Genomic DNA, 122,728 nt, shown 5'->3' with positions numbered 1-122,728 from the left:
ATCTAGAAATAAAGCTCTAACTGTAGGAGTGGAGGAAAAGTGTCCTTTTGAATTCTGGGTGGTCAGAAGGAGGAGACGACCTTCGCATGAATCCTGGAGGTTGAGAAGAAACCAGGCATGCGGGACTTGGGTTAGAGAGTTCTAGGCACAGGCAACAGCACGTGTGAAGGCCCCAAGGTGTGAAGAACCGGAAAGGAACCAGTGTTTCTGGAACGGTGATGGAGGAGGGGCATGGCTTCAGGGCAGAGTGGGATTTTATCCTTAGGGCAGCAAAGGTGGGGGGGTGTACTTTAAAATTTTTGTTGCATATTTATTTCATAAATTTTATTTTTTTTACTTTATTTCAGCAATATCGCTATGTTGTTACAGCCAACATCTTTGTATACTTTGTGTTCTATTTTCAGTAATGCCAGATTATAAAACATTTCTTGAATCATTGTAGCTCTCAGTTTGAATTTGGAGACATTTTGCTCCTCTGAGGCATAGCAAAATCCTCAAAGCAATCCTTAGATTCAAAAATGAACCATGGATTTTATATATCATGCTTGAACGTCATAATGGAGTCTCATAAGATAATTGAGAGTTACTATAGAAGTATTACAAATATTTTAATTCCATCACATAATTGCTATCCATTTTTTTAAAAAAAGTTTATAAAAACAGCTGACACACAATGAATTGCACCTATATAAAGTGTACTGCTTGATCAGTTTCAATATATGTTTATACCCATGAAACCACAATCTTAATCAAGACATGAGCGTATCTATTGCTCCCAAAAATGTCCTCATGAAAGAGTATTTTTTAAAAGCCTGCTCAAGCTTGTATTGGTCAGCAGTTAAGCTGGGGCCACAGGCCTGTTCTGCTGTCTCCTAGTTTGTTTTTTTCCAGAAAATAAACCCATCAGCGCTTTGGTTGTGATACTGGCTCCATCACTTCTTAGCTGTGTGACCCAGGGCAAGTTACTTAACTTCTCTGCATCAATTTCTTATCTATAAAAAAATACCTACCTCATGGGGTTGTGAGGAACAGAAAAGGTTACGTGTGTATATAAATTATAGGACAAAAAGCTCTTGGACAGGGCTTGGCACAGTGTTCAATAAATACTGGCCATTGTTGTTATGTGATACAAAGAGCTCCATACATGCATCTGCCTAGAAGGATTCTATTTGGAAATAAAAAAGCCAAATAGGGTGGGAGGCTGAAAAACCTGCAGGGGAACTGGGCTGAGACACTTACCTTAATAGCGCCACTGTTATAGGGTGCCTTGTGTGTGTGTCCAGTAAAAGCTACACTTAATGATTTTTTCAGATCTTTCCTCAGCCTTGGCCAGTCCTATCTCAGCAGTAATGGCCTGTGTTAAGTATGGTGCCTAGAAAATTACAGACTATTCCAGACCAGGAAGGAAAGGAAAGTTGACTTCATCTTCAGATACTCAGGCTCCAGCCTGGAGACATCTCATCTCTCCTCTGTCACTCCTTCCCCATCATTAAAGTTTGTAGATGTTCCTTAGAGTCTCTCAGACCTGTCTTGGCTTTAAGATGAGCCCTCATCATCCTCTGCCTAGCCCCCTCCAGTCACCCTCCTTCCATTCCAGAAGCTTTGATGGATCCTTAAGTAGAATAATCAAATCCAAATCCTTCCCCTGGCATTGAAGTTTTTCCACGGGCTGAACTCAGTTTACCCTTCTTGGCTCCAAGTCCTCAGAGTGCTGTTTGCACGGTCAGAGTAGCGTGGTGCCATTCACCAGCTTGGAAGGTTGAGAGAAGTAGCCTGAAATCTGTTCAGAAGCAGAAAAACACTACAATTCTATTATGATGATGGTGGAGTCACATTTTCAAATGTGCATCTGAGTAGCTGGCATTCAATTGTTCTTAGAATGGGAACTATCTTTGGAAAAAATACATTGATAAGGTATTTGAGATTCTAAGGCCAGGGCCTTAAAAGATGATGGTGAAACTTCCTGGCATGACACGGGAAAGGAATTTGTTAGGCTCTCAAGAGGGAGAAAAATGAGAAGCAAGGAGGGAGAGGGGGCTGGGCGCAGTAGCTCATGCCTGTAATTCCAGCACTTTGGGAGGCCAAGGCAAGCAGATCACCTGAGGTCAGGAATTCGAGACCAGCTTGGCCAACATGGCGAAACCTTGTCTCTACCAAAAATACAAAAATTAGCTGGGTGTGGAGGCGCACGCCTGTAATCCCAGCTACTCAGGAGACCAAGGTAGAAGAATCACTTGAACCTGGGAGGTGGAGGTTGCAGTGAACCAAGATAGTACCATTGCACTCCAGCCTGGGCGACAGAGAAAGACTATGTCTAAAAAAAATATATATATATATGGAGGGAGAGGGAAGAGAGAAGAGCCTGCAGGATGAAGATAGGCTTGAATCAGGTGAGCCTGCTAGGCCCTCCTGTCTCCTCACCACCCCAGCCCATCTTCAGTGTGCTAAACTCACAAATATTTGGTGCTTGTGTGTGTGTGTGCAGGGTAGAGTGAACGTGGAAGGAGGGGGTGAACACATGCAGAGGAGGCCATGGAACCCTCCACCCTGGAGAATGCACAGGATTGTGAGGAAAGCTTTGGAGTGCTGTAGGCTGTCAAATTTGAGGGATTCAAGCCAATTTTACTGAGTCTGGAGGAGCAGATGGTTCCATTTTTTATTGTTACTGTCATTGTTGTCACAAAAAATTACCCCTCAAAAAGATACTCCCTCCTAGGAAAGGCACAGAAGAAAGAAGAACAGAATCTTGTTGCAAAAAATACATATATATCCTTTAGAAATGCTTGCTTGGCAAAAATATATCTTTCCTTTCTTTTTCACTGTTAACCATTATGTGGAATGAGTCCCAAGAAAATATCAGGCTTTGGTCAGGTGTGGTGGCTGTCACCTATAATCCCAGCACTTTGGGAGGTCAAGGCAGGAGGATTGCTTGAGTCCTGAAGTTTGAGACCAGCCCGGGCAGCATAGTGACACCTTATCTCTACAAAAATAGAAAAAATTACCCAGATGTGGTGGTGTGCGCCTGCAGTTTCAGCTATTTGGGAGGCTGAGGTGGGAGGATTGCTTGAGTGAGCTGGGGAGGTTGAGGCTACAGTGAGCCCTGAATGTACCACTGCACTTCAGCCTGAGCAACAGAGTGAGATGTTGTCAAAAAAAAAAAAAAAAGAAAGAAAAAGAAAAGAAAATGTCAGGCTCTGAATAAACAGATAAAGATGTCCAGTAACCATATTTTAGAAGCTCAACCTCACTACTAGCACTACTAATCCAAGAAATGCCAATTAAGACAATACATGATACCATTATTTGCCAGTGAGGACTGAGGAACAGCTGAATCAATAAGGGAACCATGGGTCCCTGTATAGTGGAGGAAAGAATGTCCCACGTTCACCTGCTGCAGGCCTCACCGAGCAGGCCATCAGGGCCAACTGGGACTAGGTGACAGGTGTCCCCACCTTGGGTGGTCCAGCATCCGGGAAGAAACAGTCAATCCTCCTACACAAGAACCAGAGGGCAGACCTGGGGAGCCAGGCCTGGGACAGGTAAGCATTCACTGAAAGCGACCATTGTAACCTGAAAGGGGACCAGACATATTAATTTTTAAATTTTCATAGTACTTTATGTATAAATCACATACAGTAAAATGCACAAAACTTAAGTGGGCTGCTCACATGTGTAGACCTGTGTGACCACCTGGATCAAGATACAGGTACTTCTGTCACCCCAGAAAGCTTCCACATTCTTTTGAGTTGTCACCGCAGACTATATTTGTCTGTTCTTGAGTTCCATATAAGTGGAACCATATGGTAGGAGATGTTTTTAGTCTGGTTCCTTTTGTTCATTACACCTTTTTGAGATTTGTCCACGGCCCTACATGTCTGTCTCATTAGTCCATTTGTCCTGATGAGAAGTATTCTATTGCGTGGATATACCACGATGTGTTTATTCATTATCCTGATGATGGGCATTTGGGTTGCTTACTGCTTCAGTCTACCATGTATAAAGCCGCTTGCATGAATCTTTGTGTGAATGTGTGGTTCCATTTCTCATCCACCCTCATACCTGAGAGTGGATTTACCAGGTCACAGAATAGGTGTCTGTGTTACTGCTGCATGAGATCTTGCCTCACTGACAAGCAAGCAAGCTGTTCTACAGTGGACATCAGCTGGGTGTCCTCTAACTCTCCTCAGTTCTGACTCTGCCTGCCTGGAGATAGCCTCAGACCCCCACAGGTCAGTATCACAAGACTTTACATGCCCTCCCACTTTAGATGCCAATCACAACCTGTGCCTCTGGCCTGCTATGAATTGGGGTTCCCACAATCCCCTCCTTGGGTTCAATTAATTTGCTAGAGCAGCCCACAGAACTCTGGAAACATTTTAGTTATGTTTACCGGTTTATTATACAGGCTGTTACAAAGAATGCAGATGAACAGCCAGGTGGAAGAGATGCACGGGGCGAGGCCTGTGGGAAGGGGACGCGGAGCTTCCATGCCCTCCCTGCATGCACCACTCCAGGAACCTCCACGTGTTCAGCTCTCTGGAAGCTCCTCTGCACCCTGTCCATTTGAGCTGTTATGGAGGCTTAATTACATAGGTATGATGGATTACATCATTGGCCTCAGTGATTAACTCAATCTCCAGCCCTTCTCTCCTCCACCAGGGTGGTCAGGGAGGCAGGGCTGGGAGTTCCTCTTTTTTTTTTTTTTTTTTGAGACAGAGTCTTGCTCTGTTGCCCAGACTTGAGTGCAGTGGCTCAATCATAGTTATTGCAACCTCAAACTCCCAGGCTCAAGTGATCCTCCTGCCTCAGCCTCCTGAGTAGCTGGACTACTGGCATACACTACAGGTGCATGCCACCATACCCAGCCAATTTTTTACTTTTAGTAGAGACAAGGTCTCACTCACTACGTTGCCCAGGCTAGTCTTGAACTCCTGTGCTCAAGCAATCCTCCCACCTCAGCCTCCCAAAATGCTGGGATTATAGGAATGGGCCACCACACTGGCCGAGTTCCAATTCTTTAATCACACGGTTGGTTCCCCGGGCAACCGGCTCTCATCTTGAGGCTATTCAGGAGCCCACCAGGAGTCACCTTATTAGAACAAAAGATGGTCCTATCACCCAGGACATTCCCAGGGATATAGGAGCTCTGTGTTAGAAATCTGGGTCAAAGACTAAATATTAGAACAAAAGATCCTCCTAGCACTCCTATTTTCCTAAGGAAATTACAAGAGTTTTAGTAGTTCTGTGCCAGGAACTGGGGGCAGAAACCAGTATGTGTATTTCTTCTTATTTCACAACTGCTAAGCAGTTTTTCAAAATGGTTATTGCATTGTATACAATGGAATATGTATGCAATGTAGATGAGTTCCAGTTGCTCTGAATATTTGGCGCTGAATAGAGTATCTTTTATTTATTTATTTATCGAGATTATTTATTAAGACAAGGCCTCATTCTGTCACCCAGGCTGGGATGCAGTGGCATCATCACGGATCACTGCAGCCTCCATCTCCCAGGCTTAAGTTATCCTCCCACCTCAGCCTCTCAAGTAAGTTGGAACACAGGTGCATGCCACCATGCCTGGATAATTTTTTTTTTAGAGATGGGATCTTGCTATGTTGCCCAGGCTGGTCTTGAACTACTGGGCTAGTGTAATCCTCCTGCCTCAGCCTCTCAAGTAACTGGGACCACAGGTGCATGCCGCCATGCCTGGATAATTTGTTTTTTCTTTTTTTTGAGACTGAGTCTTGCTTTGTCACCCAGGCTGGAGTGCCATGGTGCGATCTTGGCTCACTGCAACTTCTGCCTGGCTTCAAGCAGTTCTCGTGCCTCAGCCTCCTGAATAGTTGAGATTACAGGCGTGCACCACCAAGCCTGGCTAATTTTTGTATTTTTAATAGAGACAGGGTTTCACCATGTTGGCCAGGCTGGTCTTAAACTCCTGACCTCAAGTGACCTGCCTGCCTCAGCCTCCCAAAGTGTTGGAATTACAGGCATGAGCCATCACACCTGGCCTTTTTTTTTTTTTTTACAGATGGGGTCTCCCTGTGTTGCCCAGGCTGGTCTTGAACTCCTGGGCTTGTGCAATCCTCCTGCCTCGGCCTCCCAAAATGCTGGGATTACAGGTGTGAGCCACTGGACCAGGTCATCTGTCTTTAATTCTGCCCGTTTCTGGTGAATGTGTAGTCATATCTCATGTTTTTAAATTTACATTTTCCTAGGAACCAACAATGTTGAGTATCTTTTTGCGCACTTATTGTTTCTTTTTTTTTTTTTTTTTGAGACGGAGTCTTGCTCTGTCGCCCGGGCTGGAGTGCAGTGGCCGGATCTCAGCTCACTGCAAGCTCCGCCTCCCGGGTTTACGCCATTCTCCTGCCTCAGCCTCCCGAGTAGCGGGGACTACAGGCGCCCGCCACCTCGCCCGGCTAGTTTTTTGTGTTTTTAGTAGAGACGGGGTTTCACCGTGTTAGCCAGGATGGTCTCGATCTCCTGACCTCGTGATCCGCCCATCTCGGCCTCCCAAAGTGCTGGGATTACAGGCTTGAGCCACCGCGCCCGGCCTGCACTTATTGTTTCAAACAGTGATTCGGAGTGTGTCAAGGACCCGGTTAATCATGGAATGAGGTTCCCTAAAGACAAAACACCTCAGGCCAGGCATAGTGGCTCACACCTATAGTCTCAGCACTTTGGGAGGCCAAGGCAGGAGGATTGCTTGAGGCCAGGACTTCAAGACCAGCCTGGACAACATAGTAAGACCCTGCCTCTACCAAAAAAAAAAAAAAAAAGACAAAACACCTCCAAACTGAAATTTGCATTTGTAGGCTTTCTCTTCCTATTCCTCTCACAGCTTTTTGTTGGCCATGGGTTGTGTTGGTGATTGAGAGGGCTGGGCAAATCGTCCTGGTGTATTTGAGGGCTTAACATGGAAGCCTTGGTGGGACATTACAGCTTTGAGCCACCTTGGACTCCACATGGCTCCTTTCCATGAGGCTTCTGGGCAATTCCATTTCCCAGGCGCTCTGACTTCTCCTTGTGGCTGTAGAAACCCAGGACGGCTGTGGCCACTCAGCAGGTGCATGGGTGGGTGGGGGCACTGGCAGAATGGGCAGGATCCCAGGCCCAATAACACAGTATAGTGAGATAATAGAAAACATTGTTATTTTTGACTGTCCAGAGCCAACACTCTTTCTCAACAGGCCCTCAGAAAATTGTCTCTTTGTCAGTATTGACAACCACTGCTTTAACTCACTTATATGTGGAATCTTAAAAAGTCATACTCATAGCAGAGAGTAGAATGGTGGTTGCCAGGGTGAGGGGTGGGGGGCGGGAAAGCGGAGATGTTGGTCAAAGGGTACAAAGCTTCAGCTGTAAGAGGAATAAGTTTTGGGGATCTAAGGAACAGAATGGTGACTATAGTTAATAATAGTGTGTTGCATACTTGAAATTTGCTAAGAGTAGATCTTGTGTCCTCACCACACACACACAAAGTAACTATGTGAGGGGATGGATGTGTTCATTAGCTTGATTGTGGCAATCACTTTACAATGTATACATATATCAAATTATCACATTGTACACCTTAAATATATATACATTTTTTTTTTGTCAATTCTACTGCAATAAAACCAGAAGAAAAGGGAAATTATCTCTCCTGGGGAGGGAGAGGGGTAAGCCCAGCCAAAGGAAATGCCTGCCTCCCATGACAAGGTTCAGGGACCAGATCCAGCCTCTCCTGGTCCTGGTGCAGCCAGGGATGAGGGCATGATCTGGGGATTCCTAACATGATAGATGCGTTCTTATGGAACACTGAATCCCGAGAGAGTGACACCAAGAGGAATTGGAGGAGCCAAGAGGAATTGAAGGCAATTCTTGGCAGCTGTGGTGGGGCTGGGGGTGACAGGTGGGCCCTGCCTGGCCGACGAGGTGGTCACCATGTGTATTGCTTCCTGCTTCCTGACTCCCTGGAGCTCCCTCGAAACTGCTCAATCTCAAGCCTGGTGCCCCAACCTCCTGTTGATTCTGCGAGTCTTCCAACAGCCTTTCCGTTAGGTATGGCTAGGTGGCTGAATTCTGGCCAATGGAAAGAAAAGGAACAGTACGGACACCCTTCAGGTCTGCAGAATCCTCTGCATGCTCTCTTCCCCCGCCTGCTAGCTGCATGTTGGCTGGTCACCTAGGAAGCCAGGCATTGAATGGGTGGGGCCACCCTTGGCCTGGGTCCTGTACTGAGTGACTGTGATCCAGAGCTGCCTCCATCCCCTCTACCCAGCAGGAACCATTGTGTTGGGCTTTATGTGAGCAAGAAATACATTTGTGTTGTATAAAGCGACTGTTATTTGGGGATTTTCCTAGTACAGCAGCCAATTCTTCCTTAACTAATGTAGCTAGCCAGAGCCAGTTTCTGTTGCCTGCAACCAAACACCCTGGCTGATCAAATATACCTGGTGATCACATATATAAATCTGAAGGATATACACAAAAATGTTAACAATAGCGATCTCCAGATGATGAAATGATGAGTGAGTCTTCTTTTCTTTTTCTTTTCTTTTGAAACAGGTCTTGGTCTGTCACCCAGGCTGGAGTGCAGTGGTGCGGTCATGGCTTACTGCAGCCTCAACATCCCAGACTCAAGTGATCCTATCGCCTCAGCTTCCCTAGTAGCTGGGACTGAAGTCTTGCTTCACCCTACCCAGCTAATTAAAAAAAATTTTTTTGTAGAGACAGTGTCTTGCCATGTTGCCCAGGCTGGTCTCGAACTCCTGGACTCATACTACCCTCCCACCTTGGCTTCCCAAAGTATTGAGATTACAAGCATGAATCATTGCACCTGGCCAGTCTTACTTTCTTTTTCTTTTTTTTTTTTCATGAGATGGAGTCTTGCTCTGTCGCCCAGTCTAGAGTGCAATGGCACAATCTTGGCTCACTGCAACCTCTGCTTCCCCAGTTCAAGTGATTCTCCTGCCTCAGCCTCCCGAGTAGCTGGGATTACAGGTACACACCACCATGCCTAGCTAATTTTTGTATTTTTAGTAGAAGTGGGGTTTCGCCATGTTGGCCAGGCTGGTCTCGAACTCCTGATCTCAGGTGATCCACCCACCTCAGCCTCCCAAAGTGCTGGGATTACAGGCATGAGCCACCACACCCAGCCTTATTTTCTTATTTTGCTTTTCTATGCATTTCAATTTTTTTTTTGCAGGAACATATGTGCCTTATATAGTTAGAAAAGAAAACCATTTACAGAGAGCCCATTGGATTTGCAAAAGCAGTGGCCCATGGCCCCTGGGTCTTCTCCGAGCGACTTGGCTTCAACTCCAGCAGTTTATCCAGCTGTTTCTCACGTGTCAAGATCCTTACCCATTTCCCATGTCCTCTCATACTGAGCTGAGCGCAGTGCGAAAGGCTGGACCTCCATTCAGCTCAGCAAGGCTCTCCTGGCACCTGCTGTTCGCGCGAGGCAGTGGGAAACCACATGGGAGGGATGACAGGCCCCCAGGGCATTAGCCCAGGCCCCTCACCAGAGGGCCATAGAGCAGCCCCCTCATGCTGCAATCCCTCCCCAACCCCCACTCTCTGGGCCTCATGGGCAGGGGCAGGCCTGAGGCCCCCCGCAGTCAGGTGAGGCTCTCAGGATACGGTCCCTGTGACCTGTAAAGGTGGGGTCTGCTTTCCCAGGGCTCCCTGCTTCCAACAGCTGGGGGCACTTTTCACTTCATCTTCCCATCCGCCCAGTAGGGTGGGCTTGGCCGCCTGCACTTTACTAGTAACAGAAGGAAGAGTGCGGGAGGTGCACTAACTTGCCCAAGTTCACGAACAACTAAAATGGGGACCTTGCCAGAATTCTAACCTGGACTGAGTGCTCCCAAGCCCACCATGTTCTTTCCAGTCCACCACACACCTGTCTCTGAGGCCAAGGTCAGATAATTGGGCCATTAGTAATGGAGCCAAATCATCGCATGACCACTCTAACAAGGAAGCAGGAAAACGTCTCCGGTTCCAACAAAGTCCTGGGCTCTCTCTCTCTCTGTCTTTCTCTTTAAAATAAGGACTCAGGTTAGCTACAGTTCCAGCATTCTGCTGAATGTCTGCAAAAATCATATAACTCACATATACACCCTTCCAATTCATGGATAGAGGAAACTGAGACCCAAAAAGGGGCCACAACTTGCCCAGTGTGCACAGCATCATAGTCCAGGCACATTAAGGCTAGAACCTGGGCCTTCTAACACTAAGCCAATGCCTCCTACATCACATAGCCACCAAAATAACCCCCAACACTGTAGTACATTCATTAGTAATTTAAAAAATAAACTTATCACAATATAAGGTACCCAAAGAAAATGCACAATCCATACGTGTGTTGTACAATAAATTATTACAAAGCAGACACTCCTATTTAACCCCCGCCCTGAATCAGAAAGAAAACATTGCCAGCACTCCAGAAACCCCCGTGCCATCTCCCAATCACTATGCCCTCCACCACCCCAGGGGAACTGTATCCCGACTTCCAGCATGCAGATTCATTTTGCCTCTTTGTGAACAATAAGTACACGGAGCCATGTAATAGATCTTTTGTATCTGGCTTCATTTGTTCAATATCAAGTTGGTGAGAATTATCAATGTTGCTGGGTTTCATGATGGCTTATTCATTCTCACTGCTGTTCAGTGTTCCCTTTTAGGAACATACCACACTTTAGCCACCCGTTCTCCTCTTGGTGGACATTGGGGTTGCTTCTAGTTTGAGGCTATTATGGCTCTGCCACAAACATTCTGGGGTGTATATTTTAGCACATGTATGTTTATACTTCTCTTGGATATACTCCTGGGAGTGGAACTGGGGTATGGGCTGGGGGTGGCGCCTCTTACCTTCTCCCAGCACACTCCTCCCACCAGTGGAGAATCCTGCTTGGTGCTCTGAGAAACCCCAGGTGGCCCCCCACCCCTCATTCCTACGAGACCCTCAGGCAGCCCTGTTGAGAAAGGGCAGTGGACAGCCATAGCATAAATTTGCTGTAGCCACGTGGCTGCTGGGCTGGCTCTGGCACAGCTGTTGAGAAGTGCTCGCCTCTGAGCCCTTCAGATAAGTCTTTTCTCAATTAAACAAAAGCTCTGCAGCTGCTGGTTAGGAACTGCTTCTGTTCGGGCTGCCAGTTAGTGATAATCTGCTCATCCTGCACTGTCCTCTATCCAGCGTGGCAGTTGGAGTGGCCTCCAATGATGCTATAGCCCCACCCAAGGCAGGGGCTGCACCTCTCTTTTGCACTATCTCCCCTTGGCCTAGCATGGTCCTGGCATGTAGAAAGCTTGGTAAATATTTGAATCCAACTTTCTAAAATGCCAGTCATACAATGTTGCCTGAAGCCCCATTGCCCACGTGGTGCTCAGGTAAAAGTGCTGTGTTAATTTCCTGTAACTGCTCTAGCAAATGACCACACTTGGTGGTTTGAAACAACACACACTTATCACACAGGTCAGAAATCCAAAGCAAGTCTCATTGAGCTAAAAATCAAGGTGTTCACAGGGCTGTGTTCCTCCTGTAGGATCTAGGGGATAGATAATCCGTCTCCTTGCTTTTTCAGCTTCTAGAAGCCACCTGCATTCCTTGGCTTATGGCCTCCTCCCTCCCTCCCTCCCTTCCTTCCCTCCTTCCTTCCTTCCCTCCCTCCCTCCCTCCCTTCGAGGTGGAGTCTCGCTCTGTCACCCAGGTTGGAGTGCAATGGTGCAGTCTAGTCTCACTGAAACCTCTGCCTCCCAACTTCAAGTGATTCTCCTGTCTCAGCCTCCCAAGTAGCCGAGATTACAGGCGTGCATCACCACACCCAGCTAATTTTCTTTGTATTTTTAGTAGAGACAGGGTTTCACCATGTTGGTCAGGCTGGTCTCGAACTCCTGACCTCAAATGATGTGCCCACCTCAGCCTCCAAAGTGCTGGGATTAGAGGTGTGAGCCACCGTGCCCAGTCACTCTTCTCCATCTTTAAAGTCAGCAATGTGGCATCTCCAAGTCTCCCTCTCTAACTCTGTGTTCATCGTCACATCTTCTCTCACTCTGAGCCTCCTGCCTCTGTTTTGTAAGGACTCTAGTGATTACCTAGTGCCCCACTGACAATCTAGGATACTCTTCCCGTATCAAAATCTTTAATCATACCTGCAAAATCTCTTTTGACACATAAGCTAACACATGCTCGAGTTTCTTCTTTTCCTTTCTTTCTCTTTTTTTTTTTTTTTGAGACAGGGTCTCACTCTATCACCCAGGCTGGAGTGCAGTGGGGCGACCGTGGCTCAAGCGATCCTCCCACCTCACCCTTCCAAATACCTGGGACTACAGGTGCGGCTATCACACCCAGCTCATTTTCTTTTCAAATTTTTTTGTTAAGACAGGGTCTCACTATATTTCCCAGCCTGGTCTTTAATTCCTGGGCTCAATGAATCTTCCCACCCTGGCCTCCCAAAGTGCTGGGATTACAGGTGTGAGCCACTGCACCCAGCCAAACATGGACATCTTTGGGGCCATAATTCTGCCTACCGCAAGCCCCAAACTTTAGCCTGGCAGCAAGGCCTCAAGCCTATGAAACTGTGTTTCCCTCCACTCAATCCAGGTCTACACCCTCCTCTCCTGGCCTGGCACTGTCCTCCTTAGTCACTCTATGTGCCTTGCACTTTTCTACCTTTTCTCCTGAGTCCGCAGAGAGGGTTGATCAAAGCTAGAATTATCATGGCCCAAAACTCAGTGCCTTCAGTCTTGGCACCACTGACAAGTCACCTTCACCAGGAAGCCACTCCCAATCCTGCTGGTAAGAGTGGCCTCTTCTCAGTCCCACACACGGCTGGTGGCTCTGACAGGTGGTGTTGCGTGGGTGCAAAGCCTGGCTCTGTCATTTGCTGCCCCTGTGGCCACCTTAGGCAAGTTAATATCTGTGTGTCTTAGTGTCCTGGTCTATAAAAAATGATAATAGTAGTTTTGATAAGGTTGCATGAGGATTGAATGAGAGAATGTGTATAAAATGCTTTAGCACAGAGCCTGGGACACAAGAAAAACTTGATTTACAAAACAGTATTGTTTCATTCGCTGTTGATGTCTAAGGCTCACTTCCTAGCTGGAGTTCCTAGTAACTGCTTATAAGTACACCTGTATTATTCATCCCTGTGCCCCCAAGGTGTTCCCTGCAAATCATAGGTGCTTGTTAATTTGTGTTGGAGGGATGGAGGGATGGATGCATGGTCACATTTATTCATGCTCATCTATCTGAGTGTGGCCAGACCACGAGGCCAGCAGAGAAGCCAGGCTCCTATGGCCCCAAGCTGAGCAGAAGTGGCAGTTTAACTGAGAGTAGCAGGCAGTGAGGGAGTCTCCATGGACTATGTGAGGAAGTTGGGGGATGCAGGGGTGTTTAGAAAGGCTTCCCAGAGGAGATAAATGTGGGAAGTTGGAGTGGGAGGAGGCAGTGGGGCGTCTACCATCTCTACCTGGGCCTAGCCCTCAAAAGTAGCAACTCAAGGGCTCTCCCCACCCCCCCTCTCTCTCTGTGTCGCTCTCTTCAGCCTCCATGGCCCTGCAGTGTGAATGTTCTTTAACCGAGGTGGTGAGGCCCTGAAGGACGTCAGTTAGAGATGCTGATGGTTCCTGGGGATGGGACGACACTTCTTGCCAAGGACCCTCCTGAGTCCGCAGAGAGGGCTGATCCAAGCTGACCCCAGCTGTTCCCAAGTAGCCAGGATGGCCGCTCTTCTCCCACCTGTGATAAGGGTTTTGCTCTACCTTCCTGGGAGTGGGGGCAAGGTCTGTCTGGGTTCTGCCTGAGAGAGACCCTCATAAAGAATGAAGCTCCCAAAGTCCTACCAGGCAAGGGTGGTCTATTGAAGTGATCAGATTCTTGTTTGGGAAAAGGGGAAAAAAAAAAAAAAAGCTTTTTTAGAGCCTTGGGTAACATGACAGAAAAGAGCACGAATTCATTCAGCTGTAACTGTGCCCTGCACAATGAGTTCCTCTGGGCTCCTCGAGAACAAGCAGAGAAAGCCCCATTCCCACGGTCAATGCAACCACCATGCACTCATCACCCAACGGCTGCAGAGCCCTCCTCTGAGCTGCTGCCCCACCCTTGGCCCTGGAGGTAGAGGCCTGGGTCAGAGATCAGCCTGTTAGGTTCTGAAACTGACTTACTACGGGACGGTGGCATGCCCCAGCCCTCTCAGTGTCCCTATTTGCACAATGGAGGGTTATAATAATGCCTCCTGGCAGGACTGTCATGAAGCACACATGAAGCCTTGGAGGTGAATGTCTGGCATGGCTCTGGACACCAGTGTCACCTCCTTCCCCTCTCCTCCTTTGTTTTGGAAGTCCAGGAAGCAGCTCTCACACCTGAGTGCAAACTCACCTGGACACTCCTTTCTTCCCAGCAATTGCCCTCTGGACATCAACAAGGAGGGTGAGGGGAATGCTCAGCTAGAATCTCAGAGGGCCCCATCCTGGCTCAGCTGAAGATGCTCCCCCAGCCTCCCATTTCCTGGCCTTAGAAGTCTGTCATTAAGACATGCGGTTTGAGCAGGGGATCAAGTTCTCCATGTTTGGCTGTTCAGCCCCTCAGTGAGCAGCACTGATCTGCCCCAGCCTGTGCTGGCCCTGGCTTCTGGCTGTCTGGGCCATTTGCCAGGACTCCTGGGCCTTGGCTCCCTATTCCTAGCCACATCCACTGCCCCAGGCAGAGGCTGGAGGGGTCCCCAGACTCAGAAAAGATACTGCTTTCTGAGGTTCCTGATGTTGGGTGTCTGTGCCAGAGGAAGCTATTCCCAGGTGTTCCCAGGCCAGCTCTCAGGCGCTGAGAAAGGAATTTGCATATCCCCTCCCCCTGCCACACCTCCTCTGTCCCTGTCTAATCCACAAGCCCTCTCCCTCGCCCTGGCCAAGTTATTTCCTCTCTCAGGGCCCCCGTTTTCTCATGTGTAAAAGGAAGGCAGAAGGCTAGAATTGTCTCTAAGCCCTTCCAGGTGTGATATTCACAGATCCCATCTGGGCTAAGTGCTCACTGGGTTTGTGTTCAATCAATGTAGTCATTTACAGGTGAGGAGACTGGGCTTCTGAGATGTAGAGGCCTCCCCCAGGGTCATGCAAGCTGGAACCAAGTCCTGTTGACTCTCAATCCAGTGTTCCTTCCCCAGCCTCAGGCCACTGCCCCAAGGTCGGGGCAGCCAGCGTGGGAGGTGCAGCCTGGGTAGCTGCGTGGCTCTGTCATTGATGAGAACCCTGGAGAAAGTCATTCAAATCTCCATTTTTTTCCCAATGAGCTGCCTCTGTCCCAATGTCCAGAACATTCTCAGGCCCCAGGGTACCAAAAACAGTGAACACTTTTTTTTTTTTCTTTTTTTCTTTTTTGAAATGGGGTCTTACTCTGTCATCCAGGCTGAGTGCAGTGGCACAATCTCGGCTCACTGCAGCCTAAAACTCCCAGGCTCAAGCAATCCTTCCTCTTTCAACCTCCTGAGTAGCTGGGATTATTGGCATATGAAACCATGCCCAACTAATTTTTTTTTTTTTTTTTTTTTGTAGAGGCGAGGTCTCACTATGCTGCCTAGGCTGGTCTCAAGTTCCTGGACTCAAGGAAGTGCCAGGCCTCCCAAAGTGCCAGGATTACAGGTGTGAGCAAATGCACCCGACAATGAATTCTAACTGAATGCTTACCTACTGCTCTAAGTGCCTTCAGTAGACTTAACTCACTGCAACCTCATGAACTAGGAATCATTATGACTCCATTTTACAAACGAGAAAACTAAAGCACAGAGAGGTTAAGTCACGTATCCAAGGTCGAACAGCTTCTAAGTGTCTGTCTCACCCCAGATGCTCTAGAAAACAGAGCCCAAGGCAAAGCTTATGTCCTAAGGCTTTACTGGAAGTGGAATTCTAGGGCACAAGAGTCAGGAAAAAAAAAAAAAGGAAATGAGGCAGAAAAGGAAGGAAAGCAAATAGAAGCTAGTTGCATTTCTGAGCTGTTCACAGTTGCACAAGGAAACATAGCTCTTTTCTATGTCATGTAGGTGACCCAGAGAGGTCCTGTGCGCTGAACTTTGTTGAGGGGAGAAACATTCCGTTGAGGGGAGAAAGCCGGGGAACTTACGGGCTGTCTCCTTCCTATCCCCGGTCTCTCCACAGGAGGGAGCCAGTGCAGAGTGAGCTGTGAGATTCACTCCCTCATAAGGGAGGTGGAGACACGGTATCCTTCCCAGTGGCAGAGCATCCCCGCCCCTTCGTATTTAGTTGTTAACCCTGTCCTGCATTGCACCCGTCATCTCGTGGTCCGTTTTGTCTCTGCTGGTTTCAGTTAGTTCTGCCCCCTGGCAATCGTGACTCTCCATTTTATAGAGGAGGAAACTGAGACTCAGGTGACTTGGCCTGGGTCATAGAGCTAATCCAAAAACGAGTGTGTACCACCCTTGCCCTGTATGGTGCAGATCTGGAGAATACGTGTCACGTGGCCCTTGATCCAGGTCTTTCCAGGTAAGAAAAGAAGGTGCCTCCTCTGCAGAGGTTGCCCAGACATCTGGGTTCCCTCCCTTCCTCCTTCTTCCCTAATCCTCCAAAGGGCTCCATTCTCCGTGATTTCCATTGCCCACTCCCACTTCAGTCCTGGCACGTTAGACTCCTCTATGTGCTACATTCTTCTGCCCCTGCTCTCAGGAAAGCTCTGCCCTGGCGACCTATAGCTCAGAGAATCTGAGTCCCTGGGAGAAGAGTTTGAATCTCCAAAAATCTCTGGGTTTTACCTATTTTATTTATTTTTGAGACAGAGTCTCACTCTGTCACCCAGGCTGGAGTGCAGTGGCGTAACCTTGGCTCACTGCAATCTCCACCCCCCGGGGTTCAAGCGATTCTCCTGACTCAGCCTCCCGAATAGCTTGGACTACAGGCACCCACCACCATGCCCAGCTAATTTTTGTATTTTTAGTAGACACAGGGCTTAACCACGTTGGTCAGACTGGCCTCGAACTCCTGACCTCAGGTTATCCTCCCACCTTGGCTTCCCAAAGTCGGGTTTTATCTAGAGCTTGTGGACACTCTGATCGCAGGACTCAAACCCCACGCACTCCATGTAGACAGGGCTGGAGGGGACACAAATGCAGCCCAGAGCCTCAGTGCCCTCCGGAGCACAAGGGTCTCCCAACCGGGCCCCAGACCCGAAGTCCAGAGCACACTGCAGTGGCTGACGGAGGCCTTCTAGGGGCAGAGGAGGAAGGATGGCTGTTTCTGGGGATGGAGGTGGTGGCGCAAGACCCCCGTCCTGTGGAGACCAGGGCGGGTGGGAGGCACTGCGGCCAGCAGGGGTCAGCAGAGGCCCATTGTTCTCCTGCTCCTCCTGCACCCAGAGACGACTGCAAGGCCTCAAGCCAGAGCCCCAGGTGCCCTATTTCGTAATTTAAAAAGAAAAAAAAAAGTTGTCTCCTGGTAATACATACATATGATAACAATAAAGTGGCCCAGAAAAGCTAATGCTGAAAACATACAGCAATGACGCTCCCACCCAAGCCTCCGGGAATTTTTTTTTTTTTTTTTTTTTTTTTTTTTTTTTGAGACAGAGTCTCGCTCTGTCGCCCAGGCTGGAGTGCGGTGGCGCGATCTCGGCTCACTGCAAACTCCGCCTCCCGGGTTCACGCTCCCGGCACATTTTAAAAACAAAAACAAAACTCTTAATATCTATTTGCTGTGGGAGGCAGGCTAATTGCTTGACCCCAGGAGTTGAAGACCAGCCCCAGAAACATGATGAGAGCCAGCCAATCTCAGAAAGAAAGACAGGAAGGAAGGAAGGGAGGGAGGGAGAAAGGAAAGAAAAGGTAGTTTCATATTAATTTTGACATGCATTGGGAAATATCTATATATATTTATATAACAAGTCCTTCAATTGCTTAGAATAAAGCTATTTCATTTTTAAATTACAAAAGGGAGTTGAAAAATAGTAAATAATGTACAATACCCCAGAGGAAAGCAAATATGGCAAAACTCATGAAGGTGATAAAGAAATTGATTGGAAAATAGTGGTCTTGATTCTTTTTTTTTTTTTTTTTAAAGAGATAGAGTCTTACGCTGTCGCCCAGGCTGGATCACAGTGGCGTGATCTTGGCTCACTACAACCTCCACCTCCTGGGTTCTAGCAATTCTCCTGCCTCAGCCTCCTGAGTAGCTAGGATTACAGGTGCACAGCACCATACCGGCTAATTTTTTGTATTTTAGTAGAGATGGGGTTTCACCGTGTTGCCCAGGCTGGTGTCAAATTCCTGAGCTCAGGCAGTCAACCTGCCTCGGCCTCCCAAAGTGCTAGGTGTGAGCCACTGCACCTGGCCAATTCTTGAAGTTGAAAACCAGTGAGGGTAGCAGTCACTTCTATGATGGTAGAGGCTGGTGCAGAGGCATTTGGCCTTACACGCATAACAGGCACAAACTTCCACAATGAACAAACTCAGGTGGGCAAAACTGCAGTTTTATTTTCTGTAACTCAATGAAAAAAAAAATTTTTTTACAGCTCTCCACCCTTCCTCCTAATGTCAGGATATTTAATCTGCTCATTTTGAGACACAGGACCTGCTGGATTTCCTAGGCCAACTAAGAATCCCTAAATCTAGCTGGGAAGGTGACTACATCCACTGTTAAACACGGGGCTTGCAACTTAACTCACACCCCACCAATCAGGTAGTAAAGAGAGCTCACTAAAATGCTAATTAGACAAAAACAGGAGGTAAAGAAATAGCCAATCATCTATCACCTGAGAGCACAACAGGAGGGACAATGATCAGGATATAAACCCAGGCATTGGAGCCAACAACAGCTACCCTCTTTGGGTCCCCTCCCTTTGTATGGGAGCTCTGTTTTCACTCTATGAAATTTTGCAATTGCACTCTCTTCTAGTCCGTGTTTGTTAGGGCCGTCCATGCCATCCCTCCGGATCCGGCAGGGTGTCCGCTGTGCTCCTGATCCAGCAAGGTGCCCATTGCCACCCCCGATAGAGCTAAAGGCTTGCTATTGTTTCTGCATGGCTAAGTGTCCAGGTTTGTCCTAATTGAGCTGAACACTAGTCAGTGGGTTCCATGGTTCTCTTCCATGACCCACAGCTTCTAATAGAGCTATAACCCTCACCGCATGGCCCCAGATTCCATTCCTTGGAATCCGTGAGGCCAAGAACACCAGGTCAGAAAACACGAGGCTTGCCACCATCTTCGAAGCTCTGGGAGCAAGGACTCCCCGCCCCCACCATAACATTTTGGCGACCACAAAGGGACCTCCAAAGTGGTGAGTAATATTGGACCACTTTCACTTGCTATTCTGTCCTATCCTTCCTTAGAATTTGGAGGAGAATACCGGGCATATGTCAGCCGGTTAAAAATGATTCGTGTGGCCACCAGACTTAAGACTCAGTTGCGAGGCTATCTGGGGAAGGGCTTTCTAACAACCCCCAATCCTTCTGGGTTGGGAACGTTGGTCTGCCTGGAGCAAGCTTCCGCTTTCCATTTTCTTGGGGAAGCCGAGGGCCGACTAGAGGCAGAAAGCTGTCGTCCTGAACTCCCGGCATTAGCCAGTTGAGATCATGGCGCAGCCAGAAGTCTCTATTTGACAGTCACCCATGAGTGCACCCCTACCTTTCCTTCTGACCCATACCTCCTGGGTCCCCACCACAACTTTCTTGAAAGTGTAGCCCCAAAATTCTCCTTACCTCTGAATCTACTTCCTCTGATCCTTGCCTCTTAGGTAGTAATGGTTCAGGCTTTCATTTCCCTCTAGCAAGTTGTATCTCCAAAGGGATCTAAGGAAGCTCTATGCTGCATCATTAGGCAACTAGGCTATAAACCCAGGGAGTCTTATCCCTGGTGTCCCTCCCGATTTAGGTATACAGCTCTCAACATGGGCAGTCATGTGGTACCCATTCCCCACCACCCTTGCCAGGGTCCCAAGTTTGTAATGGCTAAGAGGAGGAGAGAGAGAGACAGAGGAGAGACACAGAAGAGAGAGAGAGAAACACGGAGGAGAGAGAGACACACACATGGAGGAGAGAGAGAGAGGCACGGAGGAGAGAGAGAGAGATAATGAGGAAGTCAAAGAGAAAAAGATAGAAATAGTAAAAAACAAAAACAAAAACAAAACAAACAGTGCCCTATTCCTTTAAAAGCCAGGGTAAATTTAAAACCTACAACTGATAATGAAGGTCTTCTCCATTACCCTATAACACTCCAATACTACCTTGTTCTCACTGTAAACAAGGGCATAACCTAAAAACACTGAGACCACTGACAACCCATAGCTTTCCTATCAAAAATCCTTAACCCAGTAACCAGCAGATGCATTCAATCTGTAGCGGCAACTGCTCTGCTAACAAAAGAAAGTAAAAAAGTAACTTTTAGAGGAAACCTCATTGTGAGCATACCTCACCAGCTCAGAATTATTCTAAGTCAAAAAAGCAAAAAGGTAGCTTACTAACTCAAAAATCTTAAAGTATGGGACTATTCTGTTAGAAAAAGGTAATTTAACACCAGCCACTGATAATTCCCTTAACCCAGCAGATTTCCTAACAGGGGATTTAAATCTTATTTACCATACAGAGGTCCAACCAGACCTAGGAGGAACTCCCTTCAGGACAGGACCATAGATGGTTCCTCCCAGGTGATTGAGGAAAAAACCACAATGGGTATTCAGTAATTGATACGGAGACTCCTGTGGAAGCAGAGTTAGAAAAATTGCCTAATAATTGGTCTGCTCAAAAGTGCGAGCTGTTGTCACTCAGCCAAGCCTTAAAGTACTTATAAAATCAAAAAGACTATCTCAACCTTGACTCAAAAAGTTACCTACACCCTTTCTGAAATGAATTTGCATAAGAACTGTTTATGGCAATGCATCTTGATGGGGCAGCTGGGTTGTTATGAAATACTCAGGAACCCAGCCCAGCTCTAGGACTCACCCCTGAGCACAAAGGCAATGTTGGGTACGCTGGTAAAGGACCACTGGAATCTAGCAGCCTGGACCACTTTCTTTGTGGTCAAGAAAGGTGGGAAAAGGGGTGCAGGACTGCTACATCGGTGAGTGTAACTAATCCAATAAGCAGAGGTCCATAGGTGGTTACACACCCTGGAAAGAAATAAGCATTAGGATCATAAAGGATGCTCTAGGAGTAATGCTCGTTGGAAAATGACTAGGGGTGCTGGCATCCCTATGTTCTTTTTTCAGATGGGAAATGTTCTCCCCAAGGCAAAAATACCCCTAGAATTGGGACCAATTTGACCCTCAGATGCTAAGAAACAACTTATGTTCTTCTGCAGTACTGCCTGACCACGATATCCTCTTCAAGGGGGAGAAACCTGGCCTCCTGAGGGAAGTATAAATTAATAACACCATCTTACAACTAGACCTCTTTTGTAGAAAAGAAGGCAAATGGATTGAAGTGCCATATGTACAATCTTTCTTTTCATTAAGAGACAACTTGCAATTATGTAAAAAGTGTGATTTATGCCCTACAGGAAGCCCTCAGAGTCTACCTCCCTACCCCAGCGCCCCCCTGACTCCTTCCCCAACTAATAAGGACCCCCCTTCAACCCAAACAGTCCAAAAGGAGATAGACAAAGGGGTAAACAGTGAACTCAAGAGTGCCAATATTCCCCGATTATGGCCCCTCCAAGCAGTGGGAGGAGGAGAATTCGGCCCAGCCAGAATGCATGTACCTCTTTCTCTCTCAAACTTAAAGCAAATTAAAATAGGCCTAGGTAAATTATTAGATAACCCTGACGGCTATATTGATGTTTCACAAGGGTTAGGACAATCCTTTGATCTGACATGGAGAGATACAATGTTACTGCTAGATCAGACACTAACCCCAAATGAGAGAAGTGCCGCCATAACTGCAGCCCGAGAGTTTGGCGATCTCTGGTATCTCAGTCAGGTCAATGAAAGGATGACAAGAGAGGAAAGAGAACAGTTCCCCACAGGCCAGGAGGCAGTTCCCAGTGTAGATCCTCACTGGGATGCAGAATTAGAACAGGGAGATTGGTGCCGCAGACATTTGCTAAGTTGCATGCTAGAAGGACTAAGGAAAACTAGGAAGAAGCCTATGAATTATTCAGTGATGTCCACTATAACACAGGGAAAGGAAGAAAATCCTACTGCCTTTCTGGAGAGACTAAGGAAGCATACCTCCCTCTCACCTGACTCTATTGTAGGCCAACAAATCTTAAAGGTAAATTTATCACCCAGTCAGCTGCAGACATTAGAAAAACACTTCAAAAGTCCGCCTTAGGCCCAGAGCAAAACTTAGGAACCCTATTGAACTTGGCAACCTCGGTTTTTTTATAATAGAGATTAGGAGGAGCAGGCAGAACGGGACAAACGGGATATGAAAAGGCCACTGCTTTAGTCATGGCCCTCAGGCAAGCAGACTTTGGAGGCTCTGGAAAAGGGAAAAGCTGAGCAAATCAAATGCCTAATAGGACTTGCTTCCAGTGCAGTCTACAAGAACACTTTAAAAAAAGGGTTGTCCAAGTAGAAGTAAGCTGTACCCTTATCCCTGCCCCTTATGTCAAGGGAATCACTGGAAGGCCCACTGCCCCAGGGGATGAAGGTCCTCTGAGCCAGAAGTCACTAAAAGTCCAGCAGCAGGACTGAGGGTGCCCAGGGCAAGTGCCAGCCCATGCCATCACCCTCACAGAGCCCCAGGTATGCTTGACCATTGAGGACCAGGAGGTTAACTGTCTCCTGGACACTGGCGTGGCCTTTTCAGTCCTACTCTCCTGTCCCGGACAACTGTGCTCTAGATCTGTCACTATCCGAGGAGTCCTATGACAGCCAGTCACTAGATACTTCTCCCAGACACTAAGGTGTGACTGAGGAACTTTACTCTTCTCACATGCTTTTCTAATTATTTCTGAAAGCATGTTTAGAAATGTCACTCCCTTGTTAGGGAGAGACATTCTAGCAAAAGCAGAGGCCATTTTACAACTGAACATAGGAGAAGGAACATCCATTTGTTGTCCCCTGTTTGAGGAAGAAATTAATCCTGAAGTCTGGGCAACAGAAGGACAATATGGACAAGCAAAGAATGCCCGTCCTGTTCAAGTTAAACTAAAAGATTCTGCCTCCTTTCCCTACCAAAGGCAGTACCCCCTTAGACCTGAGGCCCAATAAAGACTCCAAAAGACTGTTAAGGACCTAAAAGCCCAAGGCCTAGTAAAACCATGCAATAGCCCCTGCAATACTCCAATATTAGGAGTACAGAAACCCAATGGACAGTGGAGGTTAGTGCAAGATCTCAGGACTATCAATGAGGCCGTTGTCCCTCTATACCCAGCTGTATCTAACCCTTATGTTCTGCTTTCCCAAATACCAGAGGAAGCAGAGTGGTTTACAGTCCTGGACCTTAAGGATGCCTTTTTCTGCATCCCTGTACATCCTGACTCTCAATTCTTGTTTGCCTTTGAAGATCCTTCGAACCCAACATCTCAACTCACCTGGACTGTTTTACCCCAAGGGTTCAGGGATAGCCCCCATCTGTTTGGCCAGGCATTAGCCCAACACTTGAGTCAATTTTCATACCTGGACACTCTTGTCCTTCGGTATGCAGATGATTTACTTTTCACCACCCGTTCAGAAACCTTGTGCTATCAAGCCACCCAAGCACTCTTAAATTTCCTCGCTACCTGTGGCTACAAGGTTTCCAAACCAAAGGCTCAGCTCTGCTCACAGCAGGTTAAATACTTAGGGCTAAAATTATCCAAAGGCACCAGGGCCCTCAGTGAGGAACGTATCCAGCCTATAGTGGCTTATCCATATCCCAAAACTCTAAAGCAACTAAGAGGGTTCCTTGGCATAACAGGTTTCTGCCTAATATGGATTCCCAGGTACGGCGAAATAACCGTGCCATTATATACACTAGTTAAGAAAACTCAGAAAGCCAATGCCCATTTAGTAAGATGGACACCTGAAGCAGAAGCAGCTTTCCAGGCCCTAAAGAAGGCCCTAACCCAAGCCCCAGTGTTAAGCTTGCCAATGGGGCAAGACTTTTCTTTATATGTCACCAAAAAAAAAAAAAAAAGAATAGCTCTAGGAGTCCTTACACAGGTCCAAGGGATGAGCTTGCAACCCGTGGCATACCTGAGTAAGGAAATTGATGTAGTGGCAAAGGGTGGCCTCACTGTTTACGGGTAGTGGTGGCAGTAGCAGTCTTAGTATCTGAAGCAGTTAAAATAATACAGGGAAGAGATCTTACTCTGTGGACATCTCATGATGTAAACGGCATACTCACTGCTAAAGGAGACTTGTGGCTGTCAGACAACCGTTTACTTAAATATCAGGCTCTATTGCTTGAAGGGTCAGTGCTGTGACTGTGCACTTGTGCAACTCTTTTTTTTTTTGAAATGGAGTCTCGCTCTGTCGCCCAGGCTGGAGTCCACTGGCACGATCTCGGCTCACTGCAAGCTCCATCTCCCAGGTTCATGCCATTCTCCTGCCTCAGCCTCCCGAGTAGCTGGCAATTCTTAACCCAATCACATTTCCTCCAGACAGTAAAGAAAAGATAGAACATAACTGTCAACAGGTAGTTGCTCAAAACTATGGCACTTGAGGGGACCTTTTAGAGGTTCCCTTGACTGATCCCGACCTCAACTTGTATACTGACGAAAGTTCCTTTGTAGAAAAAAGACTTCAAGAAACGGGGTATGCAGTGGTCAGTGATAATGAAATACTTGAAAGTAATCCCCTCACTCCAGGAACTAGTGCTTAGCTGTCTGAACTAATAGCCCTCACTCGGGCACCAAAATTAGGAAAAGGAAAAAGGGTACATATATATACAGATTCTAAGTATGCTTACCTAGTCCTCCATGCCCATGCAGCAATATGGAGAGAAAGGGAATTCCTAACTTCCGAGGAAACACCTATCAAACATCAAAAAGCCATTAGGAGATTATTATTGGCTGTACAGAAACCTAAAGAGGTGGCAGTCTTACACTGCGGGGTCATCAGAAAGGAAAGGGAAATAGAAGGGAACCGCCAAGTGGATATTGAAGCAAAAAGAGCCACAAGGCAGGACCTTCCATTAGAAATGCTTATAGAAGGACCCCTAGAATGGAGTAATCCCCTCTGGGAAACCAGGCCCCGGTACTCAGAAGAAGAAATAGAATGGGGAACCTCACGAGGACATAGTTTCCTCCTCTCAGGATGGCTAGCCACCGAGGAAGGAAAAATACTTTTGCCTGCAGCTAAACAATGAAGATTACTTAAAACTCTTCACCAAACCTTTCACTTAGGCATAAATAGCACCTATCAGATGGCCAAATCATTATTTACTGGACCAGGCCTTTTCAGAACTATCAAGCAGATAGTCAGGGCCTGTGAAGTGTGCCAAAAAAATAACCCCCTGCCTTATTGCCAAGTTCCTTCAGGAGAACAAAGAACAGGCATTACCCAGGAGAAGACTGACAACTCGATTTTACCCACATGCCCAAATCTCAGGGATTTCAATATCTACTAGATTGGGTAGATACTTTCACTGGTTGGGCAGAGGCCTTCCCCTGTAGGACAGAAAAGGCCCAAGAGGTAATAAAGGCACTAGTTCATGAAATAATTCCCAGATTCGGACTTCCCCGAGGCTTACAGAGTGTCAATGGCCTCGCTTTCAAGGCTACAGTAACCCAGGGAGTATCCCAGACATTAGGTATACAATATCACTTACACTGGACCTAGAGGCCACAGTCCTCAGGGAAGGACAAAAAAATGAACAAAACACTCAAATGACATCTAAAAAAGCTAACTCAGGAAACCCACCTTGCATGGCCTGCTCTGTTGCCTATAGCCTTACTAAGAATACAAAACTCTCCCCAAAAAGCAGGACTTAGCCCATACAAAATGCCATATGGATGGCCCTTCCTAACCCATGACCTGGTGCTTGACTGAGAGATGGCCAACTTAGTTGCAGACATCACCTCCTTAGCTAAATATCAACAAGTTCTTAAAACATTACAAGGAACCTGTCCCTGAGAAGAGGGAAAGGAACTATTCCACCCTGGTGACATGGTATGAGTCAAGTCCCTTCCCTCTAATTCCCCATCCCTAAATACATCCTGGGAAGGACCCTACCCAGTCATTTTATCTACCCCAACCATGGTTAAAAAGGCTGGAGTGGAGTCTTGGATACATCACACTGGAGTCAAATCCTGGATACTGCCAAAGAAACCCAAAAACCAGGAGACGATGCTAGCTTTTCCTGTGAACCTCTAGAGGATCTGCGCCTGCTCTTCAAGCAACAACCGGGAGGAAAGTAACTAAAATCATAAATCCCCATGGCCCTCCCTTATATTTTTCTCTATACTGTTCTCTTACCCCCTTTCACTCTCACTGCACCCCCTCCAGGCCGCTGTATGACCAGTAGCTCTCCTTACCAAGAGTTTCTATGGAAAATGTGGCTTCCAGAAAATATTAATGCCCCATATATCTAAGGGAACCCCCACCTTCACTGCCCACACCCATATGCCCCACAGCTGCTATAACTCTGCCACTCTATACATGCATGCAAATACTCATTATTGGACAGGAAAAAGGATTAATCTTAGTTGTCCTGGAGGACTTGGAGCCACTGTCTGTTGGACTTACTTCACCCATACCGGTATGTCTGATGGGAGTGGAGTTCAAGATCAGGCAAGAGAAAAACACGTAAAGGAAGTACTCTCCCAACTGACCTGGGTACATAGCACACTTAGCCCCTACAAAGGACTAGATCTCTCAAAACTACATGAAACCCTCCATACCCGTACTTGCCTGGTGAGCCTATTTAATACCACCTTCACTGGGCTCCATGAGGTCTCGGCCCAAAACCCTACTTACTGTTGGATGTGCCTCTCCCTGCTCTTCAGGCCATATATTTCAATCCCTGTACCTAAACAATGGAACAATTTCAGCACAAAAATAAACACCACTTCCGTTTCAGTAGGACCTTTTGTTTCCAATCTGGAAATAACTCATACCTCAAACCTCACCTGTGTAAAATTTAGCAATACTATAGACACAACCAACTCCCAATACATCAGGTGGCTGACTCCTCCCACACAAATAGTCTGCCTACCCTCAGGAATATTTTTTGTCTGTGGTACCTCAGCCTATCATTGTTTGAATGGCTCTTCAGAATCTATGTGTTTCCCCTCGTTCTTAGTGCCACCTATGACCATCTACACTGGACAAGATTTATACAATCATGTTGTACCTAAGCCCCGCAACAAAAGAGTACCCATTCTTCCTTTTGTTATCGGAGCAGGAGTGCTAGGTGGACTAGGTACTGGCATCGGTGGTATCACAACCTCTACTCAGTTCTACTACAAACTATCTCAAGAACTAAATGGTGACATGGAATGGGTCGCTGACCCCTCCCGAGGAAATCTCAGCTACATAACCCCTACTATGCCCTAGTTCAGCAGGAGCAGTTAGAGTGGTAGTCGGCCACCTCCCCAACAGCACTTGGGTTTTCCTGTTGAGAGGGGGGACTGGGAGACAGGACTAGCTGGAGTTCCTAGGCCGACTAAGAATCTCTAAGCCTAGCTGGGAAGGTGACTGCATCCACCTTTAAACATGGGGCTTGCAACTTAGCTCACACCTGAACAATCAGGTAATAAAGAGAGCTCGCTAGAATGCTAATTAGACAAAAAAAGGAGGTAAAGAAATAGCCAATCATCTATCGTCTGAGAGCACAGCAGGAGGGACAATGATCGGGATATAAACCCAGGCATTGGAACCAGCAACAGCTACCCTCTTTGGGTCCCCTCCTTTTGCATGGGAGCTCTGTTTTCATTCTATTAAATCTTGTAACTGCACTCTCTTCTGGTCCGTGTTTGTTATGGCTCAAGCTGAGCTTTCGCTCACCATCCACCACTGCTGTTTGTCGCAGTCACAGACCCGCCACTGACTGCCATCCCTGCGGATCCAGCAGGGTGTCCACTGTGCTCCGGATCCAGCTAGGCGCCCTTTGCTGCTCCCGATCGGGCTAAAAGCTGCCATTATTCCTGCACGGCTAAGTGCCCGAGTTCATCCTAATTGAGCTGAACACTAGTCACTGGTTCTCTTCCGTGACCCACAGCTTCTAATAGAGCTATAACACTCACCACATGGCCCCAGATTCCATTCCTTGGAATCCGTGAGGCCAAGAACCCCAGGTCAGAGAACATGAGGCTTGCCACCATCTTGGAAGGGGCCCGCCGCCATCTTAGGAGCTCTGGGAGCAAGAAGCACCCGGTTAACAGTTTCACAAAAACTCTGTCATTTTCAAGTTTAAACTTAGTCAAGTCGTAGCATCCCATTTCTAGGAATTTATCCTAGAGATAGACTAGCTCAAGTACGAACCACGCAAGGATAAGATTATTCATCACAGCTTCATCTGTAACAGCAAAAGACTGAAAACAACCTGAATGTTCATCCTACAGAGCTGTTGAAATGCATCTCGGGCCAGCCCTTCCATGGAATGCTATACATACCCCCTAAAAAGAGAACCAGGAAGCTCTCCAGGCAAAAATATGAAAAGTTCTCCAGCAAATGTTGTCAAGCATAAGAAGATATGAAACTGTGTATGCCATATGTTAGCATTTGTATATATCCAAGATATTTCTAGAATGATGCAAAAAAATATTTTAACAGTGGTGGCTCTGGAGAAAAGAAATGAGTGAAGAATGGTGAGGAGAGGGACAGAAAAGTGGGAGGAAAATTTAATTTTTACTGTGAAGCCTTTTGTACCTTTCAAAACATTTTATTGAGATGAAAATCACGTAACATTAAATTCACTGTTTTAAAACGTAGGATTCATGGCTGGGCATGGTGGCTCACACCTATAATCCCAGTACCTTGGGAGACTGAGACAGGAGGATCCTTTGAGGCCAAGAGTTCAAGACTATCCTGGGAAATATAGCAAGACCTTGTCTCTACAAAAAAATTTAAAAATTAGCCAGGCATGGTGATACATGCCTGTAGTCCCAGTCACTTAGGAGGCTGAAGTGGGAGGATCACTGGACCCTGGGAGTTTGAGGCTGCAGCGAGCTACAGTCACACCACTGCATTCCAGCCTGAGCAACAGAATGAGATCCTGTCTCAAAATAAAAAAAAGAAAATGTACAATTCAGTGACATTTAGTACATTCACAGTGTTGTGCAACCATCATCTCTATCTAGATTCAAAACATGTTCATCACCCCAAAAGGAGACCCCATACTCATCAAGCAGTTAGTCCCCTTTGTACATTTTCATGTTACACTGTATCAGTCAGGGTTCTGCAAGAAACAGATGGCCCCCTTAAAAAGGGCTGGTGAAGAACTTAATGAAGGGACAAAGAGGTGAGGACAGTGTTAAGGGAACCACAGGGGATGGTGAGGCAGCTGCAGGGAGCTAGACACTTCTGACCTGAAGGAGCTGGGGAGGAACTGCTCCCCTTGAGGCCAGAGCTGGCTGGAGGGGCTGCTGCTAGAAGGACAAGGATGCACCTGCTGCCAAAAGTGTGGCCAGCCAGGAGGGAAGGAGGGGAATAAAAACTCCAACCTTTCTTTCTCTCCACCTTCTGTCCTGCCACCACCTGGCATTGGCCTGACAACCAGAGGCCAGAGGCTGGGAGCCCAAGGGATGCTCACACAGGGCAGCTCTGGGGACAGAGTGAGGGGAGAGAGTAGAGAGGGAATCTGGGGCAAACAGAATAACTGGCATGTTGCTTGCCTTTATTTTTCAAAATGAAATGAGCCATTCAAAAAGTTCAGCTGAATCAGACTCCACTACGGCCTGACCTTTTCAGCACCATGTCCCAGCCTTGAACTTCTGTTGCTATGTTCCCTTTGTCCTGGTTGCCAGGTGGGGTCAGCCCTCCTCTCAGTGACTGCAGAATGACCATGTTCCCATCAGCCTCTGTTGCCAGCCCACCAACTGTCTCCTCCAGCAGCCACTTGACCCTCAGGTCACTGACTGCCCTGGCAAGGGGGTCTGCTGGGCCTTTTTGCTCTTAGTTCCTTGAAGCCATCTTTTCTCTGTGGCCTGTGCTTTGGGGGCCCTGTCGCTTTCTTGGGCCACCTCAGGTCCTTGTTATGCTCAGACCTGGAAGATCTGCCCAAGGAAGGTCTTCTTAAGGCCCTCCCCAGGGCCTTGCCTCTGTTTGAACTATCTTCCCCTTCTTGGTTCCCTGGATCTATAAGAATCTGAGGGAAGGGGAAGGGGAAGGAAGGGATGTTGGGAATAAAAAACTTACACATTTTTGCAAACCTTCCCAGGCTTTTATCTTGACCTAGGCTTTTGAACTTCAGAGCTGAGCATTCTATGTCTTTTTCTCTGATTATGGTTCTCCTCGGGTGGGGAGACACTGACTTGTCACTTACAGTGGTGTCTCACTGGATCCCTCCAATCAGCCCATGGGCAAAGGGCTCCCCATCACCTTCTCACGTCCAACTGGAGCTGGTGGCCACTTTGGCCCACCCCAGGCCATCACCCTTATGATTCAAGCAGTTAAAACTGAGGCCAGGAGAGGGCAGAGATCTGCCCAAGATCATGGTGGAGGGCGAGTCAGTGGGAGATTCAGGCCTTGCAGCCGGACCCCAGACCTCCCGCTCAGTGTACCTTCAACAGCATTAGGAAGGTAGCATTTGGGGGCCTGTGGCCTGAGACCGCGAGTTTGATAGAAGGCAGCCCAGCTTTTTCTCAGTTACCTGCCTTCACCAGACAGCATCACCTGTGGGCCAGCTGGACCTATTTCTTCTTGGGGACATCTCATATGTATCCTCACTAACACCTCCTGTACACAATGTATATGGAATTGAATTGTGTCCCCAAGCAAATTTGTGTCTACCCAGAGCCTCAGAATGTGATCTTTTTTGAAAATAGGGTCTCTGCAGATACAGTTAGTTAAGATGAAGTTCTATGGCATCAGGGAAGGCCCTACTCCAATGACCAGTGTCCATGTAAGAAGAGAAAATAGGAACATAGACTGCTATGGTTGGAAAATTTCCAACAAATTTCATGTGTTGGAAACTTAACTTCAAAATTCTTATGTTGATTGGAGGTGGGGCCCTTGGGAGGTAATTAGGATTAGGTAAGATCATCAGGGTGGGGTCCCATGTTGAAACTGGAAACTACAAGAGGAAGAAAGACCTGAGCTGGCACCACACTCTTGCCCTCTCACCATGTGATGCCCTCCACATTATGATATAGCAGGAAAACCCTCACCAGATGCCAGCACCTTAATATTGGACTTCCAGCCTCCAGAGCTTTAAGAAATCAATTTTGTGTGTGTGTGTTTTGGTGTTTTTTTAAATTTGTTTGTTTGTTTTGTTTTTTGAGGCAGGGTCTCACTCTGGTTGCCCAGGCTGGAGTGCAGTGGTGCAATCATGGCTCACTACAGTCTCAACCTCCCAGACTTGAGTGATCATCCCACCTCAGCCTCCCAAGTGGCTGGGGCCACTGGCGCACACCACGGCGTGGAACCCAGCTAATTTTGTTTTATTTTTTGAAGATACAAAGTCTCACTATGTTGCTCAGGATGGTCTTGAACTCCTAGGCTCGAGCGATCCTCCCACCTTGGCTTTCCAAAGTGCTGAGATTAAAGGCATGAGCTTCCATACCCAGCCTATTTTCGTTATGAATTACCCAGTCTGAGGTATTCAGTGATAGCAACAGAAAATGGACCAAGGCATTGACACAGAGGAAAGACAGCCATGTGAGGACAGAGGCAGAGGCTGGAGAGATGCACGTGCAAGCCAAGGAACACCCAGGATGGCCAGTGACCACCAGCAGCTGGGAGAGAGGCAAAGAAGAATCTGCCCACAGCCCCTAGACAGAGTGTGGCCCTGCGCATATCTTCATTTCCAATATCTGGCCTCCAGAGCCATGAGAGAATATATTTCTGTTGTTGGAAGCCATCCAACTTGTGGAACTTTGTTACAGCAGCCCTGGGGAATGAATACACGGTCTTAGAGGTGAGACTTTTGGTATTGAGAAAAAGGCCTTGTCCTATGTGAATTTCCCATCTCTTTATGGCTGCCTGAAAACCCACCCGTAACATGCTTCCTTCCTTTAGAAGAAGGGGCAGGTCCTGGCTTCTATTCAGATGTCCCTGGAAAGTCACATTCCTCAGTTGCCTCTATCATGTCTTCAGTGCAAATGCTTCTATAGACCATGTGACAGTTCTCAGTGTTGGAAATGTCTCCTTCCTTCCGCCAGGGTGGGCTCCCTCCTCAGATCTCCAGCCTCCACGCAGGACCTGGGGGAGGTGGACTGAGTGGGTGAGATCCCTCCCAGGGCAGCATTCGGCAGACTGCAAGTCAAGAGTGCAGAGTGTATGCAGCCAGGGGTAGCAGCCACTTCAGGATCTGGGTCAGGATTTGTGCTGAGAACCACCATGGCCTTTTAAAGCCAGTGAGGAGGTTTTCTGGGGGCCCAGAAGCCCTGAGCCCATTGGCCAGACCTCCTGGGAGAAGCGGAGCAGATTTGCATCAAAAAGAACACTGGCTTCATTGAAATTCTCCTCATCTTGAGTGAAACAAAACCACAAAGAAGAGGAAAGTTTTAATTCTGAGAAACTTCACTGAGGAGCTTTTTTTTTTTTTTTTAACTTCTAAAAATAGAGAGGAAATGAGCCTCTTTGGGTCACTCTAGTTGCCGCCTCCCCCCGCCCCATGCCTGCCCCCGCTGCCCACTCAAGGCCAGCCTCTCACAGTGGGTGACTGAGCTGTCTTCAGTGGAAGCCCAAGGCAGATGCCACGCAATTCTGGAGCTGGATACGGCTGCCCACACGGGGACCCCAGCATGCTGGACAGCAGAGAGACCCCACAGGAGAGCCGGCAGGACATGACTGTGGGGACCACCCAAGAAAAATTGAAAACCAGGTAAGTCGGTGGTTGGGTTTCTGCACACTGCACCTGTGGGCCGAGTTCTAGACTTTACTCTGCTGTGTGAACTTGGGCAAGTTGCTTCTCTCTCTGAGCCTCAGTTTCTTCACCTGGGAAATGCAGGGAAGGATCTGGGCAATCCATAAGATGGAAGAAGAACCAGTCATTTGGAGGGTTACTTAGTATGTCCAAGAAAGGCTCATCAAAGAATGAGGCACATCCCAGGGGTATGAGCTGGGGCTGCAGTGGGAGACCCGTTGGATCTCAATCGGATGGAGGAGGAATTTTTTAGTCAAGAACATTTCCCTGTCTTCTCAAGGGGGCCTTTTGCCTGCAGGTGTCAAAGACAGACAAGTTTTGTCGGGGAGCCAGAGGTTCTCAGTCCGGTTTGCTGTGTGACCTTGGCAAGTCCCTTTGCCCCTCTGGGCTGTAGCTTCCCTGTCTGAATGTGAGTGCAGTGGCTGAGGTTTCCCTAAAGCCCTTCCACTGTGTATATTCCAGTGATCTGTGATTCAGAGGAAGCGGATTCAATGTGTCAGGCATTCACCAGTGCCCACCCTGGCCCAGGCCCTGTCCATTAGGGAGTAGGGGATCCTGAGAAGATGGGACTCAGTCCCAGCCCTGGGATGCCCTGGTCAGGAGGCAGGAAGAAGGCAGGCGTGCGTGCGCGCACGCGCGCGCGCGCACACACACACACACACACACTGTGATTTGTGTCCAGGAGGGGCACAGGCTAAGGGGTAGAGAGAGGGAGGCTTCTAACTGGGGCGCCTGAGATGGACCTTGACAGTCAGAGTGGAGACAAGAGCAGTCGGCAGAGAACAACCTAGCAAAGCAAGACAGGAAGTATGGGGATGGGAGAGATCTGGATGGTGGGCGCATAGAACCGGGGAGGACAGGAGCTAAATGCCAGGGTCCGAGCCCTCTGTAGTAATGGGGAGGAAATGCCAGTGTCTGAGCTTCCAAGACTATGGCCACTGTCCTGATGGGAGGTTATGGGGAAGGAAGATAAAGGGAAATGGGAACAGATGTTAACACACCTCAGAGATGCAGAGGCCCCTCCAAGGGCTGGCAGCTGGGCCATGCCCTGGGTCTCCGGAGGACCCTGCTAAGCCAAAGTGGACTCCCGTTCTCCCAGAAGGAAGGACTCCTCCCTGCAAAGCCTCCAGGAGCATGAGGGCCAGCCCATGCCTGGGCATAGGTCAGACGCACAGAGGGTCAAGGGCCCCTGGAGGAAAGTTGGACTGACTTCCTCACCCTAGGGCAGATTCAGGATCTCCTCTGGGCCCTGGTATCCTGGCACTTCCACTCCTCCCTGGGGCTTGTGGGCTCAGAGAGCAGGAAGGCCAGTCAAGATGCTCAGAGGAGCACATCGAAATGTGTCCAGAGGCCAGGCACAATGGCTCATGCCTGTAATCCCAGCACTTTGGGATGCTGAGTCGGGTGGATTGCCCGGGGTCAGGAGTTCGAGACCAGCTTGCCCAATATGATGAAACCCCGTCTCTACTAAAAATACAAAAATTAGCCAGGTGGTGTTACATGCCTGTAATCCCAGCTACTCAGGAGGCTGAGGCAGGAGAATCGCTTGAACCTGGGAGGTGCAGATTGCAGTGAGCCAAGACCGTGCCACTGCACTCCAGCCTGGGCCACAAGAGCAAAACTCTGTCTCATAAAAAAAAAAAAAAAAAAAAGGAAATAAATGTGTCCAGAGCAGGGGTAGACAGGCATGAGGACAGCCAGGGCCAGGGGAGCCCTTGAAAACAAAAATCAAGGTCTGCAGGATCTCAGGGTCTTCTGCTCCCTATGAGTGAGGGGCCAAGTGGGGCTCAGGAGCCCAGTGGCTTTGACGTCTATGTCTCAGGCCTATGGTGAATAGGGGTGGCAGAGAGTCCTGTGTGCCCTGTAAGGCTCACAGAGGCCCGGGCTTGTTTTGCAGACATCACTGAAGGAAGGTAGGCAAACTTGAGGCAGAACCCTAGGCTTGTGCAGAGAAGGACTCCCTCCTGAAAGGGTAAATGGGTCTTGGGACCCTATAGGGAAAGAGAAAGGCAAAAAACCCAAGAGTTGGAGTGCCAGTTCGACTACTTTCTTGCTGAGTGACTTTGGATACATTGTTTAACCTCTCTGGGCCTCAATAGCATCCTCTGTGCAAATAAATATAAAATGCCTGAACTTCATTGACACTGCAGAAAAATTGGGTGGATTCCACCAACTGATGTGTATGAAATGTTTTCAAAGCACAAGAGTTACCCATCACAGGCATAGTAACCCTTATAGCGATATCCTGGAATGCTCTCAGCAGCAGGCTGGAGGGCACATGCCTTGGGTTCCAGTCCAGCTCTGCTCCTAACCCATTCTGTGACCCTTGGCAAGACACCTTCTCTGAGCCTCAGTTTCCCCATCTGTCAAACAGGGAAGCCAAACCTGCTCTGACATTCTTGCAGAGCAGCTGTGAGGAAAGAACTTAATTCTTGTTAAACATTGTTCTAAAGTCAGAGAGAGCCAGGTGCAGTGGCTCATGCCTGTAATTCTAGCACTTTGGGAGGCCAAGGAAGGAAGATTGCTTGAGTGCAGAAGTTCGAGACCAGTCTGGGCAACAAAGCAAGACCTTGTCTCTGCCAAAAATTTAAAAATTGGCCAGGCATGATGGTGTGCATCTGTAGTCCCAGCTACTCAGGAGGCTGAGGTGGGAGGATCACTCGAGCCCAGGAGTGTGAGGCTGCAAGGAGCTATGGCCACTGCACTCTAGCCTGGACTACAGAGGAAGACTCTGTCTCAAAAAAAACAATAAAAATAAAAAATAGGCTGGGCACAGTGGCTCACACCTGTAATTCCAGCACTTTGGTAGGGCAAAATGGGTGGATTGTTTAAGCCCAGAAGTTCAAGACCAGCCTGGGTAACATGGCGAAACCCCGTCTCTACGAAAAATACAAAAATTTGCTTAAAAAAATACAAAAAAGGCCGAGCACAGTGGCTCACGCCTGTAATCCCAGCACTTTGGGAGGCCAAGGTGGGCAGATCACCTGAGGTCGGGAGTTCGAGACCAGCCTGACCAACACGGAGAAACTCCATCCCTACTAAAAAAATACAAAAAAAAATTAGCCAAGCCTGGTGGCGCATGCCTGTAATCCCAGCTACTCGAGAGGCTGAGGCAGGAGAACTGCTTGAACCTGGGAGGCGGAGGTTGTGGTGAGCTGAGATTGCACCATTGCACTCCAGCCTGGGCAACAAGAGTGAAACTCCATCTCAAAAAAAGAAAAAAAAAAAAATTAGCCAGATGTGGTGGCATATACCTGTGGTCCCAGCTACTCAGAAGGCTGATGTGGGAGAATCAGTTGAGCCTGGGAGGTCAGGCCATGATGGCACCACTGCACTCCACTTGGGTGACACAGCAAGACCCTGTCTCAAAAAATAGGTAAATAAATAAGGCAGAGAGATCATTGTTGTTGCCGCCACTGTGATGCCCCTTTCTGCTTCTCTGCTCCTTCAGGCCAACTCCAGGAGGGAAGGTGTATTAGTCTGTTTTCCCGCTGCTGATAAAGACATACCGGAGACAGGGAAGTTTACAAAAGAAAGAGGTTTATCGGACTTACAGTTCCATGTGGCTGGGGCAGCCTCACAATCATGGCAGAAGATGAAAGGCACGTCTCATATGGCAGCAGACAAGACAAGAGAGCTTGAGCAGAAAAACTCCCCCTTATAATGACCATCAGATCTCATGTGACTTACTATAATGCGAACAGCATTATAGACCTGCCCCCATGATGCAATTACCTCCCACCTGTTCTCTCTCACAACACATGGGAATTCAAGATGAGATTTGGATGGAGACACAGCCAGAGCATATGAGAAGGGCTCTATCTCAGACCTGCCCATTTGCCCTGACCTTGTGGCCATGGCAGCTGCTCCTGGGGAAAGGCAGGTCTGCATTCCTCCATAGCCTGAGAGAGGCTTATCTTCCCCCCCGATTCCCAGTGTTGCAGAGGGGAAGACAGAAGGTGGAAGAAAGGGGAGGCTGAGAGCCAGAGGAGGGCTTGCACCCTGCCCTGACCACAAGAGTTCCCTTTCCTGCCACACCAGTTGCAGGGCTGGATCCGAGTGATTGGGGCAGGTGTCCGGAGGAAACAGCCAGGCCGGGGCCAGGAGAGGCAAAACCAATGGGGCCTGAGCTGACACTGGCCCTGCTCTGGCAGCTTGTGTTCTGTGCCCTTGAGGCTATGGCTGTAGACCATGTCCTCCATCAGTGACACCCCTTGAGCCTGCCCAGGGCATGGGTCCTGACCCTGGGAAGCCCTCTGTCCAGTGGAGACACCAGTCTCCCTGAGCCTAAGGAAGCCCATTGTGGAGGAAGGGTTTGGGAAGGAACCTAAGAAGAGGACAGTCCATCCTGGGTTTGAAAGGCTGTGGATGCCCGGATGGCAAGCAGGGCACTGTGCTGACCAAAGGCGTGGCTGTGGAGATGTTACGAGTGGCCATCAGACTGGTCAGGTTGGGGCCCGGTTAACTCCTGCGCCTAGAGAGGTTGATGTGGCCAGACTAAGGGCAGCCAGGCCCAAAGGAGGAGGCAGACAGGAGCTCTGGGAGGGGTGCAAGCAGCAGAATCCCAGGGAGAGCCCGGTTTGGGGTTTGTGAATCTAGCAGCAGTGAGTACAGGCTGGACTAGGGGTGAGGTGGAGGCAGGAGGCCAGGACTTGGGAGCTCCAAGGGTCCCATCTGGCCCAGGGAGGGCTGTCAGGCTCTGAACTGACCACACTCACTCTGGGCTCCTAGCTGACTCTCCCGGCACTGCCTACCCAAAGACTGGGTGCAGAGAGGAGCCCCCTAAGAGCCAGGGATGTGGAACAGTCGCAGGAGGCAGCTACAAGCCGCATGAGCAAGGCTGTTCCCACGGACAGAGTTTTCCCAGGATGACAGGGAGTGAGCTCTGCCTCTCTGGCGTGTGCTAGCCTAGGAGGGGCAATCGCAAGGCGAATATCACTGAAAGAACACAGGTGTCCTTAAACATGGACTATCTGGGCTTTCTAGTGCTGAAATTCTTCCCACTCCCACTGCCCACTTCCCGTGATATTGAAACACAGTTGTTGTTTCATGTTTTGGTTTCTTTATTGTTTTTCTCTCTTTTTGTTAAGAATATGTTCATTTATTCAAAATTATTTATTGTAGAATAATCAGGCATTGTGCTAAGCACTGAAGAATATAACAGAAAACAAAAACAAGTCTGTACCTTAAGGAGTTTGCATGCTCGCAGGGAAGACAGACATTAACAAACAATTGTACAATTAAACTGTGATTGTGACAGGTGCCATGAAGGAATAAAAAAAAAAAAAAGGGAATATAATCAATGCCACTGAATTATACACTTAAAAATATTTCAAATGGAAAATTTTATGTTATATGTATTTTACCACAATAAAAACATTTTTTTTAAATGTTGATAATTAAAAAAAAAAAAGACAGAGGGAATATAACGAAGATCTGACTTGGTCTTGAGGGTTGGTGCAGGCTGTCCTGGTAAAGCAATATTTAAACTGAGACCTGAAACAGGAGTAGGAGTTGGTTAGGGGAAGAACTTTCTAGGAAATGGGTGCAGCATGTGCAAAGCCCCCAAGGTGGGATGGAGCTTGTAGTGTTCAAGAAACTAAAAGCCAGTGGGAACAGGGCAGATTTGGGACTATCATGTAAAAGCCACAGGAAATCAAAGTGCTGGTGTCAAGAGCCCAAGATCAAAGGGTCAGGCACATCCGTGGAAAGCGTGAGTCTCTAGGGCAAACGAACACTGGTCCTAGACTTCTGAGTACAGATCTGGATAACTTCCGGATGCAAGTCAGCCCAAGCCAGCTCTAGTCCTTGCAGGAGCTGCAGAGATTTTAGCCAGGGGCAGCAGAGCTCAAACTGACCTGAAATCAGGATCTGGGCCCAAAGCTAACTCACTGTCTCCAGGCAAGCCCCTGAATGACAGAGTACCAGGCAAGCAGGTTTTTTAGGTCACTAAGTCCAACCCACTGTATTACAGTATTCACATATTATCAATCTACTCTGACTTGATTACCTCCAGGGAAAGGGAACTCACTACTTACCTCTTCATCCCTGCAAAATCACAGTTTCTTCTAGGGCCAGTGGTGGTAGAAAAAAAATCCTATCTCACACTGGGTCCTATAAGAGACCCCTGGATCCCAGCTCTGGCCTCCTACCCAGACAATTCTGGCTTCTTGCAAGGGAGCCTGTGAGGAACACTTTAGAACAGGGCTGGGAAGGTCCTTTGGAAACTGTAAAGGTTGTGACCATGCGAAGGCTATCTAGGGCCTAGCTCAGACTCTGGTCCCAAACAGCTGTAAAATAAGAATTTAGATGTTAGCTGGGTGTGGAGGTGCGTGCATCTATAGTCCCAGCTACTCAGGAGGCTAAGGCAGGAGATCAGTCAATTAATCTTCACCCTCCTTTTCCCATAATTAACCACTGTTCTGAACAGCCAGTGTTCCAGCTGTTCTTGAGGATGGCATGCATGGGATCACACAGAACGTTACTTGTCTGACTCCTTGCACTCATCGAAATGTTTGTGAGATTGATCAGTATTTCTAAGTATCTCAGTAGTTCATTCATCTGTACGTTTAAGTAGAATTCCATTGTATGGCTATACTACAATTCTTTTATCCATTAATCTATTGATGGGCATTTGAGTTGTTTCCAGTTTGAAGATTTTGTGAATAAAGCTGCTATGAAATTCTTGAATAAGGTGTTTTTTTTTTTCTTTGAGACTGAGTCTCCCTCTGTCACCCAGGCTGGGGTGCTCACTGCAAGCTCCGCCTCCCAGGTTTACGCCATTCTCCTGCCTCAGCCTCCTGAGTAGCTGGGACTACAGGCGCCCACCACCTCGCCCGGCTAGTTTTTTGTATTTTTTAGTAGAGACGGGGTTTCACCGTGTTAGCCAGGATGGTCTCAATCTCCTGACCTTGTGATCCACCCGTCTCGGCCTCCCAAAGTGCTGGGATTACAGGCTTGAGCCACCGCGCCTGGCCTGTATAAGGTGTTTTTGTGGACATATGTTCTCATTTTCTTGGCTAAATCCCTAGGAATAGAATTACTGGGTCAGAAGATAGGTATGTGCTTAAAGAAGCTGCCAGAAGTTTCCACATCTTTGTCAACACTGGGTATTGTTACTCTTTTTAGTTTCATTCTGGTGGGTGGATAGTGACATCTTGCTGTGGCTTTAACTTAAATTTCCCTGATGGTCAGTGACATTGAGCATATTTTCATGTGCTTATTGGTTATTTCCATGTCTTCTTTTGTAAATTATCTTTTCAAATCTGTAGCTCATTTTGTAATTGGGTCCTTAATCCTTTTATTATTGATTTGTAGGCATTCTTTATATATTCTGGTTATATTTTGTCAGATACATGTATTACAAATATTTTTTCCCAGTTTGTGGATTATCTTCATTTTCTAAATTGTGTGTCTTTTTTTTTTTTTTTTTTTTCTGAGACAGGGTCTCGCTCTGTTGCCCAGGCTAGAGTGCAGTGGTGTGATATTGGCTCACTGCAGCCTCCGCCTCCTGGGTTCAAGCAATTCTCGTGCCTCAGCCTTTGAGCAGCTGGGTCTAAAGGCGTGTGGCACCATGCCCAGCTAAGTTTTGTATTTTTAGTAGAGACCGGGTTTCACCATGTTGCCCAGTCTGGTCTTGAACTCCTGACCTCAAGTGATCCACCCACCTCGACCTCCCAAAGTGCTGGGATTACAGGTGTGAGCCACCACCTCCGGCCAATGGTGTGTCTTTTGATGAGCAAATTTTTTTTTTTATTTAATAAAGCCCAATTTACCTAGTTTTTTCCTTCTATGGTTAGTGCTATTGTGCCCTCTCTAAGAAATCTTTGCTATTTCAAGGTCATATGTACATATATATATATATATATATATGTTTTTTTTTTTTTTTTCTATGTGTTCTACTATTTCCCACATTAAATTGCTTGGCTCCTTTATCTAAAATTTACCACATTTGTGTCAGCCTATTTCTGGATTTTCTTCCATTTAGCAATTATTTCTCTATATAATACCATGCCGTCTTCATTCTATAGCTTTTTAAAAGTTTTTTATTTTTTTAAGAGATGGGGTCTTGCTACATTGCCCAGGCTGGCCTTGAACTCCTGCCCTGAAGTGATCTTCCCACCTTGGCCTTCCAAAGTGCTGGGATGAACAGACCAGAGCCACTGCACCTGGCCCACTACTACAGTCTTATACTAAATCTTGAAATCAGGTAGTGTTGGTCCTCTAACTTCGTGAATTGTTTCCCCCTACACGATTGTTTTATCTATGCTAGGTGCAGTATGCAGCCTCTAAGATATTGCTCAATGATTCTTGCCCTCTGATATTCTTGCCTTTTGAATTCTTGTGTAATCATCTACCCTAGAACATGGGCTGGATCTAGTGATTCATTTCTAACATAGAATATGGCAGAAGTGGTGGGATCTTTTTTTTAATTTCTATGTAATTTTTATTATGACCATAAAAATAACCCTGTAGTCAATAACAATTTAATTTTACATTTTAAAAGAACTAAAAGTGTATCATTACAAAAAGTGATGGGATTTCACTTCAGAGATTAGACTACAAAAATACTGTGGCTTTCATTTTGATTGCTCTCTTTCATTTTCTTTCTTGCTCACTCTAAGACAGACTTATGTGATAAGGACCTGAGGGAGACCTCTGGCCAACATTCAGGGAGGGATTGACAACAACCTGCAAGGAACTGAATCCTGCCAACAATCACATGAGTCTGCTTTTGGAAGCTTATTCTCCTCCACTGAGCCTTCATATGAAGACTGCAGCCCTGGTTGACAGTTTGACAGTAACCCTAGGAGACACTTTGAGCCAGAGCTAGCCTATACCTAGATTCCTAACCCATAGAAATTGTGAGATAGTGTTTGTTTTTTTTAAGCCACTACATTTTGGGATATTTGTTACATAATAATAGATTCCTAATATACTAGATCCTTTGTACTTCTATGTAAAATGTAGAATCATCTTGTCAGTTTACTAAAAAAAAGACTGTTTGAAATTTGACTGGGAATAAATTGACTCTATATTTTAAATTGGGTGAATCATCTGATCCATGAACATGGTATGCATTTCCATTAATTTAGGTCTTTGATTTGTCTCAACCATGTTTTATACCTTTCAGTGTAGATATCTTGCACATTTTTTTCTTAAACATTTCTAGAAATTTTATGTTTTTGTTGCTATGAAAACTAATTTATTTTATTTTTAAATTTATTTTTATTTATTTATTTATTTATTTTTTGAGACAGAGTTTCACTCTTGTTGCCCAGGTTGTAGTACAATGGCGTGATCTTGGCTCACTGCAACCTCTGCCTCCTAGGTTCAAGCAATTCTCATGCCTCAGCCTCCCAAGCAGCTGAAGTTACAGGTGCCCACCAACATGCCAGGCTAATTTTTTGTAATTTTAGTAGAGACAGGGTTTCACCATGTTGGCCAGGTTGGTCTCAAACTCCTGACTTCAGGTGATCCACCTGCCTTGGCCTCCCAAAGTGCTGGGATTACAGGTGTGTGCCACCGTGCCTAGCCAAAACTGTATTTTAAATTTAATTTTCTAGTCAGTTGCTGTTAGTATAAATATAACTGATTTTTAAATATTGACCATATATCCTGCAACCATACTAAATTTATTTATTAATTCCAACACCTCTTTTTGTAGATTCCCCTAAGACTTTTATGTTCAAAATTTTGGTATCTGTTAATAAAAAGTTTTACTTCTTCCTTTCCAGTCATTTTCCCTTTTAATTCTTGCCTTATTGCATCTTTTAGGATCTCCAAATGTAATGTTGAGTAGAGATAGTAAGAGTGGAGATTCTTATTTTATTCCCAAAATATTTAGCATTTACAGTGATCGTCATTCCTGTCTGTAGATTCATGTTTCCATCAGGGCCAAGTCCCTTCAGCCTGAATACATTTCTTTTTTTTCTTTAAAAAGAAAAAAAGGAGCAACTTAGCTGAGTGGTTCTGGCTCAGGTCTCTCATGATGTTTCAGTCCAGGTGTCAGCCAGGGTAACAACCATCTGGAGGGGTAAGACCTGCTTTCAATCTCACTCATGAAGTTGTTGACAAACCTGTTTCTCACCGGATGTGTGAGCTTCCCACTGCACTATAACAATTACCACAAACTTGGTGGCTTAAGACAACAGATATTTATTCTTTCCCAGTTCTGGAAGACAGAAGTTCAAAATTGGTTTCAGTGGGCTAAAGTCAAGGTGTTAGGAGGACTGCTTTTCCTCCAGAGGCTCTATGGCAGAATCTGCTCCCTGTCTCTTCCAGCTCCTGGTGCTCCAGCATTCCACTCTTGTCTTGTAGTCGCATCACTCCCATCTCTGCCTCTGTGGTCACATTGTTTCTCTTCTGTGTATGTCAAATCTCTCTCTGCTCCCACTTGCAAGAATACATGTAATTGAATTTAGAGCCCAACTGGATAATACGAGGTAATCTTTCGGTCTCAAGATCCTTCATTTAATTACATCTTCAAATCTCTTCCAAGTTTTTGCCATTTAAGTTAATTTTAACAGCTTTCAACTTGCTGGGTCACATGGTAACACTATGTTAACTTTTGAGGGACATTTTCAACTTACCACACTGGCTGTTAGCCAGAGACCTTAGTTCTTTACCAATGGGCCTCTCCATAAGCTCTTTGAGTGTCTGTGACACGGCAGCTGGTGGCTGAGGCTAGGGACAGATCAAAGTCTTCTTTATCACATCTGGTGCCTGAAATAGGAAGACTCATTAAACTAGGATTTGAAATAGCTAGGCCCTTCAGTGTCTCTATTTTTTAAAAAATTTATTTTAAGGGCCGGGCACGGTGGCTCAAGCCTGTAATCCCAGCACTTTGGGAGGCCGAGACGGGTGGATCACGAGGTCAGGAGATCAAGACCATCCTGGCTAACACGGTGAAACTCCGTCTCTACTAAAAAATACAAAAAACTAGCCGGGTGAGGTGGCGGGCGCCTGTAGTCCCAGCTACTCAGGAGGCTGAGGCAGGAGAATGGCATGAACCTGGGAGGTGGAGCTTGCAGTGAGCTGAGATCTGGCCACTGCACTCCAGCCTGGGCGACAGAGCCAGACTCCGTTTCAAAAAAAAAAAAAAAAAAAATTTATTTTAATTTTTGGTTCTGTGGTACATGCGCAGATGTGCAGGTTTGTTACATAGGTAAATGTGTGCCGTGGTGGTTTGCTGTACCTATCAAACCAATACTTAAAACCTAGGTATTAAGCCCAGCATGCATTAGCTATTTTTCCTGATGTTGTTTCTCCCCCACCCCACCCCCTAATAGGCCCCAGTGCATGTTGTTCCCCTCCCTACGTCCATATGCTCTCATTGTCCAGCACCTCTATTTCTGTGTGGTTTCTTCACATGCTTGTTCATGTAGCATCACTCCAGCATCACTCCAACATCACTCGTTCAAGGTAGCCAGACTTCTGATACGGTAGGTCAGGGATCCAAAAAGCATGTGCCCTGAGAGAGTCAGGTGGCAACTGCATTGCTTTTTATGACTTAGCCTTAGAAGTCATATAGGTTACTTCCCATACATTGTGTTAGTTAGAAGCCAGTGATAAGGCCAGCCCAGATTCTAAGAGAGGGAAATGAGATTCTACCTATTGTTGGGACAAGTGTTAAATAATTTGCAGGTAAGATTTCAAGCAACCTCAGCAGTTTCCTGGTGACAAATCCTCCCATCTTCTATTTAAATAAAAATGTCATTTTTTCACCTTATTTTTTGAGGATATATTTACTGGAAAAGAATTCTGGCTTGATCATTTACTTATTTTAGCACTTTAAAATACTGTTACAATATCTTTTGGTCTTCATTGTTTCTTATGAAAAGTCAGTTATCATTTCTATCAATTTCCTTTTATGTAATGTGTCCTCCCCACTCCATCCCACCTCACCTCTGCTTTGGTTGCTTTTAAAATATTATCTTTTTTAGATTATTATTGTGAGACAGGATCTCGCTGGGTCACCCAGGCTAGAGTGCAGTGGCATAAACCTGGCTCACTGCCTGGGCTCAAGTGATCATCCTGCCTCAGCCTCCCAAGTAACTGTGACCACAGGCACCTGCCACCATGTCTGGCTATTTTTTTTTTTATGATTTGTAGAGACAAGGTTTCACTATGTTTCCCAGACTGGTCTTAAACTTCTGCCCTCAAGTGATTCTCCCACTTCAGCTTCCCAAAGTGCTGGAATTACAGGCGTGAGCCACTGCATCCAGCCTAACAACCAATTTTAGAATATTTTCATTATCTTAAAAAAGGAACCCTATACCCATTAGTAGTTACTTCCTGTTTCTCCTCAATCCCCCCAGCTCTAAGAAACCACAAACCTACTACAGCTTGTCTCTATAGATTCACTTTTAAGACATTTCATTTAAGTGGACTAATACAATATATGATCTACTGTGACTGACTTCTTTCTCTTAACATAATGTTTTCAAGATTCATCCATGTCGTAGCGTGTATCAGTACTTCATTCTTTGTATGACCAAATAATATTCTATTATGTGGACATACCACATTTTGTTTACCCATTCCTCAATTGATGGACATTTGGGTTGTGTGGGTGGAAAAGAAAGAGATATCAGATTGTTACTGCGTCTATGTAGAAAAGGTAGACATAAGAAACTCCATTTTGCCCTGTGCTCACAGAAACATGTGCTGTGTTGAATCAAGGTTTAAGGGATTTAAGGCTGTGCAGGATGTGACTTGTTAACAATATGTTTGCAGACAGTATGCTTGGCAAAAGTCATCGCCATTCTCCATTCTTTATTAACCAGGGACACGATGCTCTGTGGAAAACCGCAGGCACCTCTGCCCAAGAAAGCCTGGGTATTGTCCAGGGTTTCCCCCCATTGAGACAGCCTGAGATATGGCCTCGTGGGAAGGGAAAGACCTAACCATCCCCCAGCCCGACACACGTAAAGGGTCTGTGCTGAGGAGATAGTAGAAGAGGAAGACCTCTTGCAGTTGAGATAAGAGGAAGGCCTCTGTTTCCCGCACATCCCTGGGAACGGAATGTCTCGTGTAAAGCCGACTGTTCCTTCTATTCTGAGATAGGAGAAAACCGCGGAGTGCCTGGAGGAGAGATATGCTGGCAGCAATACTGCTCTGTTACTCTTTGCTACACTGAGATGTTTGGGTAAAGAGAAACATAAATCTAGCCTAAGTGCACATCTGGGCACAGTACCTTCCCTTGAACTTATTTATGACTATTTATGAGGCAGATTCTGTTACTCACATGTTTTCCTGCTGATCTTCTCCCCACTATCACCCTGTTCACCCCATTCTGCCGCACTCCCCTTGCCTAGATAGTGAAAATAGTAATCAATAAATACAGAGGGAACTCAGAGACCGGTGCTAGTGCAGGTCCTTGCATGCTGAGTGCACGGGTCGCCTGGGCCCACTGTTCTTTCTCTATACTTTGTCTCTGTGTCTTATTTCTTTTCTCAGTCTCTTATCCCTCCTGAGGAGAAATACTCACAGGTGTGGAGGGGCAGGCCCCCTTCAGGGTTGTTTTAATGTTTAGGCTATTATGAAAAGTGCTGCTGTGAACATTTATGTACAAGTGTTTTGGGTTTTGTTTTTGTTTGGTTTTGTTTTTTTGAGGTGGAGTCTCACTCTGTGGCCCAGGCTGTAGAGTGCAGTGGCGCGATCTCAGCTTACCGCAAGCTCCGCCTCCCAGGTTCACGCCATTCTCCTGCCTCAGCCTCCCCAGTAGCTGAGACTACAGGCGCCTGCCACCACGCCCAGCTAATTTTTTGTATTTTTAGTAGAGACGGGGTTTCACCGTGTTAGTCAGGATGGTCTCGATCTCCCCACTTTGTGATCCACCCGTCTCGGCCTCCCAAAGTGCTGGGATTACAGGTGTGAGCCACCGCACCGGGCTATGTACAAGTTTTTGTGTGAACATCTGTTTTCATTTCTCTTGGGTATATACAAAGGAGTGGAATTGCTGGATCATATGGTAACTCTATGCGTAACCTTTCGAGGAACTGCCAGATGGTATTCCAAAGTATCTGCATTCCCACTAGCAGTATAGGAGGGTTCTAACTTCTCCACATTCTTTTTTTTTTTTTTTTTTTTTGAGACGAAGTCTCGCTCTGTCGCCCAGGCTGGAGTGCAGCAGCGGATCTCAGCTCACTGCAAGCTCCGCCTCCCGGGTTTACACCATTCTCTTGCCTCAGCCTCCCCAGTAGCTGGGACTACAGGCGCCCGCCACCTCGCCCGGCTAGTTTTTTGTATTTTTTTAGTAGAGACGGGGTTTCACCGTGTTAGCCAGGATGGTCTCGATCTCCTGACCTCGTGATCCGCCCGCCTCGGCCTCCCAAAGTGCTGGGATTACAGGCTTGAGCCACCGCGCCCGGCCATTTCTCCACATTCTTGCCAACACTGTTATTATCTTCTTATTCATAGCCATCCTACCAGGTATGAAGTGCTATCTAACTGTGATTTTGATTTGCATTTCGTGGTGGCTGATGATGTCAGGCATCTTTTAATGTGCTTGTTGTACATTTGCATATCTTCTTTGGAGAAATGTCTATTCAAATCCTTTGCTCAGTTTTAATTGGATTATTTGTCTTCTTATTGATTTGTATGAGTTCTTTATATATTCTAGATATAATTTCCTTATCACATGTATGATTTGCAAATGTTTTCTCCCATTCTGTGGGTTAACTTCACTTTCTTGGTGATGTCCTTTGAAGCACATCAGATTTTAATTTTGATGAAGTCTAATTATTTGTTTTGTTTGTGTGCTTTTTCACCTTATCTAAAAAAGCTCGCCTAACACAAGGTCACAAAGATCTATTAATATTTTCTTTTAATATTTTTACAGTTCTAGCATTTACGTTTACATCTTTGCTACATCTAAGTTAATTTTGTCTGTGGTATGAGGAAAGAATCGAACTTTATTTATTTATTTTTGGCATGTGTCCCAGCATTATTTGTTGAAAAGACAATTTTTTCCCATTGGATTGTCTTAGTAGCCTTCTTGAAAATCTGTTCACTGTAAATGTGAATTGATTTCTGAATTCTTAATTCTATTTCATTCACCTATATGTCTGTCCTTATGCCAGTACCTTATTGTCTTAATTACTGTAAGTTTTAAATACGTTTTCAAATCAGGAAGTGCAAATCCTTCAACTTTGTTCTTTTTCAAGAATGTTTTGACTATTTTAGGTCTCTTGAATCTTTTGTTTGTTTTTTGAGACAGAGTCTCACTCTGTTACCCAGATTCTGGAGTGCAGTGGCGTGATCTCAGCTCACTGCATGCTCCGCCTTCCGGGTTCACACCATTCTCCTGCCTCAACCTTCTGAGTAGCTGGGACTACAGGCCCCCGCCACCACGCCCGGCTAATTTTTTGTATTTTTAGTAGAGACAGAGTTTCACCGTGTTAGCCAGGAATGGTCTCGATCTCCTGACCTCGTGATCCACCTGCCTTAGCTTCTCAAAGTGCTGGGATTACAGGCATCAGCCATGGCGCCCAGCCATTCAAAAAAAATTTGAATTTTTATACAAATTTTAGGACTAGCTTGTCAATTTCTGCAAAGAAGCCAGCTAGGATTTTGATAAGAATTGTGTTGACCTGTGGATAAATTTGGAGAGCATTACCGTCTTAACAATATTAAGTCTCTTGATCATGAGACATCTTTCCATTTATTTAGGTCTTCCTTAATTTCATTCAACAATGTTTTGTGCTGTTCAAGTTAAAAACAGTTTTTTCTCTCTACCCTTTGGATTGAATAATTTCTACTATTTTGTCTTCAAATTCACTTTTTTTTTTTTTGAGACAAAGCCTTACTCTGTCACTCAGGTTGGAGTGTAGTGGCACAATCTCAGCTCACGGCAACCTCCCCTCCCAGGTTCAGCGATTCTCCTTCCTCAGCCTCCCAAGTAGCTGGGATCACAGGTACACACCACCATGCACAATAACCAAGTAAAAATACATGCACAATAACCAAGTATCTTAGCCACTCTGCTAAGCAATTCCAGTCAATTGCTTCCTAGGAAATCCTGTGTTGCTGAGCTGTATGGAGAGGTGCCAAGGACCTCATAGAGCTTCACCTAAATTTAGGCAGTGCATATGGTAGTGGTTAAGAAGATGCTGCTCGGTGCAGTGGCTCATGCCTGTAATCCCAGCACTTTGGGAGGCCGAGATGGGCAGATCACCTGAGGTCAGGAGTTCGAGACCAGCCTGGCCAACGTGGTGAAACCCTACCTCTACTAAAAATACAAAAATTAGCCAGTCATGATGGTGGGCACCTGTGATCCCAGCTATTTGGGAGGCTGAGGCAGGAGAATTGCTTAAACCTGGGAGGCAGAGGTTGCAGTGAGCCGAGATCGCGCCACTGCACTCCAGCCTAGGCAACAGAGCGATACTCCATCTCAAAAAAAAAAAAAGGGATGCAATCTGAAGTTAGATTGCCTCGATTTGAAACTCAAACATCCCCATTACTAACTGTATAACCTTTAGCAAGTTACTTCATATCTCTATGCTTCCATTTCCCCATAAAATAGGGATTATAATTCAGCACCCACTTGATAGAGACAATCAAATGAATTAATTTGTGTAAAGCAATTGGAACAGTGCCTGGCACATACTAAGTGCTCATCAAATGTTAGTTCTCACTTTTTAAAAAGTGAAATAATATTCCCCTAAAAGGCCAGGCTCCTTCTGCTCTGTGTCCCCACTGCCTGACCCCTTTGCCTGCCATGTTCAGAGCTGCCTCTTACTTATACAGGCTGTGGATGTGTTTCTTTTCTTCCTCTTTAAACCCTGGACTCCTTCATGGCAGGGAGCAAGTCTGTGAGCCAGAACTAGCCCACTGCAGAGCACAATGCCCCCACTGGCGGAAGCCTCACCCCAGCTTCATCCGTACCCTCACCCCACCCCCATAAAGTTCCTCTGGAGTCTGAGGAATAGGCAGGGTTCTTTCTTCTCATCTCCCTGGAAGAAAGGTAGAGAATCACCTATCATGAGAGCTGAGACTTATAGGCCGTCCCATCTACCCTTCCCCCATTTTACAGATGGGTTAAGTAAGGCCCTCCTAGGAGAGGAGTACCTAAAGTCACACTTGTGGTACTTCAAATAAAAATGACAAGCAATGGGGAGATGGTAATTTTCTAGTAGCCTTTGCTTTGGGCTGGAATTATGTCAGCTTTGAGCATCACACTGCCCTTCTTGTGGTGACCAAAACCACCAACTGGCCATTCTCTGTGTCTGTCATCAATACAACATATGAAAACACCTGGATTATGATTTAATATATGCACATTGTTTACATAAAACATTTTCCAAAAGGGTCTGATGGATGAATGGTTGGATGCAGGGGTTTAGAGGACCCTGAGGTGCCTCACTCTGTATACCTCTCCATTCTTTGTCCCTATCCTGCTCCACCCCAGTCACCCAATAGGCCTGAGACTATTGGGTATGGCTGGCTTATTAGGAGCATAAACTCTGGAACCCACTTGCCCAAGTTTATATTCTGACTCTGCTAACCAAAGGACCTTGGCAATTTCCATAATTTTTCTGTATCTCAGTTTCCTCATCTGTAAAGCGAGGGTGGTGATAGTACCTCATTGGGCTGTTACAAAGATTGCATGTGTAAGCTGCATGAAACATTGCCTGACACGCAGTGCTGGGTATGTGTTAGTTACTAGCTAGTACTGTGATTATTCCTGTTTGGTTTTCTTCTGCCCCCTTGAGCCTGGGGGCCAGGCAATACCCAACTTTGCAGCCTTGTCCCTACCTGATGCAGCAGGATTCCAGCCTAGAGCCCTAGATGACCAGTCACAGATAGAAAATGACAAGGCCCTTTATCTGTGACATCTGACGAAACAGAGTCCTGGAAAGAACCAGGGACTTGCCCAAGGTCACAAAACTGAAACAGAGCCTGGGCTAGAAGCCAGATGTTCTGATGTTCTGGTGCCCAGAGAACTTTGTCTTGGGTACAGCCAGGCTGCTTACCAACTCCTTTAGGGCTCTGGAGTGGAACTTGATGTCTGACACATTTATTTGTATACAGCAGGCTGTGGGATTTGGCATGACAGAGTTGGACACTATGAGCACTGCCAATTGGGTAAGAAGTGAGCTGGCTGGGCTGCCCCACCCACCTAGGCAGGAGCCAAGGTGGAGCTGAGATGAGCCTTGGGGACTGAGGCCTCTCAGCAAACACATTTCCATTGGGGTCTTGGGTTGGGGGCTTCAGTCAGTCAAGGGCTCCAGGGTACCTGCTCCAAATGTGTTCTTTCTGGTGGATTCAAGGGGATATATCTTAAACCACCCCTGCCCTCAACCTTTCTGAAAGATTATACGTCCCTAGCAGATCTCTGCTCGCCCAAAACCCCAGCCATGTGAGCTGGGAAACCAAGACTGGGGATGGTCTACAGCCCACGTCTATCACCTTGGCCTTGACTCCTCTCCTCCGCACTAACCTCCCACACTGTCTCCCATGAAATAATCAGACCTTTACTCCTTGCTAGCTTTCTTCCTTTAACATCATTATACCCCCTCCCCAAGCCTGGGCCCAGCAACCCTGCAAAGAATGCATCTTTGTTAATCGATCCCATCATCTCTAAATCTTTGAAGCAGGGACCATTTCCATTTTTGTCACTTTACCCCTTCGTCCCATGCAACATCTGGCACAGAAGAGGTGCTAAATCAATACTCATAGAAGGAGGGAGGATCCTCAGGGAACTGTCAGTCACTGGGGCAGGGAGAAATCAATTCCAACTTTGGGAATAAGGGCTTAATTAATATTTTTATTTCATGACAGGCCATTATGTTTTTTAAAAAAACAAGATCCAGTTTCAAAATGCTAAGTGCCTTGGGAGGAGATCAACCAGGGCAGCTCCAGGAAGAAGCATGAGGGCTGAGGTCCCTCCCAGAGGAGGTGAGGTCTGAAGAGTGTCATAGGCGGTTCTACCACAGCAGGTCAGCTACTGGGTTTTGTAAGGAGACGAAAAGAGTAGATAGCACATTTCCCAAGCCTTTCTAACCTTGGAATGAGCCATGTGCTGGTGTAATAACTGTTGAGGTTTCCTTCCTTTTTTCTTTCTTTTCTTTATTTCTTTCTGTCTTTCTGTCTTTCTTTCGAGTTTCGCTCTTTTTGCCCAGGCTGGAGTGCAATGGCACAATCTTGGCTCACTGGAACCTCTGCCTCCCAGGTTCAAGCAATTTTCCTGCCTCAGCCTCCCAAGTAGCAGGGATTACAGGCATGCACCACCACGCCCAGCTAATTTTGTATTTTTAGTAAAGACAGGGTTTCACCATGTTGGCCAGGCTGGTCTCAAACTCTTGACCTCAGGTGATCTGCCTGCCTCGGCCTCCCAAAATGCTGGGATTACAAGCATGAGCCACCGAGCCCGGCCACTGTTGAGATTTTCAAACCTCGTCAATTTGGACACTGTGATTCCAGAGCTAGCCGTGAAGGACATTTGAGGACATTTCTGTTGTCATTCTCTACCAACGTCAAGTATCAGTGACAACTCCATTCATTAACATCATAGCTCAGCCCTCACCAGAAGAGAGGGAGCGGGAGAAGAGAACCAAGTTCATCTTTAACTCTTCAGGACAAAGGAGAGGTCTGAATTCCTTCCTGGGATTCAGTAGGATTGGGGTTGTTAGTATAGCATGGGCTTCCAAAGTCCCGTGAGAACATAAAACAGCAAGAGAGCATTGGGGGTACAAAGTGCCTTGATGGGGGTCTATGGGAGGGCTCCCAGCAGCTTCTCAAAAGGGTTCCTAATGCATCAGAGGCTCAGGACCAGTACTTGAGTCAAACTGTCAGGGTGTCTTGAAGTGGCAACAGGCAAGAATTGCTGAGATGGAATTGAAATCTGGTGAAGGGTAGAATTCTCTTGAAGTTAGAGTGCTGGCATTGACCTACCAGTTTAGAGTAGCAATATGACAGTCATTTGCCATCTGACAGGTGGAGGACCTTGAACAACCCCTGTCCCAATTGCTGCCTCTGTGCCCTGCCCCTTGGCCTTAAAATTAGTGCTGAGGCTGGGTGTGGTGACTCACGCCTGTAATCCTAGAACTTTGGGAGGCCGAGGTGGGCAGATCTCTTGAGGTCAGGAGTTCCAGACCAGCCTAGCCAACATGGCCAAAATCCCATCTCTACTAAAAATACAAAAATTAGCCAAGTGTGGTGGTGCACACCTGTAATCTCAGCTACTCAGGAGGCTGAGGCAGGAGAATCATTTAAACCTGGGAGACGGAGTCTGAAAGAAGCCGAGATTGGGTCACAGCACTCCAGCCTAGGCAACCGAGTGAGACTTTGTCTCAAATAATAATAATAATAATAATAATAATAATAATTAGGGCTTAAAATTTCCCCGTAACACTGACTAGGGCTGCCTCCATTTGTTCACCTCACCTAACCCCCACTCATGCCAGAAGCAGTTTGGAATTTGGGAGTTGTAGCTTGCAGGTAATAATTAAAGATGAGGGAGTATGTGAGCTCCGTAAGGGGGAAAGGGGGCTGAGAGGTGGGCAGATCACCAGGGACAGCCCCCAGGAAACTCCAGGAAGCAGGAAGGTGCTGGTGGGGGCTGGCTGCTGCCACAGACTGGCTAGTCCCTGTAGCGAAGGAGGAGGTGGAGGGTGAAGGGGGTATTAGAAGGCACAGGACAAGATGCAGGGATATTTGTAACCATGGAATAGGGGCTCTCCAGAGGGAATGGGGGGAGCTGGGGTGGTTAGCTGAGTTTTATGACATGCACATACTGGGTAAACCTTGTGTACCTGTGCATCTTGGCTTCAGAGCTGGCCATGGAGACCCCTGTTCACAATGCTGGCTCTGCCTTTTGCTGCCTGGGCAACACTGAGCAACTTTAGTGTTCTATCACCTCTTTTGGAAAATGTGACTATTAATAAAACCTACATTGCAGGGCCATGGAGAGAATGGGAGAAGCCAACCCAAGGCACCCAGCATAGTACATGTGCTTAGTAAAGAAAAGTAAAGAACCAAACCAAACAAAAAGACACACTTCTCGCCCAGCCCTGGGGGACCCAGTGGCAGGAGCCATGTCTCCCAAGGCTCTGCCAAGGATGACCGCCAAAAAACTGTGTCTCTTGCCTGCAATGGCAGGTCCTTCTCCTGCCTCCCGCCCTTCTTATGTAAGAGCCACACAGGTGGGCAGCTGGGTCCCTTGCCATGTAGGTCAGAGGTATCTGGGGCCACACCTCGACTGCAGCCCTAAGGCAGGCTGGGGCGGGTCCCCACTCATGCCCAACCCCACTGCCTCATCACCCGGAACCCGGGGCACCCACAGCCTCTGGCTCCCATACTCAGCATGCTTTAGCTGAGGGAGCAGAAGGGATGCTGAGCCCTGAGCCTGCCAGGTGCAAGAAGGAGGAAGGTGAGCACCCTGGGGCAGCCAGACCCCCAGGCACACCCTCTACCGTGAGTCCTCTATGGGGGTCCTCAGGCTGGGAATTGGGAATTAGGAGAGAGCTGCCAGAGGCCTGATCTTTGAGGTGAGGCAGTCCATGCAGACTAAAGAGAAGCAGGGGACGCGGAGTCCGCCACACAGGGTGATGGGGAAGCCAGCGTGAATCGCCATTGCAGACTATATTGTTGCTATTGGGAGCACCAGGCTGTTCACAGCCTGTGTGACTAGCACTATGGGGTTTGGAGGAGGCGTTGTTCTTCTCCCTGTTTGAGGTTGTTAGGATATGGGGAACTAGTTAGGCAACACCTTCCATGGAGAACATTCTCCAGCCATTGGGGAGTCAGTTCTGCTTTGCCCACCGAGCAGAGAGAGGTGAGAACTACCAGAAGTGACAGGAAGGCTAGTGAATGGTAGCCAGAAGTCCCTGCAAAGCAGGAGTCCTGGAGATTTTAGCTATTTGTTAATTAGTTGGCCATGGGGAATGGAGACCACATCCCCAAGGCAGCCACCTGCTACAAGGTTTTCTCCTTTGAATCTGAAGGTGTGGGCTTACGAGGCCAGGCTGTAAATTACAGCCAGGTGTCCCACCCCAGGAGCAGATGAGTCATGGCCAGGAAAGAGGGCAGCTGTCCCCTCGCCTAGCCAGGCTGCCAGCAGTGACTCACGCTGTATCTCTGTTGCAGGGCGGTCCGGTGGAGCTGGGCCTCTCTGGGGCTGCTGTGGCTCTCCCGGGGGGACTCCGTGACACGTTCTCTGAGGTTCTGGCTCTCTCCTGGGCGAGCTCACAGATTGCAGCCACCCCCCAGGCACCATGCCAGAGGTGCTCCTGCTCAGGTCTGCCAGCTCCATTATGAGGACCGTGTAAGGAACAAGGAGCCCACCTTCCCCCGCCTCCCGACCCCCAGCCAGTCTCCCAGCGAAAGTAGTTGGCACGGAACCTGGACCCCCAGACTTGGGTTTAGGGTTTTTTCATTCTGTCGGTCACCCTCTCAATCTTGCCAAGTTATCTTTTTCTTCTTGTGCCCCCAAAGGTCCATGAAAGCTCATGAGTAATAATGATGAGAGCTGACTACGTACTAAGCACTTCTTATATATCACCTTCTTGCAATAGCCACAGGATATGGGCAGAAAACCGAGGGCCAAAGAGGATCCGTGACTCGGCCACACAGCTAGTAAAATGAGTTGTGCCCAAGTAGGCAGACGGACTGGTGAACTTTGATGCTATCCTGTTTCAAGAAAGCATTCATTGAGCACCTACTTCATACACAACAGTGGCCTGGCTGCTGAAGGCTGAGCGAGAAGAAAGGGCAACAGAAATAAATAGGAAACGGATCCTCATCCATGAAGTGTTCACATGGGAAATGAGGGCCCTCCTCAATTTATGTGTCTCACACATAGCGACAACTTGAGAAGGTTTAGGTCCAACCAATATGTGCTGAGCTCCAACAGTAGAGTACTCATGGCCAGAGGACAGAGCTGAATCAGAAGTGGCCCCAGCTCTCAAGCCATGTGTGACCGTGGAAACCCAAACCTGAGTGTCCAAAGTCCACAGGGGTGAGAGGGTGTTGGGGAAATCTCAGAGGGCTTCCTGGAAGAGGAGCTGAAGGAGGCTTGGGAGGCTCTGTGTGCAAATCGTTCCCATCAGCTCCTCTGGCAAGGTAGGAGTAAGGAGACACCAATCCACCAAGAGATGGTTAAGAGAAAGGCACAGTGCAGACGCTCCCAGGCTCTTCTGCCCCCCACACACATCTTACATCATATTTGCTCAAACACGCCCTTTGTTTTCTTGTTCCCATGCTGCTGGGTAGGTGCTCATAAAGTGTTTTTGTTTTCTGTGAAAGAAAGGAGAGCAAGGCAATGAGCTTAAAGTGTGCTTATGTGAGCTGAGGTCAGAGAATGAATCCTTGTTCTCATCCGGGTGAAAGAGGGCCACCCTTGTAGGCTCTTCTTCCTCTTGGAAATTCAAAATGCAAACAGAAGCCAGTCAGCCTCCTCAGGCCATTGTCCCACCATTATTGTCATTCAATCATGTTAGGTGACTTTTGCCAACCTCTGGAGTACTGCCTTCCAGAAGGAGCATAATTTTCCAGAATGACAGGAATAATACGTTAATCACCTTCGGCATGCTTATGATGATCATGATGACAGTAATATCAACTCACCTGTAGAATCATTTATGGCCACCTGTCGTTCCTGGAATAGCAGCAAGAATTAGGAGTAGGGCCCAAAATGTTTTTGAGGAGTCAAGATAGAGTAGGGGCAGATCCCCAAACCTCAGCTTCTTTTCTTCAAGGAAAACGTGATAGGTTCCATTGTGGAACATGTCCCCCGATATAACCTACAGTTCTAACGAGCTTGGCTGTTTTCTATTCTGCTACAAAAAGAAATGGCAATGTAGGAGTGAGATGAATTGCTAGAAGCCAGCACACTGAAAGTAGCAAGAAGTGACTGCTAGTCACAGAGGAGAGGATGAAAAACTAAAAAATGGCCGAGCATGGTGGCTCGCGCCTGTAATCCCAGTATTTTAGGAGGCCAAGGCGGGAGGATTGCTTGAGCCCAGGAGTTGGAGACCAGCCTTGGCAACATAGCAAGACCCTGTCTCTACAAAAAATACAAAAATTAGCCAGGTTTGGTGGTGCAGGCCTGTAGTCCCAGCTACTCAGGAAGCTGAGATGAGAGGACTGCTTGAGCCTAGGAGTTTGAGGTTGCAGTGAGTGGTGACTGTGCCCCTGCACTCCAGCCTGGGCAACAGAGCAAAACCCTGTCTGCAAAATATAAATAAATACATACATACAAAACAAAAACTGAAAGGCGACCATTACCAACAACAACGAGGGTGAGACAGCAGATGGCCTGAGCAGTTTCACTTGTTTCCGTGTGGCAGGTCAGGTCAGGAAAGCCTGTTACTGGTTATAACCCTGAGTGAGCAGGAAGTTACTGGAGGTTTAGCATATTCTATTGTGGATGACATCTCCTCAAAGGGACTACCTCTCAAGGCCCCCATTAAGGAAAAGATCAGGCTTAATTCATTTGGAAAATTAGGTTTTGACATTCTCTTAATCATGCGCCCCAAATTCTGTAAGCGTAGGGCATAGAGAGTTGAATCAGTGCCTTGGACCAGCCACAGGGATAAGCAAGATGTTCTTGTTAAACTGATACTGGCAGAGGGCCAGGGTCCACCCTCTCATTGACCATGGCTGCTGGACAAGATCAGTGTCTGAGCAACAAGAAATTTGACACTGCACTGGATGCTGGCCCTCCAGGAAAAGGCACCCACTCGCAGCAAGAAGGTGCCGCCAACAGCCTCAACCTCCCTATAAACCGAAGGTTCTAATCACAATAAGTCCGCTTGACCCTTGACTTCCTTCGGTGGCTGTCTTTTCATTTAGTCTTTGTGTAGCTATTTTAAAACCAGAACCAGTTTACACTAATTTTCTGTGGGGAGAGAAGTGCTGCTCATACCTTTTGATTAGGAGGATTTAAAAACAGGTTTGTTTGTGAGGAAGCAGTTCAGATGGTGGGACATTACAGCCAAGGACAGCCTCCTGTCTGGCTAATGTGGAGGTGGCTGCCCAGCTGGTGATCTCAGAGGCTAATTAGAGCTGCTAACTCTAACCTGGGGTGCTGTCCACCGTCTTCTGAGGACACAGGCCGAGATAGGGCAGGGACATCAACCAAGTTCACAGTCTTCCCCAGATGATCACAGTGTGGGCCCCTGAGCCTAGCAGTGTACGTGTCCCTCGTTTGCCTGAACCCAGAGCTCAGGGGCCATTTGGTAACGTTGCAGCCCAAAGTGGAGGCAGCTTCTATCTGGCTATCCCAGAGAGCTGTAACCAAGGATCCTAAGTCAGGAGGACGAGTTCTGCAGCATTCAGGCGCCTCTGTCTGCCCGGCACAGGAGACCTCGCCCCGGAAGCACGTGTTGCCATCTCTTCAGTTTTTCCACAACCTCCCTGGAGCGGGTCGCCATAGCAATGGAAGGGCTGCTCCAGCCCTGTGGCCCAGGCCTTGCTCACAAATATCCCAAGAGCGGCGCCACCTCAGTTCCCCAATCATCCCCCTTCTCCCCATTCCCCTCCCTTCCTAACCTTCTGATATCTTTCACTTTAAAACCTATCTCAGGTTCTTAAACAGACTGCTGCCAGGTGGGCCTGGGTGTGTTCACAAACTTAGTTTTGTTCGGAACCTGCAGTGCCGACAAGGAGTAAGGCTGAATGTGAGAAGCAGGTAATTGGCCCAGCTTCCTGGGAACTGGGCAGGTACGGGGCTAGCCCCACCCTGACTGACAGACAGACAGGACTCCCTGGACCCAGGGTCCTTCCCTCAGGGACACCATGACCAGCTGCACAGATTGCATGCTGCACAACTCCAGTGGATTCTGTTTACATATTTGTTGACTGTGAAATATGTCTCTGGAGTTGTATAATCTTGCTGCAGTCCTGAAGTGTGTACTGAAATCCGTCTGCTCAGCCATGTAGGAGGTTGAGGTCTGGCCAGGTGAGCCCTGAGGAAAAATGATGCTGAAGGGCAGTCAGACTGAAATGATAATGAAAGCCCAGAAACCCATGAAACTCTGGCTGGCCAGAAGGGTAGACCCTTTAGCCAGGGTCACTGAGCCTGGGAGGCAAAGGGGATCTGGGTCAGGGGTGAAGGTACAAATCCCTGGGCCTCAGGTCTCCCTGGACCTCTTCCTGTCTTCTCCATGGAAGAGGGGAGGCCCTCACTGGGGGCCAGAATAGGGACCCCTGAGAGCACTATGAGCACCTGCAGCCCCACTCAGAGTTTCTGGGCATGGGTGGGGACTGGTGGGTCCAGGGAGTGACAGGTGGGGGCAGCTCCACCCCAAAAGTCTGCCCTCTCCAGGAGTGGTGTTCAGAATCCTCCAGTGCAGACCTCAGCCCCTTCCTCTACCAGATGGGGGCGCTGAGACCCCGAGAGAGGCATGAACTTGCCCAGGGTCACACCAGGAAGTAGAGCACAGAAGGCCTTGAATTCCCTTTCTCCCGAGCCCTCAGAGCCTACAGGGAGGCTGGGTGGGGGCAGGGTTAGCCCCTACAACCACTGAGGTCTTGTCCCCTGACCCACTGGGGTCTCCTCTGTGGATGGCCCCAGCATTTGTGGGAGACAGAGGTGCCAGTGTCCCCCTGGGTGTGCTGAGATGTGTGCCAGGCCAGAGTCCCTGAGCCCAGGCCAGTCCCCCACGTTCTAATGAATGTTTTTCCTGGTCCCCTCACCACCCCAGCTCACTGACTGACAGGCAGCCACTCTCCAAAGAGTCCCTGAACCATGCTCTCAAGCTCTCAGTGCCAGAGAAGGTGAATAATGCCCAGTGGGATGCTCCAGGTAAGCCAGCTGGGGGTTGCCGGGTGGGGCAGGGCGGGAAACTGCACCGTGCTGGGTCTGTTGGAGGGGTGGGTGGTGTGGGAGACCACCACACAGAACCGCGGGAAGGGGCAGCTGGGGATCTTGCTGGTCTCCACGCTCCCAGGGACTCCACCAAGCCCCTTCCTTCATGGCCACCATCAGGGCCAGGCGTGATGGAAAGGAATGGGGGCGGGCTGGGGAGACTTCTTCTTCAAGAAAGTTGAGAAGAAGAGAGGCCAGAGATAGAGACGGGTAGGACATCATCTGGGGCCAGGCCTTGGGAACTTGGATCTCTAGCACAGGGTTGCTGAGGGACAGGAGAAAGCCCAGATAAGCAATGCCTTCGGATTTTTGGCCTGGTTAACTGGGGCAAGGGGCAGGCAGACAGGTGCAGACTAGAAAGGTTTGTTTTGGAGGCTTGAAACATTACATATTATTTTCTTGATCTTCACCATCAAATAATTGTGCCTTAAGGAAGGCAGAGTTATTTACTCTGACTCTGAAGAGTCATCAAAATGATAACAATAATACAGCTTTTGTGCACTTTTATTGGCTGCACAACAACATTGTAACAACAACAGAAATTTAAAAACAAAAAGAAAACAATAGGTACCCAGCACAGAGGGTCAGTGCCGCCAGGTCAGCTGCCCCTCTCCCAGGCCAAGTGTCTTGGGTGGCTTTGGCATGGATCTGGCCTGAACTGTAGGGGTGGGTGTTTCCTCTCATGCCCCCTACCCTCGCCTCAGAGATAAAGGAGAAGGGACTGGGCCAAGAAGAGGATCAACTGGTTTCTGAGAATGGTTTGAAAGACACCGGGGAGAGGCCAGGAACAGGGCCAGCTGGGTCCAGGGAGCCTCCCACGCTCATCCTCCCAGGATTCCAAGGCATCTCGCTGACTTGCTGAGCCACGTGGAGCAGGTCCCACCAGCTCACTTAGGCTCAGACACCCCAGACTTTATAATCCCTTCTCTGGGGTGCTCAAAGAGCAGGTGTTGGCACCAGGGGCCTGGGCCACAGAAAAACCCTGGAGCTCAGCAAGTCCTGAGCATGAGTGATGGCACTGGCATTCCTGCAATTCAAGGGGCAGGAAGAGAGCCAGTGTGGGGGAGGCTCCGTGTCCCTTGGAGCCCCAGAAAAGCATCTGGCATCCCCAGGGAGAAACACGTAATCCCCAGCCCTGTGGGCCTCAATGCCTTCATCTGAATGGCTGTCGTCTGGCAGCCTTGCAGCAGCAGACACGCAGCATGGGCAGGTTTTAAACAAGCAGGGGAGGGAGTCCCAGAGAGGGTGCCTTCAGACAGGGCTGGAGTAGAGGCATCTGAGCAGCCAGAGGCCAGATGGGGGGCAGGGAGAAGGCCCTGAGTTTAATGGCGAGGCAGGGCCTGGGTGGGCAACTGCAGGGGAGGTGACAAGGCCATCACGATCTAGTGTATCAGGAATTTGGGAAGCTGACAGGGATGGCCAAGGTAGACACGCCCCAGGATCCTCCATCCTGTGTGCTGGGCTGTGAGGGAGACTGAGATGGACAATCTTCTTTCCTGCCCTCAAAGAACCCCCAGTCTGAGGGCAGACAGGTCCTCTGTAAAGGGCAGGGACAGGCTGAGGAAAGAGGGCTGCTCTCTGGGAGCTGTGGGGGCAAAGTGGGCCTCTTGCATTAGAAGGACCTCCAGTTGTCCTCAGAACCGCAAGCTCCCTCTAGGCCTAGAGGTCTGGACTGAGTGCTCTGCCTTTGGGAGTTCAGCTTCCAGGGCTGGTAACAAGGAGAAAGGGGCGGTTTGGGAGGGGCTAAGGAGGAACCATGGTTGTCAGCAGGCACCCAGAGCGGAGGCCACCGAGGGATCCCAGGTGCTTCCCAGGGCAGTGCTAAGCAGGCATCATGGGCTCCCACAGACCTGGCTCGGGGGCCATGCTCTGCCCAGCACCCTATCCTGCAGCCCTGGTGTCCTTGGGGGTGGAGGAGGAGCCTTTGCGCTGGAGTGTGGATGAGTTCCAGTTTCTCATGGATGGAGTGTCCACCGCGTGCCAGGCCTGGAGCGGAGCTTGGACTCTTTCTCATTGACTCCCCAGAAGCTTGGGAGCCCTGGGCTCTAGTCTCTGTGCAAGAAGGGGGATTGGGGCTGGCACAGATTGGGAGGGGTCTTGAAGCTGCCCTTTCACAAAGCACTTTTGATAAGACTGAGAAAAGGCAACTATCCCTATCAAAGACTGTTGGGGAGAAGGGATTCGTGGGATTAGGAGAGCTGAAAGTCCTCCTTCCCCACACAGTTGTGCCCTGAATAAGAAGAGCCAAGTCCTGCGCTAAGAGACTTTCTTGTATTCTTTCATTTTCTCTTCATATCAGCAGCAGGGAAAGCATATGTATCATTCCCATTTGGTAGAGGAAATGGAGCTCAGAGAGGGTTAGTGGTTTTCTCAGAGTCACACAACTGGTAAGAGGCGGAACTCTGAACTGGCCACACTGCCTCTTTGGGACCTAGATGGCGTCACACAGTCTGGTCTTCCAGGCCTGGCCCTCCCAGGTCTGGCCAGCCCCTGCCTCCCTTCCATCTAACTGTAGCCCCTGGCAGCCCCTCTGGGGAGCTCCTGGCGTCTTGTACACAGGAATCAGGGTTCACTCTGGAGCCCTCGGAGGCTCCCAGATCTCTTTGAGCTCCCAAAAAGTTTGAAGTCCTGAGCTCTGGTCCCCAGGCTGAGCTCTGAGCTGCCCTGATGGCTGTACTCACAGGGAACAGCTGCACAAAGTCCGGCCACAGAGACACTGGAATCTGACCTTCACACAAAGGCAGCCTTGTGCTGGGCCCTGGAGACACATTACTTTTTACTTGCTAGGCCTCTCTATATTAAGCATGAAGCCCAGCTGGAGAAGGGCAGCATCAAGACCAAAGAGAGGGAAGGGCACCCAGGGTGAGCAGCTGCTGGGGATGAAACTACTGGAGGTGCTGGCCAGGGCTGGCTCCCCACCCGCTTTCTCCCTAGGAAACTCCCACACCCGCTAAGGAGATTTTGAGATTGGGAAGCTAGGTGCTCAGCCCCACTTGTCTCCAGTCCAGTGAAGCCCTTTGTGGGTCAAGGGATTTGCTGGGCCTCCCTCAGTTTGTCACTCCCACCCTTCTCAAACGTCGCAAGGGGTGGTGTTTCAGGCTGGAGCTATGAGCTAGGGAGCTGGAAAGAAGCCCGATACAACCCTTGTCCTCAAGAAGCTCACAGTTTGAGGCCGGGTAGCAGGAGGAGGCCGTTGGGATAGTGGAAGGCAGAGGACCTACCTGTCCCAGCAGCCTCTGATGGGGGTGGGAGCGGGGGCCGGCAGGAAAGGCTTTCCAAGGCTCAGAGGAAATGAGTGCCGGTGATTCCTTCTCCGTGATATGGAAACAGGTAATCCTGGCCCTGCCAGCCGAAACGAGTGGAATCTCTAGTGGTCCTTAGAGAAACATTTTCCGCAGGGGTCAAGGCACCCACCCAGCCCCTGCCTGGACAGTCTCAGACACTGCCTGGGTGTCCCCTCCTGGGACCCTGTCATGTGGAACAGGTCTGGGGCAGGTCAGCCCAGGGCTTCTGGCTGGGATGCCTGACTTCTTGCTCAGACCCGGCTTCTCTCCAGTGGATGGAAACCCAGCCTGAGGTCTCCTGCACATCTCCTGAGCATGCTCACCTTTACAGGGGCAGGTAAAGCCCATCTTGGGTCCCTTACCCTGGTGGTCCAGGCCTAGACAAGTGGAATCCTAGAGGCAGGATTAAAAAGCTAAAATAATGACCATGGAGGAGCGTATAGAGAGTATCTTGTCCACCCCAATTGTAATTCAGATGGGGAAACTGAGGCCCAGGGAGACCAAGGGTCTGCCCAGGGTTACTCTGCTGTGGTGGCCAGAACTCAGAGCTCTTGAGTCCCCGTCGAGAAGGCTGGGAGTGGCAGCTGCAGGGACCCTCTCCCCTCGGGCACAGAGGAACTACCGAATAGCTGACAGACCCTTCTGTGATAGGTCTTGTCCTCATCTCTCTGCATGTCCTGGGGCCAATGTGGCCTCTTCCTCTTCTGTATCCCCAAGAGTGTCTTGCATTGGGCTGGCCCTCAGCTCAGGGTCCCGTGTTGGAGAGAGGGCCCCTCCTGGGGCTGGTCTCTGCCTGGCCTTTGGAGGAAGGCCTTTGGGGTCGGTGCCCTGCAGGACCATTCTCGGAGAGAGATCTGTTCTAGGTCTGAGATCCACCTCTTCCTCAGGACCAGTTATTCCTCCATCTGCACAATAAGCTGCAGCCTTTCCCACAGACCACAGAAAACAGCCCCAGCCTCCTGCTCTCTGCTGTTGTGTTGTTCTCCTTCCCGGCTACTTGAGTGACTGCCTTTGCTCTTTAGATGCCTTTATTCCAGAACCCCAGAGAACACAGCTCCCTGCCTGCCCAGTGGCCCCCAGCATAAAGGGTGGATGGATAAGATACAAGCCAGTGTCAGGCCAAGACAAGTGGCAGAGGGAGGAAGGGGGAGAGGGAGAGGGAGGTGGCAGAGAGTACCAGCCTTGCCTGGGAAAGCCCACCCCCGGCTCTCAGCTGACTTGGCACTTGGTAGGCAGGCAGTGTGCTGGTGGTGCTGCCTTGGCAGCAGGCTGTGAGCTTTCTGGGGTCTCCACTGTGCTCTGGATCTAGTCATTGGTTGCCTTTTGGAGTCAGCTCCTGCTGGGATCTGGATGCCTTGCTGGGCAACAGAGACCTTGATTGTGTCCTGGCCTCATTCTTGGCTGATATTGTAGCAGTGATCTTAGTTTGGGACAGAGCTGATAGTTGCACCCCTGTTGACGGGGCACAAAGGGGAGATGAGGACTATGTTAAGGACTGGCAATCATCCTGATTTCCTAAGTCCCTCCTACCCACAGGAAACCACCTTCAGAGAGGCAGGCTGAGAGGTGCCACAGCAGACCTGGGCCCACTTATATCCCTCCCTCATGCTTGGTTCTGAGCTGCCCAGCATGTGGCAGAGTCAGGGGACTGGGGCACACTCTCCACCCCGGCACCATCCAGGGGAGAGTAGACTTTCGACTCCCAAGCTTCCATTCACTGAACAGCCTGCCAGCTACTGACACAAGGCAGCTGCCGGGACCAACTGAGGCCTAGTCCCAACTCTGCCCCTAACTCTGCCATGACCTTGGCCATCCCTGCCCACTCTGGGACTCAGTTTTCTCATCTGTAAAAGGACCATCTAATCTACCTCTGATATGCTGTGTGTGGAAACTCCCTGCCCCAGCTTCCCAGGATGACCCACCTGGCTGAGGTCTCTGCCTGTATTCCTGATGCAGCTAGAAGCATCACATGCTTAATTTGATTTATTCTTTCAGCAAACACTTATTGCAAGGTCAGTGCTTGCATCAGAAGCTCAGAGTCTAGGTACAAAGGGGAGAGAGAGATGTCTTTAATACCTACAATGTGCTAAGCCTTTTAATAGTAATACGTTAATGCAGATCTTTTCAGTGTGGTCTATGCATTTCCGTATGCACATTTTTTGGTCCTCTTTTCACTCAATGTTATACTGTGAACATTTCCACATGTCATTAAATATTCTTTTAGTACTTTATTTTAATGACTGCATAGGAATCCATGATATGGCTCTACCATAATGAACCGAATAGGAGACCAGTCCCCTGTTGGACATTTGGGTTGTTTCCAATGGCTTTGCTAATAGACACAGAGCTGTACAGATATCCATCTCCACATTCTCGCTGTACATATCTATGATTGCTTCCCTTGAGTAACTTCCGGAAGGTATGATTGCAAAGTGCAAGGATGTTTCTGTTTTAAACCTTTGGATATATATTGCCAGTTGTCCCCAAGAAAGTTGTACCAGTTCATGTTCTGCACTGCACTGCACCTTCCAGACAGTGGATATTGTCTATTTGCCTGATTGTATCTTTGTTGCTTCAGGTTCTTTCCTTTTAGGAGAAACCCGGGGAGAGAGGGAGGTTAGGAGATGAGTTCAGATGGCTTCAGGAGATGTGGGTTATTGTGAGGAAAGGTAGGGAAGAAAAGAAGCTTAGAAAGAGGCTAGTAGGAGGTTGGGAGTGGCGGCTCACGCCTGTAATCCCACCACTTTGGGAGGCCGAGGAGGGCAGATCACGAGGTCAGGAGATCAAGACCAGCCTGGCCAACATGGTGATACCCTGTCTCTACTAAAATACAAAAAATTAGCTGGGCATTGTGGTGCGGTCCTGTAGTCCCAGCAGGGGAATCGCTTAAACCCGGGAGGCAGGGGTTGCAGTGAACCAAGATCGTGCCGCGGCACTCCAACCTGGCGACAGAGCAAGACTCTGTCTCAAAAAAAAAATAGTAATAATAATAGGAAAGAAAATAAAAGAAAAAATAAAGAGGTAGCAGGGAATGGGAAGAATGGACCTTCCTGGCTCCCTGCTCAGGTGACAACCAGCATTTTTGCAATTCAGCTCCTCCCTGCCTTGCTGCCACCACCTGCTTCTGTGCCCTGCACTCACTATGCTGTGACTTCCACCACCCCATTTTCTCAGCTTGGCTATCCTGATCTCTGCAAGTCACTTCCAAACTCTGCAACAGAGAGGCTCTAATTGTCTGTCACCACCTACAGGGAGCACTCCCACTGAGCAGTGCTCCTGCTGGCAACCTTACGTGCCTCTGGCCAGGGCTTGCAGCTCCAGCCTCATGCATGTGGTCAGGGTCGCAGGGCCAGTGTCCAAGGCTCAACAGCTGTACGCAACCCTTTCTGATTGTTCTGTCCTGCATTTGGCACACCTTGCCAGTAGCTAAAACCCTTCTAAGTCATTGTCCAGAGACTTCTCCTTCTTCTATAGAGAGGGATATTGGCAGAGGACACAGTGTGAGCAGAGCCCACAGGTGGGAACACATGGATGTGAGAAGATGGGGGAGGATTGTGCAGCCCAGGGTAGGAGACGCATCTCTCTTCCCTTCTTTTGGCTCTCAAGGGCGGGAGTGAGCTTGGCAGCTGGCACCCAAGGCTGAGGCCACTGAACTGTAGTGGGCCCAGGTCAGAAGGACACTGAGCAGGGCAGGCCCTACCTAGGTCTCTCAGGGGTGCAGCATGGGAAAGCAGGCTGGTGTGTCCCGCTGGAGGAGATACCTGCTCTGTGAGCCTGTCTCTGTGCTTAAGCACAACGTGTCCTGCCTCCTCATTGTCCACCCTGGGGGGCAAGAGTGAGGTGGGAGAGAGATGAAGGCCTGGGTTCTCCAGACACAGTCACTGGGTCTCCAGCCCTCCTGGGACTAGGGTTGGGCAGAGGTTAGCTCGTTCTTCCCTGGCCTCTGCTCGGGGCCAGGTTGGTGCTGGTAGCCAGGACTCAGAGAGGAGGGAACCTGACTTCCAGAGCTCCAAGCTGGTGGAAGAGGCAGCCCCGACCATGACCCCATCCTCCATTAGGCTCAAGGATGGAAGTCTTTAGTGAGGAGGCAACACATAGTCCTTGAAGGGCAGTAAAGTATGGACGTGTGATGGAGGGAAGGGCATTGCAGGCAGAGTCACAGCATGGGCAAAGACACAGAGGCGGGAAACCAAAGGGAACTGGGAGCAGTTCAAGTTGGCTCTAAGGAAAGGTGTGTGTTGAGGCTGGGAAAGGTAAGTGAGCCCCTTGGGGAGGGCCTGCCTTAGAAGCCATGGTATAGACATCTCCCTGTAGTCAATGAGAGCTGTTGGGGGCTTTTGAGCAGGTCAGACCTGGGTTTAGCAAGGTCACTCTGGGAGCCTCAGGAAGGTGGGAAAAGGCTGGTGGCTGGAGGTCATGGCTGCCCAAGATCACCTAGCCTGAGTCTGGCACAGGACTTGGCGGGAGACATGATAGTCCTTTCCCAGAGGAAATGGGAGATGTGGTGCCGGGGTCTTCCTTGAAGTTCACCATGAGAGGCAGCACCCCCATGGGAACAGAGCAGACTTGGGTATGGAACTGTGGGGGTTTGGATGCCAGCTCTGCCACTCAACTCTTTTGGGAGATGACAGTGGTGATGGTCAAAGAATGACATGGCACATGGCAGGGGCTCAGTAAGCAGTAAGCAAGAGATGATGGGGGCCTCAGTGAGGGCAGGGGCAGCCCCTTTCCCACCAGGATCTCCTCTTCCAGTTGGTCTAGGGGCTCAGACAGGCCCTGCTGGCTCAGCTGAGCTTGTGCAGAGAAAGGGCTGGGTCACACAGCTGGCTAGGAGGCCTTGTCACCCTTCCCAAGAGTGACAAGGGGTCCTCCAGGGCCAGGGCTCTTGTCCCTGTCAGGAAACAGCTGGGCTAATAGGAGACTGACCTTGCAGATCTATGAACCTTCCTTCCCTTCCCATGCCTCATTCCCCGCTTCCAAGAAGGATGTGAGATGACCTGACACAAAAGCACAGGCTCCATGGAAGAAGAAACAGGAACAAGACAGAACCATGTAGCTGATGAGAGAGGAGAAATTAGGTGAAGAAATCTGTCCAAAATGTCCATCAAGATTTTAAACACTCTTTTCCCTTGATCCGGTAAACCTCCTTCTAATAATCTAAACGTAAAAGGAGGGCTGGAGGCTGGATATCACTTGAGCATCCCTCAGTGGAGAGTGGCAGAGTCAATTACGATAGGGCCCAACCGTGCAGTACGACACAGCCACACAGCATGCACACAATGGGGCAGGCATGCTGATATCACCAACATTAAAGATGGATGATTTGGCTAATGGCTAGGTTTGATTTGAGTCATATGATTTAAAGCATACATTTGACTGGATGCAGTGACTCACACCTATAATCCCAACACTTTGGGAGGCCAACGTAGGAAGACTGCTTGAGACTAGGAGTTCAAGACCAGCCTGGGCAACATAGCAAGACCTTGTCTCTACTAAAATAAATAAAAAAAAAAAAATAGCTGGGAATGGTGGCATGCACCTATGGTCCCAGTTATTTACTTAGTCCCAGTTACTTAGGAGGCTAAGGTGGCAGGATCATTTGAGCCCAGGAATTGGGAGCTCCAATGACCTGTGATCACGCCTCTGCACTCCAGCTTGGGCAACAGAGCAAGACTTTGTCTCAAAAAAAAATTAAATTAAAATTATTAAATTTATTTAAAACACACCCAGATTTCTGGTAACTTTTGGTCTCCATTCCTACTGGGTACCAAATCCTAGAGTTGAGGAGCGGCCACCCCATTTGGATGAAGTATGAATTCTTCCACCTCCACAGTCCCCTTTGGATGACAATCACTCCTTGCTGCCTCCTTGATACTGAGGCTGCAGTCGGTACGATTATCATTGCCCTTGCACTGCAGCTTTTCTTTCTTTTTAAAAAACTTTACTTTTTAAATTGACAAAAATTGTACACATTTATTGTGTACAATATGTTGTTTTAAAATATGTATACATTGTGGAATGGCTAAATCGATCTAATTAGAATACACATTACTTTACATACTTCACACACCTGGCTAAATTTTTGTAGAGATAGGGTCTACTTTTTGTAGAGATAAGGTCTCTCTTTTGTTCAGGCTGTCTGGAACTTTTGGCCTCAAGCAATCCCCTTGCCTTGGCCTCCCAAAGTGCTATGATTACAAGCGTGAGCCACTGCACTTGGCCTGTAGTTTTTCATATAATGCAAAAATATGGTCAGGCACAGTGGCTTATGCCTGTAATCCTAGCACTTTGGGAGGCCAAGGCTGGAGGATCGTTTGAACTCGGGAGTTTGATACCAGCCTGGGCAACATGGCTAACCCCTCTGTCTCTACCAAAAATACAAAAAATTAGCTGGGCTTAGTGCTGCACACCTATGGTCTCAGCTACTCAGGAGGCTGAGATTGGAGGATCTTTTGAGCCCTGGGTGACAGAGTGAGACCCTGTCCCCCGCCGACCCCGGCAAAAAAAAAAAAAAAGAAAAGAAAAGAAAAATATTGCACTGTTCCATGTCTCTATCAAAAGCAGAGAAACAAAAGGTGGACTCCAAGGTCCATGTGTCTCAAGGAAAGTAAGAGTGAGCTCATTTCTTCCTGGAAAAGAAGACTGCCTCTGGTTTCACTTGCAAATCCTGGGGCACTTCATTCATTATGTATTACAATACATTATTTACTATGATGCTGATACACTACCCACCTGGTCCCAGGAGCATTTTGGGTTTACTACAGGTGATTAATACATTAATAACATGACCTCCCCCCCGCCACCTTATTTTTCATAAAAAGCAATTGCAACAACAAAATAAAACCTAAGTCCTTGCATGTGTATTTGTAGAAAGAGGGCCTATCACTTTTTCTGTCATAGACTGCTGAATTGTTTTGTATTTCTTGGAACAAGTATGCACATTTTTGTCATTAAAAAGAGATTATAGGCCAGGCACAGTGGTTCATGCCTGTAATACCAGCACTTTGGGGGGCCAAGGCAGGCAGATCACCTGAGGTCAGGAGTTCAAGACCAGCCTGGCCAACATGGCGAAACCCCATCTCTACTAAAAATACAAAAATTAGCCAGGCATGGTGGCACACGCCTGTAATCCCAGCTACTCAGAAGGCTGAGGCGGGAGAGTCACTTGAACCCAGGAGGCAGAGGTTGCAGTGAGCCAAGATCATGCCACTGTATTCTAGCCCGGGTGGCAGAGTGAGACTTTGTCTCAAAAACAAAAAAAGAGATTATAGTGGCTGGGCATGGCGGCTCACGCCTGTCATCCCAGCACTTTGGGAGGCCAAGGCAGGCTGATCACTTGAGGCCAGGAGTTCCAGACCAGCCTGGCCAACACAGTGAAACCCTGTCTCCACCAAAAAATACAAAAAAATTAGCCAGGCATGGTGGTACATGACTGTAGTCCCAGCTACTCGGGAGGCTGAGACAGGAGAATTGCTTGAAACCAGGAGGTGGAGGTTGCAGTGAGCCGAGATAGCACCACTGCACTCCAGGCTGGTCAATATAGTGAGTGAGACTCCATGTCAAAAAAAAAAAAAAAGGAAAGAAAGAAAGAAAAAAGAAAAAAGAGAGAGATTATAAATGCTCAAGTTAAAATGTTTGGCTAGGAGATCCCAAGACTCACCTCTGCTCTTCTTGGCAACCTGGGTGAACAGGTGAATACAGAGGAGCGTGAGCTTCTAGGGGTGAAAGTCACCTTTTCTCTGGTCCAGGCCTAGGAGGAATCTGCGCCAGGGGAGGGAAGAGAAGTAATAACCACTGAGCGGCAACTGGATGCCAGGCCCTGGGCATGCTCTGAGGGCCATTGCACAGGACCCTTGCACCACTTTGTGGGGGGGTCAACATTCTCTCTATATATATATTTTTTGACAGAGTCTTGCTCTATCACCCAGGCTGGAGGGCAGTGGTGTGATCTCAGCTCACTGCAACCTCCACCTCCCAGGTTCAAGCAATTCTCATGCCTCAACTTCCCAAGTAGCTGGGATTACAGATGTGCACCACCATGACCAGCAAATTTTTGTATTTTTAGTAGAGACAGGGTTTCACCATGTTGCTCAGGCTGGTCTTTAACTCCTGGCCTCAAGCGATCTGCCCGCTTCGGCCTCCCAAAGTGCTAGGATTATAGGCATGTGCCACCATGCCCGGCCCTCTGTGTTTTTCTTAAGTAGCTTTATTGAGCTATAACTTATATGCCATGAAATTTACCCATTTTAAGTGCACAATTTGATTATTTTTAGCAAGTTTATGGAGTTGCAAAACATCCCCACAATCCAATGTTGGGACATTGCCGTCACCCCAAAAAGATCTCCTGTGCTTATTCCATGGTCACTCCCCACTCCCACGTCTAGCCTGGGGCAACCACTAATCTGCTACTATCTTTTCTGCCTTTCCTTTTTCGTACCTGGCTTCTTTCATTGAACATGTTTTTGAGTTTCATCCATGTTGTAGCCTCTATCCGTACTTTATTCCTTTTTATCTATTTTTAATTTATTATTTAACTTGATTTTTTTTTTTTTTTGAGTCAGAGTCTCGCTCTGTTGCCCAGGCTGGAGTGCAGTGGTGCAATCATGGCTCACTGCAGCCTTGACCTCCCACACTCAAACAATCCTCCCACCTCAGCCTCCCAAGTAGCTGGGAATACACGCACACACCACCATGCCCTGCTAATTTTTTTTATTTTTTGAAGAGATGGGGTCTCACTATGTTGCCCTGGCTGGTCTTGAACTCCTGGGCTCAAGTGATCCACCCGCCTTGGTGTCCTCCTGTGTTTACAGGTGTGAGCCACTGCCCCAGGCCACTTTGGTCCTTTTCAGAGCTGAATAGCATGCTACTCTCTGAGCACATTTTGTTTTTTACTTACAAGTCAGTGGACATTTGGATTGTTTCAATTTTTTTACTCATAAACAATGCTGTGAAGAACATCCATGTGTAAGTCTTCTTGGGGGACATGTGTTTTTATTTCTGTTGGGTAGATACCTAAGAGTGCAGTTGCTGGATCGTGCTGTAGTTTATGTTTAACTCTTTAAGAAACTGCTAACCTGTTTTCCTACATGGCTGTACCATCTCATTCCCACCAGCACTGTATGAGGGCTTCATCACATTTGCAGGTGATGAAGATGCGGCTGAGAGAATGGTTTGTTAGGTCAAACAGCACACAGAGGCAGAATTAAGGTTTTTGAACCCAGGTGTACCTGACTTTCTGGTCTGGGCATGGACTTTAGCAAAATGCAACAGTTAGAGGCTCTGAAGAGGCAGATCAGCGGGGTCCACCAGGCTGGCATCCCGGGATATGGGGCAAGGCTTGGAGAGGGCTGAGGAGTGACTGGACAGGGCTCGGTAGCCCTTGACTCACGCCACTACCTGAGAACTCGGGGCTCCCGCATGGCCAGTGGCAGAGGCGTTCATCCCAGGAGGTCTTGGCCTCTGCCATACATAAGATCTTCTCTCTGGCACCCTCCCCTGCCCCGCCTGCATTTCCTGCAGGCTGCCATGTATCCCGTTTGGGTCTGGATATGTCCTTGTCATCCCCACTTCTGGCGCTCCACAGGAGGAGGAATGGGCTTTCCTGTCCCAGCCCCCAGATCTTTACCTCTTTCTGCCAACCTCAGAGTCTGCATGCAACCTAAGAGTGTCAAAGAGGAGGAACAAGCTCATCTTGTTCATCCGTCTGCCTCAGGGAAGGACCAGTGACGGGACAATGGGCGAGGTGGGTCTGGCCAGCAGGTGGCAGAGCAGCCCACGTGTCCTGGCCAGCCCTCACCCCTTCCCACCATCATCGTGGAACCACCACCTTTGCCCCAAGGAAAGGAGGTCTCATGGGACCAAAGGGTCCATACCACCCATTCAAGCTTCGTTTGCAAATTTGGAAAAAAAGAGGAAGAAGGAAAACGTGCATTTATGGAGCACCAGCCATAGGTCAAAGCTTCTTCATATACACCCTTTCTCTTGATTCTCATGTCCACCCTGAGAACTGAGTCCTCATCTTTCCCCTGAAACCGATTCAGTGGTTCAGTGGCTTGCCCAAGTCTTGCATACTAAGTAGTAAACCTCTCTTCCCACCCACCACACACGGAGTAAGCCTCTGACTCTTAAAGGCGGGGTGGCACCCCTGACAATGTCCTAAGTGTGAGCTGTGGCATCAGGTACACCTAAATTCAAATCCTGACCCTGCACTTTCTCGATGTGTGATCTTGGGTACATGACTGAAACTCTCTGAGTTGCAGCTGCCCCATCTGTGCAATGGAGCTTTCCAAACCCATGCTGTGAAGACTAAATGAGACACCTCATTTGTGAGGGAGAATGAGCAAAGACTGTTGTTATTTCCCGAGACTGGGAGACTAGAGAGCAGGGCTGATGGTTTTCAGGCTCCTCCAGACTCTCAAGAGGGTAGTTCTCTTTGGTGCTTTGACCTTCTGTCTAGTTGGGTCTGTCCCCAGCCCGTTCACAGGAGGGCAGGGAAAGCCAGACACCCTGAAGGAGATCTGGAGTTCTGGAGATCTGACAGTTCCACTGTCCAACCTTGGGAGGCAAATTCCAGCTGGGATAAAAGAAGGAACAGAGTGTCTAGGCCTTCCATCTTTCCTCCAGTTATTTCCTCTCATCTTCTTTGCTGCATCCCTAAACTTTGCTCTTCCTTCAAGGCTGAGTCAGACCTCTTCCCCTAGGTGGTCTTCCAGCCTACCCCAGCCTACCCTTGCCTGCCAGCCTCAAGGCCCCGTATCCAAGGCATTTTCAGCACCAGAAGGGCTGCGAGCTCCACCCAGGGCAGGACAAGGGTCCCCTGGGGAAAACCTCAGGCTGGCATCATCCAAGCTGTGGTCTCCCCCCACCCCGCAGAGGAGGCACTGTGGACGACTCGGGCCGATGGCCGAGTGCGCCTACGCATAGACCCCAGCTGCCCACAGCTTCCCTACACTGTGCATCGGATGTTCTACGAGGCCCTGGACAAGTACGGGGACTTCAGCGCTCTGGGTTTCAAGTGCCAGGACAAGTGGGAGCACATCTCCTACTCCCAATACTACCTGCTCGCCCGCAGAGCCGCCAAGGGCTTCCTGAAGGTAAGGGGGCCCTTCATGGCAAGGCCTTGCCCCTCCCCAGATGTGCCTGCCAGCTCTGGGCCTCACAGGCCTCCTCTCCAGCTGCCCACTGAGCAAGGCTCTTAGGAACAGTAACTGTAAAAGCCATCACTGTGCGTGGAACTGATACTCCATGCTGGGCCGCGTACTGAGCTTTTATTTGCTGAGCCCCTACCATGTGCCAAGCACTTGATACTCACTTTTCATTTGTGAGTGATCACATTCAGGGCGGGCTGGAAGTCCAGCGTGCTGGGCTGAGGGACCGGACAGACTCCCTGGGAAGGCCTTGGGAGGGGCAGTGAGGGCTGTTCAGTGACCAACCCCTTCTCCTCCAAGGGGATTCTCTGACTGAGGGGACCCTGGGAGGGTGGAGCCTGCAGGGTCCCCTGCAGTCTCGGTGGGGGCTCTGAGAGGGGCATGAGGGTCCCAGTCCCTGCCTGGCTGACCTGGCCTGTCTGCCTTTGGCCTGGAGCTCGGCCTGGAGCGGGCCCACAGTGTGGCCATCCTCGGCTTCAACTCCCCGGAGTGGTTCTTCTCGGCAGTGGGCACAGTATTTGCAGGGTGAGTGGCGGGGGCAGGGACGGGGTCTCCAGTGGGTTGGCGGTGGGTAGAGGGTAGGGGAGGGTCCTCATCTCTTTTTAGTAGCCCCCACCCACTCCCCACCATCATGCTTCCTCCCTGGGGCCTTCTGGTGGACCTGCATCTGGCGCCCTCTCTGCAGGGGCAGAGGTGTTGAGGTGCCTTGGGAGCCCCTCCTGCCAGGCTATGGGAGCTCTCTGGGTCTGGGGGCTACAGATGTGGGGTGGGGGAAGGGGGTGGCCCCTCTGCACCTCCCCTAAGGTGAATCTTCCTGGGTCTCCTACAGTGGCATCGTCACCGGCATCTACACCACCAGCTCCCCCGAGGCCTGCCAGTACATCGCTTATGACTGCTGCGCCAATGTCATCGTGGTCGACACGCAGAAGCAGCTGGAAAAGATCCTGAAGGTTTGGGGAAGGGGCAGTGGGCATGCGGTCAGAGGCTGGGTATCTCCATGCGCCTTCACTTCAACTCACACGGGACCTTCCCGCCCTCCATCCAGAGTGTCCTCATCCTCAACAGCAACCCTCTAACTCACACACAGCAAGCAAAGCAGGGCAACAGCTATTTATCCATTTGACAGGCAAGGAAATGGAGGCTCAAGGGACATGCCCCAGAAGTGGTGATAAAGCCTTGGATAGGACTCCTGTCCAGCCACTGCCCCCCATGGCTTTCTCTTTGGGACAGGATCTCCCCTAAAGGGGAGCAAGAGCTGTGGGGGCCGGGGTCCTCTGGCAGTGGAAGGGTTATGTGCAGGTGAGTGGCTTAGGGCTCTGACATCTTGAGCACTCGAGTCTAGATGAGAAACGGGGTGATGGGGGTGGCGAGGGCTGCCACAGGGTGAGGGTCGCGCCAAGTCAGAGACAGTGAGGGCAGAGCAGGAGCTCAGAGTGCCTCTAGAGCCAGCAGGGCCTTTTCTGGAGTGTTGATGATGCCTCCTGATCTAAGGCCCACCCCTAACGGGCTCTGTCCCCTCATGCACCATACTGGGGTGTGGTAGTCTGGGGACACCTCTGTGTCTCAGCTGAACCCAACAGCCTTTGAGGCATTCAAGGGCTCCCTGCATCCCAAAGGAGGCCCCAGAGACTGACTTGTTGACTTGCCTCTGATTCTGGAGATGTCACCTGGGCCACAGCTTCCATCTGTACCTGAGGGTGGGACAAATGGTCTCCAACCTTCCATGACTATGGGATCTGGATCCCCAGAGGTGCCAGAGCAGATGCCTACCCTCATTTCTAGTGGAGAAGTTTCCCGAAGCCTGAAAGAGAAAAGCAAGCGGGGCCAGTAGTTCCCAGCAGGGCAGTGCCAGAATCCTTGGGGGAGACCCAGGCTGCAGCCCAGACCCTTGAGGCAGAACCTCTTGGAGGGCTTTGTGACTTTGAAAATAGCCAAATCAGAGTGACTTTGAAAATAGCCTCAGCTGAGGCTGTGGGCAGCCCAGGCCAAGAATTTCTGGCTCACAGCGAAATAAAATGAAGCCCCAGGAAGACCTCAGAGCTGCCCTGGCTGGACGAACAAAGGCCTCTGAGCAGGGTTTAAACCCAGAGGTGGTGTAGAGAAGCAGGTGAACACACACACTTGGGCTGGACCTGCCAGAGCTCAAATGCAGTGTGGCCTAGGGGAGGATGGTGACAGGCGCAGAGGTCAACTGGAAGGGCTGGTGTAAAGGTAACTGTTAGACCAGCGTCTGGCTCTTGGTGGGCGCCTGCGTTCATTTGCCAAGGCTGCTGGAATGGGGTGGCTTCTGGGGTTGGCTGGCCATCTTTGTGCTCCTTGGCTTGTAGACACATCATCCAGGCCTCTGCCTTCATCCTCACCTGGCATTCTCCCGGTGTCTTCACGTTGTCGTCCTTCTGTATCTGTCTCTGTGTCCCAATTTCCCATTTCTATCAGGACACCAGGAATATTGGATTTGAGCCTACCTTAATGACTTTGTTTTAATTTCATTATCTCCATAAAGACCCTGTCTCCAAATAAGGTCACACTTAGAGGTACCAGGGGTGAGGACTTTGGGATATCTCTTTGTGGGGATGGGGACACAATTCAAGCCATGGCAGCACCATATAAGTGCTTTTAAATCATTATGTTGTCATAGTCTTCACTTGTAAGACAAGAAAGAAAGGGGTTCTGTCTAAGACTTAGGGAGCTTTCCTGGAGGGACTGGAAAAGGCATTCCATCCAACACCTACCCTCTGTCCATTTCACACATGAAGAAACAGACCCAGAGTGGAAAAGGAGAGTCCCAGGTGGCGGCACCACAGCCCACAGTAGCAGTGGATAGAAACTGTTCATGGCACACTGGCTCCACTGAGTGCCCTGCAGACATTGCAGCAGCCCGAGAGATGGGTCTTCTCACTCATTTTACAGGCAAGGAAATCAAGGGCCAGAGCAGTGAAGTATGGCTTCCATCCCTGGCAGGTGGCAGTTGAGTGACTCTGTGCTGCAGCTTCTTAAGAGGACGCCATAAGAACCATTTGTGAGAGAAATCAAGGGGACTACATCTCTCCACAAAGCATCATTTATGGAGAGCTTATAAAGTGCCAGAGCCTGCTCTGAATACCCTAAATCAGCAACTGAGGCAGAGCGAGCCCCTCCTCTTCCAGCGAGGACAAGAAGGAAATATATAGCTGTGGCCAGCTCCTTACAGCCCTTGGAGGCCAGAGGCACTGTGAGACAAGGCTGAGGGAGGCCCCCACTCCCATTAATGTCTGGGCTGGGAATGTCAGCAACCTTAGGGTTTCAACCCTCAGCCTATGGCAGCAGGGCTGGCTTCAAAGGGGTGTGGCCCATGCTTCACCTCACACAAAGTCTGAGTTTATGAAATTCTCTCTTTTCCTTCTTCTCTTCTCTTCTCTTCTCTTCTCTTCTCTTCTCTTCTCTTCTCTTCTCTTCTCTTCTCTTCTCCTCTCCTCTCTTCTCCTCTCCTCTCCTCTCCTCTCCTCTCCTCTTCTCTCCTCTCCTCTCCTTTCCTCTCTTTTCTCTTCTTTTCTTTTCTTTTTCTTTTTTCTTTTCTTTTCTTTTCCTTTTTTCTTTTCTTTTCTTTTCTTTCTGGCAGAGTCTCACTGTGCCACCCAGGCTAAAGTGAAGTAGCTCAATCATAGCTCACTGCAGCCTCGATATCCTGGGCTCAAGTGATCCTCTCACCTCAGCCTCCCAAGTAGCTGGAACTACAGGCATGGGGCTCTACAACTGGCTAATTTTGTGTAGAGATGAGGTCTTGCTCTGTTGCCCAGGCTGGTCTCAAACACCTGGCTTCAAGCAATCCTCTGTCTCAGCCTCCCAAAGTGCTGGGCTTACAGGCATGAACCACCTCACCCAGCCTTGAAACTCTTAATAAGGTTTGAACAAGGGGTCCCACATTTGCATTTTGTACCTGGCCAGTTCTGCCTTCGGGTTCCAGACCCCTCCAGGGGTTTGCTCTAATCCATGTGAGTGTACCTAGTTTTATCCCATTTTAGGATTATTTTGAAACCCCTTTTTTAAATGGGCACTTGGGCCTACTTGTGTTTTACTCAGAAGGATGTATCAAATGGGCCCACTTCATGAATGAGGGGCTTGTCTTGCCTCCAGGGGGGATCCTTTTCTGTCTCAGCTCCTTTTGACCCTGTGTTTTCAGGATCTCTCATTCTGAACATCTCCATCCTGTCTGACTTGAATCAATACTTGAGATTGGTTTGGATTATGCCACCTAAGATGAATTGCTCAGAGAGAATGAGAAGCGCCTTCTCCTTTGGCTCCTAGCAGGGATGCTCTGTCGCTGGCCCTCCCAGGCACCTTGGCCTTGCTGTGACTCAATTTCTTCAGGTTTGACGGCTTCATAGACCCCTGTGACTTGGAGGCAAAGGGGTCATTGGACTAGTTCCTGAGCTCCACTCCTCACAGCCCCACCCAAGCACTGATCCAGCCTCTCCCAGGACAGGCTTAAGATTTGCTTGAGGGCCAGGCTGGCAGATGCCTGAGCTACCTGTACCACTTGTACCCAGTAGTCATCCCTTCTCAGCCTCACCTGAGGGAGTCACACTGGCCCCACCATTCCCTCTCTTATCAGAATCCAGGGTAGGAAGGGTGGAAGACATTAAAAAGCCTCCCCACCCAGTAGGTTTTGCCAGGCCCCTCAGGGAGGCCAACCCCCTTGTGTAAGTTGTTGGTCTAATCCAAATACCATCTCCCATCCCCATTTTGCAGTTGAAGAAACTGAGGTCCAGAGTTAGGAAATGACCACCCCAGGTCAATATTTAAAAGAAAGCTTGGTTTTTTAAATGTTTGAGACAAAGTCTCACTTTGTCACCAAGGCTGGAGTGCAGTAGCATGATCATGGCTCACTGCAGCCTCGACCTCCTGGACTCAAGCAATCCTCCCACCTCAGCCTCCTGAGTAGCTGGGACAACAGGTGCCTGCAGCACCATTCCTGGCTAACTTTTGTACTTTTTCTTTAGAGAGACAGGGTCTCACTATGTTGCCCAGGCTGGTCTCAAATTTCTGGCTCAAGCAATCCAAAATCCTGGAATTACAGGCATGAGACACCATGCTTGGTAATATGGTTAGGCTTTGTGTCTCCACCCAAATCTCATCTTGAATTGTAATCTCCAGATATTTAGGGAGCGACCTGGTGGGAAGTGATTGGATTATGGGGGTGGTTCCCCCGTACTGTTCTCATGATAGTGAGTGAATTCTCATGAGATCTGATGACTTTATAAATGGTAGTTTTTCCTGCACTAATACACACTCGCTCTCTTTCTCCTGCTGCCATGTAAGACATGCTCGCTTCCCCTTCTGCCATGATGGTAAGTTTTCTGAGGCTTCCCCAGCCATGCAGAACTGCGAGCCAATTAAACCTCTTTTCTTTGTAAATTACCCAGTCTTGGCCTGTATCTTTATAGCAGTGTGAGAACATACTAATACACCTGGCATAAAATAAAATTTGTATTATGAAAGTTTTCAAACAAAAAAGTAGAGAGAATCCCCATATATCTATCATCAGATCCAATCATTGTCAATGTGTTTTCATCACACTTGCTTCTTCAGTTCACCTTTTTGCTGAAGTGTGTGAAGGAAAATATCTGATATTATGTCACTTCATTATCTGAATACTTTAATATGCATCTCTAAAAAATATGAAATAAGCTCTTTCTCAAATAAGCTCTGTAACTTTATCACACCTAGCACAAGTAAAATAATTCTATCATATCATCTAATACACATATGATGTCTTTTTTCCAATTTTTTGTTGTATTAGACACATATGACATAAAAACATACCATCTTAACCATTTTTAAGTGTCCAGTGGTAAGTGCATTCAGATTGTTGTACAATCTCCACCACCATTCATCTCCAGAACTCTTGTCATCTTACAAAACTGAAATGTTGTACTCATTAAACAACTCCCTATTCCCTCCTGGCAACCATCATTCTACTTTCTGTCTCCATACCCACGATGTCATCGCATCATTGGTTTATTTGAATCAGGATCTAAACCAGGCCCACGTGTTGCATGTGGTGGTGTCTCTTAAGTGTCTTCTAATTTAGAACAAAGCTCTACCCTTGACCAGTGTGGTCCCCAAATTAGCATCATCTGGGAACTTAGAAATGCAAATTATCAGGCTTCACGCCAGTCTTATTGAATCATAAACTTAGTGTGTTGGGCCCAGCATTCACATTTCACAAGCCCTCTGGCGATTCTGACGCACATTCAGGTGTGAGAACTTCTGCCATAGACCCTGCAGTAACTAGGCAAGTCATCTTGTACAGGGTCTCATGTTCTGTGGTTGTCTGACTGCTTGCTTTTGCTGTCAATTAACTTGTCCCTCTAACTTCTGTATTTCCTGTTAGATCTAAAGGCTTGATGCATTTCAGATTGGACTTTTTTGGCAAGAACACCCCATACGTGGTACCATGTCCTTCATAGAGCACCAGCTCAGGAGGCACATGATGACAGGCAGTACCACTTTCAGTGATGTTGGGCTTCAGGTCATGACCACCTTCTCTTCTTCCACTGTGAAATTCCCCATCAACCTTTCTCCTAATGGTTTTAGCATCCCTTGATGATGTTTGCCTGAATTAATTATTTTATTAGGGGTAGCAAAATATTGATTTTCTAATTCATTGGCTGGAATTCTCCAAAGAAAGTACTTTCCCTCATTACCTGGGGCTCTTTGGTACTTGAGACACTCTGTTTGTACAGAGTAGGTGTGATAGAATAATGATCAATTTTGGTGAATGTTCCATGCATACTTGAAAGAATGTGTACTCTGCAGTTGTTGGCTAGAAGGTTCTACAAATGTTAATTAAATCAAGTTGGTTGATAGTGTTTTAATTTTGTCTTCTGTATCTCTGTTGATTTTCTGTCTTCTTGCTCTATCAAATACTAAGAAAGGGAATGTGGAAATCTCCAATTATTATTGTAGACTTATCTATTTTTCCTTCCAGTTCTATTAGGTTTTGCTTTATGTATTTTGGAGCTCTGTTATTAGGCATATACATGTTTAGATTATTATGTTTTCTTGATAAATTAACCCTTTATCATTAAGAAATGTCCTTCCTTATCCCTGGTAATAATTATTGTTCCAAAACTACTTTGCCTCAAATTAATGTAGGCACTCCAGGTTTCTGATAATTAATGTTTGCATGTATATATTTTTGTATTCTTTTAATTTTAACCTATCTGTGTCTTTATATTTAAAGTGAGTTTCTCATAGACAGCACATAGTTGAGTCTTGCCTTTTATCCAATCTGACAAAATTATGTATAAATCCACCATTTGGCTATTTTTTTATTTGTCCCATCTATTCTTTGTCCCTTTTCTTTTCTTTCCTGACTTTTTTGCATTTTTTATCGTGTTTTGCTTTGGTATTCCATTTGATCTCCACTGGCTTATTAGTTATCCTTTATTACTATATCAGTGTTTGCTCTGATTTTACAATGTGCATCTTTAACTTATCACAGTGTACTCTCAAATTACCAGTTCCCATGAAATGCGGAACCGTACAACAGTATACTTCCACTTCCCCTCCCATCCTTTCAGCTGTTGTCATCCATTTTACTTCTATAGAGGTTATAAACCCCACAAACATTGTTATTACTCTTGCTTTCAACAGTTGAGTATCTTTCTTTCTTTTTTCTTTTTTTTTAAGACAGGGTCTCACTCTGTCACCCAGACTGGAGTGCAATGGTGCAATCATGGCTCACTGCAGCCTCAACCTCCTGGGCTCAAGCAATCCTCCCACCTCAGCCTCCCAAGTAGCTGGGACTACGGCCATGTGAGGCTGCAGTGAGCCGTGATTGCAACACTACACTCCAGCCTGGGTGACAGAGTTAGACCCTGTCTTAAAAACAGAAAAACAAAAAAAAGAAAAAGAAATAATTAAAGACACTCAACTGCTGAAATCAAGAGTAATACCAATGTATTGTGGGGTTTATAACCTCTATAGAAGTAAAATGGATGACAACAGCTGAATTTTTGTATTTTTTGTAGAGACAGAGTCTTGCTGTGTTGCCCAGGCTGGTCTCAAATTCCTGGGCTCAAGCAATTTGCCCACCTCGGCCTCCCAAAGTGCTAATATTACAGGCATGAGCCACTGCACCCAGCCCAGATGAGTATCTTTCAGAGAAATTTTTAAAGAAGGAAATACTATGTTTCATATTTACCCACATTTTTTGCCATTTCTGATACTCTGTCTTCCTTTATGTAGATCCGAGTTTTTATCTGATATCATCTTTTCAGCCTTAAGAACTTTTCTTTAATATTTCTTATAGTACAGGTCTGATGGCAATACATTCTCTCAGCTTGTCTTTGTCTGAAAAGGTGCTTGTTTTTCTGCTCATTTTTTAAAAGTCATTTTATCTGATTTAGATTTATGGGTTCACAGGGTTTTGTTTTGTTTTTTTTTCTTTCAGCACTTTAAAGATTTCATTTCAATGTTTTCCATTTGCATCTGGTTTTTTTTTTTTTTTTGAGACGGAGTCTTGCTCTATCACTCAGGCTGGAGTGCGGTGGCATGATCTCGGTTAACTGCAACCTCCGCCTCTCGGGTTCACACCATTCTCCTGCCTCATCCTCCTGAGTAGCTCGGACTACAGGCGCCCACCACCATGCCCAGCTAATTTTTTGTATTTTTTAGTAGAGACGGGGTTTCACCGTATTAGCCAGGATGGTCTCGATCTCCTGACCTCATGATCTGCCTGCCTTGGCCTCCCAAAGTGGTGGGATTACAGGCGTAAGCCACTGCACCCAGCCCATTTACATCATTTCTAACAAGAAGTCTGTGATATCTTATTTTCGTTCCTCTCCACATAGTGTTTTGTTTTTCTGGCTGCTTTTAAGATTTTTTTCCTTTTTCGCTGATTTTCAGCAATTTGGTTATGTTGTATCTTAAGGTGGTTTTCTTTGTGTTTATTCTGCTCAGGAGTCATTGAGCTTCTGAAATTGGTGGATTTACAGTTTTAATCCACCAATTTAAATTTGAAAATTTCTCAGACTGTTTTTCAATTAAAATAATTTTCTGGGACTCCAATTACATGTATGTTTGATTTCTTGATATTGTCCCACAGGCAATTTTTTTCCTTTTTTTTTTCTCTCTGAACTTTATTTTGAGACTATGTTTAAGGCTTTTTAGGCCAGGCCTTTAGATAGCCTTTACTTTAATGCCAATTTAGCCCCATCACTAAGACATGACCCTTCTGGGTCTCTGCTTAATGACTGATGGGGTCCCTCCATGCTGGTGGGAGAAAATGAGCAATTCCTATATCAGCCGCTGTTTGACTTCCAGCCCTGGTCATTGGTCTTCCTCCAGCTTCATGGAGTTTCACCCTATGCATGTGCAGATGGAGAGCCAATCAAAGACCCTAAAATAATTTCTAGAACTCTTTCTCTATATAGTTCTCTCCTCTCTGGCATTCTGTCTCACAAATTCTAGCCACCTCAGCTTTCCTGAGTTCTGATCTTGGTCACCTCAACCCAGTAAGACAACTGGGTTCTGTATTCTCCTCTCTCTCTCCCTCTCTCTCTGTCTCTCCCCATCTCTGTCTCTCCCATAGCCCAAAAATTGCCCCTGGGCAGAAAGCCTGGGCACACTTAGAGGCTCACCTCATCTGTTTCCCTCTCTCAGGGATATCAGTCCTGAGCTGTCTGTAGTCCAGTATCTGAAATAAATTGCTTTCTCTCCAAACAAGATGGCCAATGTGTACACGGTATTGGCACTGGGACCCTGGGTGCCAGCTGGGGCCTGCTGGGCCCACCCAACTGTTCTATTTGTCCAGTTTCCTAGTATTTACAGTGCAATGATGGATGTTACTCCCTTGTAATCAGAATCAGAAGTCTCAGGAATATATATTTTAGCAAAAAATCATGAGTTCACACTGATATTTCTGTTATTTCTATAACATTTCAAATATTATATTGTGAAGTTTTAGCTTACTTTTTAAATTTTATTCTTGTATTTCTTTTATTTTACCTTAAAATCTTAGTTCCTAATAGGATTAACATAATCCTATAGTATACATCAAATAATTTTGAAATAGTAGTATCAATATTATTACCAACAATAAGGCCGGGCACAGGAGCTCATTCCTATAATCCCAGCACTTTGGGAGGCCAAGGCAGAAGGATCTCTTGAACCCAGGAGTTCAAGATCAGTCTGGGCAACATAGTGAGACCCTGTCTCTACCAAAAAAAATGTAATTATGCAGATGTGGTGGTGTGAACATGTAGTCCCAGCTACTCGGGAGGCGGAGGCAGGATCATGGGAGCCCAGGGGTTTGAGGCTGCAGTGGGCCATGATCATGCCACAGAGTGAGAACCTGTCTCCAAAACAAAACCAACAAAACGAAACTCCAGAAACCAATAAGACTATTGCATATAATTTGAAATTCCTTTTTGCCTTTAGAGTAAGTGCCACTAAGAAAGAGGAATCAAAGTGCACTATTATAAAATTCCTTGATCTTGATGTAATTCTGTGTGTGTGTGTGGTTATGTTACTAACTTAGTACGTGGTCTAATTCATTTCTTTCTTTTTTTCTGCTGGTTCCTTGATCTTGGGCTAATTCATTTATTTCAGAGTGTTTTCAAGTTTTAGGAACTCATTTTTTCCCTTTCTAAAAATTTTTTAGTGATCCCCCACCCCCAGCCACAAAGATATGGCCTCACTATATTTCCCAGGCTGGTCTCAAACTCCTGGCCTCAAGCAATCCTTCTGCCGCCTCAGCCTCCCAAGTAGCTGGGATCACAGGCATATGAGCCACCACACCTGGCTTCCTTTTACATATAACTTTATTTTTCAAATGGTTGAGACATTTACATGATTCCAAAGTCAAAATCATGTGAGATAACACTCAAAGAATTTTTGCTTCCATCCCTTTCTTCTTACCTTTATTCCCTCTCTGCCTATACATAGTGAATTCAATCAGGTTTTGGTTTAACCTTCCAGAGTTTCTTTTTTTGTTTGTTTGTTTTGAGACAGAGTCTCTCTCTGGAGTGCCGAGGCGCGATCTCTGCTCACTGCAACCTCTGCCTCCCGGGCTCAAGCGAGTCTCGTGCCTCAGTCTCCCGAGTAGCTGGGATTACAGGCATGCGCCACCACACCTGGCTAATTTTTGTATTTTCAGTAGAGACAAGGTTTCACCATGTTGACTAGGCTGGTCTCGAACTCCTGACCTCAAATGACCCTCCAGCCCTCAAATGACCCTCCCGCATTGGCCTCCCAAAGTGCCAGGATTACAGGCATGAGCCACGGCACCCGGCCTCTTTTTGTAAATATAAGTAAATACATGTTTGCATACATATATTTACATTGCACCCCTTTCTTACACAAATATAGTATACTATATGCAGATTGTAAACATTCCTTTTTTCACTTAATAATATATCCTAGAAACCACTCACTCTCTGCACGTAGAATTCTCCCTCTCTCTCCTCTGTGCTCTGCTCCTCTCCCTCTCTCTCCTACAGTCACATAGCACTACTCCATTGTGTGGCTGGGTCATTGTTTGTTCAACCGAGCCCCAGCTCGTTTGGTGGTTTTCCTCCAATGAGGAGCCATCCCCAGCCCCCTGGCTATCCCCACCTTTACTGCGCCCAAGTTCTTAGGTGGGAAACTATGGGTGAAGGGTGGCAGTTGTCCTGCTGGGGTCAAAGGTCAGAGACGGGGCACCCAGAGACATTTGCTAAGCAGACTCACACAGGGAGATGGGGTACTTTTTAGAAGGTGACATTTCTCTTGCTGAAACCTGCTCTATTTTTCCTGTCAATGCAGGTCTGGAAACAGTTGCCACATCTAAAGGCAGTCGTGATATATAAAGAACCTCCTCCAAACAAGATGGCCAATGTGTACACGGTATGGGCAGTGGGGCCCTGGGTACCAGGTGGGGTCTGTTGGGCCCACCCAGCTGACCTAGCCTGCCTGTTCCCTGCATCTGGCTACAGATGGAGGAATTCATGGAGCTGGGGAATGAAGTGCCCGAGGAAGCCCTGGACGCCATCATTGACACCCAGCAGCCCAACCAGTGCTGTGTGCTAGTCTACACTTCCGGCACCACTGGGAACCCCAAGGGCGTGATGCTGAGTCAAGACAATGTAGGACAGACGCCTGGTGTGGGGGTGGGCAAGGGGGTTATGGGTGAATCTGGGCCATGGCTCTGCCCCAGTAGCCCCTGGGAAAGCTCCTTGGGCCCCTCTGCTCTAGGAGCTGGGATAGGTAGAACAGCCCATCAGTCTATGGCCCAGACTGAGCCCAGCAAGGGGGAGGGGAGGCCTGTCCTGGGGTTTTCAGAGCCTGCAGAGATGCCACAGGGGGCACCACACTGGGGCTGGCCCTCAGGGTGGCCACAGTTGTGAGCACCGCCAGGGCTGGCTTGTGGACGCTGCTGGGATCCATATACTTGTCCTCCAGATCACGTGGACAGCAAGGTACGGCAGCCAGGCCGGTGACATCCGGCCGGCAGAAGTCCAGCAGGAGGTGGTAGTCAGCTACCTGCCCCTCAGCCACATTGCTGCCCAGATCTACGACCTGTGGACAGGCATCCAGTGGGGGGCCCAGGTCTGCTTTGCCGAACCCGACGCCCTGAAGGTCAGTCTGCCTTTACTGTGCGTCCATCCCAGCCCGTGTGCCAGGCCATGTCCACATGTGTCCGTGGGCCCTGAGTGTGCATTTGTGTGTGTGCTGTTCCTGTGCATGTATCAGTCAGAATTCTATCAGCTGCAATGGGCACAGCCTGACTCAAATGACCAAACAAGAAGGTAAACTGCGCCGGACGTGGTGGCTCATGCCTGTCATCCCAGCACTTTGGGAGGCCGAGGTGGGCAGATCACAAGGTCAGGAGATCGAGACCATCCTGGCTAACACGGTGAAACCCTGTCTCTACTAAAAATACAAAAAATTAGCCGGGCGTGGTGGTGCGCGCCTGTAGTCCCAGCTACTTGGGCGGCTGAGGCAGGAGAATGGGGTGAACCCAGGAGGCGGAGCTTGCAGTGAGCGGAGATTGTGCCACTGCACTCCAGCCTGGGCGACAAAGCGGGAACCTGATGCCATTACATAAAGTGGAGTGAGAGTGGTTCATGGGACTTGTAACACGATCAAGGACGGGTGTCCTCAGAGTATCACCAGATGGCTACAGCCCTTCCCTGAATCCCAGCCTCACAGGATATACCTGTTCTTGGGACCCTTATTTTAACTGTGAGGAAAACGTTCCCAGAAACCCCCCAGCCAGTTTTCCTCCACCAGCATCTCAGTGTCCCAAAGTGTCACCTGTCTATTCTCAAACCAAATGCTGCCGAGGGGAATGGGATTCTTGTGTCTGAGTTAGACTCATGGAGAGTCGCCAGGCTCAGGGCTGGGATGAGACTGAGGTCCTGAAGCACTGGCTGCCTGACCACTGCCTGCCACCAGGGTTCTGTGAGCAAAAAGCGAGGCGACAACCATTGAGGAAACAGTATGTGCCATACCTTGTGTGCAGGTGTGTGTGGGTGCCCGTTGAGCATGTGTGTGCTGCCGGCATGCCTGGCTGGTAAGAGGGGGCCCCTGGGCCCCAGCTGCCCCGGACCCAACAGGGCTGCCTCTTCTGGTGTGAACAGGGGAGCCTGGTGAACACACTGCGGGAGGTGGAGCCCACATCGCACATGGGGGTGCCCCGGGTGTGGGAGAAGATCATGGAGCGCATCCAGGAGGTGGCAGCTCAGTCTGGCTTCATCCGGCGCAAGATGCTGCTGTGGGCCATGTCGGTGACCTTGGAGCAGAACCTCACCTGCCCTGGCAGGTACAGAGGGCCCACGGGCGGGAGGCCTGGGGAGGCAGTGCACTGGGTCATAACCCAAAACACAGTGAGGGTCTGATAGGCCATGCCTGTCCCGGCTCCAGTGGCCCGGCAGCTCTGGAGACCCCATGCAGATGCCCCATCGATGACTGGGCTTGAGCTCCTATGCGTTTCTCAGGGCCTGCTGGGGAGAGTCGCTCCACCTTTGGATTCTGACTGGGAGGACTAACTTGCTTTCTCAAGTGAAATTCACCTCCCTTGGAGCAGCTCCTGGCACAGTCTCCTGAGGTCTTCTGTCCTCAGTAGGTGGCCGGAGAAGGGGCCACAGTGATGAGGACTTAGCCTTTCCAGCCTTTTCAGCATCCCAAGTAACCCCTCAAATGTCTCACCCTTTCTGTCTTTCTATAGCTTTTAAAATTCCCACATAGTTCTATGGAGGGTCAGTGACATAAATCTGGCTTGGTTTCAATTTAGAAGTAGTTTCCATTCCCCATGTGTCTGTGAAACGGCATGTTTCATGAGATGTGTGTACATATCTGAGCATCCACAGCTTCATTTGCACAGACATGAAACATGAACATGCATGAACAAAGCAATTGTGGGCTTCACTGGGGTCCGACGTTTGTACATGTGTGTACACGAATACATACTTCAAGTCTCTGTGCATGTGTATTTTGTGTGCAAAATGGCCTGTGGCTTTGTTGTTGCCTGTACACCTGTACACAGCTGAATCTGTTTGGCTTCCTGGGTCAAGACACATTTGCACACAACCATGTGCCTGCATACCTACATCTGCATGCATGTTCCTGGGCAGGTTCAATATTCAAACCAACCAAGTGGAACAGACAGCTGGAATGGCCGAGCCAGGGTGTTCTCACTGAATACCACCCTTTTAGTGTGTGTGTGTGTGTGTGTGTGTGTGTGTGTGTGTGTGTGTGTGTGATTTCTTCCGTGAACCATTCTCCCTGTCCCACCAGCGACCTGAAGCCCTTCACAACCAGACTGGCAGATTACCTGGTGCTAGCCAAGGTCCGCCAGGCGCTGGGCTTTGCCAAGTGTCAGAAGAACTTCTATGGAGCAGCCCCCATGACAGCAGAGACACAGCACTTCTTCCTGGGCCTCAACATCCGCTTGTATGCGGGCTACGGCCTCAGTGAGACCTCAGGCCCCCATTTCATGTCCAGCCCCTGCAACTACCGGCTGTACAGGTGAGGCTCGAGGCTGCCGCACACACGCACACCCATGCGCCCTTGCTGGTACTCTTTTGTGTCTGCCTGCTGAGTGCCCGGGGACCACCTTCTCTTTGCAAGCCAGCTGGGTCCCAGAGACCTGGCCACTGGGCTATGGAGCCCCTGAGAGCCAACATTGCCCTCTTGGGCCAAGTCCCTAGCTTATCCTCCTCAGTCTAGTGGGAGTGGCCTCGGCCACTTTGTTGTATGAGTCTGTGGTTGAAAACAGCCTGCACAGCCCAGGTGCCCCCTGAACAGGGGTCTACCTCTGGAGCAGTTTTCCTCTGGCCCCTCCCTCTCATGGCATGGGGTGTGCTCCAGCATGTTCCAAGAGAGTGGATGGCCCAGGGGCCAGCTAAGGTAGGAGTTGGGGGGACCAGGCCAGCCTCCTAATGGGCGGTGAGGGCAGTCAGTTCTGGGGAGTGATTTGCAGGATCATCAGTGATGATTAAATAGCCCCTCTCCCTGCCAGCCTATCACAGTGCTCCAAGTTCTACCATTACCATTTCATTTGTTCCTTCCTTCCTTCATTCCCTAAAACTCTTAAATTGGCTCTATCTTTCAGCTGTAAGTCCCCTGTTAAAATACAAAAGCCCTGTGAGGGGATACCTTCTAGCCATCAGTGAAGACTGAGCTGTTGGGACCCCGGCTCCCCAGTGGGGGCTTGAAGGAGACAGCTCCCTCTGACCAGTCTCCCGGCCCCTCCCTCGACAGCTCAGGCAAGTTGGTGCCCGGCTGTCGGGTGAAGCTGGTGAACCAGGACACAGAGGGCATTGGCGAGATCTGCCTGTGGGGCCGCACCATCTTCATGGGCTACCTGAACATGGAGGACAAGACGTGCGAGGCCATCGACGAGGAAGGCTGGCTGCACACGGGCGACGTTGGCCGACTGGATGCCGATGGCTTCCTCTACATCACTGGGCGCCTCAAAGGTGAGCACCCCAGGCCAGGCGCGGTGGCTCTTGCCTGTAATCCCAGCACTTTGGGAGGCTGAGGCAGGCAGATTGCCTGAGCTCAGGAGTTCAAGACCACTCTGGGCAGCACAGCAAAACCCCATCTTTACTAAAAACACACACAAAATTAGCTGGGTGTGGTGGCATGCACCTATAATCCCAGCTATTCGGGAGACTGAGGCACAAGAATTGCTTGAACCCGAGAGGCAGAGGTTGCAGTGAGCTGAGATCGCCTCACTGCACACCAGCCTGGGAGACAGAATTAGACTCTGTCTCCAAAAACAAAACCAAAACAAACAAACAAAAAAAGGCAAGCGCCCTGGACAGCTGCAGTGGAGTGGGGGCAGGAATTCCACTGCCACCACTGTTTATACCAGCTGCTGGTCTTGAGCCTTTATTAAGTGTCACGCACCTTTAGTGACATAATTTTATTTACTCCACTCTCCTATGGGGCACATACTATTAACCTTAAGTTGTTAATGAGGACATCCAGAGAGGTTAAGTAACTTGCCCAATGTCACCCAGCTAGTAAATGGTGGAGTTGGAAATCAGACCCCTAGAGAAACAAGGCAAGTCTTTCCAGAAGATTCAAGAGCATAAGTATTATGTATTTTTATATGCAACACAGATGTGATGGGGAATAGCATGCAAATTGGATATAAAATTTAAAATAAGACGAACTTCCCACAGGGACAGGTATAGTTGGGGATGCCTCTGTGGAAGGATGTTCTGCCTGCCTCACCCAAGTTGGTGTCATGCCCGCAGCACCCACGTGGGAATCCCGCACCAGGGCTTCATGGGGGAAACTGAAGCTAAGTGAGTGGGGAAACTACTTTGTGGACATCATGCAGGCAGTGTGCGACCATGCCCAGGCCCCAGCTGATGGCCATGGAGGCTCAGCAACCCCAGGGAGGGACAAAAGGTCGCCGTGGCGTTTGGGCCCTGGGATGTGCAGGCTGGTGAGCCCAGGCAGGTACCCTCCAGTGAGACCCCAGGAGTGACAGGTGGCTGCTTGGATGTGCCATGGGCGCCGCCTAGTGTGCCTCTTTGTAACGGCAGATGAGGGGACCCACATCCCTGCACGGGGGAGAATAGTAGCCAGAAAACCAAATTCAACCAGAGCTGGCCCTCCTTTCAGAACTAGTATAGTGAGAGGTAAGGGTCCAAATAGTTTTTCTCCAAATACATACCCAACTGACATGGCATCCTTTCCCCATTGCCTTGCAGTGATACCTTTGTCCTTTATGAAGTGACTGTCTATGACAGGTCTATGTGTGGACTCTATTCTGTTCCCTTAGTCTATTTGCCTATCCGTGCACCAATACCCAGTGTCTTAATTTCTATAGCTTTATGACAGGGCTAGATATCTGGCTCAGCCCTACAACCTTGGTAGTCTTCTTCAAGATGACCTTGGCTATTCTTGGCCATTTTCATTCCCATATGAATTTTAGAATTATTATATGTTTCCTCAAAAACCGGGTGGAATTTTGATTTTGATTTCATTGAATCTATAGATCAATTTGGTGAGGAAAATACCTCTTTATAATATTGTCTCTTCCAATTCACAAATATGATAAATCTCTCCATTTACTTAGGTCTTTTTAAAATTATTATTATTATTATTATTATTATTATTTTTGAGATGGAGTCTCGCTCTGTCGCCCAGGCAGGAGTGCAGTGACGCGATCTCGGCTCACTGCAAGCTCCACCTCCCGGGTTCACGCCATTCTCCTGCCTCAGCCTCCTGATTATTTAGGTCTTTTTAAGTTTCTCTCAATAATGTGTTATTTATTTATTTATTTATTTATTTATTTATTTATTTTTGAGACAGGGTCTCGCTTTGTTGCCCAGGCTGGAGTGCACTGGCATGATCTCAGATCACTGCAATTTCTACCTCCTGGGCTCAAGTGATCCTCTGGTCCAGCTTCACCCTCCCAAGTAGCTGGGACCATGAGTGCAAGCCACCACACCTGGCTAACTTTTTATTTTTGTAGAGAGGGGGTTTTGCCATGTTGCCCAGGCTGGTCTTGAGTTCCTGAGCTCAAGCCATCCTCCTGTCTCAGCTTCCTAAAGTGCTGGGATTATAGGTGTGAGCCACTGCATCCATCCTATGTTTTCTAGCACAGAGATTTTTGCACATCTTTCCTTATATTTACTTCTAAGAATTTTTATGGTATTTTAAATAATATCACTTAAAAGATTTTTTCAGCTCAGATGTTGCTGCAAAAAAATTTTTTGTCTTCTATTTGTTTGCTGCTGGTATATAGAAATACAACTGCTTTTTGCATATTGGCTTTGTATTAAATGACCTTTTGTGGATCATTTGATCAGACCACATATTCAATCCAGTAGTGTGTATATTCTTTTGAATTTTCTATGGACACAATGATATCATCTGCAAATGACAGATGAATTTTTTTCTTGCCGTATTGCACAGGTTAGGACCTCCAGGACAGTGTTGAATAGAAGTGGTGATAGTGGTCATCCTTGTTTTGTTCCTGATTTCAGGGGAGAAGCATTCACTATCTTATCATTAGTATGTTTGGCTGGGCACAGTGGCTTACACCTGCAGTCCCAGTACTTTGGGAGGCTGAGGCAGGAGGATTGCTTGAGCTCAGGAATTTGAGACCAGCCTGGGAAACATAGTGAGATCCTATCTCTATTTATTTAAAAAAAATTATTAAATCTTAAAAAAAGTATGTTTGCTGTAAAAATTTTTAGATGTTCTTTATCAGATTAAAGATGTTCCTTTCTAGGCTTAGTTTGCTAAGGGTTTTAAAAAATCATTTACTAATGGTAAAAGATGCTGGTGAGAATGCAGAGGGCGGTGGTGAGGAGAAGAGGGCAGGAATGAGGTAGCAATGATGAGGCATATGTGAGGGAGGCTGGGTTTTTGTCTTCCCACATTTCCAGAGTCTGTCTTTTCCTCTTCACCTGACTTCTGCTGTCCTAGACAAACCCTGATCATCTAGACACTTGCCATGGCTTCCTCTCTAGCCAGCCTGCCCCCTGAATAACCACTCTTCACCCCAGCTACCAGAGTATCCTAAAACTTTGATCTCACACCATTCAGTGATTCCCACCTACCTGCCCACAATCCAGCTCCTGAGCCAGCACTGGAAGCCTCTGAGATCTGCCCTGATTCTCTCCAGCCTCTGCCTCACTTGCTACCTGCAGTTCCCTTAAGGCCTGTGAGCTTCTGCCTCTGTCCTGCCCTCTGCCTGCCAACCCCATTCATGTTCAGCATGCAGTTGGACCTGATGCTTCCCTGCCCTGGCCCTGCAGCCCCTGTGCCTCCCTCTGTCTCGCTGCCCCCGTGCACTGTGGGCTCCTTGCAGCCATGGACAGCCTTGTTCTATTCTGTGCCTGATGTCAGCACAAGACCTGTGCACAGAATGTGGCCAACTAATCTTTGTTGAATTAGATAGAAATGAGGGACAGGAGTATAGTCTCACTAAAATTAGTCAATGTGCATTCGTTAAATTTATTTTATTTAATTTATTGCCATCTAGCCTAGAAGTAAGCCATCATTACTATCAGAGAACAGCAGGCTAGGGCACTGAGTGCCTGGCAGTCTGTTGGACAGAAGGAAAGAAGGGGAGAGGACCTTCCAGGGAGAAAGGCGCAAGCAAGGGGAGAGGCATCCTAGCAGGGCAGGTGAGAGCATGGGCTCTGGAACTGGACTGGATTTAAAATCTTAGCTCTGCCACTTACTAGCATGTGAGCTTGGACAAGTTACTGAACGTCTCTGTGCCTCAGTTTCCTCATCTGCAAAACAAGAGTGTCTGCTTCATTACAGGTTTATTGTGACAATTAAATGAATTACTCTATGTGAAGTGCTTAGCATGGTGGTGAGTGCTGTGTGAGTGACAGGGATGGTCACTTTGCTTAAGCAAAGGCAGGGAAGGGAAATGACAAGGGCTATTTGGGGGCAGGAACTGGGGCTGGCAGAAGGGGACATGGATGAGATGCCTGAGCAGGCTGAGTCTTGGATGACAAGCTGAGGAGAGGGAACCCTGGGTGAGCATCTGTCGTTGGGGTGCTGGCAGCAGCCCCCCAGCAGGTGAGTTGCTTTGGAGGGCCTGCCACTGCTTCTTGGCTCCCAGAGAGGGGGCGTCTCCAGCTGTGCTGCCTGCTGTGCTGAGGTTTCCAGGCTGTGGCTGAGGCTTGGGTTGTGGTTCAGCTGGGGCACCTGGACTACATTCTGTGCCGGGGGCCTGGCCTTGCCTCCCCAGAATTAATCATCACAGCTGGTGGGGAGAATGTGCCCCCTGTGCCCATCGAGGAGGCCGTGAAGATGGAGCTACCCATCATTAGCAACGCCATGCTGATTGGGGACCAGAGGAAGTTCCTGTCCATGCTGCTCACCTTGAAGGTGTGTCTGGGGGGCTCCGGCTCAGAAGGAGCAGCCAGTGAGGGGGTCTGTGGGTCTGGCTGGCAGCCACATTCAGCACAGGGGACATCCAGATCTCATGGCTTCATTTTGGAATGACTCAAGTCCATGCTGCCTGCACTGTTGGAGCAACTGTGGCATGCAGAAATTCCTTCTGTCCCACATAAGCCACCGTGATGATCCTTTACAGGTTACTGGCACTTTCCTGTTTACAAAGTGCTGCTGCCCTCCCTCGTTGCTCTCTGCAGGTACTTGAGCCCCAGGGTGGTAGACAGGCAGGAGTTATGGTCCCTGCTTTAGAGACAATAACGTCACTGACTGAGCCCTTCTAATTATCAGACCACTGCTCCTTCCACAATAACACGAGGCTCAACACAGTAGCAGCTACTCATTCTAGAACCGTCTCTTTGAAACAGAGCTCACATGATTCACACCCTTGCCGACAGCAGTAAGACCTCCTCTAGGACCAGGGCTTACGTCTTGTGGGGTAAGGCTTGGTCCTCATCTGATCTCTGGCTTTTCAGTGCACTCTGGACCCAGACACCTCTGACCCGACTGATAATCTGACTGAACAAGCTGTGGAGTTCTGCCAGAGGGTGGGCAGCAGAGCCACCACAGTGTCTGAGATCGTAGGGAAGGATGAGGCCGTGTACCAGGCCATCGAAGAGGGGATCCGGAGAGTCAACATGAATGCCGCAGCCCGGCCCTACCACATCCAGAAGTGGGCCATTCTCGAGAGAGACTTCTCCATTTCCGGTGGAGAGTTGGGTAGGTTTTTTTCTTTTCACCGTTGCAACGGCTGTGTGGGAAGGCAGAGGCCATGGCAGTGCCTAGGAGGTGCCCGTTATGAAGCAGCCATGGCAAGGAGAAGGTCATGGCAGGAATCTGGGTGGCACCCATCTACTTCCTGTTGGAGGACACTGACGGCTCCATGCATGGGCTTGTGGTTATGTGGAACCTGTTGAATGTATAAGATATGTGCTAGAACTTTCTTTTTTTTCTTGAGATGGAGTCTCGCTCTGTCACCCAGGCTGGAGTGCAATGGCACGACCTCGGCTCACTGCAACCTCCACCTCGTGGGTTCAAGTAATTCTCCTGCTTCAGCCTCCTGAGTAGCTGGGATTATAGGCATGGGCCACCATGCCCGGCTAATTCTGTATTTTTAGTAAAGACGTGGTTTTTCCGTGTTGGTCAGGCTGGTCTCGAACTCCCGACCTCAGGTGATCTGCCGGCCTCGGCCTCCCAAAGTGCTGGGATTACAGGCATGAGCCACTGCGCCCGACTTTCTAATCTGAACATGACATTTAACTTGGCCTCGACTATGGGACTATTTTCCCCTAAAATCACAATGGAACTACCAGGCCAACACCAAGGCCCTGTTAGTGTTCAGGCTGGAGTCACGTGGTTCTAGGGGTGAGACTACTGTGATCTTCTGGAAAGTCAGCTTGTGTGATAAAGGGATAAGGCTGTTCCGGAGCACTGCCTACAGAACCAGGAGAGGGCTCTGATGCAGCCTCAGCTGAAGTCACTCTTGGCTGTAGCCAAGAGATGTTCATGGGGTATTCATGGAACAGGGGAGGTAGAAATGGTTATGCCAGTGATTCCCTCAAATTCATTAAGGCTGAACCCAGACGCAATTGTCTACAGCAATGCTGAGCTGCAATTAGAGACCTTGAGCTTATCTGGCTGTCTGCTGCCAGCACACTGAATGCAAGGTCAGACAGACAGAAGATGTCCTCGCTAAGTAGTTAATACAATGATTTTAATGCAGAAAGTTTCCAGTTACACAGTCAAGAGTGAGTTAGGCACTTTAAGCTACCCAGGACCTCAAATCAGAGCTCTTTCAACCTTGTTTTTGAGGTGGTAAATCAAGTTCAAGAAAAGGAATTAGGGGAAGGCCTCTCACAAAGACCACTGCAGAGGCTCCCCATAACCTGGACGTCCCCTGCCCCCGTCACAACCATCAAAGCATAATGTTGTATGAACATTCACAAAAATGCAGAGGTGATGTGTACCAGTTATCTAATACATTGCTGTGTAACAAATGACCCCAAAAATGTAGCAGCCTAAAGCAATAAACATGTATTATCCACATTTCTGTAGCTCAGGAATCCAGGAACAGCTTAGCTGAGTGGTTCTGGCTTGGCTCTCACGGGATTACAGTCACTATGAGCCGGGTGCAGTCACTTGCAGCTGAGGGTCCACCTCCGTGCTCACTTACGTGGCTGTTGGCAGGCCTCAGCTCCTTGCTGGCTGCTGGCCAGAAACCTGTGTGGGCAGTGGGCCTCTCATGGCTTCCTGTGTGTCCTCACAACATGGCAGCCGGCTTGCCCAGGAAGAGTGGTCCAAGAGAAAGCCCAAGACAGAAACCTACTCTATTTTTTTTATTGCTTCAACAATGTATTCATTCAAGAGATGGAACAAATAAATCCATTTCAGAGAAAATGGACTGAGGATCAAAACTGGGTGCAGGTCAAGGATAAGGCAGATGTAGCTTATACCACCTTCCTATGTATATAAAAGAAACTGCAGTCTTTTATAACCTGTTCTCAGAAACGACATACCAACCCTTCATCTATACTCCACTGCCCACAACCAACGGTATAACACAGGAGACTCCACACAAGCCATGTGAATACCAGGAGCCATCACTGTCTTGGAGGCTGGCCACTGACTGTCCTGATTATCTGGCTTAATTCCTGAGTTATATATAGGACTCACTGAGTGTGAGTCTTTACCACACACATTCTCAGAATTCTCAGAGAATTTCTCACTCATTTCTTCTCATTTCCCTTTTAGGTCCCACGATGAAACTGAAACGGCTCACAGTTTTGGAGAAGTACAAAGATATCATTGACTCCTTTTACCGAGAGCAAAAAATGTAGTCAGGGCCCATGCTTGCAGTTTCTACAGAATAGAGGGCAGGCGTTCCGAGCCTCTTCCTGAGCCCCAGGTCTCTTCAGTCTGGACACAGGCATTTCTGGCAAGTCTGTTAGATCTCCAGGTCAGGGCACAGCACTGGCTCCACATTTACCAGGTCTTATGCCAACAATAGCTGACAATTCCGACAAGCTTCACGTGTGGGTAGTTTTAATTCAGTTTAAATATTGCTTTTTGTTCAGGTGACAAATGAGGTCAACTCTCCTTCCAGAACGAAAGGGCTGATAATTTTTGGCCTTAGTTCCAGGTAGATTAAAAAGCCGCTAGCTCACATACAGGACAGCCAGCAGCAGGCTGTGGAGGGGGTGGGAGGGAGATGGCTGATACTGCTCGTGTGCGCTGCAGGAAAAGCAATCAGTTACAACTTACCTAGCGACCTGACTTACTCTGGAATCGCGGTGGACATCGCCGACCTATTATTCCATTACCAGGCACTCCTCTGCCACACACACGCCAACTGACTTGATGCTTAATAAAACTGCTGCTGCCGATTTGATTCTATTTAATGTATAATTTGAATATTAAACCTTTTAACAGAACTGTTAACAAGGACCTGATTTTTTTGTCAATTGAGCAGGTGGGACCAGTGCAGACAGTAGTGGGTATTTAACTCACAGGACTGTGCACAGCAGGCGTGCGAGTGACCATTAGTGCCCTGGAATAAACAAAGGTGCAGGATGGCGTCAAGTGGAGCATTCTCATAAAAACAGCCAACTCTACGTTAGCCTGTCGCCACCAGACCACCCCACTTCCACTCTAAATATGGGAAGCAGCCATTCTCAGTAGCAAACTGAGCCAAAATGACTGAAGGCATCTGAACAGGAAACAGGTAGAGAAAGCAAACATCTCAATCAGTTTTGGAATTCTTTATTACTTTGAACCCAAGAGCCACTGATAACTAGCTCAAGCCAATGAAACAGAGAAAGCAGCAGCTTAAACAAAGGAAAATACATTTAAGATTATAAGTCTGCTTACAAGTTTAAAAAGTGACCCAGACAGGAATATCATTGCTAAAAAAAAAAAAAAAAATCCCCTTGTGACCTGGGTACATTTTGCAAAGCCACAGGTTTGCAATGTTACACAAGGGCCAAGGGAGGTCATGAGTTGTCTTTGGTTGTGGGGCCAGAGGGTAACTGTTCATGAAAATAGTGAGTGTCTGAAGATTAAGAAAATCATGCTGCAGCGGAGGATAAGGGAGAGGAAGGCAGGAAGGGAAAGGAGACACCTGAAGGTCAAAAGCTGAGCCCAAGCCTAAGCCCAAGCTCAAGCCCCAGCATGGCACAATTTTGTGAATTAACTCAGGCTGAGTCGCCTCCAGTCTTTGGAATGTCATCTTGTACTGCTGAGGCAGAGGGCAGTAATTGGTGCTCTGGGATAGGAGAAGGGGCAGTTGCTGAAATACAAAATTAATAGTCAGCATCCCGAGTTCCTCAATTGCAGCCAAAATACATGTGTTCAGGCCTTTCAGCAGTATCGCCCCCAGAACTACCAGCTGTAGTGTGGTCCATTCCCAAACAGCAACGTGCAAGAATAAGTTTACAATACACTCAGCCCTTCTGGCTTAAGATCAGGGGCTCAGAGGCTGTGACAACTCATGATGCTGAAAATGTATCCAATGAAAATGAAGTACTAGCTCTCTGCTTCATTAAAAGCTCTTGGAAAGAATATTAAATCTCAAGACAACAAAATAATTGAATGCGCAATACATTTGTGTTTTTGTATCCAATATATTACCTTTGTCATTAACAAAAATTATATCTCTCATTATATATTTCTCGGATCTGAAGTTTTTATTCATAATCAGTAATTTCTGTAAAGGACACATCTGTCTCTATTTTCCATATCATTTAGAAATATACCACATTCACTCTTTGATGTGAACTTTCCCAGGAAATTTCTCTTGTGCCCATTTAGTTTTATAAGAGTGTCATTTTGTGCTATTACATCAATATCCTGTTTTATTTCCATTATGTTTTTCAACAACCAAAGAAAATAAGGTTTTTCTTAAAAAGTTAGACATTTTCTCTTATTAATTCTGTATCCTGATATTTACAGCTGAAGATAAACTATTTTAACTTAAGTGTAAAATGGTTTAGAATAGCAAATGATACAGTCCACTCAGAGTTTACAAAAAAAAACATTTACCAGGTAGACACTTAATAAATAAAACAAGCACTTGGAAAAAGTTCCTTGAAAACAGACCTAGGGACATCCACCTGCATCTTTTGCGCAGATTTCATTAAGAAAAGGCCAGATCTAAAAATGTACTGTCAAGAAACAAGTAAACCAATGCATACATACGTAGGTATTCTAAATAGAGGTTTATGTGGTGTCCATTTAGAGTGACTGATGCAAATACCAGTCGTAGAAGCATTAATCTAAATCTTTTACTCGGCGACAGATTTCCTCTGTGAAGTCTGAGCATTTTGCATTGCCTCCCAAATCTTTTGTCAAGCTCTGAGAAAAGGAAAAAGCAAAAATAAAAGATGTATCCACAAACTAAACTAAACCAAGAAGATTTTAAAGCCCTCAGTGAGATGCCACCTGGGCAAGTTACTTGGCTGCTCTTTCATTTAGTTCCTCATTTCCAAGTGAGGAACCACTCCACCACCATCTACCCAGCCCAGGAGGATCGGGATCCAATCTCATAGTGTATACAACACACTCCGCAAAGAATAAGGCGCTCTTGACGCAAAGGGAGCTTTACCAAAATTTTCCCTTTGTTCACACAGTGGACCCTAATACAGATTAGTTGGTCATGGATATTTAAATAAAAGCAAATCTAAACAAGAAGTTTCATAAAAATCCTTGGGAAATATGTCTCAGGAATAGACCTGAGACATATTTTGATCTATTTTTGTTTTTATTATTATTATTTTTTGAGATGGAGTCTCACTCTGTTGCCCAGGCTGGAGTGCAGTGGCACGATCCCAGCTCACCACAACCTTTGCCTCCTGGGTTCAAGCGATTCTCCTGCCTCAACCTCCCAAATAGCTGGGATTACAAGTGCATGCCACCATACCCAACTAATTTTTGTATCTGATCTATTTTTGGAGGCTGGGAAACAAATACGAAGGAAATATTTAAATCACTAACTCTTCTTTTTAAAAAAAGAGATGGGGTCTCATTATGTGGCCCAGTCTGGTCTTGAACTCAGAGGCTAAGGTGATCCTCCTGCCTCAGCCTATAGCTGCAACTACAGGCATGCACCACCACAGCTGCCTAAATCATTAACTCTTAAACCTCCCTCTTTAGGAAAGAAAGCCTCCCATACAACCGATCTGTTCTACCAGCTTATCCTTTCTTTCCTGCATACAGACCCCAATATATTTAATTCTCTTTATCTTTCCATCCTACACAATAAAAGGGCTCACTGTGTAATTCAGGCACCTCTCTACTGGGCTGTAGATTATAACTTCCCAAATATAACTTTAAAGAATAAGAAAATCATATGACCTCCAATGTGACTACCACGATATAATTTCAAATTACAGAATTCTTTTTAAAAGAAGGGACCAACTTTGAAGATACTATGCTAAGTGAAATAAGCCAGACTTAAAGGACAAATGCTGTATGATTCCATTTACATGAGGTACCTAGAGTAGTCAAATTCATAGAGACAGGAAGCAGAACGGCGGGTGCCAGAGGATGGGAGGGGGAAGGGAAAGTTACTGTTTAATGGGTGCAGAGTCTCAGTTTGAGAAAATGAAACTGATCTGGAGATGACTGACAGCAATGGTTACATTACAATGTGAATGTACTTAACATTATTGAACTGTATACCTAAATATGGCTAAAATGGTAAATTTTATGTTATGCATATTTTTCACAATTTTTGTTAAAAAGGACCTCAAATTAGGGATGAGTCTTCAAGTGCATTATCTCCTCTCACTTCGGAAATAACCCGCCACACTTCTTCCACGGGCCACAGTTGCTTACGGAGGCAGAGAAGCTTGTTGGGTAAGACCCAGACTGGGTGTTAATACCAACTTGGTCATTTAGGAGCTGTAAAACCTTGGACAAATTATTTAATCTCTCTGTACCTCAGTTTCCTCATCTATAAAATGGAATTATAGCATCTATTTCAAAGAGTTATAGAAAAACTTCGCTGAGATATATAAAGAACTTAAAAGTTGTGTAAGTATTCAATTAATATTAGTTATTACTTTTATAAAACTTCTGGATTGCTTTTGTATTATAGATGCACATAGTGTGACATATAAGACTACTGTATTAGAGGCACATCTGCATCTGTATCTGCCACTAGATTCCCAGCTCCTTGAGGCTCAGCATGTTACCCTATTCATCATGTTATTCTTCACACCTTATAAGGTACACTCAATAGACGTTTGTTATGAAGAGGAAAAAGTTGTCTATAAAAATCAATGAACTTGGCTGGGTGCAGTGGCTCAGGCCTGTAATCCCAGCACTTTGGGAGGCTGGGTGGGAGGATCACTTGAGGTCAGGAGTTCGAAACCAGCCTGGCCAGCATGGTGAAACCCCATCTCTACTAAAAGTACAAAACTTAGTTGAGCGTGGTGGCACACGCCTATCATCCCAGCTACTAGGGAGGCTGAGGCAGGAGAATCACTTGAACCAGGGAGGTGGAGGTTGCAGTGAGCCAAGATTGTGATACCGCACCCCAGCCTGGGAGACAGAGCAAGAGTCTGTCTCAAAAAAAAAAAAAAAAAAAAAAATCAATGCACCTTGCCAAGGTCACACAGCTAATAATAGGATACTAATAATAGGATAATTGGGCATGTACCTGATGCTGGCTCCCAAACCACTGACCTTTCCACTGTACACTGATGTCTTGATGTCAGTGCTTCTTAACTTTTTTTGGATGAAATATCTAGATCCTCACCTCAGAAAATGCACACATATGCCCACATACCCCATTCAATCTGGGACCCACATTAAGAATCCTTGTTCAACATCAAATGCTTGGGTCCGCATGAGAACTATTATCTGTCACTGTCCCTTTCACTCAGATAAAACACATGGAAGCAATGCATTTTACCCAGCACAAGTAAATCAAGATTCCTGTTACCTTTCCATCCTTAATTGTAGCAAAACATGCAGCCTCAATTCTTGCAGCATGGTCAAAAAGTCCCATGTGGCGCAACATCATCACGGCACTGAGCAGCAGGGCTGTGGGATTCGCCATGTCCTTGCCTGCAATGTCTGGAGCTGTCCCATGAACCTACACATTGGGAAAAGTAGCATCATCAGGGGAGAGACAAGAACTAACAGTCCTCTTCTGGGGAAGCTGGAGTATTAATCATCTTTCCTCAGCAATAGAAAATATGCACTGAAAGCTACTGCATGCAATTCATCTGATACGGACTGAAGAAATAAAGTCTGGGTTGGGCGTGATAGCTCACACCTGTAATCGCAACACTTTGATAGGCCAGGAGGATCACTTGAGGTCAGGAGTTCAAGAACAGCCTGGGAAACATAGTGAGACCCCATTTCTACAAAAAAATTAGAAATTAGCCAGGTGTGGTGGTGTGTGACTACAGTGCCAGCTACTTGGGAGGCTGAGGCAGGAGGATTGCTTAAGCCTAGCAGTTCAAGCCTGCAGTGAGCTATGATCACGCCAGTGTACTCCAGCCTGGGTGACAGAACAAGGCCCCAACTCAAAAATAAATAAATAAGTAAAGACTTGGAGAAATAAAGGGCTAAAGTAATTTTTTTTAAGTATAAAAATATAGACCAACAATCTTTTTCAGTCAATTTTTGGTAAAATATTTTAAGGAAGGAAGGATACATAACAAATATCTGGAGGGAAATGAAGAGATAAACCAAACATATATATATATATATATATGTACATATATATATATGTACATATAACAAACACAGGCTGGGCGCAATGGCTCACACCTGTAATCCCAGCACTTTGGGAGGCCAAGGCGGATGGATCATCTGAGATCAGGAGTTCAAGAACAGCCTGGCCAACATGGTGAAACCCCATCTCTCCTAAAAATATAAAAATTAGCCAGGTGTGGTGGCACACACCTGTAATCCCAGCTACTTGAGAGGCTGAGGCAAAAGAATCACTTGAACCTGGGAGGCAGAGGTTGTAGCGAGCCAAGATTGCACCACTGCACTCCAGCCTGGGTGATGGAGCGAGACTCCATCTCAAGAAAAAAAAAAAAAAAGCATCATTTTGTTTTGACAATTTGAAAAATGAATTAAAGAGTACTTATACAGATAACTCCTCCTGAGTTCACACGCTGTTCTGACCTGAATTCTGTTTCAGGTGTCAGGGTCCTTACCGACTCAAAAATTGCAACCCCATTGGCTCCAATGTTGCCACTTGGTGTCACACCAAGACCTCCGATCAATCCTGCACACAGGTCACTAGGGGAAGAAAAGCATTTCAAAGAATGTTTTGAAAAATAAAACATCTCACCTAGCACTCAGATTTTAGTTTTTAATTATCATTCTCCACTAAAAGGAACTAGCGTTCCTTGGATAAATGGCTGATTCCAGGGCTAAGGTTAGGAAAATACAGATGAGCTCGAGCAGCTTACTGTGTCAGAAAGCAAGGCAAGGTTCAAAGAACGAAGGGCCGTGTCAAAAGGACACAGGAGACATGGTGAAGGGATCCCCACCAGCCAAGTTAGGACAACCTAGGCATCAATATTCATGATTATGATGATGGATATATCACTGAATAAAACAGAAAACCATGTCCACAGCCAGGCTCAGTGGCTCACACCTGTAATCCCAGCACTTTGGGAGGCCAAGGTGGGCAGATCACTTGAGGTCAGGAGTTTGAGACTAGCCTGGCCAACATGGCGAAACCCCGTCTCTACTAAAAATACAAAAATTAGCCAAGTGTGGTGGTGTGCACCTGTAATAATACCAACTACTCAGGGGGCTGAGGCAGGAGAAACACTCGAACCTGGGAGGTGGAGGTTGCAGTGAGCCAAGATCGTGCCACTGCACTCCAGCCTGAGAGACAGAGCAAGACTCTATCATAAAAAAAAAGAAAGAAAAACAAAACCATGTCCATATTGACAGATAAACAAGAAGGAAAAACATTCTTACAGTTGTGTGCCAACTCATAAATATAGAAAAAATGGCCTTAGAAAATCACCATTTGGCCAACATCTTATCTCTCTCTCTCACTGTGTGTGTGTGTGTATGTGTGTGTAAAAGAGAGAGAGAGAGAGAGGCACAGACAAAGGAGGAAAGGAGGAAGAGGAAGGGAGGAAGGAGGAAGGGAGGGAAAATGGGAAGGACTAATAAAGTAAATGTGATAAAATGCTGACATCTGGGGAATGTGGAATCTGGGTGTTGAGTACAAGGGAATTCTTTGTGCCATTCTTACAACTTTTCTGTAAGTCTGAAATTATGTCAAAAGTTACCAAAATATAGTAACAACGACCACCCACCTACCTAGCTATACATAACAAAACCTTGAAATCAGTCAATCAATGAAACATTTAAAAACTGGGAAGAGTGAGCTAATGATTAGGGAGAAAGAGCCCAGTGATGATTTGGCAAATAAATGAAGGAACAAGTCACCCAACATGTAATAATTCATATCACAACCTGAATTGTTAGAATTCAATTCATATGTTGTAACACTTTATTTTATAATACTCCATTGAAAATGTTAAGCCATAATTATGTTAGGATGTTTATAAGTAAATTATAGGCTAAAATAAAAAGGTTGCAGCCAGACTCACCTAAGGATGTCTCCATACAAATTTGGCATAACAAGAACATCAAATTGGGAAGGATCTTGTACCATCTACAAGGAATACATTTGTGCATTTAGTAATCAAAATCTGCATCCCCACAACACACACGCTATTCACCATAAAAAGTAGCAGGTAAGTGTGAATATATACTTACATTCAAACATACTGTATCAAGGTACATCTCATTAAATTTAATATCTTTACAGTTTTCTGCAACTTCCCTGCATTTTTGTAGAAAAAGCCCATCTGACATCCGCCTGTATTTAATCAAATAAAAACTGCTGAAAAAAAAGTCTTACAGAAAGAAAAGAATCAAATCAAAGAAGTAAAGTAAGTTCGAGAAATTTAAGTTCCAGAAGCCAAGCTACCTGATCTCAATTACAATAAAATTATTTCTTAGGTAGTTAATAAAATACAAGCTGAAAATGTCTTAGGATCCTTCTGAAAGTATAAAAGGGTAAAAATATAAAATAGTTTGATGATAATAGAGAAGACTATATTTTTATAGTGTTGTCTAACAAGAATGAAGAAATATCCACTAATATGATTAAAACTGCTTTCAAAGGTTAACATAATAATTTAAATAGTTTTACTGTTTTGCATGTTCAATGCTTCTCTTAGGTTAGGAAAACTGTTAACATATTCAGAGGACTTTAACAGCTTCTGAATGAGAATTTAAATGGCCAAAGTAACACATCAGGTATTGTTAGCACTACTTTAAGCCTCCCACTATTCCACTTCTAAAACGTATGCTATGTGGCCTCTGCTGATGGCCACAGCATCTGGGGACCCAGAGGCTCCAGCTTCCTTTCCTGATAACCCTCAGTCCCTCCTTGAGCTTCCAGGACCTGAATCACTATCCCCTCCTCATTTGCTCCTGTCATTCGCCCAGTGAGGCACAGTAAACAGGAGACTCCAGGCCGGGCACAGTGGCTCATGCCTGTAATCCTAGCACTTTGGGAGCCCAAGGAAAGTGGATCAACTAAGGTCAGGAGTTTGAGACCAGCCTGGCCAACATGGTGAAACCCCGTCTCTACTGAAAATACAAAAATTAGCCAGGCATGGTGGCATGGGCCTGTAGTCCCAGCTACTCAGGGAGCTGAGGCAGGAGAATTGCTGGAACTTGGGAGGCGGAGGTTGTAGTGAGCCAAGATCGCGCCACTGCACTCCAGCCTGGGCAACACAAAGAGACTCCATCTCAAAAAAAAAAAAAAAAAAAAAAGGGGGAGACTCTGACAGAAGAGAGATGCCGGATCTTTAGATTGTTACAAGGTTCTTTTTCAAAGATATTAGGAATCAAGGAGCAAGCTGAAGAGGAGAAAGGGAGGCCCTGTCACTGCTGTCCCACAACAAAGCAAGATGGGGTGCCGGTCCCTGCAAGGAGCTCACATGATGTTGGCTTTGTGCACCGCCGTGACATTGCTCCGGTGGTTATTCCGGGCATACTCAAAGGCAAACTCAGCAATGCGCTTGCTCGCCCCCTCGGTGATGAGCTTGATACTCTGCACAACTCCATCAACGATCTGCAAGAGAGGAAGTCCCGCCTCGCTGGAAAGCGTGTGACAGCAACGCCGTGGGAGACAGAGGGTGGGGAGTAGACAGTAACATTTGTGGCAGGCCTGCACAGTGCCAGCTAGCATGACTAATCACACACACTGCTGTGTCGATGGGGTTCATATTAACTCCAGCCATAAGAGGTATTATGAGCCCCACTGCACAGATGAAGAAAGCTGAGATGCAGGGACAGTCACCTGCGGAAGAGCGTACCTGTGAAGTGAGGGATTCAAAATTCAGAGGGCATATTCCCAACCTTGTGACCTGAACCACTATGCCTTACATCTGTTTGAGTACTGTCAGCCAGACATCTGGTACCAAGACAAACACCCACAACTCCTCACAGAGATAAAGCAGTTCCGTCTCTGGGGTCCCAGATGCACAGAAAGCAGTCCAAGCAGGTTTAATAAAAAGGAATCTGGAGTGAACATACCACATGCTCAATTCCACTGTATTCTCCTTCTGTGTTCTCTCGAATGGTCACAATATTTACATCAGTGTAAGGGGTTTTATAGCCTTCGATAGAGACACATGGTCGAACATTTGCGTAAAGGTCAAATGTTTTGCGCAGCAGTAAATTCATAGATGGGTGACCGGCTGCTATTGGGGTCTTCAAAGGGCCTGTTATACAGAAGAAAACTCAGATGACACTAGAAGGCATTCTGGTCTCACGTGTGACCTACTAACCCACCTAGGCTACCTTGTGAAATGTGTTCTGCCTCTAATTCACTCTCTACCTGAGACTCAAATGAAGGAGGAAAACTTCCTCATGGGAGCTTTCTGAAACATGAACTGCATTTCTTATCTTAAGAACTTCCTGAGGATCAAGCATTGTAATCATGTGCTTGACATGATCTAATCTTTACCATCAACCTGTACAATAGCAACTCTGTTACTGTCATTTGAAAATGAAGAAAAAAGAAAAAAGAAACTAAGAATAAAAAAATTTGCCCAAGCCTTCTAGCCAGTAAGTAGCAGAGATAAGATTCAATGTTGGTTCTGTCTGTGGTTTTAAAGCCTATGCTTGCCGGGCGTGGTGGCTCAGGCCTGTAATCCTAGCACTTTGGGAAGCCAAGGCAGGTGGATCACTTAAGGTCAGGAGTCCAAGACCAGCCTGGCCAACATGGGGAAACCTTGTCTCTACTAAAAATACAAAAATTAGCTGGGCATTGTTGTGTGTGCCTGTAGTCCCAGCTACTTGGAGGCTGAGGCAGGAGAATAGCTTGAACCTGGGAGGCGGAGGTTGTAGTGAGCCGAGATCACACCACTGCACTCCAGCCTGGGCGACACAGCAAGACTCTCAAAAAATATAAAAATAAAGCCTATGCTGAATTTAAATCTACCCCATGCTAGTATTTTTGAATCATGACCTTAAACATGTATTAATTAAAATAATGATAAAAATGTAGGCCAGGACGGGCGCGGTGGCTCAAGCCTGTAATCCCAGCACTTTGGGAGGCCGAGACGGGCGGATCACGAGGTCAGGAGATCGAGACCATCCTGGCTAACACGGTGAAACCCCGTCTCTACTAAAAATACAAAAAAATAAGCCGGGCGAGGTGGCGGGCGCCTGTAGTCCCAGCTGCTCGGGAGGCTGAGGCAGGAGAATTGCGCGAACCCGGGAGGCGGAGCTTGCAGTGAGCAGAGATCCGGCCACTGCACTCCAGCCTGAGCGACAGAGCGAGACTCCGTCTCAAAAAAAAAAAAAAAAAAATGTAGGCCAGGCACAGTGGCTCAGTCAGGCCTGTAAACCCAGCACTTTGGGAGGCAGAGGCAGAAGGATTGCTTGAGCTTAGGTATTCCAGATCAGCCTGGGAAACATAGTGAGACCGAACCTCTACAAAGAACTTTTTTAAAAATGAGCTGGGCATGGTGGCACACCTGTAGTCCCATCTACTCGGGAGGCTGAGGTAAGAGGATCGCTTGAGCTCAGGAGGTCAAGGCTGCAGTGAGCTGTGATCACACCACTGCACTCTAGCCTGGGCGACAGAGCGAGACTCTGTCGCAAAAAATAATTAAAATAAATAAATAAATATACAAATGTAAAAATTAAGCAAAAGATACATGTAGTTCAAGATTAAATAGAGATACTGTTATTTGGCATCATCCAGTAATACTTTAATGCTTTTACTGGGGGAAAAAATATCCCAAATGAATAAAGCATCTTACTGTGAGTAGTTTCTTCATAAAAGAATGGTTTTACTTTCACAGAAGGCCAGGCCTTATTCAGTTTAAATGCATACATTTTCAAAACTATGTAACCCCTCTAGCGGAAATCTGTAAAAACCCCGGTCTCTACTTCAGTGCTACCTTTCAAGCCCATCTTGTTCTTATCCATGGACTCTTTAGCCTCTGAAGGTATCATCCACTTTCCTCCGGGTCCTTGAATGGCAGTGACGTTCCGCTCCTCCCACTGAATAGGTGCCTAGATGCCACATTACAGAGCACAGTGAGCTGGAGAGACTTAAAGGAAACTGACATTCATACTGCAATGATGAACAAACTTATTCAACTTTCAACTTTGTTTTTGAGATGGAGTCCCGCTCTGTTGACCAGGCTAGAGTGCAGTGGCACGATCTTGGCTCACTGTAACCTCCGCCTCCTAGGTTCAAGCGATTCTCTTGCCTCAGCCTCCCAAGTAGCTGGGATTACAGGCGCACGTCACCACACCCAGCTAATATTTTTTGTATTTTTTTTTGTAGAGACGGGGTCTTGCCAGGCTGGTCTCGAACTACTGACCTCAGGTGATCTGCCCACCTCACCCTCCCAAAGTGCTGGGATTACAGATGTGAGCTACCATGCTCAGCCCTTTTTCAACTTTGGATGTGACTGCTAAAAACAGTAAAGGTCCAGAAAGTTCCTGGCATGCAAGAAGAGATGTCATTCTCTAGCAGGCCCAGAGGAATTCTCCACATTACCTATGCCCAGTCATCACTCCCAGCCACCACCTGCCCACTTATTTGTTTTTCACAAGGGCTCTTAAGAGTGGCTATAATTAGAGTATCATAAAGAACAGAGGAATATGGTTCACAGAAACATTATATAGTACTGATACATGGATGAAACTTAAAAACATCGTGCTAAGTGAAAGAAGCCAATCATAAAAGACCATATAAGATTCTATTTATATGAAATGTCCCAAATAGGCGAACCTATAGATATAGACAGTAGATGAGTGGTTGGCTGCCTAGGGCTGGGGAGGAAAAAGGGGGAGGAGGTAGGGAGGGAGAGAGACGAAATGGGGAGCGACTGCATAGGGTATGGGGTTTCTTTTAGGGTGAGGAAAATGGTCCAAAATTAGATTGTGGTGATGGCTGCATGACTCTGTGAATGTACTAAAAACCACTGGATTGAAAGGTGCACTTTATAAGGATGAATTAGGCCCGGCGTGGTGGCTCAATGCCTGTAATCCCTGTACTTTGGGAAGCCAAGGTGGGTAGATCACCTGAGGTCAGGAGTTCTAGCCCAGCCTGGCCAACATGGTGAAACCCTGCCTCTACTAAAAATTCAAAAATTAGCTGGGTGTGGTTGTGGGCACCTGTAATCCCAGCTACTCGGGAGGCTGAGGCAGGAGAATAGCTTGAACCTGGGAGACAGAGGTTGCAGTGAGCCAAGATCACGCCATTGCACCCCAGCCTGTGCATTAAGAGTGAAACAATGTCTCAAAACAAATTAAAAATAAAAAATAAATAAAAGGATGAATTATATCTTGATAAAGCCGTTTTTAAAAAACAATATTATATTTTTAAAAATATATATATAGGCCAGGCCCAGTGGCTCACACCTGTAATCCTGGAGGCCAAGGTGGGCAGATCATCTGAGGTCAGGAGTTCGAGACCAGCCTGACCGATATAATGAAACCCATCTCTACTAAAAATACAAAAATTAGCCAGGTGTGGTGGCATGTGCCTGTAATCCCAGCTATCTGGGAAGTTGAGACAGAAGAATCACTTGAACCCAGGAGGTAGAGGTTGCAGTGAGCCAAGATCGCTCCACTGCGCTTCAGCCTGGGCAACAAGAGCAAAACTCTGTCTCAAAAAAAAAAAAAAAAAAAATATATATATATATATATGAAGTATAGAAATATATATATGAAGTATAGGAATATATATATATAGGAATATAGGAATTATGAAATCCAAATCAGATCCCATACATATATGTATTGCATAACCTATGAATGTACCAGTTGAAGGTATAAACAAACATCCCTTTCTCTACCTACATCCTTCATGTGTGTACACACACATTTAACAGCCAGCACACTGAGCATGTCCTAGGACAGAAGTTCAGAGACAGACACAGTGCTGGTCACAAGCAGCTTACAGCTGAATCCACTTACAGAATTTTAAAATTATCTACCTGTATCAAAGGCTCAGCTGTTAGAAGTAATAACACTCCATTCTTGATAACACATCAAAAACTTTATTTTAAAGAGATTATTTCAAAAGCGCCTATATAGATTTTTGAAACATCAATTCTAGTCTTTTTTTTTTGCAAAAAGGTGGGTGATTTGGCAGGGTTTAAAAGATCTCAAACCCAAGCAGGACTTAAAGATCCACAAATACTACAGTACTACTTTGATTACATATAACTGACGCCAACGCAGGAGTTTAAACTATCAACAATAGGAGCAGCCAGCCAGGTGCGGTGGCTCACACCTATAATCCAAGCACTTTGGGAGGTGAAGGTGGGAATATCGCTTGAGCCCTAGAGTTCAAGACCAGCCTGGGGGAATAGAGCGAGACCTCATCTCTAAATAGAAAGAAGAAAAGAAAGAAAAGAAAAAAAAGAAAAGAAAAGAAAAGAAAGAAATAATGGCAGTAGCAAACACTGAGATACACACTGTTAAAGTGACAATCTGTGGAGATGAACAACAGACCTTACTAAATTTCATAGAATGTGTACAATGCATCCTAAAAGTTCACAGAATCCAACTGGCTAAGAAAACTTTTCAGTGAATCATCATTAAATGTATTTTTTAAGTCCACTTACTTTGGCAGCATCAAAAATCTTCATAACTGCAGCTGAAATTTCTGGGCCAATACCATCTCCTGGAATTAAAGTTACTGTCTGAACCTGAACATAAGAAATCATCAAAGAAGACAGTAAGAATTTTTATTTTTGAAGGCTTAAAAAAGAATATTTTGACAGAGAAATCCACTTCATGAGATGTCTCAGAAAGATTCAAATGCTGTTAAGAAAACAGATATACCTCCCCCAGGGTCATCAAAGGGGAGGCAGGAATCAACAGAGACTCTGCAATCCTGCTCTTTACCTGAGTTCAGAGGTTTTAAAAAGAACCCAAATGATACTCTTTACTTAAACGAAAACAAACTATCAGGTAGATTTCCTAATTGCTATTTCTTTTCAGACAAGCTGCAAAGAGACCAATTAATTCAAACCTTTAAAACCAAAGACAACAACAACAAAAAATTAACCATGTTCTCTCACTAAAATTTAGAGGGTTTCTCATGAATGCAAGTGTTTTCCTTTCCTTTTCATTGTGATCCTGGAAAGCTTCTCATGCAACTTCTTCTTCAGTCTTGCAAAACACTTTCAGACACATTTCTAAAATATTACTGAGGTCTGTTTTGGTACTCAGGGAAAATCAGACTTTTTATCAAGAGAGCTTCCATTTTTTTCTTAGTTCCTCTATAAAACTGTCTGCTTAAATCTAAGAGTAATCTACATAAGCTTGGCAAAGTTGATCTGCAACTAAAAAGAATAGTATCCGTCATCATACCTGCAAAGCCTGAGTCACACTTAGAATGACAATTATTGTTTTTATAATGTAACAGCAATGATTTACTCTAAGGCTTCAGGCAAAACGAAGCCAGCATTTCAAACGCAGAAATACGTAAGGGAGAAGATCAGCACCTCTTTTTCCATTTGGGAACCATATATTTTATTATCTTGGGACTTCACCCCACCTAGGGGCTTGGCTTTTTTTCAATTCTAGTTGCTTGAACTGCATTTAAAAAAAATCACTAATTCAAGTTTCCTTGGTCCTTTGCTTCCAATGATTGTCTGCCCAGATTGGTGGACTAATTATTTCTGATTTTTTTCTGTACAACTGAAGAGACATTTTTATTTTTTTCATCTTTCTAATTTTCAGTTTTTATTTTTTAGAGATGAGGACTCACTACGTTGCCAGGCAAGAGCGCAGTGGCTACTCACAGGTGTGACCACAGCTCACTGCAGCCTCGAACTCCTGGCCTTAAGCAAGTCTCCCACCTCAGTCTCCCACCTCAGTCTTAGCCAGGGCTAAGGCTCATACCAGTTTTCTCAGGTTGAAGAAATCTTTAAAAAAATAAATATATTCTCTTATTTCTTCAAAAATAATCTCCTCTATCAAGCAAATTTTTTTTTCAAATAAATAGTCTGAAAATTAAATAATAGCAGAGAGCAATGATCATCTTATTCGCTTTCAGAATGCGTTTGAAATGCTAGCATGGCTATCCTCGAGCCTGAAGTGCAAGCCCTATCCTGCATTCTTGGCATAAGCAGAGCCAAAAGAACGCTTTGGCTGCTTCTTCCTGTTCTCCCAACATGTAATAATAAATGTCATCAAGTCAACAGAAAATCTACTTTTCTTCCACAATACAGAAAGTAAATGGAGGAAAAAAAGTACTATGGTCTTATAAATCTTACATGGCAAAGATGTTATATGGGAGTATAGGAATTATGAAATCCAAATCAGATTCCGTAAAAGGCGGGGGCGGGAATAAAAACAAATAGGAAGTCACTGACCCACAGTCTTAGAATGTTCCAAAAATGTGGTATCAGCTTTTAAAGCACAGAACTCTGATGCTGGGAATTCTAAAAGCAGCAGATTTAATGAACAACAGATGATCTACTACTGTGATAGTCTACAAAGCCTATATAAGGAAAGTACAAGCCTATAGGGCTTATAGATGTTCCAGGCATTCCTAATTGGCATTCCATCTACTGGGTTTAGGGAAGCTCATAAAATAACAATGCAAAGCAGGTTTTGAAGCTTCTCAACAATTTTCTCTCAACTTGTACAAGTTTTGAAAAAGGCTGTCTCACTGAAACAAGATTGTGAAATAAAATAACAGGCTCAAGGGTACTTTCTATCTATTTTTAATAAGGCTCCTTCAAGATATTAATGCGACAAACTTACATAGCCAGCTGTCAGACAATTCTTTCAAATGTGTAAGTAACCTAATAGATTTGTGCATGTCAGTCAATAATTTCAACATACATTATAAATATGGCCAATTTTGCCTAATTTTAAATGAATGGAGATAAAATGCTATGTAATAAATACATTAGCGCATCTTTCTTGAGAAACTTCTAAAAGGAAAAAATAAAAGACATAATTATACTCACACCACCAGTAAAACCTCTGGTCACCTGTTTTGGGTTGCGGAATGCCCCCAGCAGCCGAGAGACCTATATTAATATCAACAGAGAGACATCATGCACAGAATTAAACCACACACAGTAAAGAAGAGCGAGGAAGTCCTGATGGTTGGTAATGCTGCAACTTGGCACAGATATATTCAGTAGCTTCCCAGGAATACAAATCTCATGTATTAGCTCAATGTGGCAAGCTATCTCAGATTTGAAAGCCTAAATACTCAAATTTTTACTTTAGATTGACAACCTAAGTACTATATATTTCAAAGTCAATTTAACTAATATAAGTTGTCAAATGAAAGATGTTGAAGGTAGAATAAAACTACTTTTTCAGCTCAAACATACGGACTTTTCTCAAATGAGTGGATCATTTTGTGCCAACATTCTTGACCATCAGGTCAATTTAAGGGTAACATATACTCTAAGAAAATAACTATTAATTTTAGAGCCAGGATGTTCCTCATGAAATCCAGAGCACAACTCGCTTATTTCTTGTTGTTTTAGGCTTTTTGAGACGGAGTCTCCCTAGGTTGCCCAGGATGGAGTGCAGTGACTATTCAAAGGCACAATCATAACTCGCTACAGCCTCCAGCTCCTGGGCTCAGGTGACCCTCTTGCTTCAACCTCCTGAGTAGGTGGGATTACAGGTGTGCACCACGACACCTGGCAACTTGCTTATTTCATAAGGGAAGACACTGGTCCCAAAGAAGAGGATTTGCCTAAGGTCACACAGAGAATAATTGGCAAAATGGAAACCCACATACAGGTCTTCTGACTCCTGGTCCAGTGTTCCTTCAATTATACATTATATCTATTCTGTGAATATTAAGAAATTACACTTTATAGTAAAATCTAAGAAAGTTTATTTAATACCATCTGATGCCCATGCCATACAGAATAAAGATTTTAAATAAATTATTGTTTCTTCTGATAATATAGGTAATGTGGTCATTACTATCAGTTTGCTGGGACTAGGAAAAGATACAAAAAATAAAATAAAAGTTACCCAGTAATCCCACCACACCAAGATATTACCACTGGTACGTGTTTTTTTTTTTTTCCTCTCCAATTAACATTATCATATACCAGAAATATAAATTTTAAAGGTTTATTATAAACTTTAATAACTTAGTCCTTGAGAACAGGTACAAAGTCATACTACATTACTATAAACAATATAAAAAAAGAATCTACATAGACCAAAGGTATTAAAATGCATTAATTTTTTTTTTTTTGAGACAGAGTTTCACTCTTGTTGCCCAGGCTGGAGTGCAATGGTGGAACCTTGGCTCACTGCAACCTCCACCTCCCGGGTTCAAGCGATTCTCCTGCCTCAGCCTCCCGAAAGTAGGTGGGATTACAGGCATGCGCCACCACGCCCAGCTAAGCTTTTTGTATTTTTAGTAGAGATAGGGTTTCTCCATGTTGGCCAGGCTGGTCTCAAACTCCTGACCTCAGGTGATCCACCCACCTTGGACACCCAGGAGTGCTGGAATTACAGGCATGAGCCACCGCACCCAGCCGCATTAAATTTTTTTAAAAGCAACTTTTTCTCCTGCTAGATACATGAGCAAAGACACATTTGTTGTATCCTGTCTTGATATATTTTTCTGGGGTCCGAACCTTTGCTGAAATATTTATTGGCATCTAACAACCAATAGCCAAAAAAGGTATGAATGAATTTTATTCTCTAATCTTCTGGTAACTATAGTGATGACTCTGCGTTGAAAATAAGACACGGCCAAATCCAAAAGAATACTCTATGCCAAAACCATTGGCCAAAATGTTAATCCTAGGGCATGATTCATCCACCAGCGAGTGGGCTATTGGAAGGGAGGCCATTTAAAGGCTACTTTGTGACAAGAAAATGGGCACGTGTCCTTTCTTCTCTCCCTGAACAAAAAAGAAGGAAAAGACATTCACACAAAACTCATGTCCTTGTGACAGAAGACCCAACCAACCAGCCTGGGCAACAAAGTGAGACCCTGTCTCTACAAAATTAGCCAGGTATGGTGGCGCACACCAATGGTCTCAGCTACGTGGGAGGCTGAGTCGGCTTGAGCTCAGGACTGCTTGAGCCAGGAGTTTGAGGCTTCTGTGAGCTATGAAAATCAGCCTCTGCACTCCAGCCTGGGTAATGGACCAAAAAAAAAAAAAAAAAAGGAAAGAATGAAAAAGACCAGACCAAAATGACTGATTTTCAACATGTAAACCCATCCTACCTGCGTATGCTGGGGGCAGCAATGGAAACCCAGGAGCGTAAGGATTTGTGTCTTGTTCACTGTTGTATCTAGTGTCTAGAACAGTCCTTGGCTCATAGAAGGTAATCAATAATTTAAAAAAAAAAAAGAAACTGAGTCCAGCCTCAGTCACATCTCTACCTGAAGAGTTTCCAACCCAGCAAATAGCATTAATACTTGCAATGATCTTCTTTTCCATGTTTGTCATCACTCTTGCATGATCTTAGAATAAAGTAGTACTGCACCTAAGTCATCACAACGACCCAGAACTTTAAGTAAAATAAAATTTCCCAAACCACCCTTTAAAGGTTACTTTGTGACAGACAGAGAATAAAACTGACATGAGGCTGGGTGCCGTGGCTCACGCCTGTAATCCTAGCACTTTGGGAGGCTGAGGCGGGCAGATCACCTGAGGTCAGGAGTTCAAGACCAGCCTGACCAACATGAAGAAACCCTGTCTCTACTAAAAATACAAAATTAGCCAGGCGTGGTGGCACATGCCTGTAATCCCAGCTACTCAGGGAGGCTGCGGGAGGAGAATCACTTGAACCCGGGAGGCAGACGTTGCAGTGAGCCAAGATCGCGCCATTGCACTCCAGCCTGGGTGACAAGAGCAAAACTCTATCTCAAAAAAAAAAAAAAAAAAAGAGGGCCGGGTGCAGTGGCTCAGGCTTGTAATCCCAGCACTTTGGGAGGCTGAGGCGGGTGGATCACCTAAGGTCAGGAGTTCAAGACCAGCCTGGCCAATGTGGTGAAACCCTGTCTCTACTAAAAACACAAATATCAGCCGGGTGTGATGGTGGGTGCCTGTAATCCCAGCTACTTGGGAGGCTGAGGCAGGAGAATCACTTGAACCTGGGAGGTGGAGGTTGCAGTGAGCCAAGATCATGCCATTCCACTCCAGCCTGGGCAACAGGATCGAAACTCTGTCTCAAAAAAAAAAAAAAAAAAAATTGACATGAGTTCTTTCTCCTCTCCCAGCCCAAAAAAGAGGAAAAAGACATTCACACAAAACTAGCTTATGTCTTTGTGACATAAGATCTGACCAATCAGCCTAGGCAACAGAGTGAGACCCCTACCTCTACAAAAAAATTTTAAATATTAGCCGGTATGGTGGCACACACCAGTAGTCCCAGCTACATGGAAGGCTGAGACGGCAGGATTTCTACTGTATAGAATACTCATATACATATATATATATATCTCTCACATCATTTTATTTATATAAAACCTGTAGAGATAGGCATTAGTGGCACTTTTCAGATGAGGAAACTGAGGCCAGGCTGATGGAGCCTGGACCAAAACCCTGAACTTTGGACTTCAGGTTGTGGGCCATCTTAATCCGTAACTCATTTCCTTTTTTACCTCCGGGCTCCAACTTAAAAACATGTAAATAATGTTGTACACGGGTTCTGAGATGCGTTTAAAAAAAAAAATCTTTTTTTTTTTTTTTTTGAGACAGAGTCTTGCTGTTACCCAGGTGAGAGCATGATCTCCACTTACCACAGCCTCCACATCCTGGGTTCAAGCAATTCTCCTGCCTCAGCCTCCCAAGTAGCTGGGATTACAGGAGCACGCCACCACGCCCAGCAAATTTTTGTATTTTTAGCAGAGATGGGGTTCCAACATGTTGGCCAGGCTGGTCTTGAATTCTCCACCTCAAGTGATCCGCCCGCCTTGGCCTCCCAAAGTGCTAGAGTTACAGGCATGAGCCACCATGCCTGGCCACAAACAATCTTAAATGGAAACTCAACAGAGGAACTGTCCTGATTGAAACCGGCATGCAGTTCTGCACCTCCACCATCCTGGGGTCAGCCTCTGAGCCACCTTCTGCTCCAATCCCTAAAGTGAGAAGCTGGCCCAGAAGTCAAATGACTCTGCCAAAGGTCACACAGGGAGTACATGTCAGAGAACCTCATCGTCTGACTCCACAACCCAACAGTTTCTGAATACCTACTATGAGGGTTTTTTTCGTGCAGATCACACTAAAGGCAAAACAAATTTACCAGCACAATCATTATCAAGTGTTGCTTTAGTGCCTCACTGTGAAGGCAAATGTACCTACCAAAGATGAATTGGGTATTTAACGTAAGTTCAGAGATTAAAGGACTGAGTTCAGTTTTCACAGTGACACAGAAGTTGCTTTACTTTTAGAAGCAAATGTGACATAAGCCTTATCAACACAAGCAAATCTGGGTCTGAAGAGCGTGACAAAGTAGAACCTAGTTATTGAACAAAAAAGCCAGTTAACGCCGGGCGCGGTGGCTCACGCCACCGCTGTAATCCCAGCACTTTGGGAGGCCGAGGCGCGCGGATCACGAGGTCAGAAAATCAAGACCATCCTGACTAACACAGTGAAACCCCGTCTCTACTAAAAATACAAAAAATTAGCCGGGCGTGGTGGTGCGTGCCTGTAGTCCCAGCTACTCGGAGGCTGAGGCAGGAGAATGGCGTGAACCCGGGAGGTGGAGCTTGCAGTGAGCCGAGATCGCGACACTGCACTCTAGCCTGGGCGACAGAGCGAGACTCCGTCTCAAAAAAACAAAACAAAACAAAAAAAAAACAGTTAATGCTGCCCATGAAAACCACTGTCTGTTGGATGACAGATAAACATTGATAAGAAAGCTTCAGATTTTTGTGTTCCTTCCGTAAATACGAAGTGCTTGCGCATACATTATTTTATTTAATATTCAAACAACTCCGTGATGTTAAGTATAGATATTCACAGATGGGCATATTAAGGCTTAGAGATGTTTAGCAATTTACTTAGGGTCACATAGTCAATCAGTGGCATTGCTAGGATTTAAATCTGGGACTCCTAAATTCCAGTACAGAGATCTTTTCATTAGATAACAGTGCATCTCTGGACCTCTCTTTAAACCGAAAAAAAGAGAGAAAAGTAGTATCAAACTTATAGAAAAACGTTAAATTGTTTATGGATTTCTAGGGGACCACCCTTTCGTAGCAACAGGAGACTTGAGGCCTGATGGCCTGTACCCATAATTTGTTATGTGACCTTGGGAAATGGGAACCAAGACACCTAGGTTCCTCTCCCAGCTGACACCGACCTCCTGTGTCACCTTGAGCAAGTTCTTCTTCAGGCACAAGTTAGGTCCACTGAGAAGCTAAGGAACCGCATAGATGATCTAAAACCCTTTCCAGCTCCAGCATCTGAGCTGTCAAGGAGAGCTAAAGCGTTCCAGATTGCAGGATTCCCATCAATGAAAGGTAAAAGGAAGGCTCTCCTGGTCTCTCTCTGAAGGTTCAGATGGTAATTCCAAGGTGTAAGATGCCCTATATCCTCTGAAGGGGAAATAGCTACAAGAGCACTAGAGGTCTGACTGGGAAGAGCGCCAAAGGGAAAACAATCTGATAGGGAAAAGGGCCCCAGGATTCTCTCACCTGGGAAAACCTCCCAAGCTCAACGCCAGTGCCCGTGGCACCTGCGGTTCCCCGGCCAAGAGCCGCGGAGACAGCGGATGAGAGGTCTGGGCGTTGCTGAGAGGATCAGTCCGGCAGCAGGGCCGCAGCCAGGGCAGAGGTTCCCGTGACTTTCCCGGGCTTGGCGCGAAGCCTGGACTCTGGCCCGGGCGGATGCGGGTGACGGCAGCCGGGTCTCGGCAGGAGTAGGACCGGCGCCCCCCGCCTTGACCTTGACGCCGTCCCCGCCTCTGCGCTGCTGACCGGGCCCGGGGCGGCCCATAAACTGCGAGCCGGCCACGGAGCGCGGGGCACGGGAGGCGAGGACCGGCTCCCAAGCTGACCCCGTGGGCCGCCACCGCCACCCTGTCTGGCCTGCGCGCCCGCCCACACCCGGCACGCGGCCGGCTCTCCTGCCAGCCCTCGCGACCAGCCTCCCTGCCACACGCCGGCCTGCCAGCGCTCACCTTGGAGATCCACGCGGGCCCAGCCATCGCTTTCCCTCCTGGCTCCGCGGCGACAGCGGCAGCAGCAGTGCGCAAGCGCCCTCCCCACCCTCGGAGCCCGCCCCTGCACGGTCACGCCCCCTAGGAGCCCCGCCCCCGAGACCGCCTCAGGATTGCTTCGCGCTCGCTCGCTGCCCCGCCCCTGGACATTCCACTAGCCAATGGCCGGGCTCGTCTCGCTGTGACTTTCCTGGCTGAGCGCCAGGCGGACCCGGAAACTGCCTAGCCGGGATCTCAGGGAAAGCTTCCTCCTCTACTCCCTGGTTCATTGACTCGCTGTTTAGGTAAGACGTTTGTTCCACACCTACTAGGTGCTGATTAATCTTCTAGGATCTTGGGGATATAGCGCTTCTCATAGAGTTTACAATCCTGTGGAGGAAGACACATAATTTTCTCATTCCACAAATTTTGATTTTTTTTTTTTTGAGACTGGGTCTCGCTCTCTCGCCCAAGCTGGAGTGCAGTAGCGCGAACAGGTTCACTACAAAGCCTCGACCTCCTGGGATCAAATAATTACTAAGCCCAGCGATCTGCTCGCCCCAGGCTCACAAAATGAGCCACTGTGCCTGGCCGAATTTTATTTTTTACCAGCTTTATTGAAGTATAATTTATATATCATAACGTTTACTCACTCTAAGTGTACAGTTCGATGATTTTTAGTAAATGTAAACAGTTGCACAACCATCACCACAATCTAGTTTTTGAGCATATAAAAATGTTCCTTGTGTCCATTTATAGTCAATCCCGCTCCTGTCCTCAATCCCAGGCAACTACTAATCTGTCTTTTTAGCTCTACAAATATTTCTGAGGGTCAACTAGATGCCAGGCACTGTTTTAAGTGCTGGGGCTTAGTGTCCAGTAGGAAAGACAGGCATCAATCAAGTGTCACACACATATGTCATTAAAACTGTTGTGCCAAGAAGCAAAAGAGCAAGGAGCTATGGCAAGGCAAAATCAGGCAACCTGATTCAAACCTAACCTGGAGATCAGGGAATGCTTCTCTGAAGAAATAACATCCATACTTACCTTTCCCCTCGTCCTCTCCCTGTCCATCACAAACTCCTGAGCTCCTGCTGATGGCCAGGCCTCTAGCTGGGTGCCAAGGGAGGTCAGGTGTTTAAACCAGGTCTCTGCTACCCTACCCTGGGAAGGGTTCTATCCAGAGAGGAGCTGCCCACCCACCCAGGGAGGTGATGAGTGCAGTAGAGGAGTGATCCCAAGCGCTTTTATGACCTAAATAATAAACTGCAGCTAAGTCTGTGGCCTTGTCAGGAAGGAGGGCTTTTATCAACCCCTTTCCATTGGGCCTCTCCCCCTCATCAGGCCCTGACAGTCCCATCCTGAAGTGTTCTCCCACAGTTCCTCCATCCCCAGTGTGTCACCCCTGCCCTCCTTCAGGTCTGAGCACCTCGGGCACAGGCTCTTATAACAGCCTCTTCACCCACCAACCTGCCCTCCCGGTCTTCCCCTTCAGGCACAGCTCTGACCAGGGCTCGCCCTGGCTCTGAAACCCCCTGGCTCTCCCTTGCACTCTCCTCTCACACCACTGTCTTTTTTCAGCCTGATTTCCCACCACCCCTTCCAGCCCCAAAGACCTGGAGCGCCAGCCAACTAGGACTGCTGGCCAGCCCCCAGATACTTCCCATATTTTACCTCTCTGTGCCTATAGTCATGCCATTCCCTCAGCTTCAATGCCCTGTTGCCCCACTTCTACTGGCTGAAATTCCAGCTCCTTTTCAAGACTCAGCTTACATGTTCGGAAGTAGTAAAAGTTGTAAAAGCTCCCAAGACCCACAAATGTGTCCCCCTCTCCCTACTCAGAGCCCTCTAGGACTCGGATCCCACCTCTCCTGGGAAACATCACATTCTCTTCTGCTGTGTGCCATTGAGAAGATATGCTTTGGGCCAGGCGTGGTGGCTCACGCCTGTAATCCCAGCACTTTGGGTGGCCGATGCAGGTGGATCACTTGAAGTCAGGAGTTGGAGACCAGCCTGACCAACGTGGCGAAACCCTGTCTCTACTGAAAATACAAAAATTAGCTGGGCGTGGTGGCACATGCCTGTAATCCCAGCGACTCAGGAGACTGAGGCATCAGAATCGTTTGAACCCAGGTGGCAGAGGTTGCAGTGAGCCGAGATCATGGCACTGCACTCCAGTCTGGGTGACAGAGCGAGACTCTTTCAAAAAAAAGAGAGAGAGAGAAGATATGCCTTAAGTCCAGAGATAATCCTGATGATCTCTTATGACTTCGTTTCTGGAACAGACACTGGTACACAAGGAATACTTGCTGCTCAGTGATTGTGAAATAAACATTGATTGACTTTGTCCAATCTTCATTTAATCTTCACAACAACCCTATGAGAAAACTGAAGTACAGCTAGTAAGTGATGATGCTGGCATTCACACTAGGAAGCTTCCTAAGTAAAAGGCAGTTCTCCTACCTGCTAAACTTCCTCTGAGGGCCAGTCCAATCCTACG

At 47.2% G+C, this 122,728-nt stretch overlaps 2 protein-coding genes across 3 annotated transcripts; one reads left to right on the top strand and one right to left on the bottom strand.

The window, feature by feature from the left end:
* The first annotated feature begins 32,635 nt into the window (after positions 1–32,635).
* ACSBG1 (acyl-CoA synthetase bubblegum family member 1) lies at positions 32,636–97,486 on the top strand. The gene is made up of 14 exons (XM_008015727.3): positions 32,636–32,836; positions 59,530–59,630; positions 73,850–74,070; positions 74,561–74,649; positions 74,954–75,074; positions 85,915–85,995; positions 86,085–86,234; positions 86,551–86,727; positions 87,732–87,913; positions 88,888–89,118; positions 89,854–90,071; positions 94,328–94,467; positions 95,010–95,253; positions 97,285–97,486. Exons 1-14 carry the CDS (start codon positions 32,706–32,708, stop codon positions 97,368–97,370), a joined length of 2,172 nt encoding a protein of 723 aa, XP_008013918.2. The 5' UTR covers positions 32,636–32,705; the 3' UTR covers positions 97,371–97,486.
* Positions 97,487–98,276: 790 nt separating this feature from the next.
* On the bottom strand, positions 98,277–120,304 carry IDH3A (isocitrate dehydrogenase (NAD(+)) 3 catalytic subunit alpha). 2 transcript variants are annotated; one of them, XM_008015728.3, is made up of 11 exons: positions 120,211–120,304; positions 114,054–114,116; positions 111,693–111,776; positions 109,008–109,122; positions 107,131–107,318; positions 106,533–106,666; positions 105,298–105,400; positions 105,129–105,193; positions 103,707–103,791; positions 102,476–102,628; positions 98,277–99,882 (listed from the first exon to the last, which is right to left on the bottom strand). In XM_008015728.3, the coding sequence occupies exons 1-11, from the start codon at positions 120,235–120,237 to the stop codon at positions 99,799–99,801; spliced, it is 1,101 nt and encodes a 366-aa protein (XP_008013919.1). In that variant the 5' UTR covers positions 120,238–120,304; the 3' UTR covers positions 98,277–99,798. The 2 variants fall into 2 exon arrangements, with proteins under 2 accessions (XP_008013919.1, XP_072868465.1); XM_073012364.1 differs by lacking the exon at positions 120,211–120,304 and adding an exon at positions 116,306–116,965.
* Positions 120,305–122,728: the final 2,424 nt, after the last annotated feature.

This window comes from Chlorocebus sabaeus, chromosome 26, assembly GCF_047675955.1.
Source record: "Chlorocebus sabaeus isolate Y175 chromosome 26, mChlSab1.0.hap1, whole genome shotgun sequence".
Classification (NCBI taxonomy): Eukaryota; Metazoa; Chordata; class Mammalia; order Primates; family Cercopithecidae; genus Chlorocebus; species Chlorocebus sabaeus.
Note: the sequence above shows the minus strand (reverse complement) of the source record. Positions and strands in the feature narration are given on the sequence as shown.

Excerpts from the sequence above, each read along its gene's own strand:
- ACSBG1 (XM_008015727.3), top strand. The coding sequence starts at position 32,706 with ATGCCACGCAATTCTGGAGCTGGATACGGCTGCCCACACGGGGACCCC. Across the intron at positions 74,650-74,953 it reads GTGGGCACAGTATTTGCAGG|TGGCATCGTCACCGGCATCT; the intron begins GTGAGTGGCGGG and ends GGTCTCCTACAG. Across the intron at positions 87,914-88,887 it reads AACCTCACCTGCCCTGGCAG|CGACCTGAAGCCCTTCACAA; the intron begins GTACAGAGGGCC and ends CTGTCCCACCAG.
- IDH3A (XM_008015728.3), bottom strand. The coding sequence starts at position 120,237 with ATGGCTGGGCCCGCGTGGATCTCCAAG. Across the intron at positions 103,792-105,128 it reads TTGTATGGAGACATCCTTAG|TGACCTGTGTGCAGGATTGA; the intron begins GTGAGTCTGGCT and ends TTCTTCCCCTAG. Across the intron at positions 99,883-102,475 it reads CTACAATTAAGGATGGAAAG|AGCTTGACAAAAGATTTGGG; the intron begins GTAACAGGAATC and ends TCCTTTTCTCAG.